We start from the raw sequence: 117,649 nt of genomic DNA, 5'->3' as shown, positions 1-117,649 counted from the left end.
TAGGCCACCACTGCCCCATAAAGGAGTGTCTGGTGCTGTCTTCTGTTATCGCTGTATCAAGGTTTGTTGTGGTTGATGTAGCCGTAGCATAGCTAGCAGCTGGCTGAATGACTCTGAATCCACAGACTGCACCGCTATGCCGGATGGGGGCGAACTCATCCTATCAGATGGCAGAACCTGGGGCACATTTGTGGGTGCTGGAGAGACTGGAGTGAGTCTGTTGAGTCATGGGTCTGGAGGAGCAGAGACGCTTGGAGCACAGAAGGTGAGCAGCAGTTGACGGAGAGCATGAGCGGGAGTGCCCGAAAGTGGTGCATTGTCGGACATATTCTCCTCAGCAGGAGATACAAATAATTTAGATGGAGGAGAATATAGCTCTACTGTGAAGCAGCAGGCGTGGGAGCCAGACGCTGAAGTCAAAAGGAAACGGTCAGTACCAGGAGAAATTGTCACGATCCGGACCGAAATGGGGTTACTCCGGTTCGGGATGTCATTGTAGTCCTGTGTAAGGTTCCCTAATCGTTTTCACCTGTGTTAATTGTATAAAGCTGCCCTGTTTGTTTCTGTCCGCTGTCAGGTCTTTAACGTTATGTTCCCTGTTCACCCATGTCAACGTCTCGGATGTCTTCCCTGTCCTGTGATTCACTATTAAACCCCTGTTTCGTGATGTCAGGTGATAGCGTCCTTCATTCCTCATCTCCTCGTCACTCTTCGTCCTGCTCTCCGTTCACCTGCCTCATCATGCCCACATGGCCGTGACAGAAAGACCTGACCCACACTTGGACGCCACCTGATGCAGCCCCGCTGAGATCGGAGGAGCCGCGACTCGCCGGGAGGACGCCGCCAGCTTCCTTGTCCCTGGCCTTCCATGGCTTCTTGTCCTGCAGGGTCCCGACCCCTGCCTCTCAGTCCCGTGTCTGGCGGCGTTGAAGGTGAGGAGCGGCCATTCAGCGGGGCGAGCCGGAGACTGACAGGGAGCGGCGGATGCTGTTTTTACTATCTGCTGCAGGACCTTCTGCTCAGCGACAGTGCAGTTCCCGTACCAGACAGTGATGTAGCAGCAGAGAACACTCGCAATGGGAGGAGGGAGGGTGGCCTTCTTCAGCTTTCTGAGGAAGTGCAGACGTTGCTGGGTTTTCTTGGTTGTGGAGGTGGTGTTGAACTCTGGGAGAGGCTGTTTGTCATGTGCACACCCAGGAGCTGTCAGACTGTACCTTCGCTTCGTACTCTGCCTGCTCCCGCGTTTGGGCGCAGAGCAGATAATAGTCCAGCTACGCCAGAACCCTTACCCCCGAGAATCTGAGCGGGGTCAGAGTGGCTTCTATACATTTGCTGAATACACGGGGCGCGAGGCTTAGGCCGAACAGGACCGTGAGAAACTCGTAAGCCACACCATTGTAAAGATTTTTTGTGACCAGGAAAGAGCGACAATACAAACCCCGCTGCATTTCCTCCATGGGCACGGGCCTTCTTGGGCTGGCGCTTCTTACCGCTGGGGGGGGCCTTTGTACTCTGTATGAAGATGGTGGCCCGGTGGAGCGAGACGTCGGTCAAGGGAGGGGAGATGCCGGCGCTTCTTACCGCTGGGGGGGGGGCTTTGTACCCTGTATGAAGATGGTGGTCTGGTGTTGAGCTCGGGTCTCAGCTACCCTCCCCGTGGCTTGCGGGCCAGGTGACCTGAGGTCACTGATACTGGATAAGTTTAACCATAGTATGGCCACAACTCTGAATGGCACCTCGTGAAGTGCCCAGATTCAGGTCCGAGATCATGCAGATCTCCTCCCAGGTAGCTGGATTGGGGTTACCAGAGTCCAGCTGCTTCCCCCAGCTCCTCGAGCAGTTTGGCTTGGTAGGGCGCCAGGAGCAAGTGCCGTGGTGGAAATCGCTGAAGATTTAAAAATCTTCTGATACATGGAGGTGGTAAAGGGCACCATTTTACCTGGAAGTAATGGTCCAGTTGACGAGAAAGAAGCCCTCCTGGTTGGGTGGAGGTGATGAGCCACCGATGCTTCAACCATGGCTGCTCACTGCTCACCAAGGGTGACGGTTAAAAGCAGAGGACACATTTCGTTCTGTCAGCATGTGCTGTGCATCAGTGTTTCACAATGACAAACACTTCACTTCCACTTCTTTATAGTTATATTCTTTATAGTTAGAACCATCTATGGTTCGAAACCTTATTTATACTATCTAGTTGATTGTCATGAGTCAGAATAGAACAGAGAAACATAAAGCAATATGAATAGGGACAAACAAAAAGAAATGTTTGAAGTGAGAATGAAGCTGAAGACAGAGTCTCAGCAAAAACGCAAGCTGTAGTTAACTGTCCGTGAGATGGAGATTGTCATTCTCCATCAGATGCAGGTGATTGACAGGCTAGAAAGAGAGATGAACACTGCCATGGCCAATTGGAACAAGATAAAGTAACAGATTTAGGAGATTAAGCTTCACAATGAGAGTAAGATGACCGAAGAGATGAAGCTTCAGGAGCTCATATGTCAAGCGAAGGCTGAAATTAAAAGACAGAAGAGGCAATTTGACTAGACAATCAGCACGTTTGACTGCATGTTGACAAATAGCAAGGCTGATGCTGCAAAGCTGAACAAGAAGCTTGCACTACAGGATTCCAGGTTGAGCAAAGACATAGAGTAAAGCAAAAGGGAGGAGTCAAATATCTGTTATTTGAAGTCTGAGCTCATGAATCTAAACAGGATGACCATACGCACTGCTGAGAAATACAGCAACAAGATTAACGACCTGAGATTTCAGGCTGGGCTCATTTAGATGGAGCTGGATAAAGAAAAAAAGAAGCTCCAAAACAAAGAATTGATGTTAAAGAACCCCACCAGTACAAGTTGCTTGAGGGAACAGCAAATCAGTGGCCTCATGCAGAAGCACAACTTCTTGAAGTAGTGCCTGATAGCGAAGAACTTTGAAATGGAGAAAAAACACGTTTTTATGCAGGAACAAATCCGGAAGTGTGATGAACTTTAGGATCTGCTGTTCCTGCAACCTGAACTGTTGGACAACAAGATCGCCTAACAGATTACCGAGTATCTAGAAGCAGACCTGGCCATATCTGAATACATGAAGAACCAGGACAGGCTGGAGGTTGAGAACCTATTAAGTGAACTTGAAACCGTGAAAAGGTTAAACGAGACCATGGTGAAGAAGAGCGGAGCGAGAGGCCAAGTGGCGAGAGGCACAGTAAAGCAAATGCAGTAAGGCGCAAAGGGGAGGGTGAGTATCCGTCCACGATTTAAACTGTGAACGTAAGAAAGAGAATTCCCCACCCCTCTCCACCGACCGTCATGGCTTGAAAATGTTTCGTCACGCAAGACTCTGAAGAAATAATAATTTAATTTATTCTGAAAGAAGACCAGCACAACTTCTGATTGTCTGCAACATTATGGTTGGTGAAGGTGTTGGTCAACTCTCTGAAAGGCCGCTCTCTCCTTGTCCCGCCTCTCTCTTCCTAATTATCATTTAAAGCTACATACAATGAAACAGCACGTCCTGGGGAAATGTCATTATGGGACTCGCTAAAAGTAGCTGTAATTCAGTACTACGTCTGAATTTCGGAAAGATTTACATTTACATTTACAGCATTTATCAGACGCCCTTATCCAGAGCGACTTACAATCAGTAGTTACAGGGACAGTCTCCCTCTGGAGCAACTCAGGGTTAAGTGTCTTGCTCAGGGACACAATGGTAGTAAGTGGGCTTTGAACCTGGGTCTCCTGGTTCATAGGCGAGCGTGTTACCCGCTAGGCTACTACCACCCCCGAAAGAGACTTTAGATACAGTATTAGGGAACCACTAAGACCAATATTAAGATAAAGAAAATTTTCATGTCAGGGGACATTTAAACTAAATATATATAACAGTACTATACCTGATACTTGCTTTAAATGTAACGAGACTCCAGGAACATTTATACATTGTATGTGGGAATGTGATAAGATCAGTACTCATATATTTAACTCAGGTACTGTCCATTTCTTCTGATCATCCTTGAGATGGTTCTACACCTTAATTTGAGTCCAGCTATGTTTGATTATACTAATTGGACTTGATTAGGAAAGCCACACCCCTGTCTGTCGGGGCTTTATGGCACAGTGCCCTCACATGGAGTTTGCTAAAAAAAAAAAAAAAACCCTGAAGGACCCTGAAGATGGTGAGAAATAAGATTCTCTGGTCTGATGAGACCAAGATAGATATTTCGATTTTTTTTATTCAGTATTGACAGGATAAATGTACAATGTGCATTACAGAAATACTATCGCTTAGCTTTAAGTCTTGTGACAGTCAAACAATGAAAGCAGATACATACATAAAAAAATAAACAATTGAACATTTAAAATATTTTTTTTAATGTTTATGTGTGTGTGTGTGTGTGTGTGTGTGTGTGTATATATAGGTGTTAATATTGGTGTCTAAATAAACACAAAGTTTAACAGTCACAACCTGAAGAAGAGGATGTGAGGGGTTTTCTTTTTTTTCTATTTATATATTTGTACTGCATTGCATTAGATATGATGTTATCACTGACATTTCTTGTCTTTAAGACGGGAACCCCAAAAGAAAAAGACCAGGATCTAGTGCTGATTCCATAAGCAGCAAAAGAAGCAAAAGTAGAGAAAACCAGGCACTCCTCATCACCTGTCCAATACGGTCCCAACAGTGAAGCATGGTGGTGGCAGCATCATGCTGTGGGGGTGTTTTGCACCTCATGGACAGGACAACTGGTTGCAATCAAGGGAAAGGTGAATGCGGCCAAGTATATAGAGAACCTGGACACAAACCTTCTACAGAGTGCTCAGGACCTCAGACTGGACCTCCAACAAGACAATGACCCAAAGCACACAGCTAAAATAACAAAGGAGTGGTTTCATTACAACTCTGTAACTGTTCTTGAATGGCCCAGCCAGAGCCCTGACTTAAACCCAATTCGAGCATCTCTGGAGGGACCTATAAATGGCCCAAATCCAGGTGTTGCATCTTTCCCAAAAAGACTCATTGCTGTATTAGGTCAAAAGGGGCCTCTGCTAAATATTGAGCAAAGGGTCTGAATACCTAGGACCATGTGATATTTCAGTTTTTCTTTATTGTTAAATCTGCAAAGATGTCACCAAATCTGTATTTTTCTGTCAATATGGGGTACTGTGTGTACATTAATGAGGAAAAAAGAACTTTGATGATTTTAGTAATATTGTTACACTTTATTTACTGACCTTGCCATTCTACAGGCAAAACAAACTATAATGTTTAATTGGAAGAAAATAGTAACTTCCACTATTGGACAATGGATCTATAATATGGCACAATGTATGGTAATAAAAAAAATTTTACTTAATGAGTATAAGGCAATCTGGAAACCATTATAAAAAGTTTATAAAAAGTGATGAAATAAAAGAGCTCCTAAAGGAGGACAACTCAAGCAAAGATATATAAATAAATAAGACCCAACCAAAGAAAGTAATGAAGGAATTATTTGATTGATGCCATTATTTCTCTTGTTTCTTTGGCTGAAATTTTAAATTGGTAGAATATCTTTTGTTTTTGTATAAGGGGAGGATGTGAGAGAGGATTGGGTGGGTTGGAGTTTTGGGGTTTTGTTTTTTTCCTATTTACGTATTTGTACTGCATTGCATTACATATGATGTTATCTATGAAATTATTGTTCATGTTAAAATGAAATTAAAATATTAAAAAACAAACCTCACATTTTTTGTTTTACAGTGTACAATGACAGTAGATGGCGCCAAAAGTGATATTTTGAAATAATTAGCCTTTGGCAGTTACTCAATATTCTTAACTACTTAATCCTGTTACTTAGGACCACATATTTCATTATGGCACCCAGTGAAAGTGAAGGTTGGTTGGGAGCAGTATCAGAACCCCCTCATGGTAGCTGGAGGACAAGCACTGTGCGATAATGTTAGAACTCCAGGATATGTACATTCTGCAAACAGCATTGATCAGAAGCCCTTATCCAGAGCGCCTTACAATCAAAAGTAACAGGGAGTCGCCCTGGAGACACTCAGGGTTAAATGTCTTGCTCACAGACACAGTGGTAGTATCTGGGGTTTAAACCTGTGGTTCATAGAAAAGTGTGTTACCCACTAGGCTACTACTGCCCAAGGACACCTTTTCGGTTACGAGAAACAAGTGTTTCTGTGGAAGGTTGAAATGTTGGATATTAAAACTTTAGTATGGTTGCCTTTTGCAATGTTACCTGGCAGCATAAAATGAGTTTGAACACCTAACATTACGAAAACAAATAGACATTAAAACAAACATTCAAAACCAAGACATTAGAAATAGTCTTTGACAAAGTTAGAAATAATTGCATCATTCATCTCTCATTTGCTGATACACTATATACTAAACTAGTCTAAATGATAATTTCTCCTTTTTAAATCAGAACAACTGTTTAAAGCTTAAAAATCAATTAAGCTTTGTGACAGATCTGCATTAATGGAAACAGCATTTATGCAGATGTTACCAGCAACCTTAGTAATTTTCAGCATGAACAATGTCTGGACAGCGTCAATTATTATTTTTTTTATTAGACAAAACAATGAGGACATTTCTAAATAAAAAACTAAACAAAACAAAAACAAAAAAAAACACAAAATCCCCATTGCATCAAATTGTTGAATACAAAAAAAAAACAAAAACAAAAAAAAAAACATAATAAGCATGCAAGCTCAATTAATTTTTTTTTCAGGCTATACTGCAGTAACACAACATACACATCCTCTCTAAAGTGCATGAGCAGGGTAGGCAGCAATTCATCATCAGGGAGCATCAGCATTTCGTTAACACGGAAAGCTATCAGCACCATACTGCTAGTTCTCTCCTTTGGATCACCCCTCCACTTTGGCACTGCCATCTTTGTGGATGGGGGACACAGAGGCACCATGGACATCTTGGTATGTCAAGTAAACACAGAAAAAACCCTGAGAATAGCTACAGACATGGCTTGTTCCTGTTGTTGCAATAGGATGCAAAGAGTTGGAATCAAGGCTCAGTTGACCTCCTCATCCTCTTCCTCCCTCTTGTCAGCAAAGGCTTCATTCTAAAAAAGACAAATTAAGATGATTTACTGAAAAGGGACCTTACAACTCAATACTGCATTGTGAGAAAAGGGTCAACAGTAGGAATTTGAAAAGCCTGTAAAAAAGAAAAGTCTGAGGTGGAATTACTGCATTGCAGTATTTCTTGGTTTAAACTTTTATTGCATTTGGGTAAATTTGAGCTGCATCTCAACCTCTTATAGTGACACATAGAAATAGATCCCATTGCTGTTATTCTTGTCTTCTCTTGACCAACCTAAGTTCTGAAAGAGTTCCTTTTTGAACACTTGTTGCTGCTTTTTCTTCTCTCGTTATACTGGCAATCGTATTATGATGCCAACCGTGCCATAAACATACAAAGATGTGACCCTGAACAATCTGTTTAAACCAAACATATTCAGATCAATGTCTATTTGTGTTTATAGCAGGTTTTCTACGGTGGGAACTGGGTATTCAAAGACGCAAACAAACCACACCAGTTACGCAGAGCATAAAAATGCAATACTGGGGCTTTCACAATAAATGAAAATGTATGATAATAAATCATTCTTTATTTGGAAGAAGATTCAGGGGATGTTTTTATTAAAGTGGATATTTTAAAGGAACTCACCCAGCCTCCATGCTGACTGACCCAAACCGAAAAGTTATCCTTAAGGTACTGAGAACCAAAGCCCATTGCCCGGTTCATAGGGTGGCAGTCCATGGCAGTAAGTCGAGAGGTGACCTCACAAGTCATAGCAATCTTGGCCTGCTCAGTACTACCGTTGGTTTGAAAGGACCTAAAGTCCAGTTTGCCCATGATGGTGTCCAACACTTTCTTGAACAGTGAGTAGGTAAAACATTTATGGAGCTCCTCTCGCAGCTTTTTGTTTTTCGCAATCTAAAAAAAAAAAAAAAAAAAGAAAGAGATAGAGAGAGAGAGAGTTTTAGAACAAGTCCACCGCACAATGCTTAAATCCAATGACCTCATACAGACACATATTTAGAAACATGGTGCTAGAGTCAGCTTTGAGCTCGGGCATGACCAGAAGGACTGCCTGTTACAGAAACTGATGTAATCGGTATTACGGTATACACGCACTTACCTTTTCATTAAGCTTATCACCTTCCTCTCTGAGAAGCTGGATAATTTGGTCGACGATTTCATCTGTGCAGAGACATCACAATGGCTTTCAGTTTATGACACATGAGTCGGGTGGCAGGAGTTGTCATTACCATCTCAAAAGTAAAAAAAAAAGATATATAAGTAGAGGGTGAACATCTTACCGGGTGAATCACACTCAAACTCGTCCGGATATAGGAGGGGCACCGTATCTTTGATCTTCGTCAGTTTGGCCACTACATTCCCAGCATCTTCCTCAAGTAGGCCTAATCAAAAACAACCCATCATCCACAGTAGAACGTAAGTCTTCAGCAGATACTAGACAAGTAAGAGGCATCAGACTGGACCTTCCCTCACCATTTTCAAGCGATGCAGGTTGACGGGCGCAATCTTTAGATTTTGTGGGTTCAGAAGTGTGGGTACAGATGCAACTTGGGAGACACTTTACCAGAAGGTTTCGTGTTTTTTTGCTCTTCTTTGTCTTTGACTGGCTGCCGGACGGAGGTTTATCACCCTTGCTGGCAACCTGACCGGTATAGGTGAGCCCCCTCATTCGAACGTATTTTACGATGATCATGTACTCTGCATCAGAAAGGAAATCCAGGTAGTCCACCTGCGCAGCATTCCCGTTCTCCGTCATCACTGTATCTGTATAGAAACGAGAGAGAGATTAACTCCCCAGAATTACATCTATTCAGGTATGTTCAATTCACGTACGTGCAATTCAAAAAAGCATGCCATGCAGGCTGGCGCAGTATTAAAAGAAGCCATTCCGCTAAACTAAACTTCCATCGACAAGTGTATTCTAGCGCTCTTAGAAACTGATCCCAGACCAGCTGCCTGTCAGTGAAGAGCTGTGCCAAGGCATGTCCGAGAAGGCGACTTCAAAATAAAAGTTCAGAGCGAGATAAGAGTTAACTAGTGTATTTTTACGCACGTACGCGCACACACACAAACCATAACGTATAACTTTTGGTCATTTATCAGTCTATCTAAAGAACCGCAGACTTTGAACTCACATTGCTTTAACGTAACGCGAAAACGGAACTACTGGAAAGTTTTATTTGAACTTAAATGACTCATTTCATTCTTTCACACCAAAATTTAATGTCTGAATTAAATTTAACAAAAGGACATTGAAAAAAAAACTACTTATTCAAAATAATAAGTGAGCAGCCGAAAGGAGCAACTAACTACTAAAAACGACCGGTTTACCCGAAATGAAAGTAAAATCCCTTTCTGTACACAAATATGAAAAACCAAAAAGAAATAAGTCATAGCCGAGGCCACGCTGTCACTCGTTAAGTTGCTACGAATTCCACAAATAAAAGACTTACGGAGTTGTGCCCGAGGTCCACGGGCCACTTCGCTGCGACAAGGTCCCGACTGACGTGAAACGTAAACAGCACAAGGGGTTAATGAAACGTCCGCCGCTTCCGGTCTACGTCACAGCTGCGTCGATTTTTAAAATTCTTTCATTTTTCTGCTGTCGAATGGTGGGCCCCGTTACAGGTGTAGTCCGGTATGCTTGTTTAAAACATTTCACTGATTATATATACTGGCAAAACCATAATTAAAAAAAAAAAGTTGTGGTCGGTAAATTTGATGAGTTATGAAAGTGAAAGTGAAGTGCACAGGGTGACTCAACGAAACTTGCCCTCTTCTTTTAACTATTCACCCTTGGGCAGCCATGACAACAACAAACAAACAAACAAACTTATAAAATTATTACGATTTTTCACTTAAAAAACAACTCTTTTTATTTTCACAAAAAAAAAACACACTTCATTCTGCCAGTTAGGATTTTTTTTCTTGTTTATTGTTAAATGGTGGGTCAACTTACTGGTACAATCAGGCATGCTTGTATATGCCTGTCGAATTGTCCTTTTTCATTATTATTAATATTTTAAAAATACGTCACTAACCATGTACTGGCATCACTAAAACAAATATTAAAAAAAAGTTCAGGTCCACGTGAGAGTCCATCTCCCCCCCAGGTTTTATCATCACCACTGAGACATTCAGTTATGGCACTATATGATCCTGCACATAATGGAAGTGTTAACAGATTGTGAGTGTGAGTGGAGTTTTGTGTGGCATTTTAAAGCACTGCTGGTAATTGATCAGTGTGTGACCTGCAGGCCGAAGGTGCAGGCAGGGTGTGTGGATTTGCTTCGTTGATACACCTGGAATAATCCATCAAGGGTTTGCGCTGGGGACAAGTTACATACAAAATAATAATAATAATAATAAAATTGTATTTTACATTCAACCACAAACATGATGTCACAACGTTCACAATATCAGAAAAAAAGAAGAGAAACATTCAAGTAATCCCATCTTTTAAAAACCAAAAATACAAATTAAAACAATTAAAAAATGATTCAAAAATAATGTTTAAAAAGGTAATAATGCCATCATCAAATGCTGCATTTTAACCAGGAAAAACATCAAAAGAGGTAATAAAATCTCATGCACAACAATGTGTACAATCACTCTAATAACAATAATAATAATAATACATTAATGTATATATGCAGTTCCAATCACTCGTAATACAAACCCCAAACATGAATTAATCCCAATTTGATGTCCACATTCGTGCAATAGATTTCCTCACAGAACAGTGGTACCCCAAAGTTTCACCCTCAAAATAGATCCTATGCTCTGTAAAGTGAATGAAGGCAATATGTTTAGTGGAAATTCCACAAGCCTCTTCATTTGAACTCTCTTTTGTGTTTCCCAGCATTGCACAGAGGCGCCGAGTCCATAACGCCACACTGCGAATGGACCGGCCGCAAACAAGCCAAAGAAATCTCGCACTCCACAGTCACCGCTCAAATAAAACAATCCTTACAAAAAAAGTGAATTGCACATTCCACCGCATCGCCATTTTCACCCGGTTCCTCTTGCCACTTACAAACATTAATGTAATGTAAAAAGAAATGGATAAAAGCACAACTGCTGCCCAGTCCGTTCTGCAATGAATATGGCTCATAACCCCCCGCCGAGGATAAATATGTTACAATCACACCACCACACGCAAGCCACTCACGAAAGAGCGCGGTGCCTAGCTATGTTATATGTACACGTCATTTTGCAAAAGAGGGTTTCAGGTCGTAGCAAAATGCTACAAATCCCCCGGGATCTTTCAGTGGGGAAGGTGTCTGTGTTTGTACTCTCTTTCTGCTTAAAGTATGGTAGAGTATGGTAGGCCTCACTGCAGATATGAACGTCCCTTTTGGGAAGGGGCTTGCTTTTCCTTGGAACCGTGACTCACTGGGATTTTACAGAGTGAATCATTCCTGGGAGAGCGAGCCGGTTCAGCAACCCTCACCAGGCATGTGGAAGGTGCGATTTTTACGACTTCTTATGATCAGACCTGTTTACCTCCAGCCCTCGCGCGTGTTTGGCACAGAGTGAATCACGGAAGCAGACCCGACCAGACTGCTCTCTTTTCCCTGCCCTGGCGAAGCCCACACCTCCATTTACAATCGTTTGATAAATAAATTAATAAATAAACAATCTCAATAAATACAACAACAATGGTGATAATACTAATGTTAAAAAAACAACAACTATTGTTTAACCCCACAGGAGCGCTGGAGGGCGTCCCGTGTGGTTTTCTATCCGAGAAATGCGGTCTGTTTCCTGCTGTCCCTTCTCTCTCAGTCAGTCCTTGAGAGATCGAGAATGTTTTTTTTTCCGTGAGCAAGAAAGCGCGCGAGAGAGAAACGCCTTCACTCCAGTATCCTCACGGTCTCTGGACCCCGGTGCATCCGCCGTCTGAGGAAGGACAAAGGAATTAACCTAATTTGGTGTGTTTGGTGTCGCGTGGCCTTCACACGGCCGTTTCCAGGTCGTCGCGGGACGGCGACTGACCCTGTGTGTGGCTGTCCAGGTATGAGATCAGCTCCAGGTCACCGGCTTCCTCAGCTTTGTCCCTTGGGGTCTTCCCCTGGCGGTTCCAACACAGGGAGAATCAGTCAGATGCTACATCAAGAGCATTTAAGTGAAAGTGAAGCGATTGTCATACAATGCAGCACAGCACACAGTGACACAGTGAAATGTGTCCTATGCTTTTAACCATCACCCTTGGTGTCAGTGGTTCATTGGCGGTTCGTGATTCGAACCAGCTAATAGATTTCGAGGCCGCTTCCTTAACCGCTAGGCCACCAGTGCCCCAGTAGGCCATGGACTTGGTCATTTTAACATGAAACTCCGAATAGATGGATGAGGGCAAATGATCCTTTTCAGCCCTGAGGACATTATTTTGGATATTTGCAGTGTACACACTTCTGATGAAGAATCTTTCAATTCAATGAAATTCAGTTTACTGAACAGAATGGGAGAATAAGGAAAAGTTCCCCAACCTGGAAATTGGTCTTTTTGAAGGAAGAACCAGCATCTACTAACAGCTTGCACACGCAGTGCTGTCTCTGGGAGGCGGCTTTGTGCAGGGCCGTGTCCCCACTGAAAAGGCAGAATGAACAAGCCTGCATCACATACGCGACACTACGCCCATTTAACATTTTGGGGTTCTAAATCAGTCCTTACGTTTCTCTCTCCGTTAAGTCAAGAATCAATTTAGAATCTGCAAGAAAAAACAAAAAACAATCAGAGGTCAGTGTTATATTTGTGGGAAAAACAGGAGCAATTTGTAGTGATGAAAAGAGCAGACGATGGCATGATGGCAGTTTGTATTCAGCTTCACGTAACAGTCCAATAAAAACAGGCAGCAACGTTTTGTGATCTTTGCCAACCAAACTGTAATCGACACAGATTTGAGGGAATGGACAGTACATCTAGTTACAAGGAGGAAGATCAGTACAGCGCCATGAGTCTTGCCTCTGCAAGTGTCTTAGCTGTGGCATTTTCATGACATTTGAGAAAGTGTCTGTCCAACACATGACCAGTCCTGTCTATAGATGACTATATGTGGCACACTTGGGCCCTTTTCCATGACTACGATTATGCATTCATGGGTTACTGTTCACCTAAAGCAGTTTTAAACAGACCAAGTAAAGTCTTTTAAAAAAGTGATGCAGTATTTACTGCATATATAAGTATAGACACTGTATACATGGAGTTGTACATTTCTGTATTACAAAATCTTTCTTCACCCTTCACTTCATCTGTAATGAATATAGTATTTTTGAAGGGTTATTTTTTCATTTACATCATTTTTGTGTGTTTAGCATCCCTTACCAGACATACTTAGAAGAAAACAAAGCCTGTAGCCTCTGCCGAGGCATAAAAAGTCACCATTACACATTACAGACTGTCAGTCTAGATAGAACAACTTATAGAACAATGCATTTTTTTTAAGGTCATGCACAGATATTTTGAACATTCCGTGGCTCTATGCTCATTTGGTTGAGGTTCACTGGCTTATCAATACACTTCATAACATGTAACGATGGCTAATACAAAGAATGCATTATGGAGGCTGTTGTTGGGGAAACACCGTTCAACAGACATATGTGTGTAAAGCTGCAGTCACACCTCCAAGACTACCAGAAATGACATCAGAACTAAAAAAAAAAAAAAGAAAAGATTCAAATGGCTGAGTAAGGGAGAATTTATATTCTGCACAGTTCATATAAATAAAGTAACAATTTCAATCAAAATTGGTCTGCAGCTCATTCTAATAAAAAATAATGACAAATAATGACATACCATGAAATTATACATTTAATTTGATTCTAGTATAATAGTACATGTCAAGGTCAATAATGATGTCAAGGTCAAAGATACAAAGTCAAAGTCCTTGAAAGTGGGTCATTACAACCTAGCATACTAATGCACAGTACACACCCCTGTTAAAATGCAATAAATTATTTCAGAAATTGTCATAACTTTCTTTACCTATACAACCTATACAATTCAACTGTCTTGGGGAGGACAAAAAACTAAATAACATACAATACACTGGCTAATTAAGGGTGCACTGTAAACCACAAAAAACTGGCATCCACTGTAGACTAGCTCAAAACAAAAGTCTTCCGAGTTTCAAACAGCTGGGTAGAGGCCTGGGCACTTTAAACCACTTGATCTATGCCACTAATAAATAAAGCCATAAAAGTGCACACCCAGCATACCCAGAGAGGAGAAAACAGCACTGTCAAACACTTCCTGGTATTCCTGTTGTCAGATCAGTCCGTGCAAGTTCCGTTTGCACAGCAAACAAGGTCATTTTCTCAAATGAAATACTAGTCAGGCAAATGCATATGACTATGACTGCACGACTGAAACTTGTGTCTATTTTTTTGTCAGGAAAAACAATCCTAACTCGCACGTTTTTAAACACAGTCATCAGATTCTGATTCTCCCTGTTTAACTTTTACTGTTACACCTCAATGCCGTGGTATGTTTGTGTTTGAAAATGGACTGTATTATGAATGGAGAGATTTTTAGACCAGGAAATTGTGTCTGTGTGCAGCGGAAGCTCACCATGCTCCAGTATGAACCTCACCACCTCGGTGTGGCCATGCTCGGCAGCCAGGTGTAGGGCGGTGCAGCCCACAACGTCTCTCACCATGAAACTCACGCCCTGGTTCCAACAGCTGGAGACCTGGCACACACAGACAAATTATTCCACATGATGAGCTGCAGTTTAGATGATCGGAGCAACCAAATGTCCAATATCAGTAAATAATAGGCACCAATCTATTTTCACTCGCTTTTACTGCTTTTTAGGTTTGTTTTTATAGAATGTTTACTTAAAATGATTTTGTCTTATTGCTTTATTTAAACGTTTTATGACTGTACAACACTTCTGCTGTGTCATTGTAGAGAAGTAAAATGGAGAAGCTGGGTGGTTACCGTAGACACGTCACCAATCGCTGACGCAGTCAGGAAGGCTGGCACAGAGAAAGGAACAAGAAAGGAAAAAAATCAGGCGTGACAAGTCATCTCCAGTAACTCCTGACATCTGAACGGGTTTTTCCAATACGTGTCCTGTCTTGCCTCTTATACAGTGATTGTTTTTTGTCATTGTGATGCACAGCATAACACAACACGCTGTGTCCTCTGCATTTAACCCATCACCCTTAGTGAGCATTTGAAAGCAGCCATGAAAGGCGCCCAAGGAGAACTGTGTGGGGACAGCACTTGTTCAAGAGGACCTCAGTGGCACCTTGGCGGTTGAGAATCTGAATCCGCAACCCCTACCTTACCCGCTAGGCCACCACTGCCCCAATACAATGACATGTTCAAGCTCACTCAGCTACGTGACCACTGTATTGTGATAGATGTTTTACTGTGATCTAAATGCCAAATACCTTGCTCTTCTGTTGTCAATGGAACTCTAAAAAGTAAAACAAAACAAAAATAAATACATTAATGAGAGCAAAATAAGAAATTCCAGTTACCATGAGTAAGTCTTACTAATGTACAATTGTAGAAAGTGACTCAAGGACTGAGTGTGGAGTGTTATTGTTGTTTCTACGGTAACATGGTAGGTAAAATAAAAGCACCCTGAGCTGGGCTCCACCACAACATCTGGCATCCCTGCGCCTCCAGAGCACCCCATCGGAGGGGCTTCATGGTCCAGGATAAACACCTCATCTTGACAGATCTCTGTCACAAAGTGCAGATGTTCCTGTAACACACACACAAACGCACACACTTTTATTTACTTTTAACTGTATTTGATTGGGCTACATTGATTTTTGTCTATCTATCTATTTGAAAGCACATTCCGTGGCTCTATGCTCATTTGGTTGAGGCTCACTGGCTTATCAATAAACTTGCGAGCAAAATGAATCTATTCTGCTGGTGATGGCATTATGGAAGCTGTGGTTGGGGAAACACCGTTCAACATGTCTGTGTGTAAAGCTGCAGTCACAACCCCCAAGACTACCAGAAGTGACATCAAAAAAAAAAAAAAGAATCAAATGGCTGAGTAGTGGAGAATTTATATTCTGCACAATTTATATAAATAAAGTAACAATTTCAATAAAAATTGGTCTGCAGCTCATTCTATTAAAAAACAATGAGAAAAGTATTGTAGTATAATAGTACATACAAATAATGGTGTATAAAATTATCCGCATTACCATATACTATAAAATATGGGGGTATATTGGCAATGATCTCTCTATACGCTATGTATCACGATATATTGCAATATTCTACAGTTCACTGAAAATGTAAAAACAGAAATACAAGATGCTGTGATCGGTCTGTCACATTTTGCGATTTCACTCTGCCTTAAATGCCAGGCAGTAAAGTACCAAGCCGTACAGTGCCAAAAATAGGAGCAGAGGTTGTAGTCACACGCTGATTCTCATCTCTGATGACCTCACCAAAGAAACGCTCGACATAACCACCTGGTTGACTAAATTTCTATACAAAAATATCGATATTTGATGTCCCTGTATCGTTACAATATCATCATGTAAATTGCTGTATCGATATTTTCTTACACCCTTACAACAAAATATACTAAAACATGTTTTCTAATACTAAACGAAAAGTTTAAAACATATTTGTTGTAAAATTAAAATAATTTACTGAAATGTAAATTGAGTTTATTACATGCATTAAATAGCCAAAATGATAAAGGATTACAAAGGTTAGATAAAAAAGAGATAGTCCTACCTGGGCCTTATCTAGGCGATAGAATCGATCGGCAGAAGTTGCTACAAAGTGAAAGCAGAACAGTTGTTATTGCAGTGATTAATCGTCATAATGATCCCCTTTACTCTAATGGCACTCAAATCATAAGGTGAACCACATATGTGAATATTATGGAGTGGCGACATTGTGTAGTAAATGCAGACAGAACACTTGTGTGTACTGACAGTCAAGGAAACTCCAGTTGGTGGAAAGTCTGTGTGCTGAACTGGGTCGGGGTAGACTCCGGCATTCATCCTGAGAAAAAGAGACACACACACACACACACACACACACACACACACACACACACACACACACACGTGATCAATTCATCCTTAAAATGTCAGTTTATCCTTATCTGGTAACATGCATACATGTAGATGCACACATGCATTACTGAGTACTTGCAGTGCGTTTTTCATCACAGTGCTGAACAGATCCACATCAATAAAAGAGAACAATATCACATACAAAACAAAAGACAGTAGAAAACAAAAATACAATATAAACAACAAGCTCTGTCTGAAAAGCTGTGTCTTTTTAAAAGTGTCTTTAAAGAAGATTTAAAATTTCAGTTGTTTGGACAGGGTAGGCTTTTCCAAAACCTAGCAGCTGCTGTCACAGGCAGCCTGCTGAAGTGAAGTCATTATTATAAGTGAAGTCATAGTTTTGGCTTAAACCTTTGTGTATTGTTCTTAATTGCTTTTACATATAGCTGAGGTGGCGTTGTTATCTGCACATGAACTCAACCATAAACCTACAAACACGCCTTTGCTAATCCACTTACCCACATAAACAAATGCCGCAGTGTGCCCACGGTGTTGTGGGTTGTTGGGGGAATTTCGGTCCTTACCTGGTAATGTACTCTACTGCCACCAGATGGTGCCTGGTGCAAATCCTGGAAACAGAAATAGGAGATGGTAATGGGAAATGTTATTTGTTACAATTACAAGTTATTCTTTTAAAATGTAACAATTTAATGTAATGTAGCTAATTACATTTGATTACTTTTGGATTGCTTTGATTAATTATGAATGGATATTCTTAACTGTTTGCCATTTTGAAATTTTATAACCTAGCAGTGTTTACCTGCAATACATGGATTAAGATCATTATAATTGATCAGTTTAATAAAGATAATAATAGCAATCATAATGTCAGACCATAAGGCATAACCTTAATATAAAACAACATTGCTAAAGCAAGTTAAATAGCACACGTGGTGCAGCAAATGTAAACGCGACAGGATAACCAATCAGAATGATCAAAATAGTATCGCATTTTCAGCTGTGGAGGGAAGAATTAAAGGGGTATATTTTGCATTAAAAACATATAAAGCGATAGAAATAGTATTATTAAACATATAGATGAGTTTTGGATCCAATATTAACATTTAACTAAAATTGTAATCATGAATCTTTCAGTAACTGTAATTTACACCTTTTTCTCCAATACTTGTAATTGCAGTTACAATTTTGGTTTATTAAATTACATATTGTCATTACATGTAACTCATTACACCTCAGTTCACAAATTAACTTGATATCAATAGAACTTGACAGACATTCTCAAAACTCATATAATCTTAATGATATATTTCTATGACGGCAATTCCGATGCTTTGATTGGGTCGTGGTTTCTTAATAGTTTTAATGGAATGATGGTTAAATAAGTACCAACCTCCTGCAGTCTGTCTATGTAGAGTCTGCATGTTTCCAGGTCACAGTCTCCTCTCACCACCACAATGCCCACTGGGATGGCTGTGGGCAGACATGCGCGCACACACACACACACACGCACATTCACCACATAGGTCATCATATGAACCTCCATTTTGGTCGAATGCAAGTGTTGCACATCTGTGTCTGCCGCCTCTAATGTAGTCACTCACATATATCGCGGAGGCGCTCCTTGTCAAACTGCAGCCTCTCATATTCCTGCAGACTGATGCGGTTCACACGCAGACGCAGACGTTCGGGCACAGCGTGAGGACTGCAGACACACAAAATCCCACACATTAACAACAAACAGAATGAAAAGAAAATAATGTCCATTAGTATATTTTACCAATGTCTCTTTACTGTACCCTAAAGAATCAAACACACATCTACACACACACACACACACACACACACACACAAACACAGGTTCAGGTTGCTATATTTATGTACAGGATGTATATAGTCAGTGAAACACGTGTATGCCAAACTCACAAATGAGATTAATTTGTGTGTTTGATGACATGTGTGTGATGTGTGTGCGTTTTAGTATTCCCACAGGAGAACACACACACACTTGTACACACAATTCCGCCCACTGATGCACTGCACGCTATTTAACTCACAGCAAACACATATGTGCAAACAAACACACACACACCCGCCCACGCACACACACACACACACACACACACACAGGCAGTGTGCGTGGGTGGGCAGAATGTAGGGACTCAGATACTTACACAGAGAAGGAGTCAGGGGGAGCAGAGAGGCGACGCAGGTCGGTAGCACACACTTTCTGAATACTGCGGCAGCATGTGCACACACACACACACACACACACACACACAGCCCGGCAGAGAGAGAGAGAGAGAGAGAGAGAGAACAGATGGAAGAACAACAAATGAAGGGAGAGTGGAAGAGATGGGTGTTTAACAAACAGTAATGGAGGGATCATTATACAGAGGAGGAGAGAGGGATGACGTGAGGATGAGGGAGATGGAGAGAGAGAGAGAACAGTGAGACACGAAGAAGCACAGACACTGAGATTAGTGTTTCTGACTATAAACACAGGTGTCACTCAAGCTGCAGAGAAGGTTAAAGTTCAAACCAGAGCACCACTGTCAATGTTAGTGTGAGGTCTCATGCACGTTCTTTGAGTTCTCGGATTTCATGAGGTTGTGCGTTTGCCTACTCCGGCATGTTGTATTTATGTATTGTCTGTGTGTGGCTGCATACAGAAGGGTGTGTGAGGTAGAAGTCGTTTCCATTTTCGTTTACCTTCAAACTACGCAACATAGCATAGTTTTAAAAACACCCACATATATAAGTTGTTAGACTGATATATGGTGGTATTTAAGGCAATTTGAAAAAGGCCTATTTTGCAACCGTTTTTCCCGCATTTGCAGGTCACGTACAACCAAAAGGAGCTTGCCTTTAAGCTTACATAACAAGTTGATATAAAAGACTACATTTACTGCTGCAGCAGCAGATTAAAAGTGTCCGTCACCCCTTCATCCGCCTTTCCATTTTCTGAACCAATGATTCATTCTTTTTTGCTGGCTGTTACACATGACAAATGATTGAGATTATTAGTTTTATGGTTAATGAAGTCCCCACCTCATGCAGTCTGTCTGATTTTGTGGACTGGATGCTGGACAGTTCAAAGCTTTTATTGCACAAACAATTTGATATTACTGCATATTTACTACATTTACATTTACATTTACAGCATTTATCAGACGCCCTTATCCAGAGCGACTTACAATCAGTAAGGGACAGGGACAGTCTCCCTGGAGCAATTTAGGGTTAAGTGTCTTGCTCAGGGACACAATGGTAGTAAGTGGGATTCGAACCCGGGTCTTCTGGTTCATAGGCGAGTGTGTTACCCACTAGGCTACTACCACCCTGTGGTTTACTACATTTGGCGGACTGAATCTAATCCATTTGCAATTTTGCTCATTTTAAGCACCTCAGATGCAATATTCAAATGTAAGGGGAAGTAATAGGATTAGAATGAATACAGAAACTAAAGATAATAAGACTGTAAGACTGTTCATTTTAAAGTTTGAGCAATTGGGTAATTAGATTTTTTAAAATACAGGATAAAAATCTTAATACTTGTTGGTTCAACCATCTCTGTGGTTATGTAGAAACATTTTGTTGCAAAGAGGTATTTGTATTTTTATAATATATATCACATAGTTATTACCCAAGGTCCTTATTAAGATTTGAAAACAAATGTGTGTGTGTGTGTGTGTGTGTGTGTGTGTGATTGTGACAATGTTTGCATTTGTGCAACTCACTCGTTGAGCAGCGGCACTGATGTGCGCCTCTTGCTCTTCTGCACCATGTTGGCCTGGTTCCTGAGTGAGATGTGGAGGGTAGAGGGGGCCAGACGACACGGCTCCCCGTCTACCTGCACTGGCATAGTCTTAAAGGTAGTGAGCGTCACCTCGCGGCACTGGTGCAGTCGCTCGCCATGTCCTCCCACCTGCAGCGCCGCCTGGAGGCACACGGCCAAATTTTATATCCAATGAACGGCTCTCACAGGAATAAATATGAAACTGATCCTACATTGATACCCACCAAGGATGCCATGGTGAAGCCGATCACCTCAATGCAGCCGTCGTCGTGACGCTGTGGCTCAAAGTCGCGGTGGTCGCCAGTATTGCCCCAGGGCATGGTGCCTGCACAGTACCTACAACATTACGCGCACACACACAAATAAACACAGATATATCACACACACAGACCAGAGTCTCCCAGAGAGAATTTGATATATAAATTTACCAGCATGCAGGGACCAGATCACGCACTGACCCACCTGGGAATATTCAAGAAGACTATGCACTGGAACTTCAGTTCCTGGATCTTGGGTGTGAGATCCGTACCATCACACTACAGGGGTTAGAAAAAAAGGACATGGATTGGACGAGAGGATATAAAGTGGTGCTTTAAGTTCATCAGACGGACACTTGTCTCATGGCAAGTTCATTAGAGTTTGACCCTAATGGAGTGGACAGCAGACGTCAAGGAAGTGTCCAGAGCTCACCACCACTCTGACGTGCTTGGACAGGTCCCTTGAGCTCCTCTGCAGGAAGTCTGAGAAAGCCGCCTGGAGAGACACAGAGAGAGACAGGCCCGTCATATGGAATATATTTCTTTTTAAAATCCCTCTCCTGTCCCCCTCATTGTCACACAGGCCCCCTATCACATACATTTTATTACCACTGCATGCCCAGTTAATTTCAGTTCACACAATGTAAAGAAAAGCTGAGGCAATTCAAAATAATCTAGCCTAGTGAGTATTGAGTTTATATAGCCATTAATTCTCAGACACGTCGGACACACATGTCTTTGTGGGCCTTATACATTGAAAATCAACCGCAGCAAAAGTACTTGGGGTGGTAGTAGCCTAGGGGTAACATACTCGCCTATGAACCAGAATACCCGGGTTCAAGTCCCGCTTACTACCATTGTGTCCCTGAGCAAGACACTTAACCCTAAGTTGCTCCAGGGGGGACTGTCCCTGTAACTACCGATTGTAAGTCGCTCTGGATAAGGGCGTCTGATAAATGCTGTAAATGTAATGTACTGCTCATCCCCACACCAGAACTCCTCTCACAAGGCTAAACCTCTCTTCACCAGAAGGATTCAACCATTTCTTACCACACAAGTCATCCATTTCAAAACTAGACTACAGTAAATTCACTCCCGGCAGGGTTGCCTCTAAGCATCATTCCTCCTCTCCAACTAATTCGGAATGCAGAGGCTCGACTGGTTTTCAACTTCCCGAGGTCTCCCACATCACCTGCATACAAAGCCAAAATGGTGCCTTCTACCTCAGAGATGATATCACATCCCACTCTGAGGTCTACTCTACAAAACTAAAGTAAAAAATAAGTAAGTATTCACAGTCTGGGTAGTGAACCGCTATGAGCAAGTATTCACTCAGAGAAACTTTAAAGCTCTTATGTAAATCGCTCTGGATAAGGAAGTCTGCCAAATACCATTAATGTGAATTAAACAAATGCTTTACAATACAAACCAATAAAACATTCAAATAAAAATTCTATAAATATACACATACACTCATAGAGTAGCAAGAAAAATTATGTAAACCCTTCAGGATTTCATGGTTTTCTACCCTAATCATAAATGTCATCACAAATGTAAATGTGATCTTCAAAATATAATGCACCTAAAAAAAATATTTTTCTTGCCTTTATTTAGAAAAACAACGATTGAATTAACAATCACAATGGACTTTTTTGTTTGTATGTGGGTATTTTCTGCTATTGTCTTAACATTCAAAAATGGTATATGTTACTTAACGTTCACAGATTCACTGAACTAAATAATAATAACTAATAATAACTATAATAATCATTATTATTATTATATTATAATAATAACTATGGAGAAAACTAGAGCATCTTACCCCTGCATAGAACATTTTGTTGCGGAAGCGACTGTTGAATTTCTCGGGGTTGGCCTCTGTGGGGAGAGGTACAAGTTTGCAACGTCAGTGCTGCAGAGGAGTGTTTCGCTTTTATATTAATATATTATACTCACCTCGAGATTCGTGGAACTCCAGTGTGACATGGGCATCAAAACCCAGGCTAAAGTAATTATTGAACACGTTGAGGGGGAGCTGCAAACACACACACATATATGCAAAATAAACCTTTACACTTACATTCATCAATTAAGACTAGTCTATTTGCACGGTCACACATTTCCTCTTGCTCTTCCAGCTGGGCATACACACTGTGATTTTTCACTTGATTTATCACTATAAATATCATGTCTTGACTTTTCTCCCTGTTCTGGTCATTTGCAGAAGCGCAGTGAGGACAAACCACATTATGGCCAATACATTTCAAACAGGTTTGATATTCTCGCAACTGGATAATAAATTACAAAAGTGAAGTGATTGTCACATGTGATACACAGCACAGCACACGGTGCACACAGTGAAATTTGGCATTTAACCCATCACTGCTCCCCCAGCGCCGGGGGAGCAGTGCGTGGGGACGGTGTTTTGCTCAGTGGCACCTCAGTGGCACCTTGGCAGATCGGGATTCGAACCGACAACCTTCTGATTACGGGGCTGCTTCCTTAACCGCTAGGCCACCACTGCCCCAAAGAACAGTTTTCCTGACCAGGAATCGAACCCGGGCCGCGGCGGTGAGTGCGCCGAATCCTAACCACTAGACCACCAGGGAGTGAATTAAGTGAATCAGTGCTTATACAGTGAAAAATCGCATTGTATATTCATCTTAACCCATGACCCTGTGACCTCTTACCTTCTGAGTGCCCTCCTCTGGTTGGGTGGACATTCTCTCCACCCTTAGGTTCCAGCGATCCAGCTGAACCACCGTCCCATCCTCCACGTGACACAAGATCTTGGACACCGGCTCGTCGGTATAACCCTGAGCGTGGGGGACAGAGGAGAGAGGCAGACAGTGGTTGACTCCGACGAGCCTACTCTGGGGCGAACATTTGTTGTGTGTTTACAGCCGTCGGATCCATTTACTCCACTGGGTTTAAAAATAAAAAACACGGCACTTAACACAGACCAAGACAAATTCAATAAAACATCAATTCAAATTCATGAGATAAATGGCGAGCGAGTTACTGCTATTAAGTCAATAATGGCATTCGACTGTATGAAGAGGAACAGAGAGGCAGAGCGATGGAGAGGTAGCGAGAATGACAGCATCCAGACATCAAGGTCAGCACTCTGTCGCTTCCCGCTCCCATAGTCAGTGTTGTGCGTGAAAGAGTAATGAAGGGCCTTTCACCACGCACCCACTTAGCCTCCGCTCCTGACAGCCGCAATCAGCCCAGACGCACTGAAAAGCCTCCGCTCTCACCGGCGCCACTCATTTCGAATTTGCCGCAATAAAAAAAAACATAAACAGCTCCCACCCACACGACTTCTTGGCCTGCCAGGTTCATAGTTCCCTGAAAGGGCGACTTTAAGTGGCAAGAGGAAAACAATTAACACCACGCTCTGCACTGGGTCCTGCTAAATGCCCGTTTGGGCCATTAAGAAATAGAATCAATGTTAATAACGACCAGGGTGCAGAACCTGGGTCCCTGTGCTATATTTAGACACTGATGATTAGGAGGGGGGTTATTAACCTTAAACATGCCTTTATTGCTCTCGTTTTTAAACTGTCTGCCATACCAAGTGTTGGCCAGTAGCACATTAGTGCAAAATAAGCTTTGCATGCTCTCCCCGTGTTGGTGCGGGTCTCCTCAGCGTTCTCCACTTTCCTCCCACCATCCAAAGTCATGTACACTTTTTTCAAAATAAGTTAAGAAAAGTGATGCTGTCTTATATTCGAGCCAATACAGACATATTACATTACCAGACCACAATTTCTTTTACAAATGTATTATGCTGTGCACACATGGTGTTCAAGCTTAACAATGATGGCAGGGAGCAATATTTTCAAAAACAGGTATATATATTCTCTGTTCCTTTTTCATGACCATCTTTTCTCTCCTCCTGCCAATCACTTTTTCAATCTCTCTATGTCAGTGTCTGTCTCTCCCACACATATTCAACCTGACTGACATGTTGAGGTTCTCAGAGGCAAACTGAACCTTGTGGACAGGATGTGGGGGGAAGTGATTAATAGTGACAGTCTTCACCAGAAGCTTCATAATGTTACACACTCAAACTTACTGTGTCTATGACTAAAATTACATTCACCTACATTTTGCTTTTTAAATAAAATCTTAAATAAAACCTTCCAAGTGTGGACCAACAAAATGGGGTCCACTGGTGCTGAGATATCATGTTTTGCTGACCTCACATTTGCTGTTAATACAACCCAAAAAGCAGATCAGATGGCAGTAAGTCCAAATACAATCAGCTGAATTATGAGTATAATGGGGTCCAGAAAAATGTCCTTGGAAAATACACTTCAGCAAAAACTGGGGACATTCTGGTTGTGAGATTCAGTAGGGAACGAATGAAAAAAACCAAAAAACAACACGTACCCCTCCCCAGTTCAGGGTCCTGGCAAGGTCATTTCCTGTCCCAAGAGGAAGTATGGCCACAGGAGGCTGTGGGTTCATCTGCAACTCATCGAGAGCAGAGAGAATCCAGCCCACCTACACAATGCAAATATACCCCGTTAATGCACAGATCACAATACACACTAAAAATAACAACTAACTATTTTATTATTGTGTTCCAAACTGACCAAAAACAAACTCACTTAACATTTCTTTAAATTCAAAACTAGAACTGAATTGCATTGAATATCTCCAGAATTCATCCCAGGACATAATAAATAACAAAACACATATAAAAACTTGTCATATATTTTATTTCGGGCTTTTCCCTAAATAATTTCTCACATTTGGCCTGTGAAACTGTTCACGCAAGCTGCAACCATGACGTGTCCATAAATAAAACAGGGAAGAAACGTTTCCCCAGACTTTACAGGCTCTGCCATACGCCACGGCATCACGATGACCACTGGTATGACAGAAAACAGCATGCTGCTGAAACAGAGCAAGCCCTGGAAAATGGCTAATTAATGTCTAATTACGGTCCATGTGCTTCGGATGGGGACGGCCTGTCCTGATGTCCCTGCAGTTTAAATCAACGCCGAACAGGGGGTGCTGTTGCTTTCATTCGGGACAGTGTATAAAAAAAAAAAAAACAAAGAGCTCTTACCGTGCCGTCTCCCCCGCAGGCCAGGATACGTAAATTTGGCACTTTCCTGTACAGCTCCAGACTAAGAGAACAAAGGGCTGAAGTTATGCAAAATCCTTTAAATGTCTGATGTCTGGTGTGGAGATAGGAGGTGAATCGCGTAATCCCCGCAGTTTTCTAGCCTCAATTCTATAATATGGTCATTTGGGTGCCTTTTGTTAAAGCACAGTGGGATGTGGGTTACGTTGTGAAACACAACACTATGCACTGAGAGGACACATCCATGTCCAACACAGCAGCATGTACCTGTATACATCACGTACACATGTGGAAAGCAGCATACGTGATGATGCACGGGCAGTGGGGGGGTTAGAGGGCAGAAGGACTCACGCTTCTCTGGGCCCACCCTGCGAGAGATCGAACACCTGCCGGGGGTTCAGGATCCACATGAACATCTGCAGCAGTTTGGTCCCCTGGAAATCAGTTAGACAGAACTCAGTCTTCATGCCATCATAAATGGGACAGTATAAAAATATTTCACTTCATTGAAGAGGTAATGTCAAAAGTAAGGCTTTTTATTATATTAAAATTGATTTCCTACTGTGCAGTATTGCAGATAATTGGCACATGTAGGGTCTCATTGAATTGCACATTAGTGAAAGTGAATTGGACAGCAACATAGAATTTACTTTTGGGTTTTGAGCCAAATAAGTCAGTTTGCTTCCTACAGAGTGATAATATAAAGCAATATGGATCCTAAAGAGCCAGTTTAAATTGGTTCACTGGTGAGGACCTCCGCAACACTGAAATATAGATATTGGCTGAAACTAACAAGTTTCCTTCCATTAATGTGTTGATAATGTGTGTTTTGATCTTTGTAATGAAAATGAAAGTAAAAGTGAATGGGCGTGGTCACAAGAGGATATGCTGATTTACCCTGTGTACAAGGAGAACACAGGACAACAGAAGAGAGATGGAGGAGATGATGCCATGTAACAAAAGCAGTCTGACATGGCTGTCCCCAGTTGGGGGGGCTCTTCAAATATGGCTCCTCTAATGAATCATTTGCAGTCCATCCTATCCCATAATTCATTGTGGAAATCTTTTCAGCACATGGCTTTTGCTTCAAAGTTAATTTTGGTTGAGGACCACAAAATGCTCTTCAATAATTTTGTTCAGGAGAAATACATTTAAAAAACATTATACTCCACTTGAGTTGTAAAACAGCATGTTTTACAGCTAGAGAAACTGTAATTTTCAGAAGACTAGCCCACATTTAACAAAATCGTGGTGGCTAGAGCTTTCAAACAATGCAACCCACGAAGGCCAGATATTCAGAAGAACCCAGCAAATGGAGACTCCTGTAAACAGGAGTTTGACCGGAATAAAGAACCAAGGGGAATGACAGCGGTCAATCACGCCTATGGGTCCCTCCATTTATTTTATGTTTTGTAATTATCTCTGTATCTTGCAGTTTTGGATTTTTTTTCACACAAATAACTCAGGGCCTCCAAGATCCAAACCACTAGCAGCATACTTTGAGTTTGAAACTGTGCACTTCTGCTTATCCAAGAGACTTCATGCGACCGAGAGACAGAGAAATTAAGCCATCGTTTTCATGCAAAACAAAACATCAGCGTCGCTGTGTCACCTGGTTTCCTCCGCTCTTGGGATTGACGAACACGAGCACTGGCTTCATAAAAGGCGAGGGCAGCGGCTTCAGCATGAAGGGACGCCATTTTGACTCCTGCGGAAAGAAGCGTGTGAGAAATCTACACTAACGCGTGTCTCCACACAGACATGCCTGCTGCACTTGGCAGAGGAGGTAAGGGAAGGGAGGCGTTTCGTACAGTCTCGGTGAAGATGTGAGCTGTGTCTAGGAGTCTGGGTCATTTTTCTACATTGGTGTGTTTTCCATGTGTGCGGTGGAGGTACGGGGTCAGTTAGGGAAACACGGTTTACTCACATCGTTGCCTTTTTTGCTGGTCCTTCTTTTAAACGATGTCCGTTTTTTCCGTCGGGTGGAGTTTTTAAAAGAGCTCTGAAGGGCAGGAGAGACATGGGATGCTGAGTCTGGGTTTCTGAAAAACTCCAGATTAGGCCTGGACCTACCCTGGCTCTGAAGTGAGCCACACTTCTGGATCGAATTCCACTGAAAGCTGTTCGAACTAGGGACTCTCAATCAGTCTTTACCAATACATGCAGAGTTCTGTGTCTGTGTGTAATGTGTATCTGACCAGAGGAGGCCTGAGCGGGCACACCCTTCTCCTAGCTCCTGTATCCAAGTGTGGCATCAAAACACTAACCCACCCACTCATCATTTCGCCAGTCCAATCATAACCCCCCGAAATGGACCCACGGCTGGTCCTAACTGGGTATTTCACAAGATGGAAGGGAACAGAACATTGCTGATGAGTAGGTGACTCAGGCTTTGATTGGATCATTAGATGCCAAAGTCAGTAAATGCCACAGATAAATGCTTTCATGTTGAAGCCTGATGTGCTGCACCGTCCGGCTGTGTGAACGGAATGGCGAGAGTCTAACAAGGCATGTAATGGTAAAGACTGCATTACAGAGATAAACTGATGATGTTTGGTCCCAAGCACAAGCACATCAGAGCCAGAGGAAGCCGACAGGCGAAGCTTTTTTAAATAAGGACACCACGGGAGACGAGGCCAGGCAGTCAGCCTCCAAATAGAGTCATGTGTCACCTCTCATTAGGGTCTGTTAGCCCAGAGCCAACAGCACACACCAGCAGCCTCTAGCCTTCTAATTCACTCTCACTGCTCTCAGCCATATGGGAAGGAGGCACAGACCACGCAAAAACATGCACGCCTGCTCACACACACTCACAGATCAACTGAAAAATAAATTAATGAAACATGCACACACACAGATACACACAGACACATGTATGCGCACAGTCTCAAAAATACATGGGTTTCCTTGCATATAATTTCATTGCATACATGCAAAAGCATACACACACAAAGCAATAACGTAAGTCAAATAAATACAAATGCATACAAATGTCGAATTTCTGCACACACACACATACACACACACGCACACACAATCCACATTAGGGGTGGGCAATATATATAAGTGGTTCTCTGATTTTGAAGATGAGCATTACAGGAATCAATTCAGTACCTAATTAATTTATATTGACTGTCATTCAGTTTTAATACTGCAGTAAAACACAACAAGTGAAGGTAATAACTGTACTAAATTGAGAATAATAATTACATCTAAACACACAGCAAAAGAGAGACCCTGTGTGCCATAATGTACCCCAAAGGATATTGGTTATTGTAACTGGGACATAAAATTGAATGTTGATGTAACTGTTAATATCATCATGAAAATATGAAGCCATCATTTATGACACATTCATACACTGTGACATACAGTACTGTTGGCCAGAGTAAATGCAGAAAACAAATAATTATTAAAATGATAAATTAAACTTGTTTTGGTTTATTCAGAGACGTTAAATTGTTTGGAGACATCTTGAGTAAAATATTTGTTTTTGTTAATTTCTAATTAGGACAATTGATTACTTCACAAGAGCTCCGAACATTTTCACAGCACTGTATACTGTATTTAAATACATCATCATTGCTGTTGGACTGTCATATCACCCAGCCCTAACACACAAACACACACACAGTTCTCTCTGTGGGCTCTACCTGCGGCTTCCTAACTTTAATGATCCAGGAGGCGGGCACAATGACCCCGGCGTGAGCTCCCAGGGAGCAGGGCTCCTCGATCTGATGCAGCATGAAGCATGTCACCTTGTTGTGAAACTGTGCAGAAAAAAAACATAGAGGAAGTGCAGTTACCAACACTCCTCACTTTACGTATTGCAATGTTTAGAATGGAGCGATGGTATTATGTTAATAATACACATATAGAAAGCAATGTAAGAGATGCATATTCAAATCAGCATAATCTCATCTGAACAATTAAAGGTTGGAAAGTGCACAGTGTAGAAGGATTGTATTTCTCACAGGTTGACTGGTAAAGTAAAACCAGTCACTGTTCAAAACAATAATGGAATTAACATAGTATCTTCTGTAAAACCCGTCAGGTCTATCTCCCCTTGCTGGTTGCTGTACAATGTTCAGCTCGACAGATCTCCAAGAGTTTCAATCACTCCTTGTTCTTCCTTCCACTGACAATAGTTCTTAATGACATTGATTGTGTGTATGTGATCATTGTCCTGCTTCAGAATACATTTGTGGCCAATCATATGCCTACCCGATGGTATTACATGAAATATAAGTGTCTGTCTATATTTCTCAGCATTGAGGACACCATTAATCCAGACCAAATTGGGCATTTTCAAAAATGCAGCCACACACTTGCAAGGAACCTACACTATGCAGACACTCATTATTGTACCGCTCTACAGGAAACTGATTATCATTTGCACTTTTTTGGTATAACTGATTCATATAATCCTACAAAATTCCTGCCTTTGTGCAAGTGTACCTTCAAGGGGCGGAGGGCAAAGGCAAAATAATGATTGACTGTAGATTCATTTAGCATATTATTAGTTGTTAAAATATTTAAATGTTGTTTTTGTTTTGATTTATTTAATTTATTTTATAGCATTTATTCACACCTGCATACATTTTTGTGTAGTCCATTATTTATTTTTGTTTTCCCTCAGAAATTAGTTTCTAAACCATTCCACTAATTTCAGACTGTGAGAATTAAGGAACTCAGATAAGTTGGAGGCTTGAAGGTCTCTCTCTCTCTTTTCCCTCTCCCACAATGGATGATGTAAATTAGCTTCCCATATATTAGTGCACTAATGAGAGGCTTAAATCATTTGGGACCTGTCCTATAAAAAAAAAACTCACAGCTTGTTTACACCACGAACAGCTGATGGCCACAATCTCCTTGCTGTGGAAAAACTTCTGCTGGAAACTCTGGAAGAAGATTTCAGAGATGTTGAAGAAACCCTAACACAGATAAATTACCTAAAGCTAGATACATTCTTAGGAAGGACACAAAGTACTTAACAAATCGAAAATAGATGTCTACTGGGAAAAGATGCCAAATGCAAATTCCATTTCAACACTGACACAAGCACTGTGAGTAAAATAATAGAATACAGAATAACCTGACTTTTTTATTCATCCATTCTCGATGTAGTTTTTATATGTTTTATGTATGTTTTATGAACGAAAGTATGGTTATCATTCTGTCCTATTCAATTAGACAGGAGCCTTTGTCTTGGCTGGGGGTGTTCCAAGATTGGCGAGACCTGCAAGGGCTTTTCTAAAGCGCATACTCCAAATTTGTGAGAATTCACACCTTCCCACACTGACGACACTTCCCCTCTTGGCGGCGGCGATGGACCCAGTGATGCCGTAATATGTTCTGCAACCACAGAGACAGAGATTGAGACAGATAGAGAGAGAGGTCAAAGGTAAACACGTTACCAATGATTGCATGCTCTCATTCAGTCAGTGGAGCAGCAGGAACAGCCCAAAATAACTCCTCATTGTCCTGAATGACTTACATCCCTCAGGCACCGAGAACCTCCCTCCCGAAACGTAGGCTTGCAGCGGAAGTTTATCTGTGGCAGAAACAAAAAAAAATGAACGATGGAAAATGACTGTGAAAATGTGGCTGTGTGTCGGTGCTGTAGGTCATTCTGTGAGTGTGTGGGGTGGGGGTCTCTACCTTGTCCAGCTGCTCGATGCAGGCGGTGTGGACAACAATCTTACACGCCGCACACTTCCTACGGGTGGCCGACTTCTTAAAGGAAACCAAACACACAGAACACAAAGTGGTAAGGTGGCATCCTTTTAACTGACACACACATACATACATACATACTTACCCTCTCACCAAGGACATTCAGTTCCTTAATTTAGAAGGACTCGTCAAAGAAGGCCATTCTATTTCTTCTATAATCAATGCAAGTCTTTTCAACCGTGCAACGTAATTGCAAAAAGGTTTTCTAATAATCAATTAACCTTTAAAATACTTCCACTGGGCCTTAAGACTAATTGTTGCTGAAAATGGGCTTCTGTGCATTTGTGCAGATTTTCCATTCATTAACGTAAGTGAAGGCCAACTTGCACCTTCAAATAAGGTTACATTTCTGCCCATGGCTGAGTTTCAACTGTCCAAGCAACCTGAATGGTTCAAAGCAACCTAACTGTAAGTGGGCAAATGATTGATGGGTAATGACTTTATGATAAACTTCCTACAATTTATACCCTTATAGAGTTAAGTGTGCATTATGTATTTATAATAATGTATCATCATGTCAACAGTGCTGCCAACAACCCCCGCCATTGAGTTGTTTTAAAATTCATTGTTTGGCCTCCATTTGACCCAGGCTGGCTGCACTTCCGGCACTTGAACTAGAATATTTATATGCACGATTCTCTCAGTCAAAGCTCCGGAAAATGGATTTATGGCTGAAGTCACAATAATAAAATACTGCTGCACTTCTGCTTAAGAAAAGCGCTACAGAGATGCCGTTCCTCTTCCCACTTACCTGGCACTTTCACTCTAATGGCACAGCATCCCTTTCAGCTGCACGCAGTTCAGTATCATGGCATGACAGGAGATGTCATTGCCACTGCTCTTTAATGATAGCTGCCCGCTAATCTCCCAGGGTTGTGCTCTAAATGCACCATAACTATCTTGCTCACAGTACCACACACACTCCCCTTGCACCATGCCATCCACACAACTGTGTGCAAACATCCATCATGCACACACTGAAATCTGCTCTTGTTCTATCTACATTCAATTCACAGTTGTGCCAAAATGATAATTGCAATTATGACTAGACTACAGTCAGTTGTATTTATATGAAAAACATATTTCAGTTTAAGCCCTTTTCAGGAGTGTACATATGCTTCATTTCCCACTGCTATTGACACATCATTAGTGTCTTTCAGTCCCACTCATGTTTCATACTCACTGCAATCTTGACCACACATGTCTCTTCTCCCAGATAGCACAGGTCGCCAGAGCAGTTGGTCTCCAGCCACAGGTGGTCCCCATTGACAGCGTTTTCCTATAAAAGCACATTACACTTGATCTTAATGAACTAGTGCTGCACGATTAATCTAATCGCAATCGTAATCGCAATGTCAGTCTGTGCGATTACATGAACGCAAAAAGCCGCGATTTAAATGATTAGTACATGGATTGGATCGGCAACATATCACTCATTCTCTCAAAGTTTGCGAGCTGACTGAAGTCTCACTTCAGTCGATTGTGACATGTTTGGTCACATGACTTTCGATTCGGCTCAATGGAGACCTCAGATTCGTGACTCACATCGTACGTCAACGTCGCCGCCATATTGCGATAGACTCTGGTGTGAAGTGAAGCATATACATGTCTATGGAGAGAAGTGCATAAAAATGCCTCACTATTGTGCTGCTTGGGGTTGTACAAACCGCTGTATGCTCCAAACCAGATCCCGGGGGATTACATTTCATAGGTAAGGCTTGACCATTGTTTTGAATATATTTGGCCATTATAAAATCCCATTTTATAAGTCTTAACCTTAGCTAAGCTAGGCTAAGCTAGCAAAGCTATGCATTCCTGTGTTCAAGTCAGCCTCCAAACAACGTTTTGGCTAAAAGTAGGCATTAACTATTTAGACTGTTCTTAGCTGTTTAGTTAACTTTTCTCAAACTTTGAAGGTTTCCTAAAGAAATTCACCTCAGTTTACAAATCTTAACCTTAGCTAAGCTAGCACAGCTATGCATCCCTGTGTTCAAGTCAGCCTCCAAACAACGTTTTGGTTAAACGTAAGAACTATAATACAGGATTTTATAATGGCCAAATATAATCAAAACAGTTGTTTAGCCTTACCAGGGTTTGTCGTTCGACAGCAATGTAAAGAGTTTTTTGTGATTATTTATTTTTGTAGAATATTGTATTTTGAAAGCACTGGGAATTTCAAGTTGTTATAAGTAGTTTGTATGTTTCACTTTGAAATTAAACATTTCACTATTAGTAATTTGTATGCGACTTTTCATTGATATACAAGCAAGTGCCCTTTATCATATCGCAAACGCATATCGCAATATTGATCTCAATAATTGCAATATGTCTTTTTCCCCAAATCGTGCAGCCCTATAATCAACTATATGTTGCTCTTAAAAATTGCATAATTACAAAAAGACTATATCCTCTCTCTCTCTCTCTTTCACAGAAACACACACACAGTGTGCAAGTACATTAAAGTTTAACAACAGTGCAGTGGGCCTGTGGAGACAGAAAGGCCATCGCTAACGAACAGGAAGAATCCTGTAATAGTAACAGACTCCACCCCCTCTACATGACAGATGAATCCATGTGTCTCTGTTGCTATGACAACATGCTCCACACCCACCAAACCATCCACCCACAAAAACACACACACGCACATACACACACCCTCAGGGTTGAGAAGGCTGAATGCGCTGATGTGAGCAGAAATCCTTCGCTACCTGCTGACTGTTCTCAGCAGTAGGTGTAGAAAGAGAACTGTGTGGGGTGAGCAGTTGATGTTAACACTCCACACACACATTATTATTTTCTTGTGACAACCAAGAGTAATAACCATGTTAGTAATAACTAGCATTATAAATGAGTACAATTACATTAAAGCAAGCTGCATAAAACTGCCCAAAACTGTGAAGATGATGTAAAAGATGGCCATGTATTGTATGCCAATAGTAATACCACAGTGTAACTGAGGCATCTGTCTGTGCAAGGCCAATTGTACAATAAAATGCCTGCTTTTCTGTAAGTGTTTTTATTTTAAAAGTCCACATTAATAATGACAGATTGAAATGCCCCTTCTTAAGCCCGCATGCCAATTGTGCCAACAGACATTCAAAACCACCTAGCACATTCTGGCATTTAAAACCTGCAGGCATTGAAAACCAACTGATCAATGGCAGTTGTAGAGCAAACACATTCCTTTTGCAAATCCCACCCATTTCATCCTATTTCTCCACCCACAACTAAACAGTCTGCCCACCAGCCCTTGTGACAGCACTACGGAGACCTGGAAAGGACAGAAGAGGTGTCCTTTTAGATTGAGACTTACTGTAGGGGGAGCTATTACTTTGTAAACTACAAATAAAGTACATTGACAAGAAGAAAATAATTTCAGAGTAACATTAACCAAAACAATGGTTAGAGAAAGATATCATTAATGCATTGAAATGTTAAATGTTCAAATGTTCAATTAACAGATGCTGGATTTAACAGTTTATGTATCAGTTTCATTTTTCAATTGGTCTCATAGTATGAGCTGAGACAAAACTGTGTACTGTATACTGGTGATACTGACTCTTATAGGATGGAGTATTCAAGTTGTAAAATCTTACACATTGCACCTTTAACCTCAGAAATCAAAACCTAATTTCTTAGTTTTTGGTTAAATATTTCAGGAAATGCCCCTGGTTTTGCTGAAAAGTAGGACATTGTGTTTCAAGTTCAGGTTACAATCAAAGGCACTAAAATGGGACATGAACCAAATTCAAATGCCCATGATACTGCAATTATGTATTATTCTGCTGTATGCTTGGTATTGGTTATTACTCAGTGTAATCTAGTATAGTACGCATGATCATGTTTGTTGGTAGCTACAGGACAGAATGATTTGAAAAAAAAAAAAAACGAAAAAAAATCAGGCACATCAGACTCACCGTCCAGTCAACAGTGGTACGCATGTCTTTGGTGGGTCCGTTGTTTAGTGAAGGCAGGGGGCTCTGGACTGGGGCCAGGTGCTGTAGACCTGAACGTGAGATGGCCTTCCTATACACAACATAGATCAACAGTGACAGGTTAGTGTTTTTCCGACTGAGGAGAATGTGTTGTAGGAGAGTATCTGAGGGACAGACAAGACTAAAGTAAAGTGAAGTGATTGTCACATGTGATACACAGCAGCACAGCACACGGTGCACACAGTGAAATTTGTCCTCTGCATTTAACACATCACCCTGAGTGAGCAGTGTGTGGCAGCCATGGCAGGCGCCCAGGGAGCAGTGTGTGGGCACGGTGCTTTGCTCAGTGGCACCTCAGTGGCACCTTGGCGGATCGGGATTCGATTACGGGGGTGCTTCCATAACCGCTAGGCCACCACTGCCCCAAAATCCTTGTGTTATTTTGTGTCTGTATGTATTGCTTACCATGCTCTGAGAGAAGATGTTGGTCAGAGGAAAGCTGGTGTATATTTTGAGTATATATATCTATATATATATATTTAAAAAAAGAGTATATTTTGAAAATAAATTCCAAAATATCAGGTAATCAAAGAAAAACCAGAAGTCGGGAGAATTTCACTAGGCAGCCAGTCACCAGAATGAAAAGCCCATGTGAAAAACACAAAGTTATGTGTAAATAACAAAACAAACACACCATGTGGGCGGAAACAGCCAGATGCCAATGTTAAAGAGAGGATAAAAAAAATATGATGAAGAAACTCTTCATACAAAAACCATGCAAAAAAGGACAGTGTTGCCCCAACACAAACACTCCCAGTTTTGACAGTCTGTGAATTTGATGTTGGAAGTACAGCTAACTTTCTACACCCATGCCTGATTTTTAATATTCTTTTGTGTGTGAATGTTCATAGTACACCTCTGAACAGTGTCTGGGAGGCTGTGGTTGCTGCTGTACGCAATGTTGATGGTGAACAGATCAAATGAACATTGTCTGTATGCCATAAAGCTAGCATGGCTGCAGATACACCAGTACATGTTTTCAGCCAAATTGAACAATTTCTTTAACAAGCTGCCTCTGCAGTGCTTTGGTAGGCATGCAATCCTGGCATAATTTAGGTTTTTAGGCTGCTATCAAACATAGCTCTTACAATTCAGGCCAAAACTCTCCATTTAGCCTCACCATAGAATCGCTTCCATTTGGTCTCCATCACTTCCATCACTTCTGCCAAATTTGGGATTAGCCATCTTCAGCGGCTCCCTTCTTTGGCAAGATTCCTGTCAGGCTCAAATTTTGGAAACATCTAATCCATTGCAATCCAACACAAAGCTTCTGTCATCTCAGCTATGGATGACTTTGACTTTTTAAAATCCACCACAGGGATCTCCTCTATTCCTTTATACAGCCGTTTCTACCAAATACTCAGACATAATCTATGGCTGCACCAGATCCCTGTAATATTTTCCAAAATTCTCAATCACTGCAGAAGGAAACAATTCTAAAATATATGCATCTTTGGAAATTAAATTTGGAAATGTAGGATCGGAATGTAATCAATTCTTAACTTGCATTTAGCTATGTTCCTATATCAATTATGACAGCTGTTATAAACCCGCATCTAATTAAATCAAATCTTAATCCTTATTAAATTACAGACCAGTTTCTAACCTTCCATTTATGTCCAAAATCCTGGAAAAAGTGCTAGCACAGTAACTTTTTTTTTTTTTTTTTAACACAAATGACCAGGCCTCTGTGCTAGTTCCTTTTTGCCACTTTTCAGACCAAACATTCTATTAGTTCAACTAGAAAAGCTATTTGGCATACATGTGTCAGTCATCTCTTGGTTAAAATCCTACTAATTAGATCACTTTAAATCAAGCAAATACATGCCACAAAACCAGAGTGTAGTATGGAGTTCCACAGGGTTCAGTTCTAGGCCCTTTGTTATTCTCAATGTGCATGCTGCCTCTCTGACAATTAATTTGTAGGCATGGAAATATTGCTTCTCTCTATTTATCTTCAAGGTAAAGATTACTGTAACTCTGCTGTTTCAGTTCCAATTAAATACCATATTGTCTTCAAGATTCTTCTTTTCATTTATAAAGCTTTAAATTGTCATTGTCCAGTAACCTAGTCCCTCATAACCCTCTACATTCCATTTGGTCCATTTGGTGGAAGGAAACCAGGTCTCTTTGTAGTGAGCTCATCGTCCCATTTTGCCACAATTTTCTGAACCCAGATGCACGCTTCAGTGTAAAAAATTAAAGAGTTTATATCATTCACCATCTCCACAAATATTTTTAAAGGGAGGTGGAAGTATTCTTGGCGTACCTGTACATCATGGCTGCATTAGTGGATTAATGCCCACATGTCCACTAAATGCAGAGACATTTTCCCTTCCGCTGCTCAAATAAAAGACGTCACCACAGGGAGAAGACTGCCAGCCGCTGCCAGTAACGGAATGCAACGGGCCAATCTGTTGACCAGTCTGCTTGGCTGGAAGAACAGGAAATTGTCATTCCCTCATAAGGGAGACTCTGCTTCATTTGGTATCAAACAGACAGGACAAGTGCTGAGACAGCGTTCCAAGGATACTGCCTGACCGAGGGCCCAGTATGTTTTTGTTTGTGTGTGTGTAAGTGTGCATGTGCTCATGTGTGTGCATGTTGTTTTAAGTGTGTGCAATTACTCTGTAGGCAATTCAATAAGCCAGCACGCCAAAGAGATTTGTATTTATATCTTAGTAAGAATTAAATGTCCACATACTGATTGGAATAAGGAATTTCAGTAAAAGAAGGGACATTTTGTTGGTCTTGAATGGAACAACTGCTTGTTTGTATGTGTATGTGTGTGTGTGTGTGTGTGTGTGTGTGTGTGTGTGTGTAGCAGCAATTGTGCAGACAAGGCCTTGACTCACAGCATGGAGTCTGGATGAGTAAGCAATATGTAATCTGTTCAGTTCTGCATGGCAGTGTCTGTTCAGAATATACCACCACATACCTGTTCTGTATGTTACACAGCGACAAAAAGTTTTAAAGTGATTAAAGTGAAGTGATTGTCACATGTGATAGACAGCAGCACAGCACATGGTGCACACAGTGAAATTTGTCCTCTGCATTTAACCCATCACCCTGAGTGAGCAGTGGGCAGCCATGACAGGCGCCCGGGGAGCAGTGTGTGGGGACAGTGCTTTGCTCAGTGGCACCTCAGTGGCACCTTGGCGGATCGGGATTCGAACCGGCAACCTTCTGATTATGGGGGCCGCTTCCTTAACCGCTAGGCCACCACTGCCCAAGGATAAGTCATGCTGAAAGTGTGACTATACAGCTTTGGGAAATTTATACAGCTTTGAATTCTGAATAACCTTTCCTAACAATGACGGCGATCAAGCAATAGTTCAAATGCTAATTAAAATCTTGGAACCCTGTTAAACATTTTAACATTTGACATTTTTGACATTTTAGTCAAAGTGACTCAGGGTTAAGTGTTTTGCTCAAAGATACAATGGTAGTAAGTGGGGGTTGAACCAGTGATTTTGCGGTCTCCTTGTTCAGAGGTGAGTGTTACCTGCTAGGCTACTACCACCCCAACATCAAAACCTTAAATGTATTGAGGTAACCTATGAACAGTAGCAGACATTTTATGCAGGTGTGCCACTGCATATAGCAAAGCACCTAGCAACAGAGCACACCTCAACACTGATGCAACTCACATGCTGTCCACATGACACAGGACAACAACCTTGCTGAAGGCTGCATTTTCATTCGGAAGCACTCTTGCACATTACCGGCACTAATACTCATTCATACTGTCAAATGATTCAGACTATGCCTATCCAGTCTGTGCCACATGGTCCGGCTTTGCGCCTTTGGACCAAACCACCATCACGACCAGTAGATGAGGGGGAAAAAAAGAGTGGAAAAGGGTGCTCCACTGTTCATCCGACACCCTGCTGAAAGTTTCAGATCCCTGGCTAAAATTATCTGCTCCATGAGACAGAAGGGAAGGTCTGGTTACCAGGGCTCTTTGTAAAATGATACCGGCTGTGCTCACCTTTTGCCTATCGGTAAAAATAGAAGTATGGGGGTGAATAACATGGTGGAATAATGCAATTGTAATGACTGAGACACACACATGCTGTATAAAGTCAAAAATAAAAAGCCTAGTCCATTAAGACAGACACAGACTTAAACATACATATGCAGACAGTCCACGCCCTGAAAGAAAAAAATTAACACTGCATTAGGAGACTCAGCCAGCAGTACAGGGCGTGAGCTTCAACGAAATGACACACTAAAGCCGCGGCTTAGCTATTTACACAGCTCTCTTGCACCCAAGAATACACACAAACACACACATCTCCTACCACCGGGGCTTGCTGTTGAGTGGTGGAGATTAATGTAAACTGATTACAGGCCAGAGCTGATCTGCAGGGATAGAGGCCGGGTTATCATGCTCTTTGCCACCATTCATGCACCGGCCACAGCCATTCATCTCTATCCACATAAAGATGTCAAGATGGACAATGAGTCCACACTCAGATGCATCGGCTGAGTTCAGCTGAGCATCAGCAAAAATTGACAAATTTGAGATTGTAACCTGAACTTAAATGTAAGATCTGAAAGTTCTGTGGTGGAGGTTATTTAGCATGGCTTTCAGAGCTGTTCAACAATTCCTGGTGCATAAATAATCAATCTATTTCACTAATTTCATTGATCTGAACATTTCTGAGATGTTCCATCCTCGCTCCCACAACAGATCGGTACAAAATTCAAAGCTGTTTACGGATACTGAAAATAGCACATTTATACACGTGCAGACACACACAGCCAAACACTAAATGAGCGAACAGGAAGGCATTTCTCTGGAAATGAATCTAGCTAAGTGAAAAGAAACAGGGCCGGCTTCTGCTTCACATTTAGGCCAGCGTCAGTTAAGAGCATGTAGGTACGTAAGAAGCAACATGTCAGTTACATTTGGCCAGGTAGGACAGAGAGAGAGAGATAACATGGAGGAATCAGCTGGGTTTGAAACAATCCCAGATGCCCGAATGCTCATGCACATTTAATTAAATATCAATTATTACGAACTCTGCAACAATTTGTCTTAACATGACTGAGCTCTGAGTGTGTGTGTGTGTGTGTGTGTGTGTGTGTGTGTGTGTGTGTGTGCATGCATGGATGCCTCATCTTCCTCCCCTGACACCTTTCAGTAATGTCACCCTTTGCAAGTTACCATAGTAACTCCCACACAGAATTGCCCACGTATTTAAAGGCTCTTTTCCCAGTATCCTCTTGCTGTCAGGATCGTAATCTCTGTCTTCACAGTCTTTTTCTTCCTGGCAATTAAACTGTTTCTAGGCGTGGGCTCAGACCACATTTCTAACATTCCCTTTTGCCAATTGAAAAAGGGACTTACCTCTCAACTCTTTTTGATACTATAACATATTTTTAAAGAATATTGTATTTTACTCTAGGTTATGACAAATCAATTATAAAAAAAACATATAATATCTTGTAATGCCTCACTATGAACATTAGCACCAAATATGATGCAAGAAATTTGTGAACATGTAGGAACTATTTTGCAGTCTTGAAAGTGGCAGCTTTGGATGTCATTAAGGAAGTGAAGTTTTTAACCTCACTGTCCCAGCACTCACCTGTAGCCCAGCAGCCTGTGGATCCAGGTGCCTTTGTGCTTCCTGCCTCGACCCGCTGCTCTTTTTCTCCTCTCTCCTCCTCCCTTCACATTCTCTTTCCTAAACATCCTTCCATTCCTCCACTCCGCTCCGCCGGCCTCCGGGAGCCTCTAAGTCCTCTTCACCGGGACAGACGGACAAGAGAACACACGCCACGTTGCATGTTCCAGCGGTGGTGACATCACCCCCTGCTACCGAGTGGCTGAGAACACGCACACACACACACTTCCGGGCAGCCAGCACCTGAAACACTACATGTGGTGCAAAGGGGCAGCGGAGATCTGATGCCTGCTACCTGAGCAGGAGGCTCCTGGACGGGTGTCAGATAGAGCGCAGTGTCATCCGATCCCACCAGGGGCGAAAACTGCTTTTCGTTACATCACTCTCCGTGAAGCCGCCGACAGCAACAATCTCACTAAGTACCACCTTACTCTGGCACCCTTTGGCTTTATGTTTATGTAGACGTGGATCCAGTTCACAATGTGACACGTTATATGGCCCAACCACAAGCCAAGGACCGTGTGGGCCACAACCTGTCAATCAATGCTGTGTGCGAAGTGTCGCCAGTGTGGTGATGTCATCGTTCAGTGACACTGCATGAAGACGTTGTCCGAGGCCTTCTGAGGTTACCTGTTCGATAGGCTGACAGATGAGAAGGAACTCAATAAATAAAGGGGCCTACTTTACACGCCACAGTGCAAAGTCGAACAAGGCCAAGTTTACTCACTGCACCTTGTGAGGAAACACCTTGACTCATCAATGCCTTCAGAGGGAGTTTCCTCGCTAAAGCAGCCGGAGCCAGAAAAAAAAAAAAAAAAGCGGCATTTTCCGGCGCGCCTGTTTCCCTTTCTCGCACAAAAGCGCAGCACTCACAGCGCTTAAGCGAAAAACACAATAACGGAGCGAGTTAACTGTACTCGCTGCCAAGGCCACACTTTCCCTCTCGTTTCTATCTAGGTCAGGCCGCATCGGCAGCGCCGTTGAGTGCCGGGTGGGGAGGGGGGTGGTCGGCAAGCAGCCGCTGAAGGACGCGCTTCTCGCCTGGCACGTCAGACTTCCCCCGAGCTGACAGAGTCACGCCGCTCCGCCAGTGGGTGCCGAAACCCTCCATCTACTAATGCGCTGTACGCTTCTCACTTACCCATCAAGTGGCTCCAAGTAGGGCCATGAGATACCAGCCATTGCAATGAAACACATGAGTTCCGTTTCCAGCTTGTATTATCGATTTATTGATTTATAAGGAAACATTTTTGAGCCTCAATGTATCATTCAAGATTTAAATGAGTCATGTAGTACATGAGGTTGAGGTTGAAGTTTATTGTCATATGTACAAAGTACAGCGTACAGAGCACAATGAAATTCTTACTTGAAAACCTCTCCCACGTAGACAGAACATAGAACATGATACATAGAAGACATAGAAGACAAAGTGCAGCAGCAATAAATAATAAGTCACAGAAGGGTGAATATATATAAGTTGCATAAGAATATTTTGTGCATAATTTAAGTGCATACTATGTGTTGTATAGCCTGATGGCACTGGGGTAGAAACTGTTCCTGAATCGTGATGTGCGTGTGTGAATTGTCCTGAGTCTCTTGCCTGATGGCAGGAAAGTAAAAAGTGACAGTGCACATGCACATGAATCTAGAATGATACATTGAGCCTCAAAATGTATGTACACATGTACAACAATAAATGCAATAAACTTTGTCCAATTTGCCCCATAAGCATCGTGGGAACAGTTGCTACTGTCATTCCTGCCCTTCTGCCAAAAATGTGACTTCTGGTACTATGCATGTGCATGCCTGAATACAGACCCAAAGGTAAGAAAATATAAGTCAAAAATATTTGTTGAACATTTTTACATGGCATTACCAAAGAACCAAGACTGTGTACTTCAATCTATAAGGGAAAAAAAATGAAATGGTCCGCCCCAACGTCTAGCGTCCACTGAGTGCAGGCCCCGCCCCTTCCTGATTCCCTGCATCTGGTTTCCCTCCTTTACCAGTGTTCTGGGTCCGGTATTTGCAATCCGACACTGTGCGTCTGCGTGGTGTGAGTATGTGGTGTTGATGAGTGTATAGTGTGCGGGTGTGGTTGTTGATTTTAACTTTTCATGATGAAAAATCAAAGTTGTGCGTGTACCCAGCTCCACCAAACCAAACATGCAAACAGATTATCAGTTCATGGCATCTCTTTTTCATTTTGGCATGCGAAATGCACAGATTCTGGAGTTTCATTTTAATTCTACTGCATTAAAAGGTCAATAAAAAATTATGTGATCGTATTTACAGACTTTTCAAATGCGTAGGCCATTATTAATATATGATCATTTTAATAGTTATTAAATAAATGTAATTAATGGCATTTCACTAAGGATGTCAAAAATTGACCTAAAATGAATTTATTTATCCAGTAAATTAAAATTAGACATTAAGGCCTCAATAAATCACTGTACTTTTCATTTTGATACTTAAAAATAATTTAGCACTTTTACTCAAGTAGAAATTGAAATGAAGGACTTTTACTTTTATTAGACTTCACTTTAGCTACTGCGCATATACGCATTAACAAAAAAACAGTAATCCATGTACAGTAAATGTCAAGTCAATAACAGAACACTTTTAAGTTATTTTCCAAGCCAGCAAAGGAAAAAAAGTACAAAATAATTCAGAACAGAAGAATCAAAGTGCATAATTTAATATTCTGTCCTTCAATTAAGGTTTTCATGCCAAATGATTTACTAATGGCAAAATGAAATGAATGTATCACATGGTGATACACTTTTCACATGGTGATACATTTGTATAGATTGCTAATATTTGTTTTATTCTACACGCACATGCACAAAAGCTCTTTCTAGCATTTGTTCTGGTGTGCAAGCACACATGTGGTAAATGACTGTCATTAGGGAGTATGTGACGCTAAAGATGGAGCAGAGCACAGCTGTGACAGGAACCAGCACCGCTGCTTCGGTGACTTTTCCCCTCAGTGAGGTGGTGCCGACTGCATGTGGGTCCCCCCAGAGGCCCACTATAGACCCTTCACGGTTGGGGAGCTCAGGTTTTATGTTCCCTCCCGGGCTCACACACCTGCCCTCCGGACGGATTTGGAACGCGACTGCTGTTTGATACAGTTAATGTGGAGAGATGGGTGGTGGGATCCAGTCTGGTGTTCCCAAACTACTTTGGGACACAGTTGGGGATAATTCTTTAACCATTTCAGGGCCTGAGGGAGACCTGTGCACTGCTTTGTGCTGATTGATAAAGAGGTCACCGTATATTTCCGTTCATACTACACAAACTGCTATGTGCTATGCATGGGGCAGTGGTGACATAGTAGGTAAGGAAGCAGGGTCAAAATGCTACTGAGGTCCCCTTGAGCAAGGTATCGTCCCCACACACTGCTTCCAGGTGGATTTTATGGCTGCCCACCCACCAAAGGTGATGAAAGCAGAGGACACATTTTGTTGTGTGCACCGTGTGCAGTGACAAATACAATTGCTTTCACTTTAATGTAGGTTCGCTGGTGTTCTCAGGATTAACATAAATATATGATGTGTGCGCATGATGTCTTTAATGATGGCTGCGGATGTGACAAATAGATGCGCACGGGTTCAAATCATCCAGAGGGAGGCGGTAATGTGGATTTTAAGGTCATTGTTAAAGATGTGCTGGGTGACAAGAAATAATTACACAGCAACAAAAAGGGTGGATAGTTTCTCTTCGTCAAGATACATATAACTACCAACATACCAAAATAATTACTTTTTTTTGGGCAAATATTGAAGACGCCTTTACTTAACAAGCCCTATGTTTAGCACCAGTTTGAAAACTGTGTCTTGAAATGTCTTAAAGACTCAATTATAGATAAGGAAAGCACGTTTTAGCCACGATACCCTCTGGACAACTGCATAATTCATAATCCCCAAACAGGCTTCATGAAAGAACTTGCCCTTCCAACAGGAAGACATATTTTTCTCCTGCAGAATTGAATGCAGCGTAGTTGGTCTCGTGTCCGACATCCTGCTTACGTTTTAACTTTAAAGAAGTCTTGATATTTTTGAGATTCACAGCTCCAGTTTAAAATGTAATGACAGATACGTATGATACTGAGAACAGGGACCGAGCCTCTTATCAAAAAAGATGTACAGCAGAACAGAATGAGTTCCTTGCCTGTGTGATCTTTAATGGACTGTTTGGGTACGTACGAGTGTGTCTAATGCAGAAAGAGAGATACGGGATGGAAACATTTCTGTCGACAAATGGGTACAGCAAACAGACACAGTGACAATGGCAGGAAAGCATCAAAAACATGCGAAGCTCACACACACACACACACACGCAAATACCGACACACACACACACACACCCATCACACAGACTCCCGTGCACGCATCATGCCTGTCACGATCGGGTCAATGGGAAGAGGTGGAAACGGTGGACACAGAGGTGGGGGGGGGGGGGGGGGGGGGGGGGGGGGGGTGAAGCCAGGAAAGAGTTGTCATGGTAACCTTATTCAAACTTCCTTCCAGTTCCATTTAAATTTAGCCTCTCGCTCGTTCTCCCTCCCTTTGACCACCTCTGTTTCTCCGTCTCCCCCTCCACGTTTTTCGCTTTGTCTCCCCCCCCTCTCTCTTTTTCGGTGCCAGTGTGGGGGTGTCGGCGAGAGCAGCTGCGCTGGGGCTCGGAAAAGCCACCGAAGCCATCAGACCTCATTAAACCAGGACACTTTCTGCCTCCGCGTTCGCCACACTCACTCACTTAAACCAGCTGTCCCCCCCGACCAACTGCTCCCAGCGAGCCCCCCGTCCCCTGGGGAGGTCACCGCTGACATCGCAACCCCCTCCACCGAACCCAAAAAGGCTTATTTATAGAAACGCAGAGTCATTCTTCATTGGCTGTCCCACCGAAAGAATGCAAGGGACACGGTGTGAAGGAAGTGAAGGAAAAGTCATTCCGTCCCTCAGATACATCTGCAGAGCAGTTGACGTCAGATTGCAGCGGGATCGTACGTCACCTGCATTTGATATTATTTCTGCTAAATTGAACAAACCCAGAGTGACACACGTGAGAAGAGGCACTGGGTTAACGCTGGTCACAAAAACACAGGACAGGGCTTTTAAAAAGGATTTCACAACTAATTTACTTTCACAATTAGCAATAGCTTGATTACCGATGACAGAGCGAAGTTTTGAGGCTGCAGTTTCCAAAATGTCGATCTTAAGGTAAGATGATACCTTGTGAACAAGTGAAAATACAACTTGTAATCCTTCACAGGGACATGGAATGGGAGGAACAAGGCACTGTTATATATAGCGTAGTGCAGTCCTGGACATATTCCAAAAAAGTCATTGTCAATTCAGTCAATATAGATTAAAAATGGATATTGATCAATATGAATGTGAAATTGAAGTAAAAGTGATTATTTTTCTCATTGAGATACACAGCACAGCACACAGTGACACAACGAAATATGTCCTCTGCATTTAACCATCAGCCTTGGCAGCCAAGAAAGGCACCCGGGCAGCAGAGTGAGGGGACGGTGCTTTGCTCAAGGACCTCAGTGCCACCACGGGACCTTGATAATCAATATTATCTGCCCAAAGCGAAAACATGATGCACATTGGCACAATCCCATGTTTAAACATGTTAAACCAAATGCCGGGAAAAAGCAGAAAAAAAAAAATCAACAGAGTAATTGAATGAAACTGCCAAATGTTCCTCACGCTGCAGATGCGGACCTGTAGAATACCCATGTTTATTTCAAACCCCGCTTTTCCAATTCGACCGATTATAGTAATTGGACAGGAGGTAGACGAACGGCAGTGAACGAGCGCAGCCAGTGCTCAGCGGAATTAAGCTCACAGGGTTTATTTGTTCGCAGGGATAGAGAGACTGCTCTTTACATGGATCGGTTTTTATTTCATCAGTGGGGATGTACATTTAGAATAGCAATTACGCTATTACTTGAGTTGGACGGTGTATTATATAAATATCCCTTATATTCATATGTATATGAATACTGGTACTGGTCAAATGATAATGATCTAAAATAATACATATTTTAAATTGATTCTGTCAAGAAACAACTCTAACCTGATAAATGCTGTACATGTAACCTTTAACATGTAATTTGCAAAACATATTAATTGTGAAAGAAAGTGAAAGTGAAGTTTTTGTCATTGTGAAACACTGCAGCACGGCACACGATGACACAACGAAATGTGTCCTCTACTTTTAACCATTAACCCTCGGTGAGCAGTGGGCAGCCATGACAGGCCCCGGGGAGCAGTGTTTGGGGACGGTGCTTTGCTCAGTGGCACCTCAGTGGAACCTTGGCGGCTCGGCATTTGACCTGGCAACCTTCTGATTATGGGGCCGCTTCCTTAAACGCTAGGCCACCACTGCAAAGTGTGGCTTTATGCAATGTGTGGCTTTTTTAGCACTGTTCAATTAGTAAATAATGTGTGTGTGACGCCTGCTCATGATTAAACAAAATTTTAATTCATCGTTCATTGAGGAATAATAATCAATCTAATATCTTTTTAGGACGAATCGTCAAGCCCTGTCCTGCTGCACACACATACATCCTTTTTCCAGGAATTCTTTTCAGTATCCATCTACTCATCCATCCCACCCTGTTTTTCTCCTTCGCAAACTTCACTATTCTCTCCTCTCCCTAACCACCCACTCACATGTAGGAGAGAGGGGGCGTGTTCATATATCCTTCCCTTCGGCATTCTCTCTCCCTCCTCCCCTTCCCCATCCCTTTCCTCTTTTCTCTAAAAAAACTGTAATAATGTCTTTTTCACCGATTCTCTCCCATGCCGCTTGGGCTTGGCATCCTTGCCTCCCTACTTGCTACGCTCTCTTTCCCCCCGAGGCAGATCTCAAAAATGGAGAGACACAGGGACAGGCAGGTGAAAAGGGGTTCATAAGACAGTATGCCACGTGCCGTTCTGCGCACTTTAATTTGCTGGCAGATGTCTAATTCAGAGCAGCGCGTGCGAGAGTGATCTTCACTTCGGCGAGAGGTTAATGATTACAGACCCCAGTGGCCCGTGAGCTCATGTTCCCTCTCCCTGGCCCAGCCCTCATCTCCATCTCTCATTCTCTTGCCTCGTCCTCCTTGCTCCTGTCTTACATTTCTATTATCCCTTCTGCTCACATTATTCGAAACAGCTACCTTATATGTAAAACACCCAGGGCCCCGTTCATCAGTGGTCACAGCAGCGAGACCAACGTCGGCAACAATCCAGGTAAAATCAAAGGTGAGAGGGTAGGTGTTTGGAATAAAACCTTCTCTCTCCTCACTGCTCTCCATCTGTGTGGAGATATTGAGTGTAGGCGTTAGTTTGTCCTCCACTCTTCAGGAGAGCTGAGCACACTGTGCCCGTCCTGCCTGGTGACTTCCTCCGCTCCCTCGCATTCGTTCCTCCTGCCGTCTCTTCTCCTCGCAATCCTACTTATCACCTCTCTCTTCTGCTGTTTTATTATATTTCAGTCGCTACCCCCCTCCCCCCACTCCTTTTCCTCCTATCTTTTAGTACTCTGAAGCACTACGAAGAACACAGGTTCAGTGGGTGAAACACCTCACACACAAGTCTTCATGTCAACCATTTTCCCATTTCTTTCTTTCTCTTCCTCTCGGTTTACTCACATACACTGATTATTGATTGACACGTAATCTACACACATTTTTGATGCAAGCATTAAAATGAGCCAACAACTCATTTGGATACATAATTTGTATTCACTTTCTCATTCACTCAGTTGGCCCTCCAATTAATACAGTGGGAGACCACAAGGGGGCGATATATAAAAGCTCCAGCAGACTGAATTACTATGATGAGACTGAATACTGACGAGTCATGGAATCTTAGGGTTTAGGGTTTTCTGGAAATACAAAGGCTAAAAGAAACTGTTGTTTTTTTATTCTTGTATGAATAATATTTGTGTTGTTTATGTTTCTTTCTTGATATCTCATTTTGCCCACTAGTATAGTATTATTTGAGTTTTTTAGTTTTTGTTGTTTAAATGGTGTTGCAATAGCTTTTTCTTTAAAAAAAAAAAAACTTATGGTTTTATAAATGTTATGGTTAATTTGTTCCTTCATGTCAGTTTGTGTACTAAATGTCTAAAAGCAAAATGTCCATTTCTCTCTTTCTCCTGTGTTCTCCATGTCGCTCAACCCTTTACATTCTTCATATCTCGAGTCACCAGCATCGGTGTGTCTGGGTTGGATCCTGCTGCCCCAGACCCCCCGCGGACCGCCCGTCCTTCCCCCGACAGCGAGCATGACCTCAAACACAGCCGTCACGGCCAACACAGGCGACCACACACAATCACAGGAAGATGCTGTTCCTCATGCGGATCCGTCCCCCGTGGCCCGTCCACAACAAAACCACACGCTGAAAACCAGGACCGCAAATTCCGGACACAGCGCAACACACTCCTCCTTCACCAAAAAGCACCAAGTGACAAATGCAGTTTCTCCAGAGATTGTCATGAACTATGTTGTGTAACCGTGTCATCAAGTTTACAGATGAAACTGCAAATTAAGAGTCAAGAACAGAATATGTATAAATAAATTAAATCTGTGTAGTGTGTGAGCGAGAGAGAGAGAGAGAGAGAGAGAGAGAGAGAAAGAAAGATAAAGAACATCACTGGAACTGTGTGGGAGAGCTTGCCTACTCACGGCTGTGGATCAGCCCCTTTCTGGAGTTGGCTACTGACACCTCCATAATTAACCCTTCTCAGTGTGTATGTATGTGTGTGTGTGTATGTGTGTAGGGGCATGAGCATGCATCTCTCTCATATCCAACCTTCCATCTGGTGAAAATAGCCCAGCAATGAAAAGCAATGAACTGCATCTCCATGTCATCCGTGGTGAAAGGCTGTTAGATTACACACCTACAGAACACAATCCTCTAAATGTAGAAGGTCTCTGAGACAATACCGCTCTCTCTCTCTCACCCTTTTTCTCTCCTATTAAATGGCAGAGAGAATCTGAACATAAAGAGCCTGAAAATCCTTTGATGACATGAGCAGAGACACTTAAAAAAATAAAAAAATTACAGCAAGGGATTCTCTCCCTTGCCTCTCTCTGCTGTAATGAGTTGGTCGTGTCCCTGTTCTCAGGGGGCTCTGCCTGCTCGTGTCTGTTCCATGCTGTGGTCCAATCTGATGAGTTATAACAGGAAAACACTGGGACTTAATATGCACAGAGTTATGAATATAATGCAGCCCCTTGCGGGAGATGTAATGTTATAAAGACTAAGGGGCATTGTTTCAAAGGACATTAATGTTCATTTACAGGAATGTGTGGGTAGTTAGCTCCTCCTCAGGATACAGATAACTAGCCAGCATGTCACGGTGGCCGGACATGGTGAGGAAGGAGGACACATACGCGCAACAAGACAGGGGATTTAATTCACAACGCACATGGCAGAGTAAACAGCATCAACAACGACCCGACGGCGAACAGACACAAACAGGGCAGCTTTATACAGGAATACAAAGATGAAAAAAATCAGGAATCACAGTGGCACAGGAAGAACATGAAACTCCAGTCTGAGCCCCGAACCCGGATTGTCCCCTTCCGGACCGCATCCTGACAGTACCCCCCCACCCCCAGGCACAACTCTTGGGGTGCCACTGAAAATGACTCCATGAATGGAGGGAGGAAGTCCATACAGATGAGTGGTGGCTGTCCTGCACTGACAGCTTCAGGTATGAGCCAAAGTAGGGCTCATCTGTGAGGGACCGGCAACCTGTCCCCCGTCCACAGGCGCCCGTCGCTCCAGTCAGTCTTCGGCACGTCTTCGGACCATTGGGCAGGCATCCTTGACCACATGGAAAACCCATAGGGCGCGTCCGGACCCTGCAGAACATGAAGCCTACACTGGCCAGGGACAAGTCTTCCCGGCTCTCTGGAGATCAGCGGGACGGCGTCAGCTGCATCCCAATCTGTTCGGGTCGTTATGTCACGGTGGCCAGACATGGTAAGGAAGGAGGACGCATACACACAACTCACGAGACAGGGGTTTTAATAATACACAATCACACAGCAGGGTGAACAGCATCAACAACGCCCCAATGACGAAAAGACACAAACAGGGCAATTTTTAACAGGCAGACACAGGTGAAGAAAAACCAGGAATCATAGTAGCACAGGAGGAAAAAGAAACTCCCGAACCCAGAGTGTCCCCTACCGGACCGAATCCTGACACAGCAGTACTTTTTTTTATCCTGTAGCAATTTATTTCAGTAAATCAGACAGACCCCCAAACACATGCTTCACTAATTTTATCAATTTGTAAGAAACTGAATTTCCTTTCAAGCGTGTTCCAACTGCCATTAGTTCAGCCCCATTTCAACACTGGAGGTTGGTCACATGCTGACTGGGAAGCTGTTTATCTGCGCAATAAGAAAAGTTAGTTCCTAAAAATTGTGAACAAAAATCGTCAATATGTACACAGTGCCATGTCAACGTCTGGGCACCCTTACTAAATCCATTACTGTGCATAGTTTCTTTACTTCATCACCAAAGAAAATGAATTTTAATATTTTAATCAGGAATATAGTTTACATTTCAAAATACCAGATTTGAATATCTGCATGCATGTAGAGTACCTGCATTTATTTATGCTGCGTATGTCCCTGCTCTGCTCGCTACCTTATTGAGGAAGGCTTTGCTTTTCCACCTGAGCCTTCCTAATTGAATTAATCATTCCCTAAACGAGGCTCCATCAACCCTGAGCTATCGGGAACTCACGGTGGGCAAGACAAGCGATCACATGGGCGTATACACACACGGCCTCCCAAACCACAGCTGGAGAGAGAGGGACGAGCTATAATTAGTGTATGAGTGGCTCCTCGGAGATGATCGGCCCGGATGGAAATTTGCAATGAGGTGCTCCAGTGTATATTCACATGGTTTCGTTATTCCCTTGGCTAATCCTGAGACAAGGGCCACATTCATTTCCTCTCGAGCTGCGAATGCTAGAAACTGCTGTGAGAGCACACGACCTCGCACGATGAGAGCTGCGTTTACGTTAATCAGCTGGGAAATTTTGAAATGTTGCACATACGGCACACTCATGTTCTATGACTGAGTGACGTGGCAAAAGCCGGGGAAAAGGCACGGTGGTATGAATGAGTGATCGGCAGAGAACAAGCTCCTACTTTACTGCAGGTCGGATTACACAGGCTTGCCACACTCACTCAGCAATCAGTTAAATGACACTCCACTCCAGCCCTAATGGGTCACCAAGGGGAATCACCCCACCACTGCACCTACTTAAAAAAGGCTTGACATTAATCTCCTGGCTGGTTATGTATGAGCAGGTAAAACATCACCATTAGCACCAACTAATATTCAGCTGCCACCAAAACAGTCCTGAACCATCCAGTCATGGACGCCACTCTGAAGTATGCCGTGGTATCTGGTACCCAGCCATCAGTAGCCCCACGGTGCACTTCTGATGCTCACGTGTCCGTTTCTCATGACCATACACAACAAACTGTGATAAAGTATGTAACACCTTTCTGTCAGCACAGGCATGCACTTCATGAGCCTAATGCCAGTTCACTGGATTGGTCCACTTCTGATAGGTCCTGGCTTCTGCATACAAGGAACATCCTAATCGGTTAAACTGCCATCTAGCCATTACAATTTGGTCAAGGGTGATCAGTGCATCAGCTCCAAGATGGTGGCACACTAGGACTTCGGGCCTGATTATTATTATTGAGATATAGGCTTATGTCATGGCCCGAACTGTTCCTGGCACTCTGGGCCAGGTTTTCCATGTATTCCTGTCTCGTGTTTACTGATTATATTTACATGTATGGCATTTATCAGACACCCTTATCCAGAGCGACTTACAGTCAGTAGTTACAAGGACAGTCTCCCTGGAGCAACTTAGGGTTAAGTGTCTTGCTCAGGGACACAATGGTAGTAGGCGGGACTTGAACCTGGGTCTTCTGGTTCATAGGCGAGTGTGTTACCCCTAGGCTACTACCACCCAGGGACAGGGACAGTCCACCTGGACACACTCAGGGTTAAGTGTCTCACTCAGGGACACAATGGTAGTGGGTCTTCTGGGTCTGAACGTGGGTCTTCTGGTTAATAGGCGAGCGTGTTACCCTATTGCGGTAGTAGCCTTAAGCTCATCTCACTATGCATTTAATTATGCATGTATGCAAATGTGGGTGTGGACGCTGAGTGTGTGTGTGTGCGTATGTTAAAGACAGACAGACAGAGAGAGACACCTGCTGCAGGTATCAAGACTCCATTAATAGTCAGAGCGAGTGTGTCTGAGACGTCTGTACACAGGATCTGCGTCTCCCGTGTCTCCTGTATGGCACACCAAAGAAGAAAAGATTAAATAAAAGCCAGATGACCCGAGCCCACTCTGCCCTTATACTCTGACTGCATGTCATTGATGCACTTTTTGAGTCTTCTTTTCAATTCTGTTCAAAGGCTGTGCATAAAATGACACATGCACAAAACTGACTTTATATAATTTGGCGAAGCAGACAGGTTAGTCAGTCGAAGACATATTAACTGAACTGCTTATGCTTGCGCAGCTCCTGTTGTTGGTTGGTCCACTGGCCGATCTCCTTACTGTTCTGAGACTTAAAAAAAACTCCTTGTGACATTTATAACTAGTGGTGGCCTAGAGGTTAAGGAATCAACCCCGTAATCAGAAGGTTGCCGGTTCGAATCCCGATCCGCCAAGGTGCCACAGAGGTGCCATTGAGCAAAGCATGGCTGCTCATTGCTCATTCAGGGTGATGGTTAAATGCAGAGGACACATTTTGTTGTGTCACCATGTGCTGTGACAATCACTTCACTTTTGTTTCAGTACTTTAGGTACATTTTAGGTAAAATATACAATGACTGGGCGATTATACAATCTAGATCGCTGATTGTGATGGGATAGTATATAGTGGGTGGGGTGGTAGTAGCCTAGTGGGTAACACACTCACCTATGAACCAGAAGTCCCATGTTCAAATCCCCCTTTACTACAATTGTGTCACTAGACACTTAAACCTAAGTTGTTCTAGGGGGACTGTCCCTGTAACTACTGACTGTAAGTCACTCTGGATAAGGGTGTCTGGTAAATGCTGTAAATCTGTTTTTTTTTGCCATATTGCCCTGCCAGGTAGTTTCATTCACGGTCAATTTCAAACTGAATGTATGTTGCTTTCTGGAGGACCTATATGTTGTTCTTTTTATACCAACAGTTATTATTACCAAATTGTTTTAGCAATGTCTGCTTAGGAACACAGGCTAAACTGCTAATGCAATGTAACAGCCAGCTATCACATCCAATAACGCACGTTTTCTGCCCATGTCTAAAAGCTAGTACAGTGCAACACACATTTATTACTGTTTGTCATATTGCATTGAGTCGACAATACAGACAAATGCTCTGATGGAGGCAAGAGGTGCACAGCGTGTGAAGATGCCGTGATGGACAGACGGGAGGGAGAGGAACGGCAAGGAATGACTCCGTGATGGAGTGACTCTCACGTCCAGCAGGCCAGGCGGCAGGTGTCCCTACAGCCACAGTGCCAGGCGCAGAGAGAAGTGTACCTCTGCAAAAAGTGTACCTCTGCCAGCAGAAAGGCAAATAGAGAAAGCACATGTGACCCCATGCTCACCGACGGCGATGGTTAAAAGCAGAGGACACGTTTCACTGTGTCACCATGTGCTGTGCTGCAGTGTTTCACAATGACAATCTTAAAAAGTCCAGTCACTGGGACGCAGCTGACGGTGACGGAGAAGGAAAAGCCTCTTACAGCAATATAACTAATAAGAAGAAACTCTGTGACGAACATAAAAAGCCTTAATCCTCTTTAATGTGCTTCATCAGACCACATTACCATGCAACAAAAAAACAACCACCTCTGAGTTAAAGAAGAATGGATGAGTTTTATCGCTTTTAATCTCCAGCCACCCCAAATAGCCATCTTTGAGGACAGATTAGAGCCATTAGAGTAATATTATACATTTCCATCATTTCAGTCCTTCGCTTCAATTAAATTAAAAGAAAAAAAGTATTTTGGTCCCACAACCCAAATCAGAATAAGCTCCCCGGCCTCCTGCTCTCTTCCACACGCACACACACGTACACACACACACACACACCCAAAACACACCCGATATTAGTGAGAAATAGGAGAGGACGTTGAAGGTCCAGAGGAAACAGAAAGAGCAGGATGCGAGAGCCACACACTCTTGGACGGGGTGTGTATGAGTCAGAGTAGGGGAGGCATGCATGATCAATGCCCCTGCAGAGAAGCAAGGGACATGCACACACACACACACACACACACACACACACACACACACACACATCAACTGTATCAAAAATATCCGTCAGCACACGTGTGTCATATAAACCGCAATTCTTCATCCACAAGCACAAAGCAGAACTACAGACTACTTAATAAGATAAGAGCTCCGCGTGGATCACGGTGTAACTACCGGAAGCAGGTCCTTGGAATTAAAATTGCATGCTGACTGACAGTGACTGTACCGTTCGAGCCGAGCGCCTGTGACAAAGTGACTAAAAAAGGTGGCTAAATAAAATAAATACACTTCTGTTGGTACCCTCGTCTAAGCTTGTTAACCATGGTTAACCAAGCTTGTTAACCATGACTAAAGATGACTAAAGAAGATACCGGCGCGCATAGGAACGTCCCATCACTTATCAAACCAACGTTTTAATCGAATTGCGAGCTATAGAATTGCCAAACTTTCAGCGTTCACCCATAAAAACTGGAAAACTACTTTACTCAAGAGGCTGAAGCCATGAAATGTATTATTATTAGTGTTTATTATCAAATATCCATTGTCAGTGATCCATTGTCACTAAGAGAAGGGTATTTTTTTTTTATAATAAAACCAAAAGCCTAATAATATGAATAACTATAAATGACGTCCTTTGTGGTTTTCTTTACCACTTCGTTTGCATGACTGCATTTATTAATTTTCTAATTATCTGTGCAGATTCTCTCTGGTACCTCACATGTAATTGCTGTCGAATCGAATCGGACTAAATCGGATCTGCTCGTACATCAGAATCAAATAACTTTTCATCAGACGGGAGGATAAGGAGAGGCGGTTCACATTTACAACTGGAACTGTGGTTAACTGTTTAAAAGTGTGTGAGGACGCCTGTGGACCACAGTACAAGGACGTCTTTATCTGCCACCGCTGGCTGGTGTGAGGCTCTTGACAGGGAAGCGTCTGGGAGGGTGACACAGAACGGGTTTCACTGTCTCATTTGGTCACAGTCTCAATTTCAAAGATTTGCTTTCGTTTCGTGTTTTTTTTTTTTTTCCAGCAGACGACAGCAAACGGTCTGGAATCGGCGTTCCTTTCAGACTGCGAGAACGTCAGAGGGCCGCGGGCACTGATGCAAGGGGCCGAAGGGCCGGCGGCTAGCGGGCCGGCGTGGTGACCAGGTCAAGGTCGGGGGGGGGCTTCGAAATGGATGGACAGCAGCTGCCAGAAACCTAGAGGAGCTGGTTGTCCCGACACATGCCGGACGATTAAAAAAAGAACAGAGCGCTGTGTCCCGTACGGCTTTTTCATTTTCTTCTCCCCCAGCCTCGGGTCTAATCTAGTTATCCCTGTCTTAGGAACAAACACTCCATTCACACGAGAGCCTGAAAAGTGCTAATCGACTCTGCCTAGATACCATCTACCGAACGGCAATTTCATTCCGACGGCGTCCACGACGGCTTTGAAGAAGTGGACGGTTTTGATCAGCTATTTACATTTACATTATTTACCAGACGCCCTTATCCAGAGCGACTTACAATCAGTAGTTACAGGCACAGTCCCCCCCTGGAGACACTCAGGGTTAAGTGTCTTGCTCAGGGGCACGATGGTAGTAAGCGGGATTCGAACCTGGGTCTTCTGGTTTATAGGCGAGTGTGTTACCCACTAGGCTACTACCACCCTTTTTGTCAAGCTTTGTCTGTAAAGAAACTGCACGCGCACCAAGCGATCCACACTTTGGTCTGGATATTGAGAAACTGTAGGTGCAACTTTATTTATTTTATTACATGTTTTTTTTAGATCAGTTGCTCAACCCGGGGCACGTTGGCACAGCGCTCACCCTGTCCCAACGTCCCTCGCCCACCTCCCAAGCGCTGCGTGTCGCGGCGTCCGGGCCTGTGCTCTGACATGACTCTGCAGAACCGCTCGGAATCACTTTTAATTTTAATTTTTATTTAATTTTTTTTTTTTTTGGAGCCCAGTTATTTTCCACTGACAGTGTGTCTGAGTGCAGAGCAGAAGGCTCCAGGAGACCAGACACGACATTACTGCTTCCTCTCAGAGGGTCCATTTGTTGGTCAATTGGCAGTTGAAAACACACACACACACACACACACACACACACACACACACACACACACACACACGCAGCAGACGCCTGGATGCGTTTAGGGTATTTCGGCTTGTTGTTGTCCGGGAGAAAGGTCCGAACGTGAAATCGCTGCCACACGACCCGCGGGTGCGAAGACAAAAGCGGAGCCCCCGACACAAAAGCGCGGCCGGACGCGTCATTGTCACCCGCCTCGCCGGGACAGGTCGCATTTTAAAATCCTCTATGCAGGATCCCCACCGTGGTCTGGAACGCCCGTTCACGCTAGTTTACGCCAGTGCGTTGGGGGCTTTTGCGCTAATATTTCGGTTTTGTTGTACGAATCGGCGAGACCTTGCCGTAACCTTGTGGCGCTCGCCACTCACCTGTACGAAATCTGCTTCCGGAAGGCGAGACCCTTCAGCTTGTCCTCCAGCGGCTCCTCGGTATCCGCTCGTCCGCCGGGGGGGTCGCCGCCTCCCATGGCTCCGTCCCGGCCGCTCGCCTCTCCGCCCGCGGCTCCCAGCGCGTACAGCCTGCCGCCGAAGGCGTGCGGGTTCCTGTCCGCCTGCGACAGGGGGTCCATGCTCCGGGCGGCAGTGGACCCCCCCTCTCCGCGTCCGACGACGGGACTCGGGGCGTGGAGGAGCGGTTCTCGCGCGCTCGCACGCACGCACGCACGCTCGCACGCGCTCCGCGGGGACTCCGGCTGGCGCGGCTGGAAATGGCAGCGCGCGCTGCGGCGACGGTGGCATCCGTCGCCGGCTACGAGGGCATGCTGGGATATTCCTGCTCCTCCTCTCGGCGCAGCATCACTCGGTGGAAGTAGGGCAGAGGGCTACCCACTGCCCACCGACGCACACACACACGCACACAAACACAACGCTCAGGGGTTGTTCAGAGCAGGAGACACGGTTTTGTGAAATTACAAGTGTCCAGGTCAATGGGTGCATTTATAAAAAATAACGTTGTGAAGGGCATAAAATAGTACAGTGCATTACAGCACAATTGATCAGTTCAATTCAAAGAAAAATAAAACCAGTAAACTACTAGTTGACCGAGTTTTGTTTAATACTACAGTTCTGTTATATCTCGGTTATAGAAGCTTTACAGTATATTAGTGCCAGCCGTTTGATTGCCATTAAACAGATTTTTATTTAGTATTCCTAGAAATACTAAAACCGTGGTTCTCAAACTGTGGTATTCTGGCTCCCTCTAGTGGTACTTGCCGGATTATACCTTCACATTCTGCATGTGGTTTTAAAGTTTTGCCTGATCAGTACATAGGAAGTAGAAAAGTGTGAAAGTGATTAGTTGTCACATATGACACACCACAGCACAGCATCCAGTGCACACAACGAAATGTGTCCTCCGCATTTAACCCTCACCCTTAGTGAGCAGTGAGCAGTCATCACAGGCCCCCGGGGAGCAGTGTGTGGGGACGGTGCTTAGATAAGTGGCACCTTGACAGTTCGGGATTTGAACCGACACCCTTCCAATAAAGTCAGTTTCTTTACCTGCTAGGCCAACCACTGCCCCCCTAAAAAATGTTCAGTGTTGCTCTGGCGGGTAAGGAAACAGACTTGTAATTAGAATGTTGCCGGTTCAAATCCCGACCCACCAAGGTGCCACTGAGGTTCCCTTAATCAAGAAGTACATATATAGTAGGAAGATTCTACAATAATCTGCAGGTACAAAGCGTGTGTTGCATACAGTTTAAGATTGCATAGATACATTTTCCTCACAGTCATCACAATTGTGAGACAATATTCGGGTAAGTGTTAAACGTACCATCAGTTTGGGGCAATGGTGGCCTAGCGGTTAAGGAAGCGGCCCCGTAATCAGAAGGTTGCCAGTTCGAATCCCGATCCGCCAAGGTGCCACTGAGGTGCCACTGAGCAAAGCTCCGTCCCCATACACTGCTCCCCGGGCACCTGTCATGGCTGCCCACTGCTCACTCAGGGTAATGGGTTAAATGCAGAGGACAAATTTCACTGTGTGCATCGTGTGCTGTGCTGCTGTGTATCACATGTGACAATCACTTCACTTTATTATTATTAGTTCTAAAAAAGAAAGTCTCTCTCTAATCTATTTAGAGAGTATTACATTGGCAACTAAAGAAAGCAAGTCTGAGGTTAAGCTCCTACAGAAACCACTCTACTGCACATTATCCCGCAATACAATTTGAATAGTGTAATTGAGGTTGATATCCTTTAAAAGCATTGAAAACATAGACATGTAACCACCAGCAGCTTCAGCACCACAGATAACCCCACTGGAACTAAGAAACAAGTGTCTCTAGTGAGCTTCCAGAGCTCTGGGCTCCCAATGATTATTTTTTAAGGTGAGTCGAATCTACTATGCGCTCTTACCTGATGTCTAATGTCTTACCTGAAAGTTGTCCACACCACAAAAAAGGCTGGAGAACACTACCATCAAGCCACAGTTGAAACTGAGCTCTGCAGTCTGAGATTCATTTATACATTATTTATATATATATTTAAATGTAATTTTCATAACCCCAGATTGTTTTTAATGAATTCACATACTGGGGTATATTACATTTAAGACATGGCCCATTTGATGTGTTCAGGAATGCTGGATTCAGAATCTGGCTGCATGTCTGGTCTGGTAGTGGTCATGGTCCAGAGACGATTATAGCAGAGATTCTGGCAGTACAGTGAGCCTACTTACTATACTAAAGAGCAAGCCACTTGTGCAAAGCCTATTATAGTGCTTTTCAAAGCTTATTGCGTGTATAAAATCGTTCATATGACTTACAATACATATTTAAAAAAAATATTTCACTATTTATTTTGCACTCATTTGCCACTCTGTCACTCAAATAAAAGCCTACATCAGCACAACTTTCTTTAATAGAAGTAATGTAATGAAAAAAACATCTTGTGCTTTTACTAAGTAAAAATATTTATTTGATTTGAAAGACAAAATAAAAGGGCAACCATTTCTTTGAAAAATAAAAACTGTCCAATCGGTGCTGAAACAAAATTACACCGTTGCACTGATTTAGTTTGACATTTCCAGTGGATATGCTTACAATTCACATACACCAGCAATACAAGAAAGAAAGAGTGTGTGTCTGAATTTACAGTGAGAGAATATGAAACTGAAATGCATTTTAGTGCATCATTTTCTAAAAAAAAATTCATGCTACCATTCAGAGGGTAAATGAGGACACATCCATTCAGCCAACACAAAGCAATGATAAAAACAAATCCATTTTTGGTATACACAGTGCAAGGCAATTCCACGCTAGCCTAAATTTCATTTCGGTCCAGGGGGTTTGTGTTTTGATGTAAATGTTCATTACTGGGACAGAGATGAGGGACTCACCCCGAACCACCTCTGATGTGACTGCTGCATGATGAAAAGCAGTACTGGTTTAACCTAATCTTTGGATCTTTAACTTCAACAGTATGTATATGAAGCCGAGTCAACCCAGCAGACCTACTGACAGAATTTGTCATGTGCAAGGGGCTTTTTCTCAGTAGCACAGAGCATACATGAGAAAAAACAAGAATAAAAAAAAACACATATATATGTGTGTGTAACACTTATACAAAACAACAGAATAAAGAATAAACAATAAAAGTATAATAAAATTAGGTATCAAAACATGTTATAATGTTGGAATGAAATAAAAAATACATAAGTTTGTTTTAATATGTTTTTTTTTTTTTGTATTTTAAAAAGATCATCTTCAATATTTTAACAGGATCTATAAATACAAAGTGGGGAGGCTGGGTCACAGCAGGGGGCGACAGTGAGTCTGGAAGACCTCAGGACGTCTCGTTCACTGTCCGTTCCAACTCTACCACTTTTCTGCTCTCGTTTGTCCTGTGTGAGACAAAACAGTACAAATACATTACATTGTATTATGTATTTATGGAAATATTACATGCACACAGCAACATGTTCACATTACACCTCATATGTAGCACATCACACTGCCAGATTATTACCTGTGTGGGGTCAGATCTATAAGCACAGCTGTTTTCTCTGTCTGAGTCTCATTATTTTGCATAAACGGCGTGTGCGTTTCCTCGCTGGTGCGCGTCTCGGGCTGTTCCTGGCGGTGGTGTTGGTCCAAGCGCCAGGTTGCCATGACATCCATCTGCCTGTCCCACTCTGGGTACTCCCCTCCCAGTCCGGAGGGGTGGGGCTCGTCCATGGCCCCTCGGTCCTCATAGGCCAGCAGGCTTCTGGACTTCACTGCAAATGCGCATAGATTTCCACACGTTAGCTGAACAGAGTAATAACGTAACAATAACACTGCCATCAGTCCGACCCAGATCAGAACAAACCGCTATTTATCCCGCCATGTAGCAGCGCAGCACAGTTGTGTGACATTGAAAAAAACAACCACATGCCATTTTCAAAAGCTGCCCAGCAGTCTCACCAAAACAAACACACAGGGCAGTCGCTGAAGTGGGCTGTCAATAGGACCACTGCAGAGTGGCCTTTTCAAAAGCTCACTGAGTCGGACGAAAAAGAGCAAGAGAGAAAGCAAGCCTGAGCGGAACCAGAAAACAAATGAGACATGGCAGAGATCAAGGGTAGCCGAAGACTTCCGCCACTCGTCAGCCATGATAATGAAGGGCCCACCGGATCACAAATAATTGGTCTGAAGTGGCCACACTTCAGCGGCGTGATCCACCATCTCCGCCACGCTCCGAGATGCTTCTCAGATTGCGAGTTGCTCAGTTCATTAGCGTGTGAGAGGGAGATGAACGTGGGAACCGAGAGGGGTGATCACACCACAGATGACTGGATCCGTGCTATGTGGCTGAAACGTGGGCGCAGGTGTGTGTGTGTGTCTGTGCTAATCTCAGTCTGTGGGTGCAAATCTGCATTCTTTAGACCTTTAAGCTATGCTATGTATCTGGTTTATTTGCAGCATGCATAAGACGTGCTCGTGCGTGTGTGTGTGAGGAGGAAAATAAGATGAATGCTAACCTGTGGCTGTGTAGGACTCCTCCATAGCGAGAGCTTTGGGAAGGCCTGTTTTTGTGATAGACGAGCAGGGGCTCAGCCCCTGGTAGAAACTGCCCAGAAACACGGCAAAACACATGACCACCACCTAGACAGGTAAAAAGCGCCATTACAACCATTTACATTTACAGCATTTATCAGACACCCTTATCCAGAGCGACTTACAATCAGTAGTTACAGGGACAGTCTCCCTGGAGCAACTTAGGGTTAAGTGTCTTGCTCAGAGACACAATGGTAGTAAGTGGGATTTGAACCTGGGTCTTCTGGTTCATAGGCGAGTGTGTTACCCACTAGGCTACTACCACCAGGCTACACAACCCTTTCTTTTTTAACCTACATAAACATATACACAAGGGGTTCATCATTTCAGAATTTCCAATAATTAAATAACTGATTATATGTCATAACTCTTACTGATGCTCATGTCTCTCAGCAACGTATTATTATAAATATGTACAATCAATAATACACACACACATACACACACACACAGCAGTTAGCAGGGTATCCCACCATGAGGCAGGTGGACGTCTGCGTTCCTGTCACCCTGCAGGAGCGAGGGACCTTTCCTGCCACCACCGCTTGGAGAGAATGCAACTGTTGCAGGAGAGACCTGATGGAGAGAGAGAAGGAGATTAAAACGAGGTGGTTAATTAGAGGGAACGATCACCGAACATTCGTAGATCAGCCTATAAATGGATCAAACCAGTAAACCTGTTTTTATGGTCAGATTGCGGATGTTTTGTGTTGTCAGGATTGCTTACTTATTGGTGCATTCCAGTGTTTCCACTTTCCGCCGCAGTTCGGTGTTTTCATTAGAGCATGTCTCCACCCTGAGGGCAGAGAGGGCATTACAGCACCACACAACCAGAAAACTGCAGATTCTCCATCAAATGCTCAACTACAAATGTGAAGATACAGTTTATATAATTATCAACATTTAAAAATATATCAACATATCAAGCCTATCAACATTTTAAAATATATATTTCGACGGATACATGTGAAACGAACAGCATGTTGAACGCACTTTTTCTCCAGAGCGTCCATGTACTCCTTTTTCTTCCTGCGACTCTCCTGGGCAGAAATCTAGATGCGGGTAGGGTTTTTTGGGGGCTTGGTTAGTCAATTCAACACACAGACACAAGTGGCAGAAACGGACAGCTGAGCGACGGAGAGCTCACCTTGTTCTTAATCTTCCTGCGGATCTTTTTTAGGGCTTTCTCCTCGGCCTTGGTCAAGGGCAGTTTGGTGGGAACGGGGTATCCCTCGGCAATCAGGGTACGCCTCTCCTCCTCGGTCAGCAACAAAGGACCAGAGCCTTGCAATTTCTATCAGAAATGGGAAAAATGTTTCACTTCCTGCATGAGTCTGACCAGTAACACTTACAGGAAATTCTGTCCAGAGACAAGCCATACATAAAGATGAAGACGGACAATGAAGCATTATTTATGACTGCTGGCATTATAATGACTGATGTGAGGTGCTCAAACTGGGGCAACGTGCTTTGTCTGGACAAATCTGTTTTTGAGAAGAACTGTGATGGCTTCCATTGTTTGCTTTCCGACATGCGTATAACTATTTGAATAAATAAATATAATATAATATAGTGCATGGTGGGTAACACACAGATTCAAACCTCACTTACTACCATTGTGTCCTTGAGCAAGACACTTAACCCTAGTGTCTCCAGTGGGACTGTCCCTATAACTACTGATTGTCACTCTGTTCGTTTAGCATTCTAGATTCGCACAGCAGAATAGCATTACACTATCAATTCTAGGTAATGCAATATCTACATTGGGGCACATCAGCTGAATCAGCCCTTTAATAAAATTTTAATAAAAAAAAAATCTAAAGTTGCCAACTGAACCACTAACAAAGTGAGCTACTCACGTGTGGGGCGGTGAGCAAGGGGGAATTGGAGAGGGAGGAAGAGGAGGCCCGTGGCGCCACCTTCAGGACGGCTGGGGTCTGTGCTGGGCTGGCAGGAGCAGAGGGGTGTACCGGACTCTGGCTGCCCTCAGAGTCGCTCCCATGGGAACTGGGAGGGGTGGGGGGCATCTGCAGAGACTCCAGTCCTAATCCCAAACAGATTCCATAAGCAGCACGATACAAGCACATACATATTATAAACAATTGGCAGAAAGTGTGACTGAAACTTGTAGGACGATTTAAAGAGACTTAATAACATAATAACAAAATCATACCAAATTACACTTATTTCGAGTAAAAGGATCCGGAAAATTTATTGTGGATTTTGAGGAATAAACTTCCTCTTGGCTGGAATTTCACCTTTAGGAGACAAGTTGAGAAACTGGTCCACTTCGTGCGGTTCCAGCTTGATCTCCGGGCCACAGCTTGTGGTGCCTTCTTTAACCTGCACAGCAAGCAGAATTAATAGTGTAATGCTACCAAGCTGTAAGAATCTAGAATATGTAGAGAATGCAAACAAGAGAAACACACCCACACACATTTTTTGAACTGTAATTTCAATCAGCTTCTGGAGGATGCCTCACCTGGACCTTTACTTGTGTTGTCTCCGTGTTGGAGGGGGTCAGGGTGGAGCTGGTTGCTGCAGCTGGGCCCTTGGTAGATGGGCCCTCGGGTGGGACGGTCAAGACCAAGGTGGGCAGTAGGGCCTGGGAGTCACACAGTAATGGTTCCATTTTAATTGTCTTCTGGTCTTGCTCCATAGGCCACTCATCTGCCTCAGAGTCACCTTGGGTAGAAGACGAGACACAATGAGGAGCTTCTGTTTTATGTACCTTTTAAACATAAAATAACAATACCTATGAAATGCCTTCCATTTGATTATGAATATTCTGTCACAGATTAATTAATTGAATAAAAGCATTTTTTTATTACAATAAATGGATATGTACAGTCAATATTTGATACATTCAATGAATGTTCATTATTGGACCTATTCTGGGATGTCATAACATTTATCATTATTATTATCATTATGACCATTCTAATTAGAAGCAGGATATAAACTATATATCAACAGAAATAAAGGGACAAGTCAAGAGTGTGCGGAGCAAATACAGAAAATTACATTCTTCTGTCAGATGCACATACATCAGGGGTGGGAAAATTACACACTGTCCTTTCATTCTTTCATCAAAAGCTTCAATTTAACAAAAGACTAAAGTAGACAGAGTGGGCGAGAGTAAAAAAGTACAGATATGTGATCTAAATCAACAAATTTCTGACAATTTCGCTGACAAAATGCTGGACTGATTGGCAGTCGTTCTATAACCTAGAACTCACATCATGATTATTTGGCAATTATCTATGTCATGCTTTCTTTCAATCATTTGTGCAAAAAAAAAAAAACCCACACCTGTCTCACTTCCTGGCTCTCCAGGCAGGTGGGAGAGGGGGGACTGTGGGCGGGAGTCCCCGCTCAGAGAGTAGCTGTGCTCGGCCTGGATGTGTGGAGGCACCGGGGAGGATGGAGTCAGATCCTCATCCATAGCATCCATAGCCTCCTCCTGCCCTGACAGGAAGGGGTCACTCAGCAACTGGCCCAGCAAGGCCTCTTGGGACAAATCATCAAGAAGCTCCGTGAAATGCTGCAGAGAAAATGGAACAGAGGAGGGGCAGGTACATAGATTATAAAACGCATGAGAAGCAGTCTATGCCATTCGGTATATCTCTCTTCACTGTAATTGCCTTCTATAAAAAGTTAATTGAGGTTCACAAGCTGTCTCCTAAGGGCAATTCCTAAATAGGATGCGGAAGCATCCAATCAGGGAGTCAAGAAACACCGCCCATGTTTCTACTGGACACAATTCCTCCAATCAGAGTGTCCCTTCAGTCATATCCCCCAATCACTAGACCAGCCGGTTTTAAACTCATCCTCTCCACCCACATTTCATCCTGCACATTCCTGTCCCCCTCTGAAGATCTGCAGGCCCTCAAAAAACATGCTAGTACAGGCTCAATCCCAGCATGCATAGCTGCATTTTTCTTCTGCACAACTTGTTAAAGTCCGACTCATAAAACCTTTCAGCCATTTTCTGAAGTCACACCAAAAAGAACCCGACCTGGAGCGGAATGTTATACTGCGTGGCCAATATTCCCCTCCAACTCGAGGGAGGCAGTGCATCCGCTGCTTCATCTAAAAAAAGTCAAACCAAACGGAAGGGGGGATGGGAGAGGGTGGCGTAGGCTCAGATGGAGCCAGAAGTCAAAAGAGCCTTTAACAGGTAATGCAGAGTTCACCAAAGCCACTGCCTCATTAGCAGCAGTCAGTGCAATCACAATGTTGTCCATGTCCCAGCAAATGGGCACAGGCGGGGTAATCAATTTATTGATTATATGCTATGATAGGTGGTGATACGTCCTATTTTTCTGTTTGTTAGTATCGTGTGCTGGAGATTAATTTGTGCAGTGGTTTGACTATCCCATCATCACTACAAGATCTTGGACAAAAAAATGTATGCATCTCTGAGTGGATGTTGTGACATTGGTCCAACGAAGTAGTAGATTTACTACTACTAGAGTAGGACTTTTTACATTTCGTAGAGACTCTACACATTAATGATGTGCATGCTATCCCTTGTGACAACGATGTTTACCATGGTCCTGGAATTCAAGGTTTACCTGGCATCTTCTGTCATTTCCTAGAGAGGGATTTGAGGAGCCAGTGGGTCCAACTGGAAGAGTAGCTTGACTCCAAATTACATTATCTGAATATTATTTCTTTTGGACCAGATTACTTACAAGTCTTTTTTTTTAGACTTTTCCGCAATGACTTCATTTAGTCTCCAGTCATGTACATAATGTACCTAATCCAAGGCCTGATGGGTAAGCAGGGTATGGGGCAGTACACTGGGCTTTAGAGTAATGCGTGCCTATCGCTGCTCACGACTGGGGTATGTCCATCAGATTGGCGAGGTCCACTCACATCCCAGCCGCTAAACAAAGGCTCTTTCACAGACCAGGCCAGCACAGCGTGGCCAGATGTTGAAGGACGGTCGACATCTTGAGGGACAGTCATGACTTAGTTATCATTTCCACTAGACTGGTGCTGGTGCCTGGTGCCAGGGAACCAACCAAGAACTGGTCTGCATTTACCCTAGACAGGAGCTCAGTGGGAGCTGCATGATAATACATCACGGGTCACGCCCACTAAACAGAAATCCCAACACCGAATCCATATCATTAAAAAAATCTTTTTTTGACCTCCACTGCTGCACTTTTACAATAGCCCCTTCTTTTTGTCAATGTAGTCTTTCTTTAGTTTTTTTTTTTTGCTTATTGACTATTTTGGTTGGTTGTTCATGTGAAGCCAGCGACTTTCATTTTTTCATACGCTAGTGCACTTTAAATTTTTTGTCCAATTTCTATGAACGCCAATATAGCTTGAAGAGCTTTAATTTCTTCAGTGCTCCATGTTACTGGACTTTGGTTCTGCTAAAGCTACAGAGACCTGGCTACTAGGTTTAGGGGACTGTTTAGTACTTGTTTTAGGGCACCGGAATGTTTCTCTGTGGCGCGGGAACCAGACCAGTGGAAAAGGGGTAGACGCGTTGCCTGATGCAAACCTGTACATCTTCAATAAGCATGGCCAGAGCAGACTGTTTCAGTTCAGCGTTCGCTGCAGATGTCTGTTGAATTTCCAACTGGTCTCTACTACAGCAAAACTACAGTAAGAAATATTGGATGTTTTCCTTTCATTTGCCCCTGAGCCCCTATGCAAGCTATGCAGAAGAAGCAAGAAGTACAGGAATTGCTCAACTCCAGTAGAAACGCCTGTGCTACGCTTAAAAAAAAAAAAAAAAGCATTCTAAAAAGTTTTAGAATGTCGTAGCTGAGAGGAAAACTACGATTACTTTTTCTCTTTGTTCTCAAACTTCCCCCCTCTAGGGGAGCAGTGAGTGTGGACGGTACCTTCCTCAGTGGCGCCTCGGCGGTTCGGGTGTACTTAATAATCTCAACGTAGTACGGTTAATATCCTCACTGTCAATACTCATTGGAGACCCCCAGTGGACGGCAGTTAATAATAAATAATATTCATATTAGGAATACATTTTCCTACTTTGTACAACTTTGTACAAGAACCGAGGAAGTGTAAAGAACACGGACATTCGAGTTTCCCCGTCTGTCCTGATTTAACCCGCATTCTTCACATGCAATTCTGCACCGCAGAGGAGTGAAACGCAGTTCAGCAGTGAAAGGATCAGAAGGCCTCCTCTTAACTGCGCCATCAGGCGACAGTAGTGGTTTTAAAAGTATTTTTTTTTTTTTTTTAAAGCAGTTTGCCAAAAGTGTTGATGAGGTGAACAATTAATGGTTAAAATGAGGAGATCTCTGGGGAAAACAGAAGGTAGATGAATGAGAAGTGGCCCTAGGCGGAAGAAACGGCACACAGCCAGGCATGTGGGCTCAATTATGGGCCGATTAAGGCCTACGGCCTAACCAGGGAGGGCGAGAGTCATTGTGGAATGTTCTAGCCTACATTTTTCCACCGCCATCTCTTCTTGCCGAAGTCCCGTCCGTGTCTCTCTCTTCCCTCCCCCCACCCCCAAGCCCACACTGCTCCTCTGGCCTTGTGTTCACATAAACACTGCTGCGCCAGTGTAGCCCTGATGCTAACCTCCCTGAGCTCCATAAAAGGAGACAGGAGAAGGGCCCGTATTTTTCCCTGCCAGCTTGGGGTAAAAGATTACCTCAGCGCGCTACCGTCCGAGCCAAAACTCTTCACCCTTACGAGAAGCCTGACTTTGCGGAAAACGGACTCGCTGTCTGGCCGTCTGCGCAGAGGAAATCCGGGGGGACGTGGTCTGACATGGCTATTACTGGCCATGAGCCTGATGTGTGTTTATGCACGATATGCGGTGAGATAATGACAAAGGCCACGATCTAAACTGCTAGGTGTCGTCCGGATAGCGAAAGCCTGTTGTTTTCTGAAGGAATGATAATGGGAAGGAGGGAAAAGGGGGAGTTCCAGGGGTCAAAGCGTAAAAATAACAGCAGCATTATGCACATGTCTGAAAGCACTACTGATCAGGGTGTCAGGAACTACAGCCAGCAAATAGAGCCCCTTTGTCTGCAGGGGCAATAAAAAGGAGCTGGAAACAAGCTGTCACAATCCACAATCAATGCTGGTTTTCTCATTTTGGGGGGAAAACTGCGCACCACTGGGCATTGGCCTGTGTAAAGGTTGTGATGGTGTGTGTCGGAGACAGGGTTCTGCTGATGCAGCCACAGAGTGGGAGTCTGGGCGTATTCTTGACAGTGGTGGCCTAGCGGTTAAGGAAGCGGCCCCCGTAATCAGAAGGTTGCCGGTTGAAATCCCGATCCGCCAAGGTGCCACTGAGGTGCCACTGAGCAAAGCACAGACCCCACACGCCTGTCATGGCTGCCCACTGCTCACCAAGAGTGATGGTTAAAAGCAGAGGACACATTTTGTTGTGTCACCGTCTGCTGTGCTGCAGTGTTTCACAATGACAATCACTTTCACTAGAGTGAAAGTGAAAGTGTTTTGGGAGGGATACTCCAAAAAGTGTTCTTACATGCTGAGGAAATGTCACAAGTGTTGCATTTATTATGACAAACAGACTTAAGTTCATTGGACACTGTTGTCTGTTCAATTTCTATTTTATGCTGTGTGAGTGTTTTCGTCTTTGTAAGTGTGTGCAGGCAGGAAGAATATGATGGGAAAGCCTGGATGGGACGCAAGATCTTTATTAGCAAAACAGATGTGCACACAACCCCCCCCCTCCACACACACACACACACACACACACATGTGCGTGCAATCAGTAAGATCTCATAACTTCACATTATAAAGTCATTTTACTATCGTTATATTATAATAAAATATCCACTCTTCTGATTACGATCCCTGGTCGTGTTTGTTTTTGAGGACTATTGTGTGTTGAGTTTAAGCTGGGGACAGGGGTCACGTCCATCCTGAGCTAATGGTGCACTTTGGACCCCAAAATCATCCTCTGAACCCTACTGGGGGATATCAGTAGGTGAGTCACATGCACACGTTTCCCTGTCTCTGCACTGAGCCACCGGTAATCTTATCTTCAGCTCTGGTTGCATCATCCACTTCCAGACAGAATAACGTTGACCAGTCGCCCTACTCCTCAACTCTGTTTTCTGTTTAGTCAGCGTATCACAACGCCTCAATGTGATTACAATCGTTATATTCAAAACTTTGTTTTGGAATGATTTCCATATTGTTTCATTTGGCTCAGGGTCAGTGTCGGCATTGGTGAAGGACCCTACAGCCTTCTACCCCCTCCAGACTCTCCCTATCAGCCATGTTTATCTCCTCCTGTCTCCTAAATGGTGGCTGGGCTGCAGGAATGTGCCAGTGACTGGACGGTCTCGGGACAGGAGCGCGCTGACCCAATTTCCCAGCTAAAGAGAGGGGTGTCAGCGCGGCTGGTCAAGCTCTGAGGGGATTGGGTGGGGGGAGGTGCTCAGTAGGAAATGGACTGATCAGCAACAACACGGTCAAAGGCATACAAACGCCCCCCATATCCTCAGTGTACGTAGCAGTAAAGGGACAGCTCTACACTGCGCCACTGAAATGCTATGCACTGTTTGCATCTAAATAGCCCTTTCAGTTTGTACATGATCCCGTGACTGTATCTTACAGCTACAACTAAGACAAAACCTTTATTTTTGTTCTTCTGCAACACCATGAACTGAAGGTTCAGGACATCAAACTCAAAATGCAAGGTCAGAGTAACTCATGGTTGTTTTTTACAGACTTGGGCAGGAAGTGAAAACCAGAAGGGTGTTTTCCACTTCATGACATGCAGTTTCAGACACAACATCATCAAGCTGCTCATAGTCGGGGGTGGTAGGAGCCTAGCGTGTAACACACTCGCCAACGTACCCCACTTTCTACCAGTGCGTGCCTGAGCAAGACACTTCAGGGGTACTGTAAGTCGCTCTGAATAAAGCCACCTGACAAATGCCTTCGGTGCAAATGACATCTGTTTCTGAATTCTCTCATCTGTTTACAAACCCGTCATGGTTTCTTTTCCCAGGACGGCGAGGTCACTCTCATGCCAACGTTGCATCTTTAACAATAATGTTCATGCGAATTGGAACCGCTGGATCAAGCAGCAAATAAGGGCTTTTTGCTAGTGGCAACCTGTTTTACATTCTACCGCGCGGCATTTCAACCTTTTGTCCTGCACGTTGACACGCTGTCATGCATTTACATTTGCAAAATTGATCAGACGCCCTCATCCAGAGCGACTTGCAGCGTAGTGACAGGGACAGTCCCCCGTGGAGACACTCGGGGTTAAGTGTCTTGCTCAAGGACACAGTGGTAGTAAGTGAGGTCTCCTGGTCCATAGTGTGTGAGTGTGACAGCCTGGAAAAAACATGAGATGTGTTCTAGAGCCTCTTGTTACTTATACTAATTGCTTTATTGCCAGTAGAGCTTTCTCTAATCTTATTGTCTCTCAAGCTCAAATCTCAATCTCAAATCTCAAGAACAGATCTGCACATTTCTACCTTTTTTTGATTTGTGAAACGAGGATTTCCTCTGACCACTGAGCCTTTTTTTTAGGCAGAAAAGGTAAAAATCTAACCGCTGACACCTTTCAGTACAGTGTGGGCTGTGCTGGGATGGGGATTAATGGGCCGGCTGGGATGATGGCTGCTGAGTGGAATAAGAACTAAGTTCGGGTTGACAGGTTGTATATAAGCTTTATGCTGCCTCATTTGCACAGGAAACATGTCCCACACTGTCCCACATTTGGTCTGCCAGCCTGGTTGTACCACACATGCGTTATAAAAGGTAATAAACATGTGTTTGTTCTCTTTAAGTCATTTTTCTGGGGTGGTCTTCATGATGTGTCAGATGGCCTGGCTTATGGCTTTTTGGGAAACGGACAGATATTTCAGCAGCTGCACTCTGTATGTCGAATATACAACCCTGCCCCAAAAGCCACTCCACCCATTCATCCAGGAAGTTGTGTATGTGTCTGGGTGTGTTTATTTCGGACACGATGGCCCTTCCAGCAGCTCACATCTGGCCGTGGCTTCACATTTGCATTTGGAAGAGACGAATCAAAGAACAGCCTCCTGTCTGCATACGAAGCTCTTAGAACAAGCACAGGCCCGTTCTTCAGATCCTCCAGGTGCCCCCATCCCCCCCACCAACCAGGAGATGCAGGGGGTGTGAAGGGTTAAAACGTGGGCTGTTTGCACTGTGTAATTGCTAAAGGAAATGGGCCCACAGGAGCCAGAATAAAGATCCTTACACTTCGTCATTACTGCGCCCGTCAAATGAACCCTGGGAGTAAAACGGGACCACTGCTGCATGTTCATGGAGGTATTCTGGAAAACACAGTCATGTCACTGGATCTCTCCGTGTCTCTCCTTGCCTCAGCCTTAATTTAGACCAGGAACACTAAAGCCTTGTACCGCAAAATGACAGCCCTAAACTCACCATCCTCTCAAACTGCTAGTCCAGAACTCTGCTTGGCGCTAGGAGCCTAGTGAATGACAACGTTGGGTAGTGGGTAAGACATTCGCCTATGAACGTGCTACCATTGTGTCCCTGAGCAAGACACTTAACCCTGAGTGCCTCGAGGGGGACTGTCCCTGTAACTACTGATCGTAGGGCACTCTGGATAAGAGCACAGCAGCTGAATGCGTTGAAGTAATACACAAACCGTCTGTTTCCTATGGGAACGTAACGTTCTCGATTGACGCAAACCATTTCTAGATCCCATATCAGTCCCCCAACCAACCTGTGAAGCCGCACAGTTATCAGCCAATTGATAAAATCTCGATGAATTGGTACTGTAGAACTAGAAAAGTCCAGATGATCCACATTAATACATTAATACATTTGCGGCATTTATCAGACGCCCTTATCCAGAGCCACTTACAATCAGTAGAACCTGGGTCTTCTGGTTCACAGACGAATATGTTACCCACTAGGCTACTATCACCCCCTAATTACATCATTACGCATGTAAAGTGTATCATAGTCATTTCTTTAAGAACTTAAAGTACAGCGTTGACAGCAATATGTTTAAAAGTACAAATAAATCGTTATTTGTGGAGCCCTGTTATCACTGTGTATGCAGTGCAGCATTGTATAAGCCTTTCAGGCTAATTATACAGGCAAAGGTAACAGCTTAATTATTAGGTAGAACATGTCTCAAATTATGAATATAGTGAATGTACGTTTTTGTAACCTGCAGGCATCAGGAAAGTGGGGAAGCTGGATGCAGCAATCTTGGGGTGGCAAACGTAAACACGAACACCGACAATCTGACCAGAAGATCTGCGGCGTCGCTGCAAACACTCTCCAAACCACCACCAACAAAGAAATGCAACCAAAGCACACTGAATTAACCTTTGCCTGCCGTTCTTGTAATCTAAAACGAACACTCGGCGTCTGGAAATAAAAAATAAAGTGAAGTGTTTGTCACATGTGATACACAGCAGCACAGCACATGGTGCACACAGTGAAGTTTGTCCTCTGCATTTAACCCATCACCCTGAGTGAGCAGTGGGCAGCCATGACAGTCGCCCGGGGTCTAAAGGATTTTTTAGTTTTGATGAGAGAAGGTTGCTTTGACAAAACCTGAATCGCATTAATTATACGTGACGATCTGGCTATTTATTGGGCCTGTTTCTTATTTTGGATATTGCAATTTGAAGGACAACGAGACATACACTAGCCTCGTGCCATTTGTCACTAAGTGTCCCTGTGCCATTCGATACACGCTTAGTGCATGGAGTGCATGGAGCTCAGTGCATTCCAACACCGATTACTTTTCACTGTCTTCCTGCAAAAAAAAGCTCAGCTATCACAGGCAGCGAATGAGAACCGCCGCACCGGGCCAGGCAGCCTGGTAATGAGCACACGGGAGACGAAACAAGGATGGGTCTGCGCCAGCCCAGGTGCCCGGTCCAGAAAACACTCAGGTTTCAGGAGACAGAATGGCCTTTCGGTGTCTGCCAAGGAAATGGAGATGAAGGCGGAAGGAATTTGATCAAAGGAGGAAAAATGAATGAAGAACAGAATACATGTGTATTAGAAGAGAAGAAGCAGGGGCAAATCCTGACCATAGGGAAAGGCAGATACAACATAGAACACAAAGGTGTCCACGCTAGGAAAATTAAATCAAATTTGCGATAAAGGAAAAAATGACTGTTTTGGTTTAGGGGAATGGCAAGATTTATTAACGGTGTAGCGTATGGTTTTGCATATTTTTTAAAGACACAATACCATTCAAATGTTATATAGAAATGCTCTTTACTTTTTTAAAAAGGAAACAATTTTAAGAATGAAATTGATAAAAAAAAAAAAAAACGTTGTAGCTGGTAGCTGGCCAATAGCTGCGCAAACGCTGAGAAAAACATTATCCACAAAAGTTCCCATGGAAGGAAAGTCTGTCACTTTAATATCTTAATTATCTTATTAGAGCTAAATACAGTCCTGCCGAGGATGTGTCAGCATGGCAGTGTAAAAGCATGTTGAATTGAAAGTGAGGTGGAGCACTGTAAGGTCCTTCACAGCCACGCATGAACCCGCCCAGTCCAGCGGAGGAACAGTCACCGCTCTGTGTGCCCCGGCACACTGAGCATAAGGCGTCGCTCTGTGTCCCGGACCCGCTGCGGCGGCCTGGGGGCCGAGGGCCTCGCCCCGACACGCCGCTTTCGGCGCGGCCGCCCCCTGCGAGACCGCGGCGAGACGATGCCGAGCCCCGGAACCCAGCCTTCAGTGCCGCAGCAGCATTTCCCCGCCGGGATCTGTTGATCTACAGGGCGTAGCGCTTAAAAGCCAGTTTGGGAACGAACTCGTTTACCCCAGTAAAGCGCCTGAACCACAACGTGTCACTGCAATTCCCCCAAAGGGCGGAGGGACTTCAGAGAGCAAAATGTCAAACGTAACCGGAGTTCCCACCACACTACAAGGGGAACGTTCGACTCTGGATTAACCAGGTTCGGCGCGTTCTGGTCCGAAATTTTACGCACACAGTGTAGCGTAATAAAGTATCAAATACAACTCTGCGTAAATTGATTTGCGATTTTTGTGACCCTTGGGCCACATGTGGCCACACTCCTGTACCGGCATTTAAACACCGTCCCCACAAAAGAGCTTCTGTATGGAGGGGTGGGGGTGGGGGGTGGAATTATTTTCTTAAGACATCCTGTCGCCACCGGCCCACTGCTTTTTCCCCAGAGGCCACGTGTAGGACGGTGCAATAAGAGTATATAATGTGGACACGTTAGATCCGTCCCACAGCATGGGGCATATTTTCAGCATGGAGTCATGGGAAGGGGTCGGCGTACTTGGGACTCAAGGCTGTATGAGGGCAGAAGGGAGCGGAAAGTGTTGAAGCGCAGCTGTTAATGTGCTTTCCAGGCTAATCTTCGATTACTTCGGACGGGGGACGACTCGCGCGCTGAGACCCTGTGTCCCTTGGTGTCATATTGGGTATGACAGCGGAGTAGCACGTCACGTTTTTTAAAAATGAAGCAATGCGCATAAGCCCTTATCTGGTCGATAGCGTAGTAACGCGTATCTCGAGCACATTTGCGGATAAATTTCAAAGTCCAAAAATTCCCGGACAATGTTGTTGTGGACGCATCAGAGCACCGAAAGCTGCGTAGTGGAACAGACCCCGCGGTGACCTTCTCGTATTAGGGTCAGCTGCGACAGACACCCCGCAACAGTCCAGCTGAGAACGGCTTGCGTCGTTGTGAGGAATTCCGTGTCAACAAACCCCACGGAGCGGGAGCGAAAGTGAGCTGCGGCGGTGGGAAGGGCCTCCAGCCCCGAGGAGGAGGGTGGGTCGGGACATGCCGGTGCCCCGAACAAAGACCCCACTCTGCTCCGCACCCTGCAGAACATTCCACGCGCCGATCTGCCGGGGCTTCTGGGGTGCATGGGTTCACGTTGGCAACTGCAGCGTGCAACAAGTGTTCCATTAAACTCTTCTTCGTTGTGAGCACTTTTTCTGGCCTCTACCCTCCTCCCGCCGAGGAGCCTAAACCCCTCATTACGTAACAGGCAGGTCCTTTAACTACAGACCCCTCCAGATGGAGCCCATGTGTGGCTTCCTGTGCACACAAGCACTACAGTTGGGCTGAATTATTTCCTGGATCATGCATGTTGCGCCACAAAGAGCGATTAAATCGTTATTCCATTCACAAAAATGCTCATTTACTTTGGAATACACACACACACACACATATACATATATAATTTTTTTTACATTGTGCTGCTGCCCCCCCAACCCCGTAGAAGGAAATTCTTCTTGGAAATTGTTCTTCGGGTGAATCATCTAAATCCTGAATGTGATGCATAAGGCTTCTTCACTCGTCACAGACGAGAGTGTGTGTGTGTGTGTGTTTTCTGGTCTTCTGCCTTGGACAGGATGCAGATTTTGAAGAAGACACTTACTGTGCTGTACATGGCACTGTCGTGGTCTCCGGGCTCGGACAGCTCGCTGAGGGTTCGGTCCCAGTGCAAAAAGGGCTCGCCTCCTTCCAATATCTCCATGTTTTTCTGACTAAATGGTTTACACTTAACGGTATGAAATCAGCGTATCAAAAACAAAAGGGAGAAAAAAGCGAACGCGAACTTAATACTTGCGAGAAACTTTTTTTTTTTTTGAAAGTCTGGTCTAGCTGTTACGAAGTTGCGCGGCCGACTTCAGCACGACGACCCCGAGATACGGAGATCAGCACCGAACTCCAGCCTTCTCCAGCCCCGCAATGCCCGTCCCCAGACATGCAGGAATTCGGGGCGGGGCCAGCAAATAAAGTACGCAGCTAGTTCAACAGGAACGACTCGAATCGCTGGGTGAAAATTACAAAATTATTTATTGGAAACCGGACATAACTGAACAATATACGACTGAGACATATGGTTAAGTATTAGATTAAAAAAAAAAAAAAAGTTTATGTGCCCGCCCCTGTCGTTCGTGATCCAATCAGACGTGTTTAAAGCTTACACAAACCTTCCGAGGACGGAGATGATTGACTGACGTCCTGGCCAATGAAAGGACACATAAGCCCAGAACAACTTGATCGACGGGCATGACGTCAAATCACAATGAACCTGGTTTCAACTTTCAACAAACCGAGAAAAGACAAGAGTACCAAAACGCTTTAAATGCCCACCTTTCGATGCAGCTTCACCAATCGAGAGCAGTCAAACAAAAGCCACGGGGTAAATATGGATTTACTAGTGAAATTTTTTTGTATTAAACCTAGAATAGATTTCAGAAAATGGGCGGGCTGTATTTTCAGGTTTCTACAAAGCCTAAATGTACATGAAAGCCCAACAGCTGACGAAACCATCGGTTGAGAGAAACAGAACCGAAATTCCTAGAAAGGAACTGCAGAAAGGTTTGAGGGAGAGAACTTGCAGGGAGTCTGATCCTCATAGAGGACCACATATCAATGATCTTCGGATCCCTCAATAAAAAAAAAAAAAAAAAGTTGAAATAAAGCCAGGATATTATTTTACTCACTTTAAGTGATGTAATACTTTGCAAAGTAATGATTTCTTTTTAGAAAATACTATAAAGCCATTAATGAGGCACATCATTTTACAATGTTGTACTGTATTGTTGGAATAATGGGTGACGCATTTACATTTGGTTGGTGCCCCCTATCTACATAATGACAGAATGACAGGGTTAAAGAATAATAATAAGAATAATAATAAAGAATAATAATAATAATTTTAGGCACAAAATTCCTACATGGAGGTAACGGACTACAATAATAACAACAATTTCTTCACTTGTTCAGCTGTGTTGGAGAATCTTCAGGCTTTATCACGTATGTTGTCACTTAAAAACACAATGTTATCTACAGGGAAAGAGGATTAGAAAGTTATTTTAAAATCAGCACATAATAATAATAATAATATATATAAATAGCTAATACATACTAACCTGCAATAATGGTGGTGGCCTGACGCCGCACGTTATTTTTGTCCACATATTCTCCATAGTCCAGTTTACCTTCAACTAGCAAACGAGACCTGGAGAAAAGAGCAGATAGGATCATTTGGATTTAGGGAAAAGAAATTCCCTATTTTGAGCCTTTAAAACATTTATCTTACTGTAAATATAATGGTGTATAAAGGTGAAACTATATAAACAGGGTTAAATGTTCACAGAGGGAACTTTCTTTTTTAGATGAAAGCTCAGAAACCTACCCTTTTTTCACATACTGATATGCCACGTCTCTGAGGCCTGGTTTGAACACTGAGACTCTGTGCCATGTAGTTTTCTGACTGACGTCTCCTGAAAAACAAGAACACAACAGAAACACATTTATTTATTTTTTTAAATTCTAGAGTAAAATTATTGGCCGTGCACTCCCAGTGATGCAAAAAGCAGCACTGCAACCAGAATTATTCTTTAAATGTCTATAATTACCAGTCCTTTCTGTAGATTCTCACTGTAGGCATCAAAACTGTGAACACATGTGGAGTTATGTACTTAACAAAAAGTGGAGACCTGGTCTCCACAGTCACCTGAGCTGAACCCAATCGAGATGGTTTGGGGTGAGCTGGACCGCAGAGTCAAGGCAAAGGGGCCAACAAGTGCTCAACACCTCTGGGAACTCCTTCAAGACTGTTGGAAAACCATTTCAGGTGACGACCTCTTGAAGCTCATCGAGAGAATGCCAAGAGAGTACAAAGCAGCAATCAGAGCAAAGAAACTAGAATATAAAACATGTTTTCAGTTATTTCACCTTTTTTTGTTAAGTACATAACTCCACATGTGCTCATTCATAGTTTTGATGCCTTCAGTGAGAATCTACCAATGTAAATGGTAATGAAAAAAAAAAAAAAAAACACATTGAATGAGAAGGTGCGTCCAAACTTTTGGCCTGTACTGGATATCCACCACTTGAAAAGTGATATGGTATTCACTTCACCTGTAAGCTTGTTCATGGCTGTGACTGACTATTTAAAATGCATATGTTGCAGTACAGGTAGTGACTATCTTTGCAAAACTACCATTAACCATTTTCTTCAAAGATAAACATTTGTTTTTGTAAAATCCTATCAGGACAGGGCATTTATGATACTTGTTAATACACAATCATCTGTATGTTAAATGTATCATGCCAGATACAGACAACAGATGAGACTTTTGAACACTTGCCTGTTTGCACACTCTCGCCTTCACCAGAACGCCACATCTCATTTGTTGCAATAGAAAAGATGGTGACGGGATTCCTGCCCTCCACCTGTCGCATGAGAGGGTCCTGCCCCACACGACCTAGAAGCTGGACCCTGTTAATGGCTAGGGGAAAGGAGAACCATTTACAAAAAGCATATAAAATTAACTACCTGATAGACAACGGGGACAGGCAAGACATAGTGATGATTTTAGTTAGTGTAGTAGTATAGCAAGAAAAATCAATTTGTCAGTAAGGACTTACATCTCTCCAGTATTAAGGTAGCATCCGTTGTTGTGTGTCTCACTATCTGTTGAAATATCTATCACAAGGTAAAATATCTTATTGCAGACTCTCTGAACAACGGCTTGAAATTCTCTCAATGCAAAATTGTGTAGGACTGTGGCTGCGGATATGGACGTAAATTCATGTCTGTGTGATCCAGTCATCCAGGTGAATTTGTCTGAAAGTAGAGTGATGGCAACTGGACTTGCCATGACTTTCTTTAGTGTATTGATGCAGAATGAAACGTCTCTGCACTAAAGAAAGAAAGTCCAGTTGCCATGACTTACATTTACAGCATTTATCAGACGCCCTTATCCAGAGCAACTTACAATCAGTAGTTACAGGGACAGTCTCCCTGGAGCAACTTAGGGTTAAGTGTCTTGCTCAGGGACACAATGGTAGTAAGTGGGATTTGAACCTGGGTCTTCTGTGTCTTACCCACTAGGCTACTACCACCCTGACTTAACTTTCAGACAAGTAAATTCGTGGTTTTAAGATCATATTGTCTCCATTGGAGAAACGTGGACTATACATTCATGTGCCAGGTTGGGATTTGGTCAAGATGTCGATGGAACGTACACACGTCCTCAGTCCCGCCTTTTTAAAGACATAAAAGTTCGCAGAACGAGGTCCCACTTTCGCGCGTTGGGACGCAGCGCCACTCTCATACCTGTCGTGACGCGAGTCTCAGCATCCTGTCGCCGTGGATGGCAAAATCTGCACCTGCCAACAAGAACGCGTTGTACGTTTCAGCGACCCTTCAACGAAGGTTACTGCAGTCGATCTATTTCTAACAAGCTCTAATATCGAACTCCCGAAAGAAGCACGCGCGGTGCGTAGGATCACGAGTTGTTGTTATTATTATTATTATTATATCTTCATGCAAGAGTTAACCGCGTAGACATAAAAAAGCCACGTTATTGAGAAAGTAAGTGTGGTGATACTCACGCCGCGGACTGGGACAAGCACACGCTTCACCCGGTCCGACGCCGAGAACGCTCCGCCGGACCCGACAGCCCTGCGTTAAATCGTTCCGTCTTGCTGCACAACGTGAAACGCCCTTCTGCCGGAGTTCACGTACATGGGGCTCAAGCAGGCTGGCGTTAATAATGATAATTATTATTTTTACATGCCCATGGCAATTACATGTACATTTACAGCATTTATCAGACGCCCTTATCCAGAGCGACTTACAATCAGTAGTTACAGGGACAGTCCCGCCCTGGAGCAACTCAGGGTTAAGTGTCTTGCTCAGGGACACAATGGTAGAAAGTGGGGTTTGAACCTGGGTCTTCTGGTTCATAGGCGAGTACCCACTAGGTTACTACCACCCTAAATTACAAAAAAAAAATTACACTGGGGTTCACGTCGGTCAAGTGTAGCCATTTATTACCATGACCTAGACTGTCAGCTGAATATTTTCAACCCTGCCTAATCAAACATCAATGATACACTTATGACACAGCTATGATACACTTTACATGCGTAATGATGTAATAAGGGGGTGATAGGGGGTGGTAGTAGCCTAGTGGGAAACACACTCGCCTATGAACCAGAAGACCCTGGTTCCAGTGGTGGCCCGTAACCGAATTAACATATAAAGAAACCACACTCCTATCTGTAATTGATTTTAGATACAGTTGTAATAGTATATATACTGGTAAAAAGTATATTCTCAGTAGTCAAAATGCCATTTAAAGATATTCTAAACATCATTATTACTACTACATATTGTATTTCTATTGAATAATAGTTTTGGCAAAAAACTCAGCAACCACAACATATAATAATACCCATCATTATAGGCGCGTAAAGAAGAATGTGTGTTTTAATCAGCAAGAAGGAGTAACACATTTTTAAGGTTGACAGGTACATTGAATTCCTGAATTGGAAAGTACATACTCAGAAAGGACACACGAATAAATTGTGAAACCTTGTACCAGTGAGTCTGGACATTTAAATGACTGTGTAACAAGTTGCTGACATTGCTGACAATGCTGACATTATTTCTGCATTTTTCTGCAATTAAAGATCACTGTTATACTAAATCCTTTCACTGCAGTGGTGGAGTGGAAAATGACAGCGAATGTGAGCAGCAGCAAAGCATCTAGTTGTATCCCAACCTCACAGCAGAACCAAAATTGTACATTTCCTGAATGTTTTTTTACTCATTCCAAAAAAATCTATAAAAACAGCCATTCCACCATAAACAATTCTTTTCTTCAGGTACGTTCCAGAAAAGGAGAAGGCCTGGTGTGGAGGTAGGGAGAAAGTCTGTCAGACTCCCACTCGGTAAGACACAGGATGCACAGAACAGATTGGGCATTGGATTCAACACTTAGGGCACTTAAACAGCCAGTCGCTGATCTCGGTATACTCTCTCACAGTCAAACACATAGGCTCATACAAATCGAAGCATGCCATTCTTTAGTATGCATTCGGTGCTTTGCAACCGGCCAAGAAACGAAAACTACACTCATCTGACTTCTGCACTGAAATAACATGAAATGTTAGCATTTTATAAAATATTACAGCCCTGTGTGTGACTGTGAGTGTTTTACACCAGCACATACTTTCTTCACCTCGGTGTACGGATCAGTTTGTTGTGAGAGCTTCTGTGCATTTGAAGTGTGCTGGGGCGAGTGCAGTGTGAGAAACCGAAGCTGCGGATGGAACAGAGTTGTTCTCAGGGCCTGTGGAGAACCAGCGTGAGGAGCTGGGACAGCAGGTGCTGGGCTGGTTTACTGATGGGGTAGTGAGGGAGGAGCTTGTCCTCTAGCTTTGCTAACTTTATATAATACCTGAGAGGAGAGAAGAGGAATGAAGATCTGCTTTACATGTAACATCTTTCTAAATGCTCTCATTTACAGACACCTAAAGACTCAAATCATTGAGGCTGTTTCATGTTCATAATTTAAAAAAATGTAAAACATAAAACTTAACTTGAGTAATTATTAAAATGTACAAATTATTTCTTTCTTTCACAAGATTTCTTTAATGGATGTCTAACAAATGATGTCCAGGGCTCCTGCACATTTTGCAGTGTTCAATATTTTTAATGACTCAAATTTCCAAACGTGTCAGTAGAATCTTCCGGTGTTTATGTATATTAACATATTGTACTGCAGATTATGTATTTAATTATATTAATATTAACTTATCTATTATATTTAATTAAACAAAAAAGAAATATGAAATTGAGTTTAAATGATTACAGATTCACTGCAATCGTGATTCAATGCACAATAAATGTTTTTTTTTTTCCTGGAAATTGGGTCCAATCTGGGTCAAGACTATGACATATAGCCAGATCTGCATTCATTTGCATGCCAAGCTGGTGCTGGCCCACACTGTTCTCACAGTGCTGAACATAATGCCTGCACTAAGAACCACGATGGCATTCAATTCATATTTCAAACATATTAATTTCATATTCACAAAATGACACAATAGCTAGGAGGAACAGGGATTCTGGATGTCATGTTTCTATACAATTCTGAAATATAGCACCAGTTATTAGAGGCAAATAAGTGCCAGAAAATGCTTATTGAGAATGATGCCACCCACCTGAACTCCTCTCTGAACTCGGATCTGAGGTATGAACTCAGATGCGTGCTGTACTGCAGACAGGCGAGCAGCACCCTGCAGCGCTGGTACAGCAGGACGGCCTGAGAGGGGGTCAGTGGATGCTGAGAGGCTGACAGGACCAGCACCACCTGCTGAGCCTGGTAACCCACAAATGGCAGCTGTACAGATACAGTGAAAGCAAGAGAGAGATGAGAAATGACATTTCTGTGACATTTGGGAAATTTAACCATCTCCCGGCCAAGTCACACAGTTCTTTTTACCTTTGAATCCTAATAATCATGAAGTAGGGGGTCATCAACCCTGGTTCTGGAGGCCACCAGTCCTGCACGTTTTTGGGTTTACTTTCATTTAACACACATGAATTAACTGCTCCCCTTGCTACCACCTAGATCTGGAGTGGAATCAGATGTGGTGGAAATCCAGGAGCAGGGTTCATGACCTCTGTCATTGAAAGCACATAGCTATTCTCTATCTTCATTAGAATGATCAAATAATATTTTCCATAAAAAGATTGGTGCAGAAATACAGGATGTTTACCTTATGAAGTTATTTTAACCAACACACCACACCATGAAGTTATTTTAACCAACACAACACAACACACCATTAGGTAAACGTGCAGCTAAAAACTGGTTAATTACATTAAACTGTGGACTTACAACAAAAGGATGGGTTTTCAGTGTCATCAACACCCACCCCACTGTCAGACATTTCTCCAGACTTGGCACACGACTCGCCTTAGGAAAAGAAACAAGCCAGAAATAGTGAAGGTAAATGTCTTTTTGAGAATCAGGTTGTGCTGGCAAGGTTAGGTGTCACTTTAGCGAAGGCAGGAGCGCCCACCCACCTCCTGACAAAGCACGACGACTTCAAAGAGCAGAGCGCATGCCGCGTCCAAATACTCAGCCTGCAAAACCTGGATCTGGAACCCAGAGAAGAAGTGTGATTAGGAACACAAGATCAAGAAAAAAAGAGCTAGAACTGAAATGGCTTTGACACTTTCATGATTCATGTAAACTCTTCATTATCGTTACAGTAAAGTCATATAAGTATAAACACTAATATGTTTTAGAATCATATCAGATAATCAAATGATTATTTGCTAATATCAAATCTAGAATGTCTTCTGGATTTACAGATCGAAACAAGAATAGGTCTGCTTGATAGTGCAACAAGAAAAAAATTTGAATAAACTAAGATTAAAAAGGGAGGAGCATAAAGGCATGATTGACAGCTATCACATAGCCTACATCCTCATTTTGAACAATTTATCAATACTTCACATGCGCAAGTGAAGCATGGTATCCTCCTTCATTGCCCTCTGCTCCTGACACTCATAATGCCTCTTGTACACAGGGCATCTTGGCATACATTACAAATGTGATCTCTCAGGACTTAAATTCATGAATTCTGATGGGCTACAGCTTACATAGGGCTGCAAAAATATGGAAAAGAGACAAAACCTGGTTGAGCTACAGTGCAAGCAGAGGAGGGGAATATATATGTGTAATTTACCATCCGTGTGAATAAAAAATGTTATAAACATGAATAACAGAGATAAATAGTTTTTCTGTATATTGTCAAACTAAAGCCTGCCCTGCCACAATGGCCTATTTGGTCTTGGTACAGAAGCAATTGAACATTGTGTTGTACTTAATGGAGCCCGACTGTCTATACGAAACACAGTGTTCTGCGTGGACTGTGTTCCTTTTTTGATACTCATGATTCAGATGAGACACTAAGAGGATAGCTGATGTCACATGCATTGAAGAAGGTGGGTGTTACACCTCATTTGCCAAACTTAAAAGCTGCTTTGTGATAATGACCACCGTAATGAGTATTACACCAATTGCATAACGGTTACGATTGACGTTTAAGCACACCGTTGGCCAGACCCACCTCCATGTGTGAGGAGTTTTTCCGTTCTGATTCTGGAGATCCAGACTTCTGAGTTGGGAGATGGATTTCTGGATTGCAGACCAGGGCCTGCAGGAGCTTGACTGTCAGATCCCCTCTGTGGTTGAACACAAAAACTACACTTTAGGAAGAAAGAGAGCTAGAATTTTTATTATACAGCACATATACTCTAACCCACTGAGTTTCAAAGCACAGATCACTTGTAAACATGTAAAATATTAACTTCAGCCTTAGTTTGAAACAAATTATAATATGGAGCCCATTTATTGGATGTTCCTTCAACTATACATTTGTGGAACTTCATCTGCTTTTCAACACTTCAGCAGCACCAGTTCTGAGAATTACTTATTTTATCTGCTTCACTCACTGCTTGGCCGACATCATGTCAAGGCGTGCTGGTTCAGTGTCCATCTCTCTGAACATCAAGGCCAACGTACGGGTTGTCAGGGTGCAAAGCCTGGAGATGGAGGGGAAAATGCATCAGCACATTTAAACCACACATGGAACCATGGTTCAGCAAATCATAAACAAAAATGTTAAACATTCTATGATTCATTATTGCTGTAAAAATATAAATAAAATGTTTAAAATACACATACAATCTATTATGTCTATCAGACCACTGCATTAAAAAGAAATTGGTCACAATTTTTATGCAGCAACTTGTCCAATAACAGTGGCCTAGTGGTTAAGGAAGCGGCCCCGTAATCAGAAGGTTGCTGGTTCGAATCCCGATCTGCCAAGGTACCACTGAGGTGCCACTGAGCAAAGCACTGTCCCCGCACACTACTCCCCGGGTGCCTGTCATGGCTGCCCACTGCTCACTCAGGGTGATGGGTTAAATGCAGAGGACAAATTTTACTGTGTGCACTGTGTGCTGTGCTGCTGTTTATCACGTGTGACAATCACTTCACTTTCACTTTCACACATTACTTACACAGCTGTTGGATGGCATATTTCTGTCAAAATATTTTAATTTGTTTTGCTATTAGCTATAATATATGATATCTACCACTGGAAGGCAGACCAAATAATAAATTTACTTAATTAACTATTATTCACCATACCAAAATATACAGTATACAGTAGGAGTGTGTATTGGCAAGGACGATATGCATCACTATACGATTATATCACAATATATTGTGATACTATACACATTGCGATATTCTACAGTTCGCTAAAAATGTTGTTAAAAAACTAAAGTTTTTTAAAAATGTTTTTTAAAAACCTAAAAAGATGCTGTGATCGGTCTGTCATGTTTTGCAATTTCACTCTGCCTGAAATGGCAGGCAGCTGTACAGCGCCATCTACAGGAGTGGAGGTTGTAGTTACATGCCGATTCTCATCTCTGCTGACCTCATTAAAGAAAACACTCCACAGTACCACCCGGTGGACTGAATATATATACAAAAATATTGATATTTGATGTCCCTGTATCGATACGATACCACCGTGTAAAATATCGCTATATATTGCTGTAGCGATATTTTCTAACACCTTTAATCTAGTTGCGCAAAAAGTAAAGCTGCTTATAAAAAAAGCCCAAATCTGCCATAGTGCTATTTTAATCCAGTGCTGGGTTTAACTGTCTGAAGGGGTAAGCTGGGACTCACAGCAGTCGGTCTGCAGTGTGCACCTGACTGTCCGTGTCCTGCAGGGCGTCTTCCAGAGTTTTCACCAGAAAAGGACACAAGTCACTGGACTGAAAGCCAGAGAGACCAGAAATGTCAGCAGTGTTTAAAAATGTTCGATTTAAGAATGACTGTGGACTTCATTAGAAATTAACATTGTACACAATGAAAATGAACCAAAAGATATGCTATAACATGCATATTTTGTTTTGATCCGAACATCACCACCCAATTTAAATAAGACGTTTCAGCTCCACTGAAATTGCATTAATTGATTCCACAAATTGTATCCACTATAATTATATTCAATAGAAATAAACAGAACTAGACTTTTCTTCCTTGTGGTTGAAGTAGAACATTTGAAGACCCCGGCTCCATAGCCCCAAAAGAAACAGCACACTTACCCTCCAGAAGAGTTTCCTGATGGTGGCGCTGCGGTGCGCTGCAGTGTGCAACTCCTGTAACAACAGGTACACACTCTCCATACTGATCTCCTTTTGCAGCAGCTCACCACTCAACTGCATGAACAGGTAGGATGTTCGTTCCCAGCTAGACACACACACACACGTTACTTACACAGCTGTTGGATGGCATATTTTGGTCAAAGCAATTTTGGTTTAGCAATTTTGTTTGTAAAAACAAAAAAATCTTGTCCAATGAAAGGAAATGTAAAACCAAAAAAAAATGATTAGATCATGTTCCACCCTATTTTGATGCAAAAAAAAACCTTGTGTTGGAGCCTACGAGATCAATAGGGGAGAACTGGAGGTCAACCTTGTACCTCAGGTGGTGCTGCTGCTTTCGCGAAGAGGGAGAAGAGGTGTTGCACCTCCGCACATAAAGAGGGTCCAACATCAAAGTTGACTTCTGAAATAAACACCACACACTCAAATGTTACAACTTTGAAAAAAAGGCACACAGAAAGAACACATCCATAGCAAAACTCCAAATGGGGACTATTCGATCAAGTTCATCAGAGTAACAAAAAGCTGGACAACACAACCAAATCATCCTGCACTAAATTTCTGTAATTAAGCTACAGGAGCCCAGAACCATTTCTAATTAAAGTAAAGTCAAGGGGGGTGTGGTCAATTTTTGCCAAACCACTAATTTCCACTAACTACTAATTAGATGTCATATATTTCTTTGACTATTTTAAGGGTGAATGTGACATATGATATTGACTCCTGTCAGTTTAATCAAGAAATGTTGATTAAATGTAATTAAAATGCGTTGTTAAAGTATTAGAACTGTTACATTGGTAGACTCTTTTCAATAAACAAGTGCACGGGCACACTGCCATTTTTAAATTGATTTCATGGTGATGTGACAGAACCAGCGAGTTAACTAGATGCTGTCTACATCCTGTGAAGAGAGGGCAGCAGCAGAATGTTTCCGGTCGACTTTGCAGCGCTTACTATGATGTAGCTGTTCCAGCAGCTCTGCAGGTGGAGGTAAATGCGCGACGCAGGGGAAACAGCGTAGAGGTGCAGCTCTGCCGCCGGCTCCTCCTCTCTGTCCGCCTCCACCGCAGCTCTCTTCAGGAGCCTGACCAGCACCGAGCCCCTGCGGCTGGGTGCTGTAACCCCTCCCGGTTGGCTTTTTTGTCCTGGGGTGGTGATGCATGATGGGAGAGGAGACGAACGAGAGGAGGACGAAGTTGAGACGGGAGGGTAGAGATTTGGTGATGGCAATCGCCAGGAGAGGAAGCGCAGGCCGAGAGCCTCTGCGTTGGAGTAGGAAGCAGACCGCGGCTTGGTGAAGGCCTGGACCGCATCTTCATCTCGGATTCCTTCTTGCCTATAAAGAAGAACAGGGCTGAAAAATGTACAGAGCATAAAAGCTGAAAAGCATTCCAGGTTCAGACATTTGTCACCAAAACAAAACCAAACCAAAAAAAAATCCTCAATTTTAACTTCAACAAATCTGGGGGTCTCACCTGAGCCCAGTGACTTGGGTACCTGGTTATAACCCTACACATTTATTTTTTACATTATGTTCATTGTTGTGGTACAATTACAACTTCAACTACACAGAGTATCTTTTACTTTTATTTACATTTTTTAACAATAGTCCTAGTTCACTTATCTATTGTATTTTGCACTTACCTGCTTTCTATTCATCTGTTGAGTTATTGGAGTGTTATTTATGTGTTATTGTGTTTGATCACAAAAATGTATTTGATGACATTTTGATGATCGCTGTATAAACCAAGATCTCTACGCACAACACACCCTTGTACTGAAGGGCTGCACTTGTTCTGTTTCTGGAACTTTCTATCAGTTTTCTCATACTAAATGTCTAGTGAAAGTTAAGATGCAAGTGTGGGGACCATCCTTACAATGGTATACAGTGGTGTGCATGTAACTCTACCCCAGGCCCACTGTGCAGCATACAGTCTAGACACAGCAGCGCAAGTTACAAGACAAGTGCACTTTGTGGTGGCTGAATGGTGAGGCATCATACATTATTACACAGGAATTACACAAACTCACATGCATCTAGCCCCTGAAACTACTAACTTTCTTCCTGCAAGGAACGCAGGAGATGCCACTGGGAATGTATTTCTAAAAAACATTTAACAATGGATGAACATCCATAAATCATTAGCTGTGGGCCCGTGGCCATGAGCCTTTCAGTACCAACCCCACACAAACGTCCTTAACAGAGGAGTTAATGACGTCCCAGAGGCACAAGGTGACAGGAGCCGAGATCCGCTGGGTCGAGTTAATGGACTCAAGGGGGCTTTCATTACGGAGCGCTGTGTACTGTTTCAACCTGTATACACCAGGATATGTACCACAGCACAGGCAAGTCCAATTTGTTAATAAAAAGAATATTCAATTTTCTCATTTCGATATGCATTTCAGCCTCACTGAAAAAACATGAAACAGGAATGAACACACATTATATATGTGTGAATGGTTTTGCTATTTTTTCCATACACATATATAAAATAATATTTAAATGTTTCCAGCCACTGTTCATGTTTTTTGTCTAAAAAGCCATGATCATGTTGTCAATGGTGACCAAACCGTCTGGACCTGAATTCAGATGACTATCTGGATGCTAGTTGTGCTCTGTTTGTTGTATGTAATATATATTATATAATGTACATATTTAAGTGTCCAAGCATTTGAAATTCACCAGTGGAAGCTGCAATAATATAAACAGAACATCAGTGCTTCACCTTCGAGCCTCCATGTGTTTGTCTCTTGTCTCCATTCTTTTTTATCTCCCTCTGCCACACACACTTCCTTCGTCCACCCGCCCCGCCTGTCCACAGACGCATAAAGCACTGACAAGCTGTCCAGACAGCCTGTTTTAATTGGACATTTATTGTTGTGTGGTTTCCGTCTCATCCCGTTCCCTAGCAACAGCTGAATGACAATGAGAAGCTTTTAAAACTTTTAGAGGGGCTGACGTGCTCAGACGACAAAAAGATTTTAGACAAACTAGAGGAGAGAGCGTTCACCATTTACAACTTTCATTTTCTAAGCGCCCATTGTAGGCTTATTATACATTATTTTTAATACATGTTTTCGCAATTATTATGCAATCATTAAACATCATGCACCTCCATAGAAACACAGTATCAGTTTAATGGGAAGACAAAGAAGAATAAAAAAATGTATAACTCCCTTAATTCTGCAGTGTTTTAAGATGTGATCCACTATACCCAGTGGAAAAAAAAACAGATTTGGGTTGCCAGCTTGGAAAGAACCACAGGAGTTAAGCCAATGAGGAGATACTGATGGAAGTAATAATCTGATCAAGCTGCACTTACCCAACACAGAAACAGGTACACTGTCTACACTGAAACATGTGGCTAACTATTTGAATGAATAAATATAACTTAATATAATAAAGGGTGGTAGTAGCCAAGTGTGTAACATACTCACTTATGAAACAGAAGGCCACAAAGGGGACTGTCCCTGTAACTACTGATTGTAAGTCACTCTGAATAAGGGCATCTGATAAATGCCATAAAAATGTAATAAAAAAGGAAATGTATTGTAAAATTCTACAAAACCTTTTTTCTAGGTTATTGTTGAAAAGATAAAAAAGTCAGTCAAAAAAGAAAGTCTTTATTGTTTTAAAAACACCAAGCTGTTATCTGGGTGTTTAGAGGAGCATGTACCGATGATGATGATGATGATGATTGGCCAAAAGGCTCAGTCCACCTTCCCGAGAGCATTAAAGAGTCATGTGTAACCTGAGGAGTCGCTCTCTCCCTCTCTCCATTCACAGCACTCACATTTCAGGCCATGCTGCCCTCCGTCCTGCAGCCACCTCCAGCATCAGTCTCTTACCACCGACTACCTCACTAGAAGTCATATATTCTCCAGAAAGAGAGCGCAAGAACGTTTTCTTTTTAATTCATTTCTCAATTAATGAAAATATTGACAGAGACCCTTTCAACCCTTTCATTTGTTGAAAACTGGTCAACATATCTCAAAACAATGCTATAAAACTGTCTAAGGAAGTGCAGTACAGGCCAAAATGTGTTATCTTTATTTTCATGACCATTTACGTTGGAAGATTCTCACTGAAGGCATCAAAACTATGAGTGAACACATATGGAGTTATGTACTTGAAAATAACTGAAAACATGTTTAATATTCTAGTTTCTTCTAAATAGCCGCCCTTTGCTCTGATTACTGCTTTGTACACTCTTGCCTTTCTCTCGATGAGCTTCAAGAAGTTGTCACCTGAAACGGTTTTACAACAGTCTTGAAGGAGTTCCCAGAGGTGTTTAGCACTTGTTGGCCCCTACACTCTGGGGTCCAGCTCACCCCAAACCATCTGGACTGGGTTCAGGTCCGGTGACTGTGGAGGCCAGGTCTCCACTTTTTGTTAAGTACATAATGCCAGGTCTCCACATGTGTTCCCAGTGTCCTACTTTAATTTTGTCCCTTATGCTGCATGATTTTTTTTTCCCGTTGAATCTGTGGTTTGGCCTTTTTTTTCATGACTAACAATCACCTAGCAAGGCCCACTGTCCTGACTGGCAAGGCCCATTGACTCAATGCATTAATCTGTTATTGCTGCTGTATTAAAATAGCAAATCAAATCACAACTCACAGGGAGGCTGCTACAGGGTCATTTGTCGGGCATCGTCATTGACATAAGTAATCTCTGCAGATAGGACGGGGGCTCCTCTGAAAAGCCTGACGGGGGGCAGATTAAAAAGGAAAAAAAAGGATTGCCATGGTGATGGTGAGGAGGCGGGGCCCTTACCTTTCAGAGGAGGGTGATATTCTCCAGCTCCTGGACTCTGAGGAAAGAGCATGTGTGGACAAAAGCACACTGCTGATACCTGCAGTAAGGTAAAAAAGAGACAAAAGAGAATTTTCTCAATATTTTAATAGCCTTGAGATTATTTGATGGTGTAAATGGATTTTGCTATGTGAAACTGTAGGTTAAAATGAACATGTCACATGTCACATGGTCTGGTGACTGAAATAGCCTTGCATGCTCCCATACTATGCTTGACCCCTAAGCAGCTTTCTGGAGCTGAATGGAATAATGCTGAAGTGACTCTCTCTCTCTCTCCCTCTCTCTCTCTTACACACACACACACACCCACACACTGATGTGTGCATTGATGTCCTTTGCCTAATGGGTCATTCAGGTTCAAAGAGCATTCTGATAAGCAGATGATCCCTTGGGATGTAATAGTCAGAGCATATCACACCAGAGCAGGGTCGGACTGTGTCCATACATATCATAAAACCAACTTGTGGAAAAAAATGTGGACATTTACTCTTAATGACTTTCACAGGGCATCACTCAGGCAGAGGCATCAAGAGTAGACATCAGTCTGCAAACCTTCAACAGAGGTGCTGATGCTGCACGGCTCTCGGAGACTGTGGCCGTTGGTCGGGTGTGATTTGGCTCTTAGTCTTGAGCCCTGTTTACCAGCATGCTTTGTGGCGGTGTAGATGACACGGATGTGTTGAGAACGCTCGCGCTCTCTGCCACTGAGAAAATCCGGCAAATCGTTGATCTAAAAGTACATAAGATGCCACATGGCAATTAGGATTATTTGCATTAACAATGAATTTTAAACACTTCCAAGTTTAGGGTGGTTTAGAAATGTCCTTTTTTAATGGGAAACAATTGTTTAGAAATGAAATGAGTCAGAACTCCAGTCCAGAAATTGTTGAAGTTGTATATGACTCTGGTGGCTGTAAATGTCTGTTAATGATATAAATATAGAGGAACTTTGTCAGCAGCAATTAATCTTCAGTTACAGTGGACTTTAAAAGCTTAGAAAACCCTTATCAATTATTTAATTAATACTGAAAACAGTTGCACTGATTAAAAATACAATAATACTGGAGAATTCACATTAATAGAGCATCTGATATATCAGCAAGTGTGGATTCGACATTTTCATGGTAGTGAATCTTAGTGAATGTGCAATAACTCATCTGTTCATAACACTACATATGAAAGGAAACATACATGCATGTGTATGCATAATATCAATCTATTTAGATTATTAAACAGGGTGCAGGACAGGCAATTATGCAGCATATCATTTATGTGAGGGTGTCCTCGCACATGGACATAATTAAATTGTATTTGCACAGTGCAGCTCCCCATTTCACACAGCTAGTCACACTGACACCATTTAGCTATATTAAGTATGGAGTGTTTAATACTCGGATTCATGGCTTGGATTTTCATGTGCTATTACACAGTATAGGAAAAGTGCTATAAACGTAAGATGGACAGTTTTGAAAAAAAATTAAAGAAAATATTATATAAGAGTTTATGTCTGATTAAGCAATGTCCTTCATCCAGCAGTTCAACACGGGGTGAGACTTTATGCACATTTTTAGATTAGAATATTTAAATAGCGGACTAAAGCATCACCACTCAGGTTAATATTCTGGTATATCCAATAGCCTTCCTAGCAATAAATAAATAAATTTATGAATTTCTAATAGAACACACCCTATTTTCACATTGAAGAAGTTTTGCAGAGTGACAGCTGTCTTTTGCTGCCCTTGAACACCCCCTGCCTTTATGCTCCACTCCAACAAATCTAGTTGAATCCCATCAGGTTTATAATTGCACATTAGAAACAATCAAAATTCTTCAATGTGTATTCCATCTGAACTGACAGTATGTCAATCCTCAAAACAGTCACTTTATGTTTTTGCCTTTGTGTCCAAAACACTTTCTTCATTTCATTTGATTGGAAGTATTCACTGAAGAGCAATGCAAGTGTTCCCATAAATCCTTGGGCAATTACAACGAATTGATGTAGTGGGTGTAGTGGGTGCAAGCGGCTGTGGGTGAAGTGCCGAACCGCTCAGAACCGCTGAACGCTGTCCTGAAATGAAAAGATGTTACATTACAAATGGGACCTTGGAATTTTGACAAAGGTCTGGCTGTGATGCTTGACTTGAGGCTTGTTCCCAGTTGGCAGTGGTCAGAAACAACCAGAAGGGATCCAAGAAAGGACAACTGGAAAGAGTGCATAATATAACATATTATGGTCCAAGGTCTGGCTAAGCAGCTCTCTGGTTGTGGATGGAAAAAAAGCTCAAGTGATGACACACACACACACACACACACACACACAGATCCACCTTTTCTTTTAGATAACCATGAGTGGTCATTTTGGATCCTGCATTCATGTGGCGTCGAGATATACAACAAATAAGGAATATGACAAAACCTTCAAGATGTTGATTTGACCTCCAAATTATCCAGTCGTCAACCTTCCGGATCTGCTGCTAATGTCTTATTACCAGATACCGGAGAACATTATGCACAAGGAAAGCACTGGTTTTATTGCATTAGCTGCTCAGTGCATGTGTCTACACTTTCCATGAAGTCAACAGTGAAAGCTTACAAAACCAGCATCCCATTACGCCTTTAATTGGGCTTGACGTGAAACGAACGCATATTCTATAATTAGCCTGGGATGTCCATCAGGAAAGCAGGCTCCACGGGTTAGTCTAACGATCACTATAGACATCTGAATTCCATGAATGTGTTTTAATCCTTATGGCTTAATGTGCCGTTCTCAGCGTCTGCATGTGTTGTCTGTTTGCTAAGATTTCAATTAAGAACTGCAGCATTGCCAGCATTTCTGCAACATACATTACAGGCCAAACGTTTGGACACACCTTCTCATTCAATGTGTTTTCTTTATTTTCATGACCATTTACATTGGTAGATTCTCACTGAAGGCATCAAAACACATGTGGAGTTATGTACTTAACAAAAAGTGGAGACCTGACCTCCACAGTCACCGGACCTGAACCCAATAGAGATGGTTTGGGGTGAACTGGACCGCAGAGTGAAGGCAAAGGGGCCAACAAGTGCTAAACACCTCTGGAAACTCCTTCAAGACTGTTGGAAAACCATTTCAGGTTTTCAGGACTACCTCTTGAAGGATGCCAAGAGTGTGCAAAGCAGTAATCAGAGCAAAGAAACTAGAATATAAAACATGTTTTCAGTTATTTCATCTTTTTTTGTTAAGTCCATAACTTCACATGAGTTCATTCGTAGTTCTGATGCCTTCAGTGAGAATCTACCAACGTAAATGGTCATGAAAATAAAGAAAACACATTGAATGAGAAGGTGTGTCCAAACTTTTGGCCTGTAAAGCATAAGTGCATCTATGTGTTTTGCACTGAAGTCACAGAATTTATGGATGGGTGTCTGGATCCTAGAGCTTTACAAACCAGTTATTGAAAATATTGACAAATTATTTGTACATAATGCAAATATGAAGTAAGTAAAACTTCACTGTCATCCCATCAATTTACACAGTGGGACGTTAGTTGCAACACAGAACAGAGCAGAGCAGCAGCGCTCACACAAGCCCACGTTCAGGAGTAAAACGTGGGGTGGAAGGTGGGAGGTGGAAGGTGGAAGGCAGGCAGCAGACGATCAGAGCATCGTGCGCCTCTCACCAGCTCGATGGCGGTGACGTCTCGGAAGCGCGCCGCCTGCCGCAGGCTCCGCGGCGGGTACTCGGCCAGGTAGACGCCGTCGTCGCTCAGCACGACGTGCATGAAGACCCGGCTGAAGGCGTCCGAGACCACGACGCACGGCTCGCAGGCGCGTATCCGCTCGTACACGTCGCGCCGGGCGGTCCTCTTCAGGAACGAGTCGAGCTTGCACGGCGTCCTCATAACTTCTTCTTCTTCTTATTATTATTTTTTTTTTTAAACGAGAGTCCAGAAGCGACTCGTAAGGCCCTCGGCGCACATGTCGCCGGTGCGTCCCGGGTCCGCGGTGACCGCCGACGGGCGCGATTACCGTAATTAATGAGCTGCTGTCCCGTCCCGTCCTGCCATTGGCTGTCCTTTGGTGTAATAATAGAACGACTCGAACGTCCTCGACGCACATTTGCTGCAATTGTTGCAATTTGTTTGCCATTTCTCACTCACTACAATATATTTTACATTATAAAATACTTACACACACATATACACACACATACATACACACACACACACACACACACACACATATATATATATATATATATATATATATGTATATACACACACACACACACACACACACACACACACACACACATTTTCTTTTGTAACAACACAAAACATCATATCAATTCCAGGCCGTTCGGCAATTTACAGAGCCGACGCACCAAAGAAATGCTGATTTAAATAATCACATTTTTTTTTTCAATATTGCTCAAATGCAATAAAAAACAAGAAAAACTGCAGGCTGTGTCTGTGCGGACTGTGTTCTCTCTTTATCGACTCCAGATGTCGTCGTGCTAAATGACAGCATGGACCGCAGGCGTTGTTTTATACGCAATTTATTTTAGTGCCCTGCATTTAATCCATCTTGCCACCTCCCAACTCAATTTCTTTTTCATCCACAATAAGGTTTCTGCCTCGCCCTTTAATTTTGCATGTTACATTTTTCTCCGTATTTTGTTATTTTACACGAATATTATATTCGTATATGTCTTCTTTTTATAAGCACCTAACTTCGTTGCACTGGTTACAGCGACAATAAAGACATGGTGACTCTCCGATTCGGTTTCTCTGAAAGGGGGGAGTGGCGTTTTGGCGCCGCCTAGTGACGCCTTTCGATAATAATCGTAATCGCGATGATTAGAATTCGTTTCTGCAGCTCGCATCGCGGCAGCTCCACAGCATCGGTCAGCTTTGAGCGGGCTCTGCTTTATTGACACAGAAAAACAGTATAGACCAAGTGTTCGAAGATTCGGTTGTCAGAACATGACAAGAAAGAACATTTGGACGACACGCTGCATAAAACAAGCTGGTGTATGTGGAAATAAATGAGACAGATACATACTTTTCCACCATTTACATTTCCTCCTTCTAACATGCATTAGATTCTGATTCAGTGTTGTCGCACTGTTGATCTTAATCTCACTCTTCCCTCCGGCAGCACTTTATTTGTCCAACCTGAGACAAGTAAAACGTTGGACAAATGAACACCCCGAACTTGGGAAAACTCATTAACAAATCAATCACAGAGCAGTTTTCAGTGCTAAGGGTATTACAGATGACCAGAGGCACATACGCTACAAGGGCAGGTACAAGGACCGCGAGAACGTTCTTCAGGGCTTTCTTTTTCAAGGGAGAGGTGACGTTCTGTTCAGGACACTTCTGCAGCAGGACCCTGATGATGCCTGCCAGGCAGGCCAGCATCACCGAGAACAGGATGCTTGCTAATATGGAAAGACTGTCAAACATGGTGGGCATCTCGCAGTAAAACATTAGCATCACAAGCGTGAAGGTAAGCATCCAGACAATAGCTGACCAGGAGACCCGGTACCCCCACCTGTTCAGCTTCATGTAGGTGATGGGATGAGCCACTGCCAGGTAACGTTCCAGACACATACTGGTCAAAAGCAGGGGGCAGCTGAACACACTCAGAGGTAGGAAAGCATTGGAGGTTTGGAACACAGAATCAGAGAATTTGTGAAGTCTAACGCAAATGTCCAGAGGTAGTATGGCTAGGTAGATGATGTTCAAGATGGAGAGATTGAGTCCCAACACCTGCGCTGCAGACAGGGTCTTCGTCCCAAAGCAGAAGATCCAAAAGACCGCTGCATTTGCTGAGAGACCCGCCCCAGTGATCAGGAGGTCAAGGCAAATCTCAACGTAGTTGTAAATGGCTTCAGTGCACTCTAAGTATAGGCATCGAAATGGGTCATTAAAGTTAGAACAATTAATCCTCGTCAGTGGGGAGGTTATATTTTCCATCTGTGCAAAGAAATATAATGACCATGAAAACATGAAAGAAGCAGTGGAAAAATATATACAAGGTTGCCTTACAAAAAAACTGACCTTTCAGACGACATTCGGGAAATCTTTCTGTTCTGTGATTCCTTCTCTCGGTTGCGATCTCAACTATAGACACATAGAGAGCGAAAAAAACACTGATTTTACTGTCTTATAATGCAAATACCCCCTTAAACATGTAAATCTCTTCATGTTGGGGCAAACATAGTTTGTGTTCTTGTTACATGAAATGGACACCAAGGCAACTGTGCATACAGAGCTTGGGTTTCCCTGACATTTTAACATCTATTACATGTATTACATCTATCTAATACATCTATTGTGATTAGAGGAGTACAGTACAGTATTTAAGCTTTAGTTTTAGTTAGTATAGTTTAGTGTCTATATACATATATATTTTTCTTTCGGTTTATGATTGCACTATGGGGGGGGGGCATCATTTCCATACACGGTGTACTGTGTATACTGTCGTACTGACAATAAACCAATCTTGAATATTGAAACTTGAAGGAGGGGTGTGGCTTTTTACTTCTACTGCTGCTCACACAAAAAGTTCGACTGTTTTTGTTGGAAGTGTAGATTTGTTTAAGTTTGTTTAGGTGTCTGTACAAAAGATTTTGCATCAGTACGTGAGAAGAGACCCAACGTGTTCTGGTGATACTGGGTTGTTATTCATGTGTGCCGATTTCCAACCAGTGATGGTTCATTAATGCAAAATTTATTTAGTTCGCAAAAGTGGTACTCAACCTATTCTGCATCTGTCATTTTTGTAGTGTTGATGTGACAAGCCGAGGGACAAGTACACCACAAACGTAACCTTTATTTGAGAAAATGTTAAAATATACGTTTTGGAGAGTTAAGGGAATAAGCATGAACAAAAATGCTAAACAATAAGCTTCACAAGCAAAAGAAAAACCCAAAACATTCACATTATTCACTTCCAGTAACCCCCTACTTGAATTTGCAATGATCAGGGATGCAGCTATCGGAACATGTCTTACTGTGGGATTCAAAAGTCCCATGTAACAATTGTGGGCTATCCTACTGAGCTCTTGGACACAGGTGTATTTGCTCCCAGGACATTTGATTCTAGGATTTGATTTTATAGGATCTCTTGCAGGGCCCAGGGATGACACCCTAAAAACATCACGTCAAAGGAGCCATGAATGGCCAAGGTTGTCTCTGATCTTCTTTCTGGGAGAGGTAGGGGCATTAGGGAATCAAGAGAGAGAAACTTCTTTGAGAAGAGACATATAATGTCCAACAAGGAGAGACAGCACTGTAAGGTCTCACATGGACAGTAGGCTGGAGTCTTGGAACAGGACACTGGGTTGATGAGGATGGCTGTGACTTGTGTACAGGTCTGCTCTTTCATCATTTTTGTTGTATGGTAGTAATAAGCAGAGCTAAATACAGACAAGAATGACTAAATGCAGTAGGCATTTACTTATATAGAACTGACAGCACATAAAAACAACGGTACAATAAAAAAAACAAAAAACACACAAGATCATTTACATATCTTCATTTCCTTGCTGTTCCCCAGAGCAACGCCCTTATGGAATAACATGGGGGTTTGTCGCTATATTATACGCATGATTTGTGGGTTAAAAAAAAATCAACTATGTGGATCAAAAGGTTTATACCTGTACCGTATTATAAAATGTTGGTTCTTTTTGCTCTTAATCTTTCTTTCTTGCCTGGAGGCAATTGATTCGTCCAGCACGAGATAAATGAAAGGTCGGTCCGATGAATACCCCAAACTTGGGAAAACTCATAAAGAACTCATTTAAAGAGCAGCTTTGAATCTTAATTGCATTGATGGCGAGCACCAGGATGGGCAAGTAGGCAATGAGAGCAGGTACAAAGACTGCTAGAACATTCTTCAGTGCTTTGTTTTTCAAGGGAGAGATGCGAGGCTTCTTAGCAGCAGGGCTCTTCTGTCGCAGAGCCAAAATAATTCCTACCAGGCAGGCGAGCATCACCAGGAAGAGAATGCTTGTCAGCATGGAAAGGCAGTCATACATATTGGGGATTTCAAACAGAAAAATTACCGCCACAAGGATGATGTTGAACACCCAGACCAAAATTACCCAGAAAATCCGATACCCCCACCTCTTCAGTTTCAGGTAGGCGATAGGATGGCCCACTGCCACGTAACGTTCCAGACACATAGTGGTCAAAATCAGGGGGCAGCTGAATACAGTAAAAGTTGAGAAGGCGTTGGAGGTCAACAGTGCAGCCTTAGAGAATTTGTCAAGCTTAACACAAACCTCCAAGGGTAGTATAGCTAGGTAGATGATGTCCAGGATTGAAAGGTTGAGTCCGAGCACCTGGGCAGAAGACAGGGACTTTGTTCCGAAACAGAGGGTCCAAGTGACTGCTGCATTTGCTGAGAGACCCGTTCCAATGATCAGGAGGTCAAGGCAAATCCCAATGTAGTTGAAAATGGCTTCGTTGCATTCTTTATACTTGCACCTGAAAGGGTCTTCATAGTTGGAACAAAGCTTCTTTGGATGACTGTGGCCAGGTATTATTTTCCATCTGTTTAAAAGGAATGTCACTTTATATATGTCAAATTTGCATTTTAGTAGATACACTGTAGTACATCTGACACTCTGTGCAATTCTAAACATTTCACTTTACCATCACTGAACTGATTAAGCTTTTAAACAATGAGTTAACTTAAAAAAAAAAGAGTAAGAGAAAATCTGACCTTCAGATGTTATCCAGTGTGTGCTATGGTTAACACTTTTGCGCACCTTTTTGGATGCATTCTCAAATATAGTGTCATAGAGTGCAAAAGCAAATGAGCAGATGGCTTATTTTACTGTGTTCTAATGCAAACAGACCCTTATACATGTAAAACAGCTAAACCTCTGAATATGTCATAGCCATATAGAATCTTCAGAAAACTGACAAACAAACAAAAACAAGTAATAACATCCCTTTCATCGTGCTAGTAGTATGACTAGGAAATATTAGGGCAGTTTGGCACATTATCAGGTGTAATTGTTATTTTATACAGTTAATATTCTTACATTATTGTGAGTTGTTATTAGAATAGTATTAAATAGTATTACAAAAGCAAGGCGATCTGTGAAATTCTACATCATTTATGGGTGCAGCCCCTGTTTGGGGAGGTGCAATTTGTTGGTGTCGTAATAATGTGCAGGAACTGTTGAATCCGCATGGGCACGTTACGTTATTGGAGCTGTATATGTTGCATTGTGCCAGCCAGAATTCTCTTGCAAAGCACAATGTTACTGTGTTTCTAGTGACACAACATTCATTGCTGTTGCATCTAGGTTTTTATTCATTCAGTACCAAAAGTGCAGTCTCCACCTTCCACCTGACAGAAATAACAGTACTGCATTTGAGTGGGCTGACTATTGCATTTGATCGGTTAAACATGAAAGTGAAGTGATTGTCATTGTGAAACACTGCAGCACAGCACATGCTGCACACAACGAAATGTGTCCTCTGCTTTTAACCATCACCCTTGGTGAGCAGTGGGCAGCCATAACAGGCGGGAGCAGTGTGTGGGGACGGTGCTTTGATTCAAACCAGCAGCCTTCTGATTACGGGGCCGCTTCCTTAACTGCTAGGCCACCACTGCCCCACAAACATTCAATATAAAGAAAGAAAGAAAGAAAGTGAAGTGATTGTGAAACACTGCAGCCCAGCAGATGCTGCACACAATTAAATGTGTCCTCTGCATTAAACCATCATCCTTGGCAGCAGAAGCCACAAATCCAAATACAGAACACACTGACTAAATTGTTTTAATTGCTTATTTCTCATCATGCAAAAGTGTTGCAATATCTCGGATGTTCAAGTAGTTTTCTGTTCTAAAACATAGGTGCCATGTATGAAATGCACAAAATGACATATGATCTACCTATGCAATACTATGCAAGATTAATGAAAAACTGTTCAAATGAGCTGGTAAATCAAAAATAGCTTTATTCTGTTTCTCTGTCACACTTCAGGAGCTCATAAGGTGATGGGATCCTCTCAGACTAAACAGTTAATGTCTGTGATTGTCCCATTACAGTTCACCAACAGTAAATGAATAACTAGATTCTAATTAAGGACATTTGAATTCCAAAACAGTAAAAAAAGAAATGGTTTAGAAATGACCTATTTTTAAATCAAACCTATGCAGGTCATTTAGGAACCTGGAAAAAAAAGTGTAAGTGAGAATGAGTGCACACACACACACACACACACACACATAACCAGTCGAAGGTTTGGATGCACCTGTCCTTTTAAGTGCATTATGGGTAGAAACACGAGACTAGGAAAAACCCACATGAAGTTATGTACTAAAAAAACCCACTATGCAACAAGGCCAAAAAGTTGAGCATTTGCGTCTCCCCAAAGCAGGGAGCTTTCACTGTGATGGCTTCTGTCCTGAAGGCTCATGCTGAACACTTTCTTATTATTCCCACATGTCAATGAGTGTCTCAAGTTGCAGCAAAAAATATTAAGTATGTTTCTTGCATCAGATTCTTTAAATTTCTTGCCAAACTTAGTCTCCATAATCGCCTCAGAGGAGGTGCGTCCAAACTTTCTGACCCCCCACACACACACACATATATGCGCAGATCCTCATGTAGTCAGGAGGTGGTTGTTTGACTAACATTAACATAATGTTGTAAGACACAGCAATTATCTATAATGCAGCAGGTGTGCTGTTGAACAGTTGGTTGGTTGTGATTGTGGTTTTTGGCTTTCTCTGGACTGGATGAGAGCCTAATGCATACAGGAAAGGTTCCCAGATAAAAGGAATGTTTCCTTGATAATGTTGCCAAACCTTGTCCGTGTGTCTTTATCCTTAAGCTGCTAATGTATAAACACCACCAACTCTATGGGTAGGCTTTAGTACACACACACACCTAGTGCAGAACCAGTAGTGAAAACTGAATCCCACCACTAGATGGAAAGAAACGCAGTTCCTCATTAAAACCAGTCCTCCTGCTAAGGCCAGAGTGTCTGGGGCGTGCCAGTTGGACTTCGAAAAGCAGGTTTGGGATAAGTAGGCGGTGCTTGTTTTGGGGTGGCACCCTCTGCAGGCGTGGCAGTGATGTGCAGGTAAACAGGAGCGGCGGGTGCGCTCGGCAATGCGGGTGCGGTAGGGGTTGGCACCCTCTGAAGCACCACATGTGGGTACACCTGGCTTTCTGACCGGTACAGGCCTGGCAGGGGAGCTTTAAGCAAGCTCTCCTGACTCCTGAAACACACACATACACGGCATTTTAATGAAACACGGGGCCATTTTACTGCGAGGCATTCAGTATGTATGCTGTTTTCAGTTCTTTATGGTTCTGTTTTACATTTTTCTACTCAAATAGCCCCAAACCATTGTGTGGCTAGAATGGCATTACATATAGCTACCATGTGTGTGCCCTGGTCCCTACCTCTGATATCCCCGGTTCTCATAGCCACCTAATCGGCTCACATAGAGGGGACCGCCATGAGGGTAGTGCAGGTCCATCTGCTGGGACAGGTGGAAGATTTTAGGTGGAGGAAACGTCTCCCAGTCACCGTCCTCTCTCTCCAGCCAACAATCACTGCGACGGGATGTCCGGTGCAGCTTTTCTCTTCTCCTGCTACACAAACACGCACACACAAATGTTCAACTTTGTTGTTGTAGGTGGAGATTTGTTTAAGTGTGTGCTTTGCTACGTGAGAAGACGGCAAACTCTACATTGTTAATCCATGTATCTTGTGAACTTAACATCAGAATGTACAGTAATTTTCACAAATGCTTTGAAATGATTTCTGTGTCTATACACAGAATCACAGAATGTTTTAATGTATATTCACAATATAAAAAAACACAAGGTTAAGTGTCTAAGCCCATCCTCAAGCCTTAAAGTAATGTGCATGTGTGAGTATGTGATTTCTCTCCTGAAGTACACTGTATGGAGAATCTTTGGCTTTACTCATGTTCAGTTTAATTGTATGCATGTTCAGTTTTGGCTTTAAAGGTGTAAAGATATTATTTACTTAATTTTTTTTACATACTTTTCATTTTCATGATCAAAATCAGCGGTTTTGCTCCTTTATCTGTCTCTCTCCTAGGGTTGTGTGTACCTGCCCCCGTTGTCCCTCTTCCTCTTCTCCGTGCCCATGCGCTCCTGCACACAGCAGATAATGAAGGACACGGACATGGCCACAATGACAATGCCGCTGACCACTGATGCCAGCACTGCCACCCTGAGCCCACGGTCCTCCGGCCGCGGAATGGCTGAAGATGGGAGACAGGAATGATCATACTTCAGAATGTATGTGTATTTGTATATATGGAAACAAATATTGAGGATCTCAGTTCAAAATTCAAATTCAAATTTTATTTGTCACATACATAGTCATACATGGTATGATATGCAGTGAAATGCTTTTTGCGACTGCTACAGACCACAGTATTGCAAATGATGCAAGTATACAATGAACCAATATGCAAATATTGCAAACATGGGGATGGTAGTAGCCTAGTGGGTAACACACTTGCCTATGAACCAGAAGACTATGGAGTCACAGGTTCAAATCCCACTTACTACCATTGTGTCCCTGAGCAAGACACTTAATCCTAAATTGCTTCAGGGTGGGACTGTCCCTGTAAATACTGATTGTAAGTCGCTCTGGATAAGAGCGTCTGATAAATGCTGTAAATGTAAACATAACCAAATATTACACTTTTATGTCTTTAACATAAAATATGTGTAAGTGGTAGGGTGAAGGTGTGCAAATGAGTGAAAGACAATGTTTAAAGAAAAGAGCCATAAAAAAAGAGCAGTAAAGTAAAAAGGGCAAAGATTTTGTGCAAAAAAGTTATAACGGTTTCCTTAAAATCCAAAATGCAAACTCACCCTCACACACTGGAAGGTAGTTGCTCCACTGCGGGGTACCTGCTCGAATGGTGCAGGAGATTTTCTCACTGCCCACCAGCTGGAAACCTTCGCGGCACCAGAATGCCAGCACTGTGCCGAGGGACACCCCTGTGCCTTTCTCTACATAGAAAGAGCCCCGTCTGGGAGGCAGAAGGGAAATGCAGTTCAGACCTGTAAAAAGAGGTGGGAGAAGACGTTTTTGTAATACATCGTACACTGCAAATTTCCATCGCCGAGGTCATTAAACTTATTTGTTTGTACATAACTTGAAATAATCAAAAAACGCAAATGAGTGGAATGTGAAGACCCCATTGTTGTCTAAAGAGTACAAATTCCATGACTAATCTCTAAAACACACACTGGCTGAGCAAGGCCATGATGAGCTGCCTGTGGGTGAATGGAAAAGGGGTCGCACTTGATTAGAGGAGAGACAGATGGGCAGAATTTCTTCTGCATGGAAGAAATAAGCAAAATCTTGACTAATGTATGCACGCATGTGAGAAAAAAACCTGAAATTTGCAAGCACACCCTGTCCTGAAACAATCTAGCTGTGCAGTACTGGTGTAGGTGAACTATTCGCTCTATTGTTTTTTTTTTTTTTCTGGCCGTCCTTTAAATGATTTTCTTAAAATCGTTATACAAGGAAGCACCGCTAGGCAGAGCTGAAGGTGATTAAGATAACTTAGTATACCATGCCCACCAGAAATAATCATTCCATCAATTGCAACACAAAATGAATGAATAGCAAAGCAAATATATTTGTGTGTACAGTTTAAGTGATTTTAAGATTTGGATACCCCAAAATTATATTGATACGTTACATTGATTTCAACAATAAAGGAAGGCACTACTTAAAGTGCAAAACACATAAATACATAATTATTAAATAGTGAAAGTGCCAGTTATTTTATTTGATTTTAGAGAGACTCTTCACTGTACACTTGTTGACTCTCTTGGGTATGAGGTCCAGTTCAGGGCTTTATCCCAGATGGCTTTGGTGCATTTCACGCTGTTTGATTTTCTCACCAGTGCAGAACCACATACGGACACTCTGATTGGTGCCAACTTCATTCTGCAGCGAAGCTTAGCTGGCATGGCAATAGCCCGTTCTGCCAAAGCACCTCAGTGACATGGAGCAACCTGACTCCCCAGCCTAACAACTGTCTCTTTCTTTTTTCCCCTTCAGTTCCCTTCTGAATCTCACCGTATTTTTCTTTTTCTCACTCCCCTGTCCCCCTCGCCTTCTGGGTCTCACCAAAGAAGCTCTTAGAATAGAACTTGATTAAATAAAGATTAGACTGTCCATTAAAAATTTATCTCCCCAGCGATGAGCAAAGGCCCCTATGCATCATCCCACAGAACTGATCTCTCTCACTGCAGCTGACTGACGGTCGGCAGGCTAACAACAGTGACCACGCTGGCTTGATTGTTCTCCGCAGATTCCACTATCATGGCTCAGAGGCCAAGCACAACTCCACTTCTCAATATGTCTGCATGCTGTTGAGGAAAGAACCGCTCTCTCAGTCGAAAAAAGGACACTATAAACCGTGGTGTCATTTTTAATTGAGTTGTCACAGGGGTTGCATGCTTTTTTAATTTGTATTTTTGGATTCTGCCACCCCCTGCAGCTCTGGGCTGCTCTTGGGTCTTGAAAGATTTTTTACATTTACATTTAAAGCATTTATCAGACGCTCTTATCCAGAGCGACTTACAATCAGTAGTTACAGGGACAGTCCCCCTGGAGCAACTTAGGGTTAAGTGTCTTGCTCGGGACACAATGGTAGTAAGCGGGATTTGAAACTGGGTCTTCTGGTTCATAGGCGAGCGTGTTACCCACTAGGCTACTACCACCCAAGATGTCACTGAGTGGCCAGCCTGGACTTGAGTCGGTGACAGTGGCTATTCCTGTGACCTCCACATGACAACCGTCATTAAGTAATCCCTGTCAACCCACACAGCGCTCAGAAAGGAAGAAGGGATGCACTTTCCTGGACGTGTGAATGTGTTGGCACACTGTTGGCAGGTGGGCAGGGTGTATGTGGTGTGTGCATGAAAGACACTTGTGGGGAAAATGTGACCCATTTTTGTCACTGTCAGTAAAAAAAACCCTGAGACCCACTCACCCATCACAGTAAAACCCAATATTGTACTTGGTCTGGTGCCAGTGTTGGGGATTTTAAAATGTCCGGCAGGGCCTTGTCACAAGAAAGCCCCCATTGTCTCGGCAGAGGGCAGTCCGACTTTACTGCTATAATCCAGTCTCTGTACAGGTGTCCTTCTCACTGGCCTTCGAGGACTGAGACTGTAGTCAGACGTCCTTTCATGTGTTGACCGGCGGGCCCGCAGACTGGCCCCCGGCCAGCAAGGAGCAAGGGGGTGGTAACACAAGCTGCCGTCTACACCCGCCCATCAGTGAAAAGTATGTGTAAAAAGTTGGAATAAATTTAAAGCACAATTTTTTGCATAACAACATCTCTCATCAGAACAACATCAGAACATGGTCATAATAAAACTTTCGCCAGTATAAAGCCATTGTGAAGCAATCCCGATGATTGCACCACATTTCCACAAGCCCAACGAGATGAGATGCTTAAATCCCTGCTACTGATCCCTTAACCTCACCTCAACTTAAGCCACATCTGCAAAACGGCTCTTTACTGACGTATAGTGACTCCACAATTAATCGTGACTGAGTGCAAAGAAAATGATGAAGTGAAGTGACAGTTTTACGATGCATCCTCACCTGTATAATTGCTGGTGGGTCCTTCTGTTGCGTTGCTCCTGACATCCACTGGCGGATCAGTAACTGTATTAAGCAGCATGGGATCCTCAGCTTGACAGGCCACCAGAGTCAGACCCCAAATTGACCACAAGAGGCAACAAAGTGGCCCAAACCTCCAGGGTTTCAATCTCTCTGCCATAATCAAAATAAAAAATGTCCAAGATGAGCCTCAACTAAACCCCTGGCTAGGGAGGGTTTACTCAGTCATATCCACCTCCGTGTCCCCTGCGGCCCTTGGCGGCCCCTGAAGTGTTTTAGATAGAAAAGGAAATGCCGCTCCTGATGCAAGTCCTCCGTCTACCTCAGTTCAAGGGTCCAGTGGAGAGGCGGCTGTGCGCTGTCCATCTTGTCACCACCAGCCTGCTGTGTGCTGAGTCCTCTCACCCCTGTAATCTGCTTGTCCCTCCACTTGTGCAGCTTCAGCGCTCGCTGTTATCCCACCGCTGCGGCTGATGGGAGGTCTTGTGTAACAGGAGTGAGTGTAGAGCGCGAGAGTAGTTTATGCACCGCTAAATCCTGATACCCCCCCCTCCAGCATGTTAGTTCATGCCGTCTACAGTAAATACAGTGGTCAGCTTAGTGAAGTGCTCTGTGAAGAATAGAACAGAAAGCATCCATTTTCCTTTATTAACAAATTAACTGTACTAAAAAAAAAATTAACTTTGAAAATATTGTTAATTGGTTCACTAGGACCTGATCTGTAAATACCATTAGTTTAATAACTCAGAACCCAACTTTTTCTTTATTAAATATACAGAAGAGCTATATTTAATGCTCTATTTTAAAGCTATATTTTGTTTGAGGATCTTTCATGACATATAGTGGAAGATCAGGAGCCAATACAGAGATACCAGTCAAGCAGTGTTGGAGGATCGGAGAGTTTGAGGTGCAGAACTCCAATGACATTAACCCCACTGAGGATATTTGGGATGTCCTGGTGGAGTTTATAGAAGAATATACAATATACAACAATAAACAGTAATAAAATAGTTTTTGTTGGTGATGTTGGTATTCGAAATGGTGATACATAAGAGATATGAGTAACAGAGAATAGAACAGAAGGTCTGTAAGTATTTAAAAGGTAAAAATCCATCCATTGTTGCAGAAAAAAAAATTAAAGTATGAAAGTATTCAGCCAGGTCAGAAAGTGTCAGCCAGGTCAGAGAGCACCCGAACCTGAAATACAATCAGCGGTGAAACGGTCTGCCCCGAGCAGTAACATCTGTGTGAAGTTCTGCTCATTAGCTGCTCTGGTGTTCTGCTGTTCTGATGCTGTGCTGCGTGATTTAATGAAGCAGGTCAGTGCAAAGTGGTGCCACTGAGCAAGAGCTCAGCCACGGAACACGGAAACCATACTCATGGAAAAAGATAAAGCAACTTTAATTAAATGTATATGAAAACAAATAAAAGCTATGCATTAAAACTAAAGTAAGATACCAAAGGGAATTTAGAGAATGCTAAGCCAAACATATTTTTCGAAAGGTGCTTAAAAGTTTTGACACCTTCCGCTCCTTTGCCAGGCTATTCCATCGAGCATATAAAACAACCAAGAAGGTCACTGAAATGAGTAAAATTGAATTAAGAACTGTCCAACACTTTATTTAAACCTTAAGAATGAATTACAATCAGTAGTTAAAGGGGACAGTCTCCCCCTGGAGAAACTTAGGTTCAAGAGTCTTACACAATGGTAGTAAGTGGGGTTTGAACCTGTGTCTTCTGGTTCATAAGTGTGTTACCAACTAAGGTACAATCCTCTGACAATGACCCAAACTGTCCCTGGTACTCTGGGCCAGGTTTTCCTAGAGTTCCATGTCCTGTGTAGCCAGATTTTTCATGATTGCGTTCACCTCTATTTTATCTATTTAATTACCTGAATGTGTCTAGCCCACGTACGATCATACCCTCGTTCATACGTGGCTCTTGTCCATGTTATGTTTACTTGTCATTAAATCCTTGCATTTCTATGGAGTCATGCACGTGCGTTCTTCAAGTACCATGTTCTCGTGACACTTTCAAATACATTTTACAAAGACAAAGAATTAAATTTACATTTATGCCATTTATCAGACGCCCTTATCCAGAGCAACTTACAATCAGTAGTTACAGGGACTGTCCCCCTTGGAGCAATTCAGGGTTAAGTGTCTTGCTCAGGGACACAATGGTAGTAAGTGGGATTTGAACCTGGGTCTTTTGGTTCATAGGCGAGTGTGTTACCTACTAGGCTACTACCACCCTATGATAACGATAATTTGTCTGTGATTATGCAACCTCACGTGGACCCCCAACACAAGTTACATCTTCAAGAAAAGAAAGCACACCTGGGTCTCTTCTTTCTGTGGAGTCTGAGAAGAGCTCATCCCCCCCAAAACACTCACACACACACACACACACACACACACACACACACATCCTCAACATGTTATACAGAGTGACTATATGGAGCATCATTGCCTCAAATGGCAACACCGTTCAATGGATAGTGAGGGCAGCTGGACATGTACACCACACGCTGTTCCTGAAAGGCAGTATTTCAGGACTATTTATATCCACCTCATGACAAACACCGGAAATGAGTACACCACGTTTTCAAATGCATGATTATTTCAGCCCACATGTTTATCATCCAAAATGCTTTTGGATGATAAACAACACTGCAAGAAGTTTTTCAAAAAATGTCAAATTGAAATCCACCTAAACTTGTAAGACTTGCATGGTCCTGTCTCCTCCCTTCCCACCATAAACAACACATCAAACATGATCTCTGTGAATCCTAAATTCACAACCTCAAGTGATATGTCTCTAATACACTCTAATACAAAAATATCCCCCAAGTTCTCAAAGCTCAGCCAGTCTTCAGCTATCACAGTATCCTTACGGACAGACATATTCTCTAAACCCAGCTAAAATAATCACTGAAAAACACACTTTTGCCATTTAACTTTCTTGGAAAGGTAATTATTCATCCAGCGCCTCTTCCTCTCATGGAACAGAAATATCTCTCTAGCCAGAACTCTCCTGCTATATCTGATTAAATGGCTCTTCAACACCCTCGACTGAAAACTATGGCACGCTCTGTACCACTTTAACCTAATCCGATTGGCGCCAATTACCATCGAACTTCTTTTTGCTTATTTTGTAACTGTTTCAAATGCTCACAAAAAGCTGGAAATGGAGAGAGCTCCAAATAGGACCACTGCTGCCAACATAGATTAAAAAAATGTTTAAATCACATGCAAACTGTTTCCCTCAGCAGTAACATCACAGTGTTTCCAGCATTAAGCGCCACTGGCAACGTTCATCCTCTGCTAAGTTTTAAAGAGGTTTACAGAAGCATTAGGCAAGACTGATTGGGTTATGCAATGCTTTGCTATGTATTTCCTCCTTGCCGATACCCACGGAGGTTAAGGCAAAGAGCCACCGATCAGGAGATGAGCACACACACACACACACACACACACACACACACACACACACTTAAAAGTAAAAAAAAAACAGTTGGCCTATATATTCAGTATAATACAGGAATGCAACATATTCTGTGTATTGTACCAATGCCTACTTTAATCACTATCTGCATTTGGGGTGGATTTCCCAAATTGTCTATTTGCTTTTAAATTACATTTACATTAGTCCCTGTCTGCCCCTTTTCTTTCCTGAGCAACTTACAACAAGCATATTTGCTTTGTTCAGCATTGTCTATCACAATGTGCAAGTCTGTCTGAAAATAATAGAGGAAAGTCTCTCCTTTTGTTTGTCAAGCAAGGCTCTTTTCGGAGATTCAAAGATTAACAGCTTTGGTGTTTCTGTAATAAATTCATATGGACTTAGACCACATTACACAATGAAAAAGAGGAAGGCCGGGGTCCATTTGTTGTTTGCTTGCTGTCGTTTACACAGAGGAATTTATCATGTGACTCAGGGTTTAGAGCAATTTTTTTTCTTAAACTCCAGAATGGCATTCCATACACTCTGATCTGTGGTCGTGGTTTGGGGCAAAAATCCTCCATTACCACATACCACTAGATGGCCATTTACTACATTTACTTGAAAAGGCAAAAGGCAAAATCGAGTTTTATAGTTTCAATGTAATAGAAACTCACGGCAAGTCAAAAGTTTAAATTAATGTAACATTAATGACCCATAACAAAATATTCTTGTGTCCGCACAATTGACCGGGCAATTTTTTTGCCAGTGTCAGGATTGCCTGCAGCTGGGCTCCACACCTGACTCCAATCCTGACGCCCCATAAATGCCGGATGTTTCCGCCCCTTCTAGGTCTCCGGCATTTTCGTGAAATTCACTTGCACGAACTTGACCTGGTTTTGGTTCAAGTGTATTTTGAGTTCTGGCAATCGCCACACGCCTACGGGTTTGTTTACGTTCTTCATTTAAGTTAAATCGTTTTCGGCCACCGCGCCAGTCTTTATTTGTGTTTATTGTTTATTTGTTAATAAAACCCCTTCCCAGCATGTCAGACCTCTGCGCTTCCTTCCCCCGTAAGCCCGTAGTCGTGACAGAATGCCAGAGACCCCCCCAAAAGCGCAGAGGTAAAAAGCAGAGGAGAAGAAACGCCGCGAAGGACGCAGCCCGGCGCGGCGAACGCGGACGGCAGGGGAGAGACGCGACACCCGTTCTGGTGGAGCGTTTTCTCCCCGAGAAGCCGTGGTACGCGGCGCCGCGTGATGACGTCACCCCCGGGAAACTCCGCGAAACCCGGAAGCGACAACGTCGGCGGGTGAGTGGGCGGAGCGAGGACGTTGGCGTCGGCAGCAGCGAGGAAGTGACGTGGGAAGCGAGCGCAGAAGATGCGACCCCCACGATCTTCGCCATGTCGAGCCAAGAACTCTGCGCTCTGCTGGCAAGGCTCCCCGTGGACTGGGACGACACGGACGACGACGAGAGCACGGGAGACGAGAGTTGGGCTCCGCCCATCGCGCCAGCCTGCGATCGTCGCAAGGTCCGTGGGGACCCACGTCACTTCCAGGGGGGTGAGAAGCGGAAACAACGGCGGCGTTCCTCCAGCGAGGAGGTGGGCAGCCTCCAGCCCGAATGGCCAGAGTACTGCCCATGGGAGCTTATCGCGCCATGGGTCCAGGATGTCCGCAGGGTGGACGACCCTCGGAGTCACCGGTGGGAGGACACGGATGACGAAAGCGATGATGACGTGGATTTTCGGTGGGCGGTCGTTGCCGGGATGGCTCCGCCCAGCGTGCGCGTCCGAGATCATCGCGCCATCCGTGATGACCCATGTGACTTCCGAGGGTACGAGGTTGACACGGACGACGACCAGGATGACGCCGTTTGGGCAGTCGGTGCCAGTCAGGATCCGGGGCAAGAAGACCCAGCACTGGTGGGCGACGAGAAGGTCGCTCCTCCCGAGATCCTGGCTGTGCCCACTGAGGAGGTCCCGGAGAGCCCAGAGAGGGAGCCAGATGACCCTCTATTTTGTCTGTCTCTGTCTGTGTGTGTGTGGTTTATGTGTCCGTATGTCGCCCCCACTTCCCCTCTTTGTGTCCACCAGATGGTGACCCAGCAGCAGAGCCGAACCCCAGGGAGGGAGTTCCCAACCTGACTGCACCGGTCCAAGGCGAGGTGGACGAACCCCAAGGTACCCCTAAGTCCAGCCGGGGGGGGTGCTCCCCCAAAGAATTTTTTGGGGGGGTGCAGTTCGGGTTGGGGGCTCCTCCTGAGGGGAGGGTAGGTGGGGAAGCGATTGAGCTGGGTCCTCCGGTAGCCGGTGAGGAGGGTGGGCCAGGCATGGGCCTGCATCCGCCTCCAGAGGGGTGGAGCGCCATAGAGCCCCCGGGTAGGCATGAGGACCCAGCTGGGACAGGCAGGAAGAGGGCCTGCTTGTCCCAACGGACGCAGAAGGGGCTAGCCGGATGGTCTGGCAATGCCCCCCCCTTGGCACCAGGGCCGTGCAGCGAGAGGGGCTGCATAGTCCCAGAAGGCACCAGCCTGGGGTGCCTGGAACAGTCGCCGGAGGCTCTGGGACAATCTCCCTGTGCGGTGCAGGGGGTGACACAAGACGTGTCAGAGGGGACGTGTGGAGACAGGGCCCACACGTACCCAGATGGATCGGCCCTGATTATCGTGTGCAGGTACGGGAGTCCGGGGCCGCCAAGCGGGACCACGCCGGGGAGCCAGGCCGAGGGTCCGGGGCCGCCACGCGGGACCACGCCGGGGAGCCAGGCTGAGGGTCCGGGGCCGCCACGCGGGACCACGCCGGAGAGCCAGGCCGAGGGTCCGGGGCCGCCACGCGGGACCATGCCGGGGAGCCAGGCCGAGGGTCCGGGGCCGCCACGCGGGACCACGCCGGGGAGCCAGGCCGAGGGTCCGGGGCCGCCACGCCTGACCACGCCGGGGAGCCAGCCCGAGGGACCGGGGTCGCCACGCCTGACCACGCCGGGGAGCCAGCCCGAGGGACCGGGGCTGCCACGCCTGACCACGCCGGGGAGCCAGGCCGAGGGACCGGGGCCGCCATGCCTGACCACGCCGGGGAGCCAGCCCGAGGGACCGGGGCCGCCACGCCTGACCACGCCGGGGAGCCAGCCCGAGGGACCGGGTCCTCCAAGGGGAGGATACAGCAGGGCAGGAGCCCTGTGGTTGCCGCCGTCCGCCCCGCCGCCTCCACTGATGGTACTGTTGGGGCTCCGAGGACGTAGCCCTTGGAGGGGGGGCTCTGTCAGGATTGCCTGCAGCTGGGCTCCACACCTGACTCCAATCCTGACGCCCCATAAATGCCGGATGTTTCCGCCCCTTCTAGGTCTCGGGCATTTTCGTGAAATTCACTTGCACGAACTTGACCTGGTTTTGGGTCAAAGGTATTTTGAGTTCTGGCAATCGCCACACGCCTACGGGTTTGTTTACGTTCTTCATTTAAGTTAAATCGTTTTCGGCCACCGCGCCATTCTTTATTTGTGTTTATTGTTTATTTGTTAATAAAACCCCTTCCCAGCATGTCAGACCTCTGCGCTTCCTTCCCCCGTAAGCCCGTAGTCGTGACAGCCGGAAGCCCTTCCTGATGTAACCTGATGTACTTTTTACTCAGGCTTGGAAATAGACCATGAAATACACTGTGAATGTGTTAAATAAATTGAACAAAAGCATTGCGTCATTTGTGGATGACCTGATCATGTCAAAACATACAAAAACATATATAGTTTCAGTATACAGTGCACTCAGTGTGTAAAAAATTAAACTCCGTGTCACGTATTGGTACTTTGGGGCGAAGGACACGCAGGAGCTGTCACGACTACGGACTTACGGGGAAAGGAAGCGCAGAGGTCTGACATGCTGGGAAGGGGGTTTTATTATAACAAACAATAAACATAAACGCGGCTCGGTGGCCGAAAACAGTTTAACTAAATGAACTCAAAACTCAAAATACACTTGAAACAAAACCAGGTCAAGTTCGTGCAGAGAGTCCACGAAAATGCAGTCCCTCCTGAAGGGGCGTAAAACTAGGGTATTTGAGCGCTGTCAGGACTGGCCACCGGTGATTAGCACAGCTGCAGTCAATCCTGACAGGAGCGAGGCATTGGGGATCAAAAGGGATTTATTATAACATAAAACAAACCAGCAGCAGGGCCAAAAGGAAACACAAAGGAACAGAAAAACAACCTGAAGGCGTGCATCTAATTTTACAGCAACTGAAATGGCAAAACATAAGCTTAGCATCAGTGTGCACATTAATGCAGCCACCAGGTTCTGTGGCATCCACAGGGCTCCAGCACAGCATGGTCCACACACTGATCCTCCCTGGCTCTGGAGGACTCAGACCCTCTGGTTGGCCCCGAGACATCATCCTGTGACATCACTTTATATAGATCTATTATTATTGCCCAATGATACATCTTTACACTGCAGCTGAATCAGTACAGGAGCAGTTACCTCGTCGACAGCAAATAGGTTGTGAAGCAGCTCAAAATTCTTATTCTTATGCTTCAAAGTCACCAAACTCTACGCTGGGCCATAATAATAAATCAATATAAAATGATCTTGTGGCCAAGTTTGACACGTGGCCTGGGATATCTGACACAGTACGGCTTCATTCAGTGTCTTTCACCAGCACAGCATGCATCCAGGTTAATCATGATTAACAAGTTCCCTTGTTCTGGCATCTCCAGAAATGAATTCCAGAAATTAACCCATAGACTCATTTGCTTGAACTTTAGGTTTTGACAGCAACTTCTCAGAAAAGTAACCACAAAAGAAAGCCTTCCAATTTACACAAGATCTGCTACTGTTTTCAGGGTCAGATGCCTCAGCATAACTTCAAAGGTGTATAAAGGTTCTTAATTACAGATTGCAGTCCATGTTACCTCTATAGTGCCCAGTTGCACTGTACCCTTTGTTCTCACATTGTATTTCTTGTTAGTAGCATTGTTGTATTTTGCCCCACAGGATACAGACCCTGGAATCATCAGGATCATGGAGAAATACAAATTGCTCAGCACACATGGTGACTACATAGTTAATGCAGCCTTGTTCCTTTTGGGGTTTGCCACAGCAGATCAACCGGCCTGATTGTCCACATAAATCATTTGTCATCGGATGCCCTTCCTGACACAAGCCTGCCCATTCACCCTGGCTTGGGAGCAGCACCAAGAAATACGATGTAATGTGCATCCCCAGTGGCTGGAAAATGAACATGAATAAATATTTAATTTAGTATGTTTTTTTTTGTAACTGTATATGATATGTTAAAGATACTACATTTACTAGTTCATTTGACTAGACTTACTACAGACAGCAGAGTCAGGCACAAGACAAATACTAGTATAATTAAATGGAATTCAACTTTTTATTTTTTTATTTAGGCAGAGCAACCTAATACTACCATAGAAATTACAATAACTTGTGTACTGAGAAACTGTCATGTACACACCACTGAAGAATGCCAGGATTGTGGTCCCAAAATGTCACATAGGTTCACAGGATTCACAAGAGACATTCAAGTGTTTCCAGGGATTTCCACTTGGCACATATATTTTCACGTATCCATATAACAATCAACACTGACGTGAACGAAAGGTAATCCTTGAATACATGCAGGGGCTGACTGGGGTTGACAGGCA

The 117,649-nt window shown here is 43.3% G+C and overlaps 6 protein-coding genes and 1 non-coding gene across 12 annotated transcripts; all 7 read right to left on the bottom strand.

Annotated features, from left to right (window-relative positions):
* Positions 1 to 6,709: 6,709 nt before the first annotated feature.
* LOC114764449 (apoptosis facilitator Bcl-2-like protein 14) lies at positions 6,710 to 9,636 on the bottom strand. 2 transcript variants are annotated; one of them, XM_028954114.1, is made up of 6 exons: positions 9,522 to 9,636; positions 8,542 to 8,832; positions 8,349 to 8,450; positions 8,168 to 8,229; positions 7,693 to 7,962; positions 6,710 to 7,084 (listed from the first exon to the last, which is right to left on the bottom strand). In XM_028954114.1, the coding sequence occupies exons 2-6, from the start codon at positions 8,822 to 8,824 to the stop codon at positions 7,034 to 7,036; spliced, it is 768 nt and encodes a 255-aa protein (XP_028809947.1). In that variant the 5' UTR covers positions 8,825 to 8,832; positions 9,522 to 9,636; the 3' UTR covers positions 6,710 to 7,033. The 2 variants fall into 2 exon arrangements, with proteins under 2 accessions (XP_028809947.1, XP_028809946.1); XM_028954113.1 differs by lacking the exon at positions 6,710 to 7,084 and having other exon boundaries at positions 7,095 to 7,962.
* Positions 9,637 to 9,981: 345 nt separating this feature from the next.
* dgki (diacylglycerol kinase, iota) lies at positions 9,982 to 58,817 on the bottom strand. Of its 4 annotated transcripts, XM_028954094.1 has the most exons (34): positions 58,393 to 58,817; positions 35,901 to 36,009; positions 33,167 to 33,262; positions 31,909 to 31,983; positions 31,745 to 31,801; positions 31,537 to 31,602; positions 31,080 to 31,148; positions 29,901 to 30,017; positions 28,175 to 28,249; positions 27,860 to 27,955; positions 26,599 to 26,681; positions 26,230 to 26,290; positions 25,545 to 25,658; positions 23,837 to 23,962; positions 23,103 to 23,181; positions 22,969 to 23,024; positions 21,580 to 21,642; positions 21,352 to 21,425; positions 21,114 to 21,225; positions 20,831 to 21,030; positions 19,268 to 19,330; positions 18,698 to 18,798; positions 18,487 to 18,566; positions 17,660 to 17,704; positions 16,992 to 17,061; positions 16,789 to 16,829; positions 15,663 to 15,787; positions 15,468 to 15,493; positions 15,010 to 15,047; positions 14,638 to 14,758; positions 12,742 to 12,778; positions 12,558 to 12,657; positions 12,067 to 12,142; positions 9,982 to 11,970 (listed from the first exon to the last, which is right to left on the bottom strand). In XM_028954094.1, the coding sequence occupies exons 1-34, from the start codon at positions 58,590 to 58,592 to the stop codon at positions 11,939 to 11,941; spliced, it is 2,883 nt and encodes a 960-aa protein (XP_028809927.1). In that variant the 5' UTR covers positions 58,593 to 58,817; the 3' UTR covers positions 9,982 to 11,938. The 4 variants fall into 4 exon arrangements, with proteins under 4 accessions (XP_028809927.1, XP_028809925.1, XP_028809926.1 ...); XM_028954092.1 differs by having other exon boundaries at positions 9,982 to 12,142; XM_028954093.1 differs by having other exon boundaries at positions 9,982 to 12,142; positions 31,909 to 31,980.
* trnae-cuc (transfer RNA glutamic acid (anticodon CUC)) lies at positions 23,684 to 23,755 on the bottom strand. Its single transcript has one exon. It is a non-coding gene; the product is annotated as a tRNA-Glu (tRNA).
* A 2,102-nt stretch (positions 58,818 to 60,919) lies between the features above and the next one.
* On the bottom strand, positions 60,920 to 77,892 carry creb3l2 (cAMP responsive element binding protein 3-like 2). The gene is made up of 12 exons (XM_028954101.1): positions 77,439 to 77,892; positions 66,369 to 66,600; positions 65,539 to 65,741; positions 65,315 to 65,399; positions 64,916 to 65,100; positions 64,204 to 64,350; positions 64,050 to 64,108; positions 63,784 to 63,852; positions 63,533 to 63,632; positions 62,984 to 63,107; positions 61,990 to 62,239; positions 60,920 to 61,864 (listed from the first exon to the last, which is right to left on the bottom strand). Exons 1-12 carry the CDS (start codon positions 77,535 to 77,537, stop codon positions 61,807 to 61,809), a joined length of 1,611 nt encoding a protein of 536 aa, XP_028809934.1. The 5' UTR covers positions 77,538 to 77,892; the 3' UTR covers positions 60,920 to 61,806.
* A 324-nt stretch (positions 77,893 to 78,216) lies between these two features.
* On the bottom strand, positions 78,217 to 81,484 carry ssbp1 (single-stranded DNA binding protein 1). Its single transcript, XM_028954116.1, has 7 exons — positions 81,416 to 81,484; positions 81,138 to 81,190; positions 80,447 to 80,504; positions 80,167 to 80,307; positions 79,209 to 79,296; positions 78,943 to 79,031; positions 78,217 to 78,856 (listed from the first exon to the last, which is right to left on the bottom strand). The coding sequence occupies exons 2-7, from the start codon at positions 81,159 to 81,161 to the stop codon at positions 78,813 to 78,815; spliced, it is 444 nt and encodes a 147-aa protein (XP_028809949.1). The 5' UTR covers positions 81,162 to 81,190; positions 81,416 to 81,484; the 3' UTR covers positions 78,217 to 78,812.
* Positions 81,485 to 82,277: 793 nt separating this feature from the next.
* Positions 82,278 to 96,868, bottom strand: c15h12orf56 (chromosome 15 C12orf56 homolog). Its single transcript, XM_028954099.1, has 13 exons — positions 96,549 to 96,868; positions 93,439 to 93,616; positions 92,848 to 92,926; positions 89,025 to 89,406; positions 88,388 to 88,473; positions 88,011 to 88,155; positions 87,589 to 87,677; positions 86,340 to 86,429; positions 85,955 to 86,069; positions 84,903 to 84,977; positions 84,715 to 84,792; positions 84,035 to 84,213; positions 82,278 to 83,268 (listed from the first exon to the last, which is right to left on the bottom strand). Exons 1-13 carry the CDS (start codon positions 96,768 to 96,770, stop codon positions 83,154 to 83,156), a joined length of 1,833 nt encoding a protein of 610 aa, XP_028809932.1. The 5' UTR covers positions 96,771 to 96,868; the 3' UTR covers positions 82,278 to 83,153.
* Positions 96,869 to 102,834: 5,966 nt separating this feature from the next.
* Positions 102,835 to 109,058, bottom strand: zgc:162331 (sushi domain-containing protein 3). 2 transcript variants are annotated; one of them, XM_028954112.1, is made up of 5 exons: positions 108,531 to 109,058; positions 105,767 to 105,958; positions 104,991 to 105,144; positions 104,312 to 104,500; positions 102,835 to 104,124 (listed from the first exon to the last, which is right to left on the bottom strand). In XM_028954112.1, exons 1-5 carry the CDS (start codon positions 108,706 to 108,708, stop codon positions 103,872 to 103,874), a joined length of 966 nt encoding a protein of 321 aa, XP_028809945.1. In that variant the 5' UTR covers positions 108,709 to 109,058; the 3' UTR covers positions 102,835 to 103,871. The 2 variants fall into 2 exon arrangements, with proteins under 2 accessions (XP_028809945.1, XP_028809944.1); XM_028954111.1 differs by having other exon boundaries at positions 104,312 to 104,503; positions 108,531 to 109,055.
* Between the last annotated feature and the right edge of the window lie 8,591 nt (positions 109,059 to 117,649).

This window comes from Denticeps clupeoides, chromosome 15 (genome assembly GCF_900700375.1).
Source record: "Denticeps clupeoides chromosome 15, fDenClu1.1, whole genome shotgun sequence".
Taxonomy (NCBI): Eukaryota; Metazoa; Chordata; class Actinopteri; order Clupeiformes; family Denticipitidae; genus Denticeps; species Denticeps clupeoides.
This window is presented reverse-complemented; position numbering and strand designations above follow the sequence as displayed.

Bases quoted from the DNA above. Each gene is read 5' to 3' on its own strand.
- LOC114764449 (XM_028954113.1), bottom strand. From the start codon at position 8,824: ATGACGGAGAACGGGAATGCTGCGCAGGTGGACTACCTGGATTTCCTT. The intron at 8,230-8,348 runs GTAAGATGTTCA...GTCTCTGCACAG, and splicing joins GTTTGAGTGTGATTCACCCG to ATGAAATCGTCGACCAAATT. The intron at 7,963-8,167 runs GTAAGTGCGTGT...TTTTTTTTTTAG, and splicing joins GTGATAAGCTTAATGAAAAG to ATTGCGAAAAACAAAAAGCT.
- dgki (XM_028954092.1), bottom strand. From the start codon at position 58,592: ATGGACCCCCTGTCGCAGGCGGACAGGAACCCGCACGCCTTCGGCGGC. The intron at 23,963-25,544 runs GTACGTGTTGTT...CCCCACGCTCAG, and splicing joins GGACCCTGAACTGGGGAGGG to GGTTATACCGACGAGCCGGT. The intron at 21,426-21,579 runs GTGAGCTCTGGA...TAACCCCTGTAG, and splicing joins CCAAGCACGTCAGAGTGGTG to TGTGATGGTACGGATCTCAC.
- creb3l2 (XM_028954101.1), bottom strand. From the start codon at position 77,537: ATGGAGATATTGGAAGGAGGCGAGCCCTTTTTGCACTGGGACCGAACC. The intron at 63,853-64,049 runs GTGCGTTCAACA...CTCTGCCCTCAG, and splicing joins ATGGACGCTCTGGAGAAAAA to GGTGGAGACATGCTCTAATG. The intron at 63,633-63,783 runs GTAAGCAATCCT...TCTCTCCATCAG, and splicing joins ACACTGGAATGCACCAATAA to GTCTCTCCTGCAACAGTTGC.
- ssbp1 (XM_028954116.1), bottom strand. From the start codon at position 81,161: ATGCTGAGACTCGCGTCACGACAG. The intron at 80,308-80,446 runs GTAAGTCCTTAC...CCTTTCCCCTAG, and splicing joins TACCTTAATACTGGAGAGAT to CCATTAACAGGGTCCAGCTT. The intron at 79,297-80,166 runs GCAAGTGTTCAA...CTTGTTTTTCAG, and splicing joins AGGCGAGAGTGTGCAAACAG to GAGACGTCAGTCAGAAAACT.
- c15h12orf56 (XM_028954099.1), bottom strand. From the start codon at position 96,770: ATGAGGACGCCGTGCAAGCTCGACTCGTTCCTGAAGAGGACCGCCCGG. The intron at 92,927-93,438 runs GTTTGCAGACTG...ACCTTACTGCAG, and splicing joins CATCAGCACCTCTGTTGAAG to GTATCAGCAGTGTGCTTTTG. The intron at 89,407-92,847 runs GTAAGGGCCCCG...TCTTCTTTATAG, and splicing joins ATATCACCCTCCTCTGAAAG to GCAAGAAGGAATCCGAGATG.
- zgc:162331 (XM_028954111.1), bottom strand. From the start codon at position 108,708: ATGGCAGAGAGATTGAAACCCTGGAGGTTTGGGCCACTTTGTTGCCTC. The intron at 104,504-104,990 runs GTACACACAACC...GTGTTTGTGTAG, and splicing joins AAGAGGGACAACGGGGGCAG to CAGGAGAAGAGAAAAGCTGC. The intron at 104,125-104,311 runs GTAGGGACCAGG...TGTGTGTTTCAG, and splicing joins GAGAACCGGGGATATCAGAG to GAGTCAGGAGAGCTTGCTTA.